Raw genomic sequence first — 131996 nt, 5'->3', positions numbered from 1 at the left:
CTAAGGAGCTGGGGCTGCTCCATCCCTGGAAGTGTTCGAGGCCTGGTTGGACGGGGCTTGGAGCAATCTGGGAGAGTGGAATATGTCCCTGCCCATGGCAGGGGGTGGGACTGGTTGATTTTTTAAGTCCCTTCCCACCCAAACCATTCTGATTCCGTGATACCGTGAAAATCCCATCAGCAGCGTTGTGCAGACAGCCCGGGCAAGCCGGCAGCGCTGCAGGACACCCTGCCAAGGTCGGGGCTAGGAGCGAGCGCAGGATTCCAGCGCTGGAGCGCGGGGGGAGACCATCTGGCTCCGCTTTTGTTTGCACAACCATCAAAGCTCATCGCGTGGGGCTGGCACGGCCCACGGGTGCCGCAGCCATCTGTGCAGGGCTCTGTGTGTGCCTGCTGCCGGCTCTTCCAGCAGCGGAGGGGCAGCGCCGGAGCCACTTTGGGCTGCAAACCCCCTGCCCGGAGACGAGCAGAGCCCCTGGCTGTGTGCGGAGCCCGGGCGCGGCGCTCCCGGCTGCCCGCGGCGCACATGTGGCTCTGCCGGTGCCATTCGCAGTCCCCCGACCTGGCACAGACACTTCCGCTCGCCACAGCCCGCGGTGGGTTTTGGTGTTGGCCCAGGTGGAGTCACAGCGACCTCGAGGTTCCCTGAGTGCCCCTGTGCCTCCACTCTGAGCTCTGTGTCCTGACCCTGTCTGCATCCATCCGGCCTTGGCTCCAGCCGCACATCCTGACTGGGCACGGCGAGGGCACGGAGGCCCCGCGGGCTGCCAGGGCCGGGGCTGCCTGGGTGTCACAGGCAGGGCACGGGGGGCACTTGCCGGATCCAGAGCTCAGCAGTGTCTGCTTCCAGAGGGCTTTGGGCACGGAGAGACGCACATGTGGGGTAAAGCAGACGAAAGGCCGCTGATTGCCACCCTGTGGAACCGCGTTGTCCCTGCCCGGCTCCTCTGCGGTGCCCTCTTGGCAGGGCGCGGTGCGGGGATGCCGGCGTGCGGAGGCGGGGGATCCCACGGGATCCGGTCCTGCTTTGCAGGAGATCCACGCACGCACAGCAGGCTCTATTTTTATCCTGCTCCTGCCTGACTGAGCAGCTCCCTGCGCGGTGACATCTAATTTAGCAGCTTCCCCGCACCCCGCTGGCTCCGCACGTGAGGGGGAAGCACAATGCAGCAGCTATTTTTAAACGCCCATAAATATTCATCCCTCTCCGTGATGCAGCAGCCGCCGCTGCCGGTGGAGCGCGGGGGGGACCCGACCCGCTCCCTGGGCTCCCCACACCGCGCTCACCCGCCCAGGGAACACCGGCACTGGGGGCGGGGAGTTCCCTGGGGGGATCCGGCCCCATCCGCTCACCGGCAGCTGCACCCGCGTTCACCCCGTGCTCAGGGGGGCCGTTCCCGTGTGGATTCCTAGGCCTCGCTCGCTCCCAGCCTCTCCTGGTGCCGGGCCGTGCTCAGCTCCCGCTCTGCTGCCTGCCGGTCCCGCTGCCCGGTCGATGCCGGTTATATTTAGCTCCGTGGTGGCAGCGAGAAACCGGTGCCAGCTATTTTTAGCCATCCTGCGGTGGGAAGGGTCCGCGTGGGTCGTGCTGCACTGCAGGTTTTGGGCTGGTGGGTGCCGTGTCCTCCACGTGGGAGCCCCGTGGGGTGCAGCCCTGGGGCTGCTCCCACTCCCGGATCTGTGCCGTCTGCCGGGATCACCCACCACCTCTCTGGGTCCCAGCTCAATCCCCCCATGCACCTGCCTGTCACCTTGGCCCCTCGGCCCCGTCCCGCGGCGGGTGGCTCGGAGCAGCCACATCCCAACATGCCCATCCCTGCTCCCGCTGCGTGCACAGCTCCCCGCAGCACTGGGAATGGTGATGGGCAGCACGGGGCTGCTCCGATCCCTGGCCGAAGGGGGAGATGCCAGAGAAGTGCTCGAGAGCACCAACTGTGGCTGCCGGCTGCTGCTTGCAAGCCTCCCTGCCGTGTCCCGGGACAACCCTGCCCAGTGACTCCGGCACCGGTCCGGCGTCGGGCTTGGCTCCTGGAAACATCGAAAAGACCTCTAAGATTATCGACTCCAACCACTAACCAAGCACTGTCACCTTCACCACTAAACTATGTCCCCAAGTGCCACATCCACACGTTCTTAGAGCACTTCCAGACCCAGCAATGGCCGGGCCCCGGCAGAGCGCAGGGGGCTCCGAGGAGTGCGGGGGTCTCTGGGGAGCATCTGTCCGCGGCCGTGTCTGGCTGCCGTCAGGTTCCCTTTTCCTAATTAAGGCGAGATCCAGGCCAGGCGCCTCCTAACCGGTTTATCCTCCCGCAGCAGCGGGAGAACGTCAGTGCCCGGGGCCGGGCTGTCCCGCCGCGGAGATCCGGGGCTGGGGCAGCGGGAGCCGCGTCCCTCCCGGCGGCCCCGGGGCCCGGTAACGGCGGCCGCTCTCCATGGTCCTGAGCCAGCCTCGCCGGTGCCCCGGGGCGGCGAGACCCGGAGCCGCGGCCCAGCCCGGCGATCCCCGGCCCGGGAAGCGGGAGGCTGGGCGGGGGACCCACTCCGGCCCCCCTGGATCTCGCCCCGCCTGGTGCCGCCGCCGCGGGTCGGGTTTCCCCGAGTAAGCGATGCCGGTACAGGACGGGGGGGGCACCGTGACCCCGCCGGAGTGGGAGTAGGGGTGTCCCCCCGAAGAGCTGGGGAGGGGATGAGGGGATTCCTGGGGGGTTGCGGGGGCAGCACCGGGGGGTGCCGAGGGCCCGGGGAGCCAGGAGGGCTCCCACCGGAGTTCGGCGGGGACGCGGCAGGGCGGAGGCCATGGAGTGCCCCGGGACGCGCTGGCACCAGCTGCCCCGGGATCGGAGGTCCCGGCAGCTCCTCGCTGGATCTCTCCGGTGTCTTCCCGCCCCTCCCGGTCTGAGGACCCGGGGCAGCGCTTCTCCCGTAGGGAGAGGAGCTGGGAAGGCTTCGGGCAGGGGGCCGGCGGTGCCCGGCACTGCACGGCCCCCCCGGCGGGGCGGGCCGGGGGCGGGGAGCCCCGGGGAGGCCCGGGCGGAGGATCCCGCCCACCGGCCCCGCCGCCGCCGCCGGCTCCGGGGCCACCGCGCTGCGCGGGGCGCGGCCGCTCCGGCCCGGGGCGCGGGGCCGCTCCGCCGCCGGGGGCTGCACAGGCAGGTGAGTCCGCAACTGCACCTCCGGCGGGGCGGGAGGCGGGGAGGGGAGGGTCGGCAGAGCCGCGCAGAGCGGAGCTTCCCCCGGGGAAGCACCGGGGCTTCCCTCGCCTGCGACGCCCCCGGTGCCGAGCGGGCCGGGGGGATCCCCGGGCATCCCCGGGCGCACGGAGGGTCCTCGCGTTCGCACTGCCCCCGGCTCCTCAACCGCTTTTCCTGAGGCTGGCGGCGACCCCCGCGGTCGGGCTGGGGACCCCTGCACCCTGCTGCGGGCTGGGAGACCCGCGGTGGGGCAGGGGCTGTCGTCGCTGCCGTGTCTGGTCCGCATCCCACCCGCAGGGGTGTCCCGGTCCCGTGGACGAAGGAGCCCCCTCCCGGGACACCGGGTCCCGGCTCATGCCGGTGGTTTCCCGGGCAGCGGGAAGAGGGTACCAAGGGGCTGTGTTTGTCCCAGGTTACCTCTGGAAGACTTGGGGGTGGTGCAGTGTGGGGCTCCGGGGTCCCGGTGCCCTTGGTGTGCCCTGAGCTCTGGTTCCCTCTCAGGACCCTCCTGGATCCCGGGGCTCCGGCAGTGCAGGGGTCAGTTCTGCACAGGTGTGACCTTGGGGTGTTTTGGCGTGGCAGGGCTGTGTGACAGAGCCCAGCACTCGGGGTGTTTGCTTGCCTGTGCTGTGGAGGCCACCCTGGGGTGGCCACCTCTGCACCACACCAAGGAGCCCCAGTCAGCGGGTTTGCCGGTGTTGGGGTGCTCCGGGGAGCAGTGGGACCAGCAGGCAGCATTGCTGGTGGCATAGCTCAGGGCTCCCGCAGCACTGAGCTCTGCCTGACCGGGTGACACAGGCGCCTGGTAGCCCCAGTGGCTTTGATTGTGGGATGGTGGGAGAACACCTGGATCCTGCCTCCAGAGCTCCGCTGCCACGGCCGGCACAGGGACATGGTGGGACCCAGGGCTGGGAGAGCCGGGCAGCGCTCGGAGCGCTCAGACACGGCCCTTATCTGCTGCCACCACCCTGGGAACTCGTTGCACGCTCAGCTCCAGTGAATTTCCTTTTTCTGTTTTTGTTTCTTTCCTGCTGACGCTTTTCCCCTCCGGAATCAAGGGCTGGATGGGGCCCATGGTTACGGGGTAGTGTAAGCAGCCCAACCCCACGGTGGGGTGGCAGTGGGCAGAGCACGGCAGCACCCAGCGCCCACCTGTGCCGGTCCCCTCGAAAGGAGAAAACCCGCCGCGTGTCCGCGTGTGCCCCGGGCGCTCCCGGAGAGCGGAGCCGGGAGCAGGAACCTGCTGAGCCGCTGCTTGCACATGTTTTCCGTGGCATTCCCCGGGGGCCGCCTGCAGCGGCCGCTCGCCCGGAGCCGGGGCTCGCTCTGGTGCGTCCTCCGGCCGCCGCAGGATGCATCGGCCTCCTGCGAGCAGCGATCGTGGCGCCGTGACCTTGGCAGGGCGGGAGCTCACCCCGCCTCTGGCTCAACCCGAGCGTCTCCGGTTGTTACAACCCAGCTGCCGGCGCAGGAGACGTGCCCAGCCCCTGGGGCCTGATCCTGGCACGCAGGAGCCTGGAGCGAGGTGATGGCCGGGCATGGGGGAAAGCGTGAGCCGTGACGGCTGTCCCGGTCCCCATCCCTGTCCCTGCTTCATGGTTGGGGTTAGGTGTGGTGCTCACAGCCAGCGCAGTGACAGTTCTGCCCCTGTCCTCCCTGGCCTGACACTGTCCCCTTGTTGTCCCTGTCTCAGATGTGCCGACTTCAGCTGAAGCCACTGTGGGCGTGAGGAAGGCAGCGCAGGACCATGACTGCAGCACAGAGGGTTCTCCTCTGCCCCATCACCATGGGACTGCTCCTGCAGAACCTCTTCCTCCTCCTCCTCTTCCTCCTGGGCTCCTGCCTCCACCGAGCCGCTGCCTTCCCCAAGGGCTGTTACCCCTCAGAAGAGGAGGGGCTGAAGACCTTTCGCTGCAGCAACGCTCAGCTGACCGAGGTCCCCAGAGACATCCCCAATGACACCAACAAGCTCTACCTGGACTTCAACCAAATCCCTTTCCTGCCTCGCGATGCCTTCCGGGACCTGCCACTCCTGCTGGAGCTGGATCTGTCCCACAACGCCATCGCCAGAGTTGAAAGTGGGGCTTTCCAGGGCCTGGCAGAGCACCTGCACTCTCTGGACTTGTCTTCCAACAGGCTGGTGTCGGTCAGCAAAGATGCCTTTAGCAACCTGAAAGCCAAGGTGAACCTGTCCAACAACCCGTGGCTGTGTGACTGCCGGCTGCAGGAGCTGATCCGTGCAGTGGAGCTGGCGGCCGACTCCTCGGGGGGCATCATGTGCGACTCCTCCACGCAGGAGGAGCACGTCGGCAAAGCTTTCCTGCAGGTCATTGCCGACACGGACTTCTGCAATGTGTACAAGAAGACCACGGACATCGCCATGCTGGTCACCATGTTTGGCTGGTTCGCCATGGTGATCTCCTACCTGGTCTACTACGTGCGGCAGAACCAGGAGGATGCCCGGCGGCACCTGGAATATCTCAAGTCACTGCCCAGCAAGCAGCGGCGATCGGAGGAGTCATCCACCATCAGCACTGTGGTGTGAGCACCAGCATCCTTCAGGACATGAGGACGTGTGGAGCTGGGGACCTGCCGCTCCAGGGGCTCACCACGGCTGCAGAAGCTGTCACCAGCCACCAGCATCGCACAGAGATACTCATGGATTTGTTCTGTTCTTCCGCTGGCAGCAGCAGCCACAGCTGATGAGTCCCTGGCTCTGGTGGCTGAGGTCAGGGATGGATATCAGCCATGAGCGTGGAGGATCTGCAGCATCCTCCCAAGTTATGGATGACTGGAGCAAGCTGGAACATCCCCCTGGCATGTGGCCATTGCTCCAACTGACCTGGACATTTGGACTTCATCTAAAACTTTTTATATTTCCTTTGCAGAGATCCCTTGGGGTATTAATGGAATCGGTGTTTTCATCTCTCCCCTGCTCCCCCTTGGCTGCCCAAGGGATGGTCTGGTAGCCCAGGACAGTCCGTGCCTGGCTCCCTGCTGGAAGATAAGTGGGAAGGAGCAGTACAGGTGCAAGGCCAGTGCCCTGCCAGGTCACTGGCCCTGGAGGGTCATGGGCTTCGAGCCCAGCCAGTAGGACCAAGAGGTGGGGCAGGAGGTGGGGACGCACTGGTTGGTGCCACTCCATCTCCTGTTTCATCTCCCTGCTCCTTTCCCAGCACTCTCAGGCCAGGTGGGGCAAGGGGTGTGGGGGTGTCCACTCAGAGATGGGGTCACTGATGGGCAAACCCAGGGCCTTTCCCCTCTGAGCGTGGGGAATTAGAACCAAACAGGGAATGAACTCCCTGGGGCAGAGCCCTTTGGGGCTGACAAGGGATGTAGGTGCTGATGGAGGGGCAGCTGGGGGTCCTGGCAGTGGGTCCAGCCCTGCCGGGATGTTGGGGAAGCGGGTTTCCCCTTGGTGCCCTCGGGGACCACGTGGGAGGGTGTTTGCAGCACCCTTTGCCATTGCTCCTGTCACTGCCGGAGGGGAGCTCCCACCTCACAAGCTGCTGACCGGTCACTGTGATGGGAAGCAGGATGGAGGGAGCTGCCGCGGCTCCTCCGTCCTCTCCCCACTCCCGCACTGCTGTCAGGAGCCTGAATCTCCCCTAAAAATGTCCAAAAGTCCCTCCTTGACACTTTCAGTATTGGGCTGCAGGTTCCTGGTGGCAGTGGTGGAGGTGATGCTGGGCACAGGGCTGGCACAGGCAAGGTCAGTGCCCACCTTTGGGCGTGCAGGGTTCAAGTGGCAACTCAGAGCAAAGCCAGAGCAGCCCCAGACTCTTCCACCTGCATGTCTGGCCTCCGGGGCATCTGGTTTTGCTGGTTTTGGCCTTTTTTAAAACCAACCAATGCTGAATTGCCTTAATTCACCAAGACCACCAACCAAAGCTGCTTGAACCTCCTGTGTACCGGGCCAGAGCTGCCTTGTTGCCAGGCCCAGCCTCAGCCCCTGGTGTGGGCAGCGTGTTTGGGTGCAGGCAGGGCTCTGGCCCGGCTGCTGCCGCTGCCCTCGTGCCCCGGTGCTGGTGGGAGCCGTGGGACAGAGCCGGCCAGGAGCGGGGCCCGTGCCCTTCCACAAGTGCCTGATTCCAGCACAGAGCAGGAGCTCTGCAACGCACAAACACCTCGGCCCCAGCTCCCATCTGGGCGTCCCCACAGCCCCACGGCAGCTCCTTCCTCCTCTACAACCGCCTGAGGAGAAAAGGGGCTGGGGGAGACCCGACTGAACCCCCCCAGGCTGCTCCCCCCAGGCCACCGCTTGTGCCCGCAGCGCGGGAGGTGCCGGGATCACCCGACCCATCCGTGTTTGGGTTAAGGGACCTTTTAGTTCTTACTTTATACGACAATAAAATTGGCTTTTACTTTGGAGCCGGTGGCCGGCGTGTACTGGTGTGTGTGTGTTTGCGGGTCACAGGGCCCTGGTGACGTTGTGGCTGCAAAGGAAGGACGGAGGTGCCCGTGACAGCCGATGTCCTTGTGGGCAGGCACTTGCAGAAACAGGACACCCGTCCCTCCGGTAACCCTGCCCCAGCCTTCAATAATGAACACCCGCGGCTCGGCTCAGGTCACTGGCACGGTCCCCGCGTCACCCAGGACCCCGTGGCGTGGTTTCCCAGGGCTCTGCTCCGCTCCCCTGCCCGCCCACTGGCACACGGGCAGGACCATGACGGCCGGGAGGGACAAGCCCTTCCAACACCACGGTCCCACCGGTCCCCACAAGAGGCGTCTCCGGTCACAGCCCAGTCCCGGTTTTCCAGCGCCTCTCCCCGCGTGATCCGTGCTGGAGTCTTGTGCCATGGAAGGTGAAAACCGGGCCCTAACGCAGAGTGACAGTTCCCGCTCGTGGGACATTAACCTTATTTGTCACTCGGCTGTCTCCAGACACAGACCCCGGGCTCTGGAGCAGATGGCTGCTGTCCCCCGCTCCGGTCACTCCCTGGGGATTCTCCTCCCGCGGCTCCCGGAGCAGCTGGAGAGGGCTGGGGGACACGCAGGACACGTGGCCCCAGCTGCCACCCTGTCCGTGGGGCCGTGGCTCCCTGGAGTCCTGCCGGTGTCCCCTCTCATGGGGCTGGATGATGCTGAGTCCCCCGGGGTCAGCCCTGCTCTGGATCCTGTCTGTGCAATTATTTGGATGGAAACCATCAGGCTCATTACAGCCCACACGGATGAGCACGGGGGAAAGGAAGTGGATTCCAGGAGTTTGTCTGGATGTGGAACAGCCACTGGCCTGTGTGGGTGTACAGGGGGATAAAATACATAAGAAGTCTAACAAATGGATGGATGGAATTGTGCTGGACTTATGCTGTCAGTACTGCTAGATATTTAATCAGGTGTGACAGGGAACAGGGGGGAACAGAAAAATGGGTATATGGGGCTACTTCCTGGGGGTGCTGTGGCCAGCCTGGGGTGTTGGGGTGTCTCGGGAGCAGGGGGACACAGCCTGCCAGATGGCTTAAATCCCAAGGAGGGATTTTTCTCATCCCACTCTTTCCAGCTGTGAAGTGCTGTGTGCCAGATCCTGCTGGGAGCAGGAACTGGCACTTGACACAGTGGGTGCGAGGGCCTCAGTGTTAAAGGCAACACTTCTCCTCCAGCAAGGAATTAGAATTATCCCTCTTAATACCCCTCTCTGGGTAATTCGTTTCCTGATGTAGATTTATCCACAGGGATCAGCAGCGGGAGAATTAAGAAGGAGTGTGGCCTCCTTCTGTGCATTTCAGCACGCCGGTAAATCTCTGTTATTAACTTCCAAGGAGCTCTGCCCGCCCGGCCATTAACTGGCCTGTTCTCCTCTTCAGCATGGAGGAAAATGTGCCACCAGAGCAAGATCTACCACCTGAATCCTCTTGGTAGGGACAACTCTTTGCCTGCTTGGCCCTGAAATCCCTTGGGAGCACAGGGATAGAGGGGTGTTCAGAGGAAACCCCCAGGATATCCAATGCCAGGGGACACCCTGCCCGTGGGTCTGACCCCCCGGCATCTGGGCTGGGGGAAGGGAGGGCTTTGGAGGGGTTTTGGGAGAAAGTTTTGGGAGAAGCCCTGTTTTCCCCAGCCCACAAGTGAAGCTTGTTCCACAGCGGCAGCCCCAGACTACATCCTGAACTTTGAACTGATTAGATTTCCAAGAGGGAAGGAAGGATGTCTAATTGTTTAATTTCCGCAATTAGAAAAATATTTATCAATAATTAGGAGTGATGGCAGTGATTACACTGGGATTAAAGCCAGGCTACACTTCATCACCCGCCTTTCACTCAGGGACCTTATTTATTTCTTTTCACCCCCAAAAAAATCCATGTACAGCTGCATTGCTGCCAATAATGAATCATCCTTGTTCACTGCCTGCACAGAACTCGTTAATCTGATGATGCCAGTGGTTCTAGGAAGACTGCTGGGCACATCGTGTGGTCAGTGGGCTTGGGCAGGAGAAAATTTAATTTCAGTGGGTAGGAAAATGAAGCAGAGCTAAAAATCACAATAGAACTTCCTGTGCCTGTGGTTGAGAGCTCGGCATTTCAGCCAGCCACATGCTCCCCTCCAGACTCCCTGGTGATTTTCCCTCTCATCACTCATCCAAGACAGGCATGGCTGAGTCCAAGGATCATTTTCTACCAGCCGTTCTTTTAAGATGAAGTTGTGCCAATTAATAAAATTGTGTGACCCTCACAGTTTTCCCTTTCAGAGGGATATTTCCAGGTTTTTCTCCTGTCTCAGGAGACCCAGGACCATCATCATCCATGGTCTGGGGATCACATTCATCCTCCTGTGGAAGCACTGGGGGCCTGTGGCTGGGGCACCTTCAGAGTCACCTGGGCGCTCTTGGAACATCCTTGACTATAGGTTAAGCTTTGTTTTCAAGCAACTTTCCACCAAAACAGCTCCTGGATGTGTCCTTGGAGGAATTCCTGGGGGGTGAATTATCCAGAGCTGCACCACACCCATCCCAGGCATGATGAGTCCCTGGGATGTGCCAATCCCAAGGCAAGTGCTCTGCCTGCTTCCCACAGTCTCCCTCCTTATCACCTGCAAGCAGGGGCCATGAGTTGTGTCCTGGGCAGGTCTGTGGCTCCTTCAACTCCTCTTGTCTTAAATTTAGAGGAAAATCTCGATTGTGGGTTAATAAAGCTACTGCAGGGAGTTACAAGACAACTTTCCCACCAGAGCAGAAGTGTCACTGTCGCCTGATGGAGAGTCCCATCACTGCTTGCAGCTCTGCAGTGAATGTTTGAACACGTGTTCCTAAAGTGTTTCTCAAGTGGGTTGTTCCAGGCAGCTCTGATGGGAAAACAATGGGCTGCTGCTTCCAGCTGGCAGATTATTCCTGTTATTTTTGTCATTTGTGGATGTTTCAAAGCTCTCATGTGCTGTCAGTATATGCTGAGATCCAGGAGGTCTGTGTGGAGAAGAGGACAGGAAGCTTGAAGTCCTAAATTTATTATTTGTGAGGACTCCTCAGTGTTCTCAAGGTGTTGTGGTGGTCCTTGGCACAGAGCGAGGTTGGAGCTGTGGGACCAGGGCAGGTAAAATTGGGGGTTCAAAGGGCTGAGCCTCGCAGGGGTGATGGAGTTCACTCACCTCACCAAGAGCATCAGGTTGCCATGATTCCTCCTGTAAAGCCAGAACCAAGCAGAAGAGGAGGATTTGAGGGGAATTTAAAGTGGCGCGGAAGGATCTTGCAGTTCTTCGTGAGCTGTTGCAACTGTGGGAGGTAGAGAGGGATGGGAACAGTTGAGGTGAGAGCTGATCACAGGGATTTGTAAGTCCTGAGGTGTGACAGGGAAGAGAGAGGTGTGAGGGATGGTGTCAGTAACGAAAGGCTCAGCTGCTGTCCCAGGCACCCAGCTCCAGCTGGATGCAGAGGACTTTCACACAGGAAAGGTCAGAGAGAAGCCACTTCCTGTCAGGTTTTCATGAGTCTCCACAGAATTACTGACCCAAACTGCTTTGCAGTGTTATACTTAAATATTTGAGCTATTTTTCTACTTTTAGAATCATAGGATGGTTTGGGTTGGAAGGGACATTAACACTCATTGGTTGTACCCCCGGTCATGGGCAGGGACGCTGTCCACTAGCCCAGGTTGCCCCCAGCTCTGCCCAACATGGCCTTGGACACTTTCAGGGATCTGAGGGCAGCCACAGTTTCTCTGGGAAACCTGTGCCAGGGCCTCACCACCCTCACAGGGAAGGATTTCCTCCGTGTATCCAACTTAAATTTTCCCACTCAGTTTGAGGCCCAGTGAAGAAGTGGAAGTGCTGTAAGAGCTTTTTAGGAGGGAGTACAGTTCATTTGTGACTCTCCACGGCACTTAGTACATACTTACTCCTTTTCCCCTCATAATTGATGCATGTGGCATTTCCTCCTGCTGAAATAGGCCAAGAGAACCAGGCAGCACCGCCGAGCCCGGCTGCTTCATCTGTCTCAGCCTGAGCCATGCACGGTGTCCAGTTGGCGGCAAGGATAATCAGCCCAAGGGCAGTGGAAATGCTCATTACAGCACACTTTATTCCTCAGTATTTAATAAGTAATGACTCTGAAAAGCTCGGAGCGGGGTCTGTGCCCGTGCCGTCTCCTGCTGTGTTCCTGTCACTGTGCATAAGTTAAACTGGGTTGAATCGGGTCGATTTTTGGATGAATACCCACCAAGGAATTTCGAGATGCTGTAAGAAGTTGGGGTTGTTGAGTGGGAGATGCTTTTTTTTGCTTGACTTAGTCCTGCTTTGTAAAAGAAAGGAGGAAAGCCGGGCACTGCTTTCCACGGCTCAGCGTGTGCACAGAAGCTGAGGTCCCTGATGTCCCTCGATGGAATGAGTCTGGAAGGTAGAAACTCCCACAGGGAAGAGCTTAGAAAGAAGCTCTAAAAGCCCATGTTCCAGGAGCTCTGCTGCAGGAGGCTCGGCTGGGGCTGGGGAACAGTTGGGGTTACACACGAAGTTCTTGATAGTGGTCAAGTAATCTTGACTCTCTCTGTGAGCAGGGTGATGGATCTCTGCAGATCCAGCAGCCAACCTTCCAAAGCGGGTTGGAGTGAGCTTTTTCTGGGAAGAAAACGTTCCCATTAGCTCAGTGCTTTGGCAATTTGTATCATCCGGTGAGCGCGTCAGGAATTTACAGCTGGTGTAAGAGGATCGTCTGCTCGTACAGCACCTGGGGCCAGCTGGGCCCTGCGTGAGCGTTCCGTGCAGCTGAAGGGGAAGATGCAGCAGGAGGAGGTGGGAGAGGCTCTGCAGACTCTCTGCTTCCCTCTGGAATGTTCCCTCTTTATTCTGGGGACAAGGAGAGAACCATAACCTGGGTCCTTAATCCTCCTGAATGCTGGGCTGTGTAATCGGTTACTCACCCCCTTCTTTTGTCTTGGAGACCTGATTTTCCTTTCTCTTCATGTCCAGGCTGGGATATTTTAGAAACAGAGAAAGAAATGTGGAAAAAAAAGAAGGGGGGAAGGTAATGCTTTTAAATATGAAAGATCAAATACTTGTGTTAATATCTGCTAGAAATTCCTCACAGAGATTTTGGCATATGTCAGTCTGGCACATATCTCCACCACAACCACCTGCCATCCTGCCTGGAATTGTTTGTAGCTCCTTTGTGTTCTCTGAGCAGCACAAAGCTGTGGCGTGTCTGGTGTCACCACCAAGAAACAGACTCTGCACTAAGCCACGTGACAAACTTCCTTTTTCCCCATTTAATTACTTTTCCTTGCATGAACACTGTTTAAAGCGGTGCTTTTTCCAGTCTAGGGAGTCCCTGAATACAGGAAAACCTAGGGGTGCAAGAATGAGGATGTTTTGTTCCAAAGGGAGCAGAGGATTCCAGGATTGGCAGCTAAAATGAAAAGAACACCACAACACCAAGAATTCTTTCACAGCTGCTCTTTGGTTTTCCAATCTCTGCCAGTTTAAAAGCAGGATTTTGCTCCATACATTCTGGCTTGAGGCCTGGCACAGGTCCGGCACGTCACCTCGTTGTTGGGACTGTAAGTTCCAGGACCACAAACCACTGTGAAGAGAACAGAGTTGGAGTTCCAGCCAGTTTCCCCCTGCCTCAGGGGCCCATCAGACATCCCTACGGGCCTTCCCAGTGCCCTGTGGGAGCTCCTGCCCTTCCAGAGCTCCCCAAGCCTCTGGCCAAATAGCCCCCAACTCCACAACCTGCAGCAGGTGCTGCAAAAGAACTTGAAAAGTCAGCAGAGAATTTTCTAGCAGGACTTCCATGAAGGGAATTGTTTCTTATGGGCTCTGGATCCTGAGGATTGTCACTTACCCAGTGACGTGGAGGGAAAAAAACCCCACTGCACTGCTTGTACTTTGCTGGGAAATGCAGCTATACCTATGAGTGCACTGACATGCTCCACTGGCTCATTTCCTATCATTACTTTAAATCTACAATGCGAATGTCTTCCCAAAGGATGAACAGAAATATCCCTGCTTTTGACCCCAATATTTCCCTAATCCTCCCCAGAGCTCTGTTCCTGGCACTAATCAGCTATATTTAAATCAATGAGCTATATTTAAATCGATGTATTTTATATTTACCACAGCAGCTGGCGCAGTTCTGGTGGGTGTGGTGGTTTTTCCCAAAACCTGGCCGACAGCTGTCGATGGGAGTCATGGAGAAGCTGTTGTCCACATACTGTACTGCAGGAACAACATGAAACTCATACTCCAAAATCTGCCTTAGCTGATGGAAAAACTTTCCAATTCGCTCTGCTGCCTGAAATTCAGAAGTATTGGGAGAATAAAAGCACAGTTGGTTAATTTTTGCTGATTTAAAAATATCAGGAAATATTTTCTAATCCTGATTGCCACACACTGACTTGTCACCTAAATTGGGAGTCTTCCTTGGCTTCAAGGGGCCTGGAATCAGACCTAGAATGTGAGCCGATCCCAGGATTTAATATTTAGAAGGCAGAGAGAACAGATTTAGAAATTGGCTACAGTAGACTTACTTTAAATTGCATTCCAATCATAGATTAAAAACTTTGTTTCGAGGACTGGAAGTTCAATATAAGTAATAATGTTTATCCTTCTTTATTATTAGAAGAAAATACAAAGCAAGCAATGAGCCTGATTTTTTAAACTGGTTTTTTTTTAAGCTATTTGTATCAATTTGACTTTTAAACCCATTTTTCTTCCTGAATGGCATTATTTTAAATCCATGAATCATCATTTACATTATTAATCCCACAAAATCTGGGTAAAGATGGATTACTACCAGTCCTATCTGCTGGAGCTAAGGCAGAGGTGGGTGTTAAAGAGGCAGAGAAGACACGAGGTGACTGACACAGAACCTGTCGGACTCTCCTGTTTGTCACATCTTCACAGTCATAAGGAAGCTTGTGGCAAACTTCTTCCCATCCTGATGCCAATGGATTGACTGTGGATGGAGGAAAAAAGATCCATGAAAAAGGGGAAAAAAGATTCATTAAGTCCTTGTGCTTTCTATCCAGTTCCTTCTTTTGTTCCAGTAAGTCAGAGGTCAACCAGTATAAAATTGGGGGGAGAGGGGGGAAATATGCTAAACGGAGTGAATGGAACTAATTTCTCACAGAGCACCCTCAGGGTCCTAAAAGGGCTGAAGTTTTATGTAAAATTAAAAATCTTTGGGTCCCCAGTTTGTCATGAAAGTTTCTTGACTTTACTGAGGGGAAAATATCCACAAAACTGTTCCATGACCTGTTGGATGGTCCCTCTTGGCGTGTGGTGAGAACAGATACAGGAGTAAATGTGGTCAGAGAATTAAAGAATAACTTCCTTCCTTCACTGATAAACCGTCTCTAAATTAAGGCAGCATCACGGCTGCCTTAACTTGTTTGTGAAGCTAACCCACCTCAGTATTGCCGTGAGGAAGCTGTGAGGCTCTGGCTTTAGCTCTGTGTAGTTTTCTAGAATCCAGCAAAAAATTCAAGACTGGGTTGGATGGGACTTTCCCTTTGGTCTATGGCCTGTGGCACTGAATGAGCTTTAAGGTCCCTTCCAACACAAACCATTCCATGATTCTAAAACCAGAGTGGTCCCAGACTTGCTAAAAATCAAATACTGAAAACCTAAATACGACAGTTACATTAGGACATCTTATGGACTGTCTCCTTCCGACAATCCTCTCTAACCTTGGTAATAACTGCTCTCGCTAGGATTGTAAAAAGTTGAACACGAAATTTAACAGAAAAACTGCGTTTTAGCTCCATCTGTGGGTAACAAACAAAAATACAGGGGCTCCAAAAAAGAAAAGGGAACAACTTCTGGAGGTGCTCTTGACTCTGCTGTTTTTCAGACATTGTTTATAGCACTCACAAGTTGTTCATAAGAATAAACGATTCCTCCCAAACAAGCACTGAAATCGGTTACCTAGAAAATTAACAAACAGCTCATACTGGAGGCCGTTCTTTGGTGTCCTGATAGAGTGGCACTTGTAGGATGACTGCATGATGTGACAGGTCAGGTAGGAGATGGTGCTGTTGAGGATTTTGTTTAATTTCTCGACGAACAAGCCATTGGTTTTCAGCTTGCAACGCGTCGTGCTAAAGCGAACAGACACCTGATAGGCATGGTCAGCTTCCCTGTAGGCTGGGAGGAAATAGCTTGGGTGTGAATCTGGGGTGTAATCACAGATTGAATTTTAGACAGATTATCAGTTCTTTGCATCTGAAATATGGGCTTTTATTCAGAAGTAAGTAAATAAAAAAGCATAATCATTAATGATGTGGCAACACATTTGTCCTTGACAGAGGTGACTCAATAGTAAGAGATATTTTAGTTTGAAGTACGCAGGAATTTATGTGCTTGCTGGGGATTCTGTTCCTAAATAATGAAAACAAAAAAGGAGGTAAATAGTAAAATGCCACACAAGCAGCATGTCTGCAAAGCTGTGTGTCTGAAACGGATTGGTGCCAATCCTATGCAATTATGGTGTAGGAGTAATCTATTATTATTTTTAAAGTTAGCGTTTCTCAAGCATTTTTGGGTTGTTACGTTGTGGGTGGGAGGGGAATTTGGTTACAAGTGGTGCAAAGGGCTGGAGTGCAGATCTCAGATAGCTCTGGAATTCTTGTAGTTAATTCTGTAGCTAAGGGTAGAGGTTATTTTATTGCCATATATTTTTGGGAGCAGTAATATAAAACTTCTACCAACACCGTGAGAGGGTGCATGCGTGTGTATAAGTAAAACGTTTTATTTTCCATTCTGGGATAAAATTTTAACTTTTTTTTTTTTTTTTTTCTAATCAAACCTTGCAATAAACAGGGAGTTCAAAAACTCACCAACCTGTAAAGGCCATGTGCTTACTCCTAACTTAACAATCTTACCATAAACCATGAATTTATAGGCCTCAACCATTTCTGTTTCTTCTTGTGTCATAGCTTCGATGATTTTGTGGGAGAGAGTACAAGTGTAGGCACCAGACATCGACTCCCTGAAACCCATCACCATCAGCTTCCCCGTCTCTGTCAGATTCACATAACTTTGCCCTAAAATAGAAATATTAGATTACTGGAAATGTTCAATTTCGGATGCATTTACAACATTTGAAGATGAAACCTTGCTCCTGTGAATAATGACACTGATTCGTGTTAGCCTGAAACGATCTAAAATTTGTAACTTTTAGGATTTACTGTAAGTTTCTTTTTAGCTCAAGGATTTGAAACTTTCAGAGGGAAAAGAGAGACAGAGTTTAATGTTGTGGAAATATCCGGCAAAGAGCCAAGGAACTATTTGGAACCACCATCCTATTGCAGGGGGATTTGAATAGAAACAAGGAAAATATGTGATTTTTTCAGTCTGAACTAACCTTCTAAATCTCTTCCATCTGGACCAATCCACAAATAGTTGGGATCTATTATTCTTTCTTGAGAAAGAGCCAAATCCATGCAGACCAGAAATGGGCTGTTCGTGAACACCTTAACGTACACATTCACTGCAATACAGAATCAGGTAAACGATGTAAAATGCTGACATTGAATGAAATCCCACAAAAAAAAAAACTCATTGAAAAATGTATTTAAAGTGTATTTTTCAGGATTGGATTTGCAAAGTATAATATTAAAGATTAATTTCCATTTGTTGTTAATTACTATCCTGGAACTGTCCACAGCGTGGCTGGTGCTGACTGTTTGAGGGAGACACCCGTGCCCCACACACAAATTGTGCTGTAGGGGTACAAAAAGCACCAGATTTTTGAGTGAGACCCTCATTTAGATGTTAAATTTTCATCAGTGCTTCCAGCAGCACTGTGGGACAAATGTATTTCAATCCCCATCCCTCTTTGTCTTGTTCCTGTGCATAAGAGGTTGTGTCACTTCCACGTGTCACGTGCACTGGTGATACATAATGATCCCTGGGCTTAAAACCCCAAATTCCAGCAAAAACTAAATATAGATAGAAAAAAGGGACAAGTTTACCCTCATGACTGGTGTCACCATAAACTTCATTCTTTCCAATTAAATCAATAGATTGCTCTCCCTTCGGTTCTGCTCTCACTATAGGGAAAAGTAATTGGAATATTAGAAATCAATCTAAATGCGTGATTGTTAATCCTTTATTTCACCCTGGATTTTGTCTCCTTTTGTTCCTTTTACCTTACTTTTCCTTTTCCCCTACACTTTTTTCTTAGCAACAAGCAGGAGCCCTTGTTTTTGACCTGTCACGTTTTAATTGTTTTAGTGCCCAGGTTGCAAACCTGCCTGAATGTACCAGGTTCCAGGCCAGATGAACCTTCCTCTTTACAAAAAGCCACTAAAATAATTGTAAAATCTGACTGTAAAGTGAAGGTTCTGCAGTGTGACCCTGAGGAGACACAGGGCAGGGATCTCTCAGCCCTCTCCCTTCTGGAAAACAGCAGGCTGGTGTTGTGCACAAAGGTTTCTGTGACGACACTCCCCAGGAGAGGTGAAAATTATTAGAAACTGGTTTTTTTTCAGCCCATGGGCACTCTGGGGTGGCCCTGCCTGACTGTTGTGTCCCAGGGTTGGGTCTGGGGGAGAGCGGGGTGTCGCTGGAGCCTATGACAACCCCTCTTAAGGGACTTTATCTCCCTGTTCCCTCTTTAAGGGGCTTCTTCACCCGCTGGTGAGGGAAGGTTCTATGGGGACGTCTGCTAACTGCAGTGGAGTGGTATGCACTGACGGGGTGTCACTGGAGCCCACCCCGTCCCCTCTAAAGCGCCTTCCTCTCCCACTCTGAGGGAAGGTTCTATGGGGCTCCTCCCCCCACTCAGCAGAGCGGGACCCACTGACGCTCTCCAATCCCCTCTACCATCCCCTGAGGGGACCGGCCTCAAGCCAACACAGTCCTGCAGCTCCTTCCTACCCCTAGTCCCGCTCACCCCATCCCGCCGCCACCACCACGGCCGCCACGCCCAGGAGAGCGCTCGGGGGGCAGCGGGGCCGCCCGCCGCCCCCCGCCATCCTCCCGCCGCCCCTCACAACGGCCGCCTCGGGCGCGAGGGGGCGCTAACGGTCCCCCTCCTCCATCCCCGCGCGCGCCCGGCGCTTCCCGCCCTTTTTCCTCCCCTCAGGGCTGAGGGCGGGAAGGAGGAGGTGTCCCCTCCGGGGTCCCTCGCTCCTTCTCCGCTCCCTCGCCCACACCCGGTACTTTTTATACTGTTTTTAAAACATTCTGCTTCCTCGTTCGCACTCCACGGAGGTTTTTAAACAGGATTTTGTAGTGGGGAGGTTTTTTTTTGTTGTTTTCTCACTTTCAGGCCCCTGAGGTGCTTGGCAGCGAAGGACGGCCCCGGCCACCCCCTCAGCGCCCGTTGTCACAGCCCCACATCGCTCCTCCACAGTGCGCAGTGAGCTGTGTTTTTGACTCTAAAGTGGTTTTTTTTTTGGCTGTGGGACAAGGAGAGGGAAGTACAGTGGGGCAAAGGGGGAAACGACTCCGTCATGGCTATGTCTGTCAGTGCTGAACCTGTCCTGGGCTATGGAAGTTGTCCCTGCCCATGGGGGGAGAGGGGGCGGGAAAGGTTGGAACTGTATGGGCTTTAAGGTCCCTTCCAGCCCAAACTGTTCTGTGATTTTGTGTGTCTGTCACTTGCTGTGAGAAAGACTGAAAGTACGAGCTGGGCACATCCTGTGGCTTTTCCTCCTGAGGGGCTGTGAGTGCTGGCTGTTCTCCAGCTGCAGATTTCTGGAGAAAGTCAGTACAGGACATGTATTTTTCCACTAAAAGCAAAAAAACATCCCTTTCAGTACCTAAAAGGGCTCCAAGAGAACTGAAAAGGGATTTTGGACAAGGGTCTGGAGTGATAGGACAAGGGGAATGGCTTCAACTAAAACCAGGAGATTCAAAGTGGATATCGGGAAGAAATTACTCTCTGTGAGGGTGGTGAGGCCCTGGAATGGATTTACCAGGGAAGTTGTCCCTGGAAGTGTCCAGGGCCAGGTTGGACAGGGCTTGGAGCAACCTGGGCTAGTGGAAGGTGTCCCTGCTCATGGCAGGGGTGGAACTGGATGGTTTTGAAAGTCTCTTCCAACCCAAACTCCTCTGGGATTCCATGATTCTGCCACTTGCTGCGACTGAAAGTAAGCGACGGAAGAATACTGTTGGCCCGAAAATAAAGCCAAATGCCACAGTATCACTGCAAGTAACTTTCAAGTCAGTTACATGTTTTGGAAAACTTGCTATGTCTTTGAAACTTTTAAACATGTACCTATTTTGTTTCTAGAGCAGGTGATACAAAAACACTCAGGAAGCTGCTGACAGGGAAAGGAGGGTCCTTGCATTTGACCACACTGCACACTCTGAGACACTCAAGACCCGAACAGCGGCCAAGCCTCTGGAAATTAGCAAAATAATACCTAACTACCTAGATATTTATCACTCCAGACCATGCTAGTGTCCAAAAATGATGTCACAGTATTTGCATAACAAATATGGAACCAACCAACACAGGAATAAGAGTTATTTTTATAGAGAACTGTGAAAGTTTTAGCTCAACGCTTCTATGTAAAAAGAGCACTTAAGTTATAAGTTTAATAAAGAAAAGAAAAATTTAGTAAAAATGCAACAACAACAAAAAAAAAGTGTGACAAAGGAGGTAGCAAGTTATGGATGGAAAACAGTTCTACTCAAGCTTTCTTCTTCCTTAGACCAACATATTAACTAACTCAAGTGGTCGGTTAAGGTGTAAGAACTATGTCAGGGTTTTCATTTTTAATGTCCTTTAGCTGCTGGGCAGGTCAGAACCGGGACCACCTCAGATAATCCTACGTTCCCATGTGCTGAATGTTTTCAGTTTTACTCAAAGTGAGCATTTCATGCTGACACTGTGCAGGCAAAATGATTCAGTTGTAACGTGTCTGCTATAAACGAGTCATATTTCAGCCCAAGCAGCCTCAGTTCCTAAGGATGTTAATAGCTCATTTCAGGTCCTCCATAGCCCATGAGTCCCCAGGTTGCTAATTATTATAAAATAGTATCTCTACTATAAAGCGTTGGCTGCAGTTTCGGTTCTTCATAAACTCTTACTCAGTGTCTTTAGCCAAATGACATTTATTTTCAACTCTGTAATATTTCTAAGTCTCAGACTGGTAAATTGTCATTATAGATTTGTAAGCTTGGGGGGAGGGAGGAGAGAGGAGAGAATGGGTTATTCTTAAGAACAGGAAGTGTTCTGGGGAGGATTTAATAGGACAAATTGTGAATTCAGGTATTTATATTTGTGTTTAAAACCTGGATTACTGGGGTTTGGGCTGGGGGTTTTTTGGTTGTAGTTTGGGTTTTGTTTTTTTTTTTTTTTTGGGGGGGGTTAATATAAACTCTATCAATAGGAAGTGATAGAAGAGGGAAAAAAATCTGTAGTTGTAAGCTTGATCATGGAGTGAACAGATATTAAAAAGGTGAATATTTTATCCTAGGAAATATGTAGAGAGATTTTCAGGAGTGCAGAGTCAGGTGAAGGACCTGTTGCAGGGCTCTGGAGAGGCTGCAGACCACAAGTTCTGTCTCTGATCTTTCAGGTGAGTGATCCAAAGCTGGGATCCTCCACACAAAGGAGGGCCACAATCAGCACGAGGGTATTTTTATAGGCTGAGAAAACCAGGCTTGTTTGATTTCTGCCCATAAAATAAAAACAGAGTGAAGACACAATTGATCTCTGAGCGTAAAGGAAGGGAGCGTGAGGGAAAGTAGAGATTTAAATCAGAGAACAAATCTCACAGTAAGAGAAAATGGCCGTGGATAATCCTGAGATGGAAACCAGAGGTTTCTGATTGCTGCACAGTAATCCCAGGACTGCCTTAAACTTTGTAGAACCAGGAAACCTGCCTAATTATTAAATGGTTCTGGATGAGAGTTACAGAGATTGTCTGGAATAGCTGAGAATTGCTCAATGATCCCACACGCTTTTATTCTTTTTTTTTTTAACATTTTATTTCTAGAATCTTTTTCCAAGCAATGGAAAAGCAACAGTGCAAGAAGCAGCCGTTGGCACCACACAGGAAGTGAGTAGGAGAATCATGTTTCCATGTTGTTATCCTGCTACTGATCTATGGTAATTCGTGCTTGCTGCCTTTGGGTTTACATCCAAGTGATGAGCTCAGATCCCAAATTCACTTCTCACTTCATTAACTGGTTTTGGGCCTGAAGGGACCTCTAAATGTCACCTGCTGCTACCCCCTGCCTTAGCAGGGACATTCTGCACCTGGTCAGGTCTCTCAAAGTCCTGTTCAGGCCCGGTGTGGAATAAGCCTCTTTTCAGACTCTGTACTAGAGGAATTTGAAATTAATATTTGTTTTATTTTATTAAAGCACTTTGTACTTTGATTTTCTGCTAAACAGCAACACTGTTTTCTTAAGAAAACCATCTCAACCTAAGTTATATTTATTATTATCTCAGCCATTTAACTTTAACGTACAGAGCGAGGTGAGCCCATTCTAGGGACAGAAGTGGCTGGGAGCTTCCCCAATCCGCCAAAACAGGAGCTGTGCCCTTAGGCCCGCCTGCCCCGCCGCTGTCCCTCCCGAAGAGCGGGAGTCCCCTGCAAGCGGCACCCGCAGCAGCTCCGAGGCGGGCGAGTCCGGGACCCGGGACCGGGACCGGGTCGGCTCCTCTCCCCACCACCCGGCGCCGCTCTCCGCCCGCCGAGCGCCGGGCCGGATGTCACGGTGACGGGCGGGAGGCGAGGCCGGGTGCGCTCCGCCGGCAGTCCCGAGCCCGGGCGGGCAGGTGGAGCTGGGACCCGCGAACGGAGCATGGAAGGTGAGAAACGACCCCGCTCTTCCCCGGGACCCTCTACCCGGCCGGAGCCCGCAGCGGCTCCACCGCCCGGGGGCTTTCAGCCGCTTCTTTCAGCGCTTGCTGCATATAGATGACAGGCTCTGGAGAAGAAATCGAATCGGGTGTAGCAATTAAACGGGAAACGAACGGGGCTTTTTGCCCCCTCTCTGTTTAATTTCAGAGACATCATAAAGTGCGTGATAAAGTCGGGGTTTAGAGCGCGCTTTATCTGCTGTTCGTATTCTGGGGTTTAACGAATTCAAGGATGTCTTCTCTCTTTTCACCTGTAAAACGTGCCCGTAATATTCAGAGCCAGGAAAAACCAAGCTGGGACTTAATCTTGGGTTGTGGAATAATTCCCTGTCATAGAAAAGCAAGATTTCTGGTGTTTTTTTTACAATCCTGGCAAAGAAGCTTTGCAAAGCATCACTTGGTTTCTTATTTCAAAGGTGGAGATTCTTACTTCAACTCAATGTTTTAAGGGCTCCAGTTTAGATTCTGCTCTGTCTCAATGACTTGAGGCTTTTGGTTATTTTAAGTTAGCTGCAGAAGCCTATTTAAAAATGCATTTTCCTTTGCTAAAGGCTTTTTAACTTTTTATATGTAAATAACCACTCACTGAATCTGACTGAATCGAGAATGTTGCTGTTTGAGAGACGTACTAATGATTTGAAAGAACGGGTTTGAGGGCACTTCAGCACTTTAAAATGCAGCCTCATTTTCTTGATCGAGTTTGGATCATTGTCTTTTTGGGAGAGGAAAGTTTGTGAGGTGTGTTGGAATAGTCTGCGATTAGAAAATAACAAGGTTTCACTACAGCTGATGTTATCTAAGAAGTCCTTTTTTGGGGAGTTTTATTTTTTGTGTGCTCAAAGTGAACACAGAAATAACCTTTCAAGTTTTGGGTCTGTACTTGGGGATGATGAGGATCCATTAATGTGCCTGAGGTTATTGCACTGGGCCGAAGTCAGTGCAACAGTGTTGTAATGTGTTATCCCTGGATACAGTAATTTTCAAGAGTGTATCCGTGGGTCTTGGAAAATCTCCCTGCCCTGAGGACAGAGGGGTAACACGGCTGACCTGGACTTTCCGTGCCCAGCGTGAGGAGGTTTGGTAGGGTCACAGAGCAGCAGACAGGCCCTGGCAAGAGTGGGTGTTTGAACCAAAATTTGTCATAAAGTTGGTTGTATCTCTCCATGACATGGTTTGGTTTTGTGACTACTGAAAGAACTGCCCAGCTGTCAGCTCCAAGTTCTGGGCTGGGATCAACAGGTTGGATCAGGAGTTAGACTTTGATGATCCTAGTGGGTCTCTTCCAACTGGATATTCTGTTTCAGGATATCCTATACTGAATCACTGAATTATTCTGCTGGGTTTAGACGGTCGTATGCAACAATATGACAAAAATCTCCTTAGTTATACACTGCTGATCAGGATTTCTTCCCAAAATGACATGTGCACTTAAAATGCCCATGACATTTTACACATTGCATGGTGCTTAAGAGCAGCATAGTATCAGACACCCCATAAAGAGTTTACTTGGCCCAGATGCTTTCTTCAGAAAGCCATGGAAGCTGCGGATGCTGGAGAAGTATATTCAGTGGAGAAAGTAGCTAGAATTTCTCTCCTTAATGGCCCAGTGTGGGTTGAAGGTGAAAAACTTGTTGGAGTGGAAGAGGCTGAGTGGCGCACATAGCAAAGGCACTGGCTTCAGATAAGGAAACTGGCTGTGTTTGCTCCATATGCTCTGATGGAAGGACTAACAGCAGATGGGATTTTCAAAGGTGTCCCCTTCCCTGTGTTGTTGGGCCGAAAAGTGCAGCTGGCAGGAAAAAGGCAGCATTCTGGTTTCATTCTGGGGACAAATAGGTGAAATTATAATAATTCAAGATATACCTCCCATTCTGTATTAAGGACAGAAAGGTATTAGGGTCATCAGTGATCTGAAAAATATCCATTGTAGGGGGGTTAAATTTCTCGTTGACTGTTCTGGCCAAATTCCAGGATAAAGTATGAATAGTGTTGCATATCAAAATACCATAGCACCTTTTTAGCAAGCTATTTGAATATTTTGGCTCCCTTTGCCTATTGGCGTAGAACACAGGATGGCCAAGGATTGGTTTCGAAAGCACATGAATTTTACTTCTGCTTTGTAAATGCACACTGTGCCTCGGCTGCAGCACGCAGAGACGGGCGCCCTCTTCCCATGCACCCCAGCCAGTGGAGCTCTTTGAAGCTCGGGAAGACAAACGTGTTCTGTAAGTGATTTCCTGCCTTGTGTTTTTCTGAACATTTGGTAGAAAAATGGCCTTATTGGTATAGAATCAGGGATGGAATCTACCCACGTTCTCCTGTCGCTGTGAAGGATCTGTGAAGGCTTCTCAGGAAAGAGAGCTGAGGTTAAATATTAAGAGATCACTAAGGCTGTAAGAAGCTGCTGGAGACTGATGCGGTAAAGAAACCAGGTGCTGGTGAGGGAAGGTCAGAGGCTTGGAAGTGAGACAAAGACCGGGGTGTTTCTCAAGCAAGAAGAGAAACATTCTATAGTGTGTCATCGTTCTTCTCTCTTCCGAAGGGTTCTCCTGTCCAGCAGCCATCACGGGCATGAACCTGTTGTGTTCAACAAAATATGAATAAATTCATAGACTCCATCTCGGCAGGGAGCAGATGAGGGTCCGAGGAGGCTGAGCAGGTCCTGCTCAGCTCTCGTGGGGTTCGGGCAGAGCCCTTCTCCAGCAAGTTGTCCTGCAGCTGCTAGGGAAACCCGAGGAATGCAATGGTTTCTAAAAATATATAGTTATCCAGGAATATGTGTAGAATTATTGGAATTCAAGCAGTCATGTAGGGGGGTTCTAGTTTTTCCTTCCACAGCCTCCTGGAAGCTCAGGGGAAGACAGAATTGCTGCCAAGGTTTCAAAGGCACCCTGGGGCTTCAGACTGGGGCTTTGACCCAAATGGGCAACTGTGCAGGGTTTCTGAAAGCAATTAAAACCAAAATCAAGTGTTGCAGGATAAGGCAAATTTAGTTTAATTTTGTGCAGAATTACAAGGGTTTGCGTAATTTAAGTGTCTGTATTCATGGAATCACTGAATGTTTTGGGTTGGAAGGGACCTTAAACCTCATCCAGTTCCACCCCCTGCCATCTTCCACTTGACCAGGTTGCTCCAAGCCCCATCCAGCCTGGCCTTGAACACTTCCAGGGATGGGGCAGCCACAGCTTCCCTGGGCTATTATTGCAGTGTAAAGGTAAAATCAATATTAGAGAAAATTTTGATCAATTTACCCAGAATTTACTGATGTTTTCTAACCATTATTTGCTGTATAAATTGGTCCATCTGCTTCTTTGTACCTCAATTTTCCTGGCATAATAGAATAAAAATGAGAAATTAAGGGCTATAACTATACTTGATCTTTTTTATTTATTTCAAAATACAGATTCAGTAAATATCTGAACTTTTTATCATTTAATTCTGTGACTATGATGCAAGGCCTTTATTTTGTTGCACACATTATCCCACCCTCTATTCATGCAGTTTTTTTGGAGTACCTCTCCTGATACCAGGCTGCCTCGCTGAAGAGTTACCAGAGCTTTATATTTTAACGTTGCAGAGACCACAAAAATGTTCCATATGCAGAGGAGGTAAAGACAGATAATTATGGGGTAAATGTCACCCGTGGTTAACACCTCATGCCCACTGCCTGGGTGTTTCTGTTATGTAACTGCCAGGAAGAAATTTTCCCGGTCCAGGAACTATTATTTTTTAGGTTCAAAGCTGATAAAAGATGTTATGGCATGTAAAAAATAAAGAGGGGGAAAAAGCTACAGGAAAGAAAGGAGGAAGGAAGCAGGTAACTGTGTCTGTATTAAGAATTCAGCCTCCTAACAATGAAATCTCAAGGCAGGGAGGCCTTGAGTAAAGGCATAATGGGACAGCTCAGGTCTGTGCCTCCAGTTCAATTCACCAGCTGAAATTTGGGCACTGCACTGGGCAGTGGGAATACCTGCAGCTTGTGTTGCCTTCAGAGCTCTGCTGAGCCCCCAGGCTGGGAAACCAGGCCGCATGGGTAGTCCCTCTGAAAAATTTTTAAAATTCCTAGCATTTGATCCCTTTTGGAATTTCTCAGTGGGAATTAGACTTGCATTCCCATGAAAACCAAGTAGATCTTGTGAAGATAATGGGGGTTTCCCTTTGCATGGGAAGAGGAGTGTAAGAATATTTTTGTACTTTAGAGAAATTAACTTCCTACAGAGTTACTACGGCTGCAGTGTGCTCACAGGGTACTCAATGAGTAAATCAAAAGCATAAGGTACTCTGTTCTATAACTTTTTGAAGTTAGAAAATCATATTTAATCCCTTTTCTGGGCACAGGCCAGTGCTCAGGATATAAAAAAGTGAAGCACAATACTAATTTGGTTTTTATTTCTTCAAAATGTTTTCTTTTTCAATTTTACTTTCAGCCAAGAAAACAGGAATTTGTAAGATTGTAACAACTGTGTCGTGAACTGTTCTAAATATTAAGCACCTCAGGCTGCTCTTCTGTCTTTTGCAGATTCACAGCCCGGGATGGACCTCAGTAACCCTCAGGAACAGCCCATAGCTGCAGGTACGGTGCTGTTCAGTTATGTTCTTCCACCCTCTCTTGGCCATTTTACATTTAAATGGAGAAAAATAACATGAATTGCAGCTGGTTTAGAGTCCCAGGACACTGAGTAACAGAGTCAAAAGTACAAAGAGGAGTATTAATGGCAAAAAAAAGTAAATTTTATAGTTGAAATAAAATGGTGGAAGTCCCATATAACATTGGAAAATTATAATAAAGTGGGAAAAAAAGACTGTAGAAGGAAAGGAAACATTTTCAAGAGAAAGCTGGAAGTTTTGATTAGGGAAGCAAGAATAATGCAATTCTCTTGGTTGACTGCATTTCTGAAAATATGAAAACAAATCTTGTGAGTGAATTTGACAAGTGTTTCACTTTCTTGTTAATCAAAAAGTTGAGCTTCTTTTCATCTCCAATGTAATATCTAGCTTGAGAAGGATTGGGGATGTTACCATCCAGCTGTCAGTAGGTTAAAGAATTTACCCGCAATTTCACAGTATTACTGTAAATTTAAAAAATTCCAAGAATGTTTGAAAGAAAATACTGTCTGTTTTTTTAATGAAATATTGATCTGAAATTTACAGAAATACACATCATATGGAGCTAGTTTGCATTGTGGGATTAATGAAAGAGGCTTTATTTAAAACACTTCACCCAAATAGATTTCACTGCAGTTAAAAATGTATCTTTATTTCCGAGGAGAGAGGCTGGGATCTCTGGGATGCTGATCAGCATGATAATGTTGATATTTAAAAATACACATGTGGAATAAGCAGAGACGTGCAAGTGGGTTCAAAGAGGCCTTGATTACACGTGCTTGAGCAGTTTCCTGGCCTAGGGCCAGAATGATTAATATTTCGCCCAAAAGAACAAAGTGGAGCTGTGATTCCTTTGCCTTGCTCCAAGGAGCTCCATCCCTGCTCACAGCAGTTGTCAGAGCACCTATGATAGAGTTAGATATACTGGGTTTTATTCCTGTTGTCATTTAGAACAACCTCCAGAATATTTAATCTGAGCAAAAGCTGAAAATGGGTTCGAGGTGTGTGTGAGAGCTTGTGTGGGACTTTGGGAATTAAAATAATTCCCCAAAGTGCAACCAGTGCATCCATGGAAATAACATTGTGGGCACTGTCAGCTGTGCTGGGAGTGTGCAGGTGCTTTGTGGGAATCACCTGGAAATATTATTGGAGAATAAATAGTTAATTATATTTGCCCCTTTTTTTTTTTTTTCTCCAGAAGAACAAGAGGATTTGACAGACTGTAATCTGAACAAATCCCAGGAAATGGAAAGCATGGATAATGTGGAAGATATGAAGGAACACAATCAGTCTAATGAAGAAGCAGGAGGTAAAGTAGAGTTGGAATTCTGAAAAATAATAGTTATATTTTGTCTTTTTATTCATCTGATTATGCTATGAGAGTATGCCTGTAAATGGAATAGCAATACAATTCATTTGGAGCATTTCAACATGGTCTAAGGAGGAGCAACCCTTTTCCATTGGGGAACCTCACGTGCATTTTACCAAGGTCAGTTTTACAGGAGCTATGAAAAATGGATGGGAAGATAAAAGAGCAAGTGCATCTGGTGAGCCTTTAATGTGTGTGGTAACATACAAATTCCTAAGAACAGTTTGTATAGGCAAATCCCGTGTTAGGACTGCAATTTTTTATTTATGCTGCTAAGTACTTTCATACCTAAAAAATAACTTATTCTTTTTTTTTGAATTAATAATTAATAATTAAATAATTTATTCTTTTTTTTGAAAGAAAGAAGAAGTTATCTCAAATTCACAGGACCACTCAGGCCTGTAAAATTTAAAACTGTAGCAGCAGTGCTGTACTTTAAACCGTGGGTGAAGGGGAGGTTGGTCAGTTTTCCATGTTTACTGTTGAATTTGAAGAATAAACCCTTCCTACAGGTCTGAGAGAAGACACAGGGATTAATTGAAAGAGTAAACCAATATGTACTGTCTTTAAAAACCAGAAGGCCCTCTTCATTTGTAGATAGAAGATAAAAGTAGCAGCTCCTGGAACTTGGCAATCTTACAGCCCTCAGAGCTCTGGGGTTTATATGTGTGTATGACATAGATGTTGAGTTTCTTACGTGCTGTAGAAGCTCCTAAATGGAGATCTCAGCATTAACAACAGTTCCTGCCCATGATCTGAGAATGTTCATCTGTTCCAGGGGCTTCAGCCACAACCAGTGAGGAGTGTGCCTGGTGGAGGATGTGGGGCACGTGCCCTGGGGAGAACGCACATGGTGTAGTTACCAGTTTCACAGTGCCTTTCTGTGCCACAGGTCTGTGGCAGTGCAGCAGTGCCAAAGGGAAATTATGACTGTGGCTTTGGGTAGGAGTTTGAGGTAGAGTTTTTATCACACAAATCAAGTAAATCACTAAAGAATTATGTGTTTTGGCTGAGCAAGTAGCTTTGGTTGTTCCCTCTAACATTAATGTGATTATTTTGCAGAAGTTATTCTTTTGCATTATTAAAGACCAAACGTTTTAATCGGTTAACAAATTGCAAGCCAACATGAAACACTCAAGGGAGTGGTGAGATGAATCTCGCTCAAGGATCTACAGTGCCAGTATCTGGAACTGTGCTGGTCTGGCCTTTCTGGACAGTTTATGGAGAGACATCACACAGGTTTTCTGACCAAATTTATGTGTCTGGCTTAGGGTGAAAAGCCTCGTGTCCCCACTTAGCAGGATTCTGCAGTCAGTCGAGAGTAGCTCAGTATAGATGTCTGCAATATAGAGCCTGCCTTGGGCAGGTGAGTTCTGCTCTGCTTACACTAAATACAGAAGTTTAATAGAATAGACGGAATATGGAAGACTTGAGCTTTTTCTACATCCAAGGCAGCTGATCTCTCAGATCCCACAGCACATAAAATATTCACAGCCATGCTCCAGCTCTTTGTCCACCCCTTGCACCAATTCCACTCACTAGCTCACTTTTCCCTGTGCTTTCCCAGTGTCCTGGCCCTTCACTCCTCCTGCTTACTGAGCTGTGGGTGCAGGAAGCGAGAACAGGGTTTCTTTCCCAAACCTCTCAGTACTAACCATCTGAGAGGAGTTGCTGTAACTTCTTCCCACCTTCCCATTCCAGGAGCCATGTCCATGCTGCTTCTATGCAGTGTCCAGGCAGGAAGCAAGTCCTTTTTCTGTTCTCTGGCTGCCCTGTGCCTGCAGTACCATTTCTCACCCTCTTTTGCATACATTTAAGTCAGGAACAGGTTGGACATGTGAGAGATTGTTTGTATGGGTACTGCTTTTACCATTCATTTTTTATATTGCTGCTGATCTCTAAAAGTCTCTTTACCATTTGTTCTGGAATGCAAACACTGAAAATTTACATCTCAAAGACAATGCTATAAATATCAATAAAACATCTTTCCCCTCCAGCAGCCTCCCTTACCATTAGAGCTCATTTATTATAAAGTGAGTATGAGCCTTCAGTACCACAGTGCCCTACTCCTTGCTGCTCACTGTAGGAATAAAGCCACGATTGCAAGGAGAAAGCTGGTTCAAATGCACAAAAAAGGTACTTCCAGCATCTCAGTGTAAAATGGCACAAAATAAAATATACATTGTGTTTTCTTCAGTGCTTCACACACTGTTCTCTACAGTCATTCTGATACCGGAAGCACAATAAATCTTAAATATTTAAGCATGCTGTGCTAGTACTCCAGGCTGTGCAAGGATCAGTAGGTGCACTTAAATTTCCTCCCAACAACACCAGTTCAGTTGCTGTTGGAGACTGAAAATCACAAATAATCTCAGTTTTCATGTCATGCCCTCTATAAAGTAGCAGCAGCTCTGTTAGTCCCTGAGCAGTCCTTGTGGGTCAGTAACTACTGTCTGACTTCTATAAATGAAACCGCATTCTGACAGTGCTGTCCTGGTGGGAGGATTATCTTTTGGGGATCACTAACCCTGGTAAAAATGAATATTTAATATTCTCCAGGATCACAGAATAGAAATATTATCGGTATTGGTGATGGTTTTTGGGAAAAGGATTATGTCCTGCCTACACCTGAAAAACCTATTGGTGAAAAAAAAAACCCTCAATATCTTTATTTGGCACACTGATATGATCACTAATCCCTTCATTTTATATCAAATTGAAAGATAAATAACGGAAAATATTTATGTGATTCTCATAAATGTTAATCACTTTTGTGAGTGAGCAATTCCACTCCAGCACCTTCCCAATTCATCGCTGGTGACAGCCTGCGACACAGAAACCTCTCCTTTTTCTCTCCTGAACCCCCGCACTACCCGTGCCCCCGGGGTTTGTTCCATCTGCTGAAGGCCATCATAGGAACATGAGGCCACTGACTCATGGAGAGAGATCAGGCCTTCGATAACCTGATTTCCACTGCCTTAGTATGTCTGTAACATGTTTTTCTCCAGCACAATTATGTCTGGTTTTTCCATGTCTTGTCAGCCATCCGTAGTGAGTAGGAATCTTCCAGTTTCTTGGACTACATGTTTTTGTGACTCTTGCATTATTCATGGTGACACTGTGAGTATGTTGTGGAGATTTATTCCGAGGCTTTGAGCAGAAGCTGGAGCCTGCTTAAGTCTAGATGTTGTCTGACTTGGTTTGGTGGAGACTTTTATGCTAAAAGTGGTGCTGGGATCCTTTTAAAAGCTTACAGACCGTTCATAAAAGCACTAAATTAATGTATAGGGCTGAAACACCATCACTGAGGCTCATTTGGTGTTAAAAAATCCACTTTTTCTGCAAACAGTTCCATATTTGTACTTCTCTGAGCCTGTGCAAACACATCAGCTTATGGTGATTTTTGTGTGTGTCCTGATACAGGTGAGATGCCATTGGAAACAGCTCAACTTGTCCTATTCCACCCCCCTGTTAAAAGAGCTTCCATGATGATCATCACTAAGTATCGGGCAAACAATTAGGCAGCAGGCTATAGTAAAATGGTAATTAAAAGCTTGATGGGGAAGAAGGAAAAAAAAGAAACAAAACCCCCTTTTTTTGCCTCAAGGGACTGGAAGCTGCACGCTGTGGTGCACATGGTGTATGCTTGCCTGCAACCATAAAAATACACTGTTCCCATGGTGCTTCCTGTGTCTAGTCTGAAAAGAGACAAGCAGTGAGAGCGGGGGGGAAGCGTTTGATTTCCCCTGTTTATGTGCCCCCAACACTTACCTTTGGTGGCCAAAGTTGACATATCTTTAATTTAAAAATTAAATTTAAAAAGCCACATTCTTTCCTCTGGGAGTCGCAGTCAAGCACAAATGTTTAATTATGTCTTAATTCTCTCAGCTGTTGAGGCAGACAACTTTTGGGGTGTTATGAATGTCAGCGAGCTTTCATGGTTGTGAGCTAAAAAGAGATAAAAGCCACATTTGTGGTTTATGGATGTTAATTGCTGCTGCACTGAGGTATGTGAGGGGGGCGGTTGAAAGGCTGGAGTGAGGCAGGAGAGGTGACAGAGCCTCGATGGGGCGCTCAGCGAGGTTCCAGCGGTGCTGCAAGAACACGCACTTATCTGCCTGGAAAGGAAGTGCCGTTTTTTATCAGAATATTACATCTCCCAAGCCCAGCTCGAGCCCCGGCGCTCATGGGACTCTGGGTTATCTCACAACATCAGCAGAAGTTCACTGCAAGGGGATTTCTGTAGTGTTAAACCCAGCAAGGAGTCTGAACGGGTCGGGCTTCTCTGGGGGCTCTACTGGGACTGAAAGCCGCGTTTTCCTTATCAACAAACGATCCTCTTGACTTTGTTTGAGCTCTTCAGACTGTGCCGTCAGCGGCAGGAATGCTGCCAGGCACGCTCGGTGACATCAACGGGGCGGTGGTGTCACCCAGCCTGTAAATGATTGACATCAGCTGGACTATCCTGAGCACTCAGCACTGACATAGACACTCGGATACTCTGATTGCCTGGAGATAATCAGAAAGTGCAGCTATTTCTCATTCTAATTAACCCATTATAGTGATTAGAAAATAGAATTTACTTTTGAGATATCCTGACTCCCAGTGGAAGCTCTCAGACAGAACAAGGGCTGGAAAGAGGATGGATGTGCAGTTATTCAGTAGATGATGGGCTTCATTCCATAACTTTTAAAACTCCATTTTTCTTCAGTTCTTCTACAATGTGTATCTTGGATCCATACAAAATAATTACCTGAAATTACAGGTGAGAGAAATATTTATTCCTTTGGCATCAAAATTAAATCTAGTCCAAGGCAGATGAGTTGTGATCCCTCCCCACTCCCCCCAGCAGAAATAAGTGAAGATGCAGAAAATGGCCCTGGGAACTCAAATCACGTTGTTGTAGGAAATATTCAATTTTTGGAAATACAGATTAGTGGAAAGGAAATCAGTTAATGGGGATGAGTCACATTTTGCCCCCAAACCAGGCTGTTCATTGGCACAAAATGGGAGTTGAAGGGGCAGGTTCACTCTGCTTATGCTGCTGGAAAAGCATCGGGAAAAGGAAACAGATCCACGAGACTGAAATGCCACAAATAGTTCCCTGAGCATTGGAATTGATGGCTCTTGTCTCTCGTTGCTGACTTTGCTGACTGACTTTTAACTGAACTATGCAGAGTTCGCACCGGGTGCTCGGTGTCTGTTCCAGCCGGGACTCCTCGGGCCGGCGTTGCCGTGTCCTCAGCGCCGTCTCCTATCACGCTGCATCCGCTCCAGTTCTTGTTCCGGCTTTAGTTCCTTCTGCTCTGCAGGAGCGTTGGGAACTTAGTTAATCCGGAGTTCGGCTCCCTGTACTCCCGCGGAACAGCGAGTGGCTGCGCTCACTTGCCGTGCGTGCCAGCTGCACTCTTCTCCTTCCTCTCCTGGTGCAGGAGCTCCACCTCCAGGAGCAGCTCTGGGAGCTGCAGGTGCTCCCGGACGGGCGGTTTGAGTAACCCCGGTTTTCCAGGGAGGATTGGATTTGTTGTACAGGTCTGAATCACAGACTCCTGGGAACGTTTAAGCTGGGAAAGAGCTGTAAGATCAACGTTACTAAGGGAACACAGAGCAGACGCACATGCTTGTCTAGAAGACTATGCTAAAAGTAAACTACAAATATTTAATTACAAGAACCTCAAATAGGAGAGAACATAGGTGTAATCTAAAATTCAAGTCAAGATTATTTACTACTGGATTTTTTTTATAGTTCAATCAAATCATTGCACTGTTCAGGGGGTTCAAGAACATCTGAACCAAGCTCCTGCCTTCAATCTATATGTGTTGAAATTCCTCAGGTATTTATCACAGATTTCCCAGTTCTTCGTATTATTTTATCTTATTTTCTCTCCATATTTTATTTTTCTTACAAGAATATATTGCGTTGTCAGAAAGGCTCTTGGGAGATGAATTTACAAAGATTAAATGAAACTACACTGAATTTCTCAGGTTTGAAGTTCATTTGAAGCACAGTTGACCAGAGTCGACCATGCCTGAGTGGTCACATTAGTGATTGGTCCCTTGATATAAGTAATGCCAGCGATTATCTGAATTTAACATGTGGCCTTTCTCAGTCTGACTGTTGGGTCCAGATGTTCTCTGATTAACTGTCTCATTGAAGTCTGATTTAACGGTTGTGATTGTATCTGCCTTGCTGGACTTCAGGAATTGTAATTTTAGGAATGTTTTCTCTGGGTGATGGTATCTTAACAGCAAAGGAAGGGAAGAGCTCATGCAGTTTCATCTTTTTCTGTGTTTTTTTGTAAGAGGGAGACTTTAAAGATATTCAAATCTGAAAGGACAACATTAACAGGTGTCAAAATTAAAACAAATTTCTTCTGGGACAGGTGTTGGAAAACCTGGGCCCTGCAGGCGTGGGGATGTGGGATGGCATTGCCTCTGTGCTCCCATCCAGCAATGGGGGTGTAGAATGTTGAGTAAAAATGGCAAATTATTGCCACTTTTTAAAATTAAACAACCAAAATAAAATCCCATGATAGCTGAGCATACACTAGCCACATTTTTCCAACCTCTAGCCCAATTTGTCCCAGGGAATGTCATTCTGCTTCCCCAAACTCTGTTTGTATCTTCAGTTAAGAACATTTAAATGCAGTTAAATGAAGTTAAATTCCATTTCCTTCTCTAAACCCAGCATTGCACAGTGTTGCTGTACAGTTTGTCCTGTTTAACTCCAGCTTTGGGAACACTCAGTTCTGAGGAACATTTCTCCTTTATCCCTACTTCTGTTAGTATAATGTCAACATAATTTGGAAACCTATTGAGTCAAAATCCTAAAAAAACACTAGAGTATTATTAGGCAGAAAATGGTAATAGTGGGGAAATATTGTGTGTGAAAGTATAGATTTACACAGGAATATTAATCTTTATAAGAAAAATCATTGTTTTTAGTTAGATGCTTGAAGAACCAGTTACATAATTCAAGTTTCCTGACTCATATGAGCTTGGAAACGACGTGTGTTGTTTGGTTTGGGTTATTTTGCAATTAATTGTACAACTAGATAAATTACACTATGCTTTAATGATAGAGAGGCACTGGTATTAATGAAGTAGAAAATACACATCTGAGCACTTGGAAAATGATGCCTGGCTGATTTTTTTTTAATTTTCTTTCCAATTCTCAGTGCTGCATTTCAATTTGATTTGTTTCTATTTTTGTTTCAAGTCACAATAAAACCAAGGAGACTCATTATCATTGAGCCTACACTCCACAAAGGGGAATGCTGAAAGTTTCTCTCCTATATTTAGAAGTGAAATTTCCACCAGGTGCATTCTGCACTGGGTCATTTAGGAATTACTACTCATGTCTGCTTTATAAAGTATCTAAACAAAATAAGTACTAGGGTTTTTTGTACAAAAATGACTATTGAACAACAGTACAAAAAATACTAAAAGACATAAAGATAAAATAAACCCAAAACCAATATGTCCAAGCAATAAGTACAATATTTGGGACTTTTTGTGCAGAAGTCTCTGCTTTGGCCCATAGTGACACAAAAAGGGACCTGAGGAATGGGACAGGCCCAGCTTCTGCACCCTGCAAGGGCATTTCTTGTCATCACGTCCTGGTTGGGGTGGTTGTCTCGGCTGTCTGGCTGGAAGTTAATTCTGCTGTGAGGTGATTGCTCTTCCTTTGTTGGCAAACAATGATCTCATAAAAGCTGTTGGGCAAAAGGGAGTCCAGGCTGGAGTCAGAGGGTAAACAAAGCCAGGGTGGGCCAAAAAGGCTTGAAATCCTTTCCCTTCCCTAGATGGATATCTGCAGTGGGGTAGAAGGAAAACATGGAGAAAAGTTGTTTTAACTCTGCTTGGGTTGCCTCATCAAAAAAAAGATCTCGTGTTGCTGTTGTGTCACTTCACATTTTATAGTTCCCCATTAGTTACAGTGTCCAAATTTTCAATATATGCATGTAAATGTTTTCTTCCTGTCAAGGAAAAGAACTTAGACACAGCATTGTTTATTTTAATAATTTTCCTCCAGTTTATAATTTTTATGGGATGTACTACTCTCTTTATTCACTAAGGAATGTGGATTATTTTATTAATGACTTATCTTTGCCCCCAGTGTGTTGATTCCATGGCTGAGGTGTTTCTCACAAACATGCAGGATTCTGCCTTGAATTTGGAAACTCCAACGACTTTTTCAGCTTCACCACTCTCTGTCTCAGGCTGGGTTAGGTACAGGAGTCTCTCCTTCTGGAGGGGAGCAGCTCTGGCGTGTGTCTGTAGGGTTTTGTGGAGATAACGGTGATGAATCATCAGTTAATACCTGTCAAACCCAGGTAGTCACAAGAACCCTCCAATATGCCCCGTATCGACTCCCTTCTTGTTCCTCGGCATCTGAATCCCATTAACAGCTGTCAAAACCTGGTAAACTATTTATATGCTTTCACAATTTGTTTAATTGGATAGTTAGGAAATGGCATACAAGAAAAGCTTTTCTTTTTCCTTTTTTTTTCCTTTAGTCTGGTTGAACATCTGTAGCATTAGGGGCTCATTATCTCTGAATTGGCACAGCAAATCAGCAACATCATTAAAATGCCACATTAAGATGATTAAGTTTCTTTGTTACCCAGTTGACTTTTTGCATGTGCTGAGGATTTCACGATTATGACCCCACTCCTTGTAAAACACTTGAGCTACATCACCCTTTCCTGCCGTTGTCTTTAATGGCTTCTGGGTTTTATTCCTTGTGCTTTTCTGATCTCTCCTGTTAAACTTTGCTTAACAACAGGACAAAACTTATGTTCTCTCTATTTGATGCCAGAGTCTCAGATTAAATGGAGAATTTGGGGGGTTTTCCTTCCGAAACTTCCTCCTAGAGAAAACAGCTAAGATTCAGAAACCGTCCAACTTGTCCTATTATTTGGTGCTCTTGACTCTTTTATTTCTGCATTTTCAGCCTGGAGAAGAGAAGGTTGTGTGGATACCTTAAAGCAGCCATCTGCTTTAAGACCCATCTGAAGGCACCTAAAAGGAAGCAGAGAGGGACTCTGCTTCAGGAAGTGAAGGAGTGACAGGACGAGGGAATGGCTTTAAGCTCAAAAAGGGGAAATTCATGTTGGATATATGGGAGAAATCCCTCCCTGTGAGGGTGGAGAGGCCCTGGCACATGTTGCCCAGAGAAGCTGTGGCTGCCTCATCCCTGGAAGTGTCCAAGGCCAGGTTGGACAGGGTTTGGAGCAACCTTGGGATAGTGGAAGGTGTCCCTGCCCATGGTGGGGGATGGGACTGGATGAGCTTTAATGTCCTTCCAACACAAACCCTTTGTGATCCTATCATTTTATAGAGCACACACAAGCACTGTTTGGGTGGTGACTCAGTCTGAAGTTGCCACCGCAGCTTTATTTTGGATTTTTTCCAGAACCCATTGTTTTTACAGTGTTTCAGGTGAAACAAAAATATTACTCTGGAGTATGTCTTTCATCTTGTAATCATCTCCCCAGGAAATGAAACCATGTGCATCAGCCTTAACGCATCACACCGGTACTTTGTTCTGTAAAAGCTGCAGCTTTTTTTTCTCAGTGTATATTAACTCCATGAACGGCCTCAAGAAAAATAGTTCCCTGGCTTGGACTCCATGAATGCTTTTTTTCTCTTACACAGTTTTTACTTGTCTAATAGAAGAGATGATAGCACTTCTTTTTTCCACTGTGGGAACTTTGTTAGTGTTTTTAGGGATAATTGTGTTTTTCCTCGGTTAAATTTCCCTATTCTACGTGAAGTCACAGCTTCTTTCCTCTTGATTGAGGCAGACCAGCCTGGAAACTCCCTGATCTAATAAAATATGTTGATATGATTTTTAAGTGACAGATACAAACCTTCCACACAACTGCCAATCTCCTGATCACATGGTATTCCCTGTGCGTGCCAGTACAGAGAAAAGTCTGGGCTGTAAAAGGAATCTGGTGGCTCCAGACTCTGCAATCACTTGGTTAATTTTAGTTCAACCTGTACTGAGCCGTTTTTTCCTCAGATTGCTTTGCATCAAAGCTGTCTCCTGTCTGACTGTCAGGGAGGCGAAGCAGACTCTAAACCATAACAGGTGAAAAAATCCCAACCCTTCCATTTATATTTGGGTTGAAAAAGCCTCTTCCCTTGAGGTTTCTGCTGGTCCCATGCATCAGAAGGTGAATTTTTCTCTGGAAGTCCTTCAAATACCTACAGGAAAACATTTGAACTTTGGATGTTATGGACAGCCAGAGTGATGGTGATGCTTTTTGTGAAAGCAGGGATGGAAAAGCCTTCATCAAAACTCAGGTGCATCCTCCTCTGTTACTACAAGGAAACACCAGCCTTACATGCAGTATGGAAAGTGCAGAGGTGATTATTTTCCACGGTGGAACCCTAAGATGGTTTGCCCAGTTTACACCAGACCCCAGGGACATGCCATGGGAGGGCTCAAACCAGTGCCCACACTGTGCCACACAGACCCTGGCACAGCTCTGGAGCTGTGAGCCAAGAATTGTGGTGAGAAAGAGCAGCAAACAGCACAGAAGCCCCTGTTGGAGGTCGCAGCTTGGCCTCCACTGCTAAACAACCGTGTGTGATGCAGACGAAAGGTGAGACGTTAAGTAGAAAGTGGGAATTGAAATTGTTTCTGAAAGCACCAACAAGGTGCAGCTGCACAGGGTACTTCCTTTTACCATGCTGGGCAGGATGTAGCAAATTTTTTTGGAACTGCCTCCTTTTGGGAGGGAAAAAACAACCAACCAACCAAAAAAGCTTTTTTTTTTTTTTTTTTTTTTTTTTTTTTTTTTTTTTTTTTTTGGAAAAGGGATTGGTGTTGAAATCTGCTTTCAGCAACTGGCAATCATTTTTCCTTGGAATTATGGAAATGGTTGTATAAACTAATTTTGAAGGAGTCTTGATAGCAGGATCACCCTTGCACCCATGGGCATGGAGTTGGCAGCAGAAGGCATCTGCAGAGGAAGCCTTGGTTCTGTGGAAGCAGGAATCCATGGGATGTGAAGAATAGTTGGTACTGAAGAATCCACAAAGAAAAACAGCCCATTTTGGGGTGAATCTGGAGCTCCCTGTGACCCTCTCAGCAAACACCCAAACCCACATGAGCTCATCAGGGACTGGGGCAGCAAGTCCCAACAGCAAAATCTAAACATTTTCCAGGATAGGGGGATAAAAACACACAGTAGGGGAGAAAATCCCATTCTTCCATCAATATCCCCATCCAAGGAGAGCACAAGAGGAATCTCAGAGTTTTCCACACTACTGTGGGGTCTTGGGTAGGATAAAGAAATCATCACCCACGTGTTTCCTCCACCTCAGCCCAAAGTCAGACAGAGTGGCAGAGCTTAATATAATCAGTTAGGAGAGAGGAGTGATTTTCTCCCTAAAATGTAGCTGAAAATTTTGGTTTCATGAAAGCTTAGGTTGCCAGATCTTTCTTTTTCAACGCTTCTTTTATGTCGCCACCTCATTTTCACTGCCACCCATTGTTTGTTCTCAGCATTTGATGTGGTTTATTACTCAGAACCAGAGCTAATACATATTCAGCAGTTCGTGTTCTGTACTTTGGAGAAAGGACAAGTGATTCAGTGCCAGATTGAACTGTCTAACCCTCGGCTGGAGGGAGGAGCAGGTGGCCAGAGAACAAGACTTTCAAACAGGAAACTGTGTGGTGCATCTCGTGGTGCTCGTCTTCACTCGGTAGCTTGAGGCACAACTTGAGTTTCAACCAAAATCTGTCTCTTGTCTGAGAACCATGGAATGGTTTGGGTTAGAAGGACCTTAAAGCTCATCCAGTTCCATCCCCTGCCATGGGCAGGGACACCTTCCCCTATTCCACGTTGTTCCAAGCCCTGTCCAGCCTGGCCTTGGACACTTCCAGGGATCCAGGGGCAGCCACAGCGTCTCTGGGCAATCTGTGCCAGGGCCTCCCCACCCTCACAGGGAGGGATTTCTTCCATATACCCAACCTAAATTTTCCCCCTTGCACCTTAAAGCCATTCCCTCTTGTCCTGTCACTCCAGCTCATGATGAATTGTCCCTCTCTGGCTCCCATGTGACCCCTTCAGACACTGGAAGGAGCCATGAGGTCTCCACACAACCCTCTCTTCTCCAGGCTGAGAAGAGCCCAAACTTTCTCAGACAGCTTTAAGTAGAAAAAGCTGTCCTGGCAATTATTAAGGATTTTAATGGAAGTGCTGGTGGTGTTGGAGTTAATTGTGGAAAGGAAATTCAGCACCCTAAGATGGGAATCATCAGCTGTTTATACAGTGTGACCAATTTGCGTGTATTTTTACTCTGTTAGTAAATCATTAGCTGCTTGTTACATCCACCTTTGTCATGGAGCTGCATTCATTTAGGCAATGCCTTTGGATTCCTCTGGTCATGGCTACAGGTCCAGGAACCTGTTTGAAGGCCCTGGATGCTGATCTGCAGGAGGGGTCAGGTTCTTTGCAACATCCTCACAAAATTACTTCAGGCAAACATTTTAGCATTTCTGGGATATATTTATTTATCAGGAAATTCTTAGCCTACCTCTGCTAGTTTTACTCACATAGTAAACCAAGATTATCAACTGCTCCTCACACGTCTGAGAGCTATGGATAAAAACTGTGATTTGCAAGTGAAAATTAGGATTATTGATTAGGCTTAACTAGTGAGAATCTATCCCATGGGAGTACTGGAAGTTTTACACTGACCAAACATATTTCCTAGGCTTGTTCCAAGCACCAAAGGTTCCACAAGAAGGTGTAAGTTATAAGATATAATTACTCTTTTTAATTTTTGTCTTTCTGTATTTCCAATTCACAGGAGTAACCTGAAATGCTGATTTCTATAAAAATAATAATTTTGAGTGGTATGAATAAGTGTTTTCTTTTGAATCCTGGCTAGTAATTTCAGGAGACGTTTGTACTGTATTCTACTTTCATAATCTGTAGAAGGAAATTCTCTATCAAAGATAATTACCAGGCAGGTTAATTGTTTTTAAGGGTTACCTCACTGTGAGTATCACTAAGTGTCCATGACCAGTGAAGTTTCGTGTCTCGACTTCATTTCTTCATTCTTACCTTGTTTCAGTAAAAGTTTTAGGAAGATTGATACTGTTGTTTTATATAATTCTTAGTGTGTTTTTTTCCTAAAATACTTCACTGTGCATAAGATTAGCATTTTTTCACTCCTGTGCTTTGTTTTACCTGCAGATGATGTGATTAAAGTGAAAGGTGAATACAGTGAAAGAGAGGAGAGTGCTTTAAATTCCGAGCCTATGGAAAACATGGAAGAATCTGAACTGCCTTACACATATCCCAGAGAATATAATGAATATGAGAGCATTAAGCTGGAAAGACACTCGGGTTCATATGACAACGTCAGGCCAGCTAGTGGAAAGATGAATTGTGATATCTGTGGATTAGCCTGCATTAGCCTCAATGTCTTGATGGTTCATAAGCGTAGCCACACTGGTAAATATCCCTCTGTTGTTCTTGTAAGAGCTGGGGTACTGAAAGGATGATAATTTTTAATCTAGACTAGTTATTTTTAAAAAGGATACCAAAATCAGGGTTTCCTTGTTCTGTCCTTGACACCACATGTGATCTTTATCAAGTTACTCGCTGTTCTGTGCCTCACTTTACCCACCTTTCTTCTTATCGGGATTGAATATTATTAAAAGCAAGTTGGCGAGGCATTTTAAGACTTTTGGATGAAAGGCACTCTGTAATTGCAGTATTTCTGGCACAAAGCAAAAGTTAATTTGGTTTTGTGCTGCCATTTTCAGTCTATGTATAAATTTCTCTCTGTGCTATACTTTGGCAACAAACCAATGAGCATCTTAAGTTTCAGCCTGCAGTAAGATAAGATTTTTTTTTCTTCTAAAAATTGCTGGCTTGTTGGAATCAGCCTCCTCCGGAGTGCTTCTTTCCATGGAAGAACTGTGCAGTGTTTTCTACATATGCTACGAGCAGTTCTGACACCAGAGCTGCACCTCCCTCCCACTGAAGTCACACTCTGTGTGTTTCTATGGAAAGAAATCAATCCAATATCTCATTCTTTCCTCTTCCAAAAAGGCAGAGGACAGCATGATACCCACGTAACCATTAAATGTCCTTTTCTGTATGTCATTTTAAGGTGAACGGCCATTCCAGTGTAATCAGTGCGGAGCTTCCTTTACTCAGAAGGGAAACCTCCTCCGCCACATTAAACTACACACAGGGGAAAAACCTTTTAAGTGTCACCTGTGCAGTTATGCCTGCCAAAGGAGGGATGCGCTTACGGGTCACTTAAGGACACATTCTGGTAAGTGACTTCACAGGCACTCCATGTGTTTTGGATGTGTGTCACTGGGACACTCGGTGTGGAAAAAGACAGTCAGCAAGGTTTGCTCAGCCTGTGAAAGGGTCAACACAGAGCAGTGACCACTCACTGGTGCTCCTGGAGCCAACTCGGGACTGGCTCTGTTCTTGGTGCGGAGAGAGGGACCAGGGGAACCCATGTCACAGCCCACAAACCTGCTTGCACAAATAACTCCATGGTATTTTTACAGAATCGCAGCATCATTTTGGTTGGAAAAGACCTCCAAGATTATCAAGTCTAACCTTTGACCTATCACCAGCTTGTCAGTCCATATGAGTGGAGCTGGCTATGCCAGCAAGCTCTGAACTTGAGGAGAGTGTGAGACAGATGTGCTTTGCTGGGACTTCTTCCCATCCCATTCCAAGCTGTGAGGAAAGCTCCACGAGCATAATCCCAGGCAGATGACTCTATTGCCACCTCACCGTGGTGTAGTGCCTTTCATCTGAATCTCTTAAAATGCTCAACAGATGTTTCTTCTCAAGCCTGGTAGGGTGTTCTGTCCATTTTACAGATGGGGAAATGGAGGCACAGAGCTGAGGTGACTTGGATAACAAGCCAGGTATAATTCGATCTTAGTTGCCCCAGTTCTGCAAGAGCCAGGTTGTGCTTGCCCTTGAATTTGTCTATCCTGTGTTCTACATGGGTTCAGAAAGAAAACCTTGATTCTAAATGATAGATGTTATCTCTGCACTGCACTGTACAGAAAAAGGTTCAACCTCACAAAGAATCAAAGATGAGCTTATCTGCCAAGGATAAATGAGATTCTGATTTAATCAAGGTCAGCAGTGTGGTGCTGTCCCCCACCAGCACAATGCTAAAACCATCACACTTCAAGCAAGACAGCCTTTTAGTGGTTTCTTGTGGTTATTTTAATTATTTTATTGTTTCTTGTTCTAGTGGAGAAGCCATACAAATGTGAGTTTTGTGGAAGGAGCTACAAGCAGAGGAGCTCGTTAGAGGAGCACAAGGAGCGGTGCCGGACCTACCTGCAGAACGCTGGCATGTGTGAGGCCGGTGAGTTTATCACATTACAGTGGTTTTGGGGTTTGGGTACATTACAGGGCTTGTAAAAGGGCATCTGGTGAGCTGTTAACCCACAGCCTGAGAACAGCTTTTCCTACACACCTTTTCAGTAACCTGAGGAGCTATAATGTTCTAAAGGGGCTGGTTTATCACAGTCCTCAGGCAGGTAGTTAGAGAGTGCTTTTATTTTAATCACTTTTTCCTTTCTGAGTTACTTCGTGTAAAAGATCTAAAATACCTTGTACCCAGCATTTCTGGAGGTGATGCTCAGTGAGTTAAATTATTCCTACATTAATGCTGTTATGTGGCTCACTTTACGGGATGAGTTGTTGACAACCGTTGTTCCTGTCTTGGTGTGTTCTTATTCTATTACTTTAGAATAAGAACTGTTAGAATTTGCAGTTTCAGTGGCCTGGATCCAGGACATGAAAAGGGAGTGGTATCCCAAAACTCACTGACAGATCAGCTTAGGAGGGAGTGAGAGGTAAAGGGCGGCTTTGAGTATAGAGCTGCCTTTGGAAAAGATAAAATGTATCAAAACATGTTTTTTTTCTTATTTTCCATTTTGCAGTCTCAGTGCTGCAGTTCCAAAATACTTGGGTGAAAAGTAACCACCATAATCTTTGTCCTTGATTTACCTGAACCGTTCAAATCCTAAAATGAACTATGTGATTTCAGTCTCACAATACACCAGTCAGTCAGGAAAGAATTGCTCTACCCATTCGGAGTCAGGGAGTGGCTGTGACTTCCCAAAGGATTCTGTGACTGATCTAAGCAGAGCTGAGGCTCCAATTTCAGAATTCAGGCTCCCATCTTTTTCTATGAGGCCTTGACAAACCACCAAATAATGGAAACATGAAATCAAAGAGGGTTTGGGATGGAAAGGACCTTGAAGATCATCCAATGCTACCCCCTGCCATGGGCAGGGACTCATTCCAGTATCCCAGGTTGCTTCAAGTCCCATCCAACGTGGCCTTGGACACTTCCAGGGATCCAGGGGCAGCAACAGCTTCTCTGAGCAACCTGTGCCAGGACCTCCCCACCCTCACAGAGAGGAATTTCCTCCTAATAACTCTATCAACAACAGGAAGGCCAAGATTCTGCAAGAATCATCACAAGCCAGGCCTGAAAATCAGTGGGAAGAGCCACTGGTATGTGATGATAACCTTGGGTACAGGTATCCCTATGTTGTGCAGAGTGAGTAGGTTGGTGTTTCAGGCTTTGTGACACAGGCAGGAAAACTCCCAAAGAACAATGAATTAACAAAGTGTTTCATAGAGGTTTTTAATAGTTTTATAGTTTTGGGGGGTCTCTCTTCTTGTCAGCAAACAACATATTTCTTGGAGTAGTAGTAGAAGTAACTAGTTATCAGCACATCAGCAAGTTTTGGGTTTCGTGAGAACCCCTACACGTTGTAACTGTGGTTTGTGTTACAGTACACACTCCCATGATTGCAAACACTCAACATGTCCACCCATGAAAATGGAAAACATGAGACCTGCTGCACGTTTCTGCTTTGAAATCATTCTCATGGTTTAGATGCATTTCAGAATAGCAACATTTCACCCCTTATCCTGAGCCTGAGGTGCAGTCCTTGCTGCAGCAGTGCAGGGAGCCTTAACTGGTCACAGGGAATGCAAATTCCCAGTGTGCCAAGAGGTGGCTGCTCCCTGGCCTTGGAGACCTTCACACCCTTGCAAATATTGCAGTGTTGTTAGGGAAGTAGGAAACTTTATGAAAAATGGGAACTTCTGGGGCATTTCCATCCAGTTCCCTGGTATCAACAGCATGTTGGATGACAGAATCAGGGAGTGGGAAAGCTGGAAAGACTCTCAGGAGATTATTTACTACATTCCATTTATTTTTTTTCCCCTAAGTATAGCACTTTGCATTTGTGCTTAGTAAACATCCTCCTTCCATTACCGACCCTTTCCCTACTTCTCTGCATCATTTTGAATTTTGGTGTTTTTCTGAATTCCTCGCAAGCTTCTCAACCTGGTCTGGTGGAAGGTGTCCCTGCCCATGGCAGGAAGGTGGAACTGGATGACCTTTAAGGTCCCTTCCAACTCAAACCATTCCACAATTCTATGATTCTCACATGGAGCCATCTTTAGACACAAAAGTGCTCTACATGCCATCATCCCTAACTGATGAACATGTTTAAAAGCATAAGGACCATAGTAACCATTCTAGTTGCTTTTTAGTGCCAGGCTTGCATGTTCCAAACATGGAAATATTTCTAAAAGAAAAGTTTCATGTAACAATATAGTTGGAGCATTGCTCCTGATAACCATCTCTCTCACATTGTTCTCATTGCACAATCACCCAATTCTGTTCCACTCTCCCTTCTTGAGTGACCACACAGAGATGCTACAGGAAGCAATGCCTCTAATTTCAGCTCAGCTTTGTACTTGAGGGGTTTGCTAACGATATCTGCATGTTCTAAAAATTCTACTCACATTGGTTGGTGTGGCAGAAACCACACTATGGGAACAGCTCAGTGCAGGGTGACTGTTGGTGTGTGCTTGGGGCTGGGAGATCATCCGCTCTCTCTCCAGCTACATAGTGACATGGTGGCCTAGAGATGGATGTCCCATCCCTGGAAGTGTTCAAGGCTGGGTTCTACAGGACTTGGAACAACCTGGCCTAGTGGGAGGTGTCCCTGCCTCTGGCAGGGGGGTGGCACAAGATGGTCCTTAAGGTCCCTTCCAACCCAAACCACTCAGTGAACCCATGATGGCCAGGGGACAGCACTGTTTGGAGCAGTGGCTCCTCACCCAACACTCACAAGACAACATAAAGAGTCCTTCATAACGAATAATTCACACTGGCAGGAAAATGGTCCTCTGGAAGTGCTTTGTACAGGCAGGATTACATCTGAGATGTACTCTGAGATGGGCAGCAGTGCTGAGAGCAGCATGGACACCTCTCAGGGGGGTCAGTGAAGACCATCCTCAGCCCTGCTGCTGGCTGAGCAGGAGAGGGGCACCCAGCTTTAATACCATATCAAATTCCATGCTTAGGAGCTCAACTTCCCATGTAATTCCAGAGTCACTGATTAGATCTGACCAAAAGGGACAAGGTGATTTATTTGGGCTGCAGAGTTTCTTTCAGCATCCTCGAAGGTTTTTTTTGCCTTCTGATCCTGCAGTTGAGCCATCAGAGCCCTGAGCTTGCAGGATATCCTGAGATCCCAGGTTGCTGTACATTCAGTGCTTTGGAAGTCTGGATTTTCTATACTTGGGGTTTTTTTCTCAGTGTAATTTTGAGCAAAGCACTCGACCATTTCAGTTAGTCCAGCCTGAATTTTGTTTTTAGATACATGTTGTAGTACGTTAATTAGTTATTTAAATCACAATATGCAGTGGAATTGTCCAGAGCGAGGATCATTGAAGAGGGACACAGGGCGTGATTACTTCTCTGTGTTTGAGAAGCCTTTGGAGAATTTGGAGTGATTAAAAAAAGGTTTCCTAAATGCTAAATATTATTCTTGGATTGTTTAATAAGTGATCCAGAAGAAAAAGTTGGATGAGATAATTTTCAGTTAGTTTCTGGGTACAGAGAGCAGTGTTGTGGGTGAGAACCTGTATAACCACCTTCATCTTACTGGGAGCAGACACTTTTTCCCTTGGGCCAGGTTGTGAAAATGTCATCAAAGACCTTTTGTGGCCCATAAATATTTTTTTTCCTTAGGAAAAAACAGGCAGTAGCAAGGAGTCAAAAATCTTAATGTGAAAGCAAAGACCCTCAGCATTAAAATAAAAGGGCAGAGAACCATGAAGCTGGGAGATTGCTTCTAGAGAAGTCCCAGAACATGTTATGTAGGTCAATAGTTACTGTCTCTGCAGATCTCCTCTGAGGAAAGACTCTGTTATCCCTGCAGGAAGCCCTTGTCTGCCCTCCTGACATTAATTTAACAATTAAAGTTCCCTTGGTGGCACATAAATAATGTTGACAAGTCATCCCTGATATGCTAAGTGCAGCTTCCAGTGTGCTCCTGGGGCTGGGAGGGCTGACAGCAGCTCCATGCTGAGTCCTGTCAGGATAGGGAAAAAGACTCTGAAAATGTGGAATTAAAGCTTTGCTAGAGCAACCCATGGGTCCTCAGGGTGCAACTCCTGGAGGTAAAGACTGAGAAAAAGAGGAACTAGAACAACAAAATCAGAAAAACAAAGAACTGGTAGGGACCAGGGAGCTGTTTTTATGATATGGGTGAATTGTGTTTTCTTTCTTTTTTTTTTACAAAGAAAAAAGTACATTTTTGACTACACGGCACTGTTTGTATTATTTTGTTCAGGGTTGTTGGGGTTTTGAATATTTAGATTACTGTTGTTAATGACTTGTGCAATGATCCAGTCAAGATTATGAGGTTTTGGGGTTGGGAGTAGTTCAAACCTTGGACTACAGTCATCTAACGTTAATATAAAGAACTCAGGATGAATATGCCAGGCTTTGGAGCATGAGAATTAAACAGAAGTCCTGAAATTAAAAATCCTATAATTTTCAAGACCACACTAGAGCTTCTGGCCCAAGCCCAAGTAGGTGATTACACTCTGCCTCCCTCCCCTCTCCTCAGAGTGTCGCCTTAACCTGGTGTTTTGTCTCACTTCGTGCAGCTCTTACATCGTGTCTGGGTATTTCATGCTGGGAGCAGGGATGAATATATTTATGGGAGCCTCCAAACATACTGGAGTAATTTGAAATAAAACTGAAACTAAAAGAGCAGTGTGTTATTACCTTCAAGGCACTTCATGCCCAGCACAGGGCTGGTTGTCACGTACATCCCAAGGTCCCAGGACTGTGACCAAGTGGAGCCAGGCCCTGTTATCCCATCCTCACTGACTCATATTCATAGCCGGTGTTTGTGGCACCAAGTACCTCTGAAACACTTCACGTTTTCAAACTGCTGAACAAACATGAACAAATAGTTCTGGCTGAGGTTTGGTGAGTCATGGTTTGTGCTGACTGAAACTCGTGTTATCAGGAGCAGCACTGACAAACAGGTACAGAGGACAGACTGAAATGCTCAGGGAAAGGCTGCACAGAGCTGGGAAGGATGAAGCTGCACTTTCAGCACTTGCTCTACTGGGCAAACAGAAATTTAAGTCTGATACTCAATAAATCTGTATTTAGCAGGACTGAAGTGATACCAAAGTGTTCCTATCACTTTCCTCTGGCACGGCTTGTCTCTTACTTGGGTTATGCTTCATATATTCAGGGAGACCTCATTTTGGCCTTCCAGTGCCTTAAGGGATTTACAAAAAGGAGGCAGAAGGATTTTTTATACAGGCAGAGAGTGACAGGACAAGGGACAGTGGTTTTAGACTGCCAGAGGGCAGGGTTGGAATGGGATGTAAGAAGAAATTCTTCCCTCTGAGGCTGGGGAGGCCTTGGCACAGAAGCTGAGGCTGCTCCATCCCTGGAAGTGTCCAAGGCCAGTTTGGACAGGGCTTGGAGCACCCTGGGCTAGTGGAAGGTGTCCCTGCCCATGGCAGGGGGTAGGAATGCATTATCTTCAAGGTCCCTTCCAACTCAAATCATTCCATGTTTCCGTGATTCTATATTTAGATATGTTGGTGTATGTACAGTAACACAGCAACCAGGACTCTCTCACAGTGAGATCCAACCTTTTATACTACCTTGGGAAAGTAAACCAGCCCCTTTGTCCTCAGCTTGGAGATTCCAACTCCTACAGACTTGGGCAGTCCATTAAGGTGTGTCCACTTCTCAGCGCAGTGATCCCTGACACCGGCACTCTTAGCAATGAGTTTACTCTTTATTATAATTTTTGATATAAAAGTGCCATTCCAGATGGGTGTTGTTGAGGTGTGAGCAGGGTTTGGGGGGAAGCCACAGCAGTTACGATCAGTATTAGTGTGGTAGTAGTGATATGAGGTGGCAGCTCTCCAGCTCAAGGCCTCTGCAGCCTCCAGGAGCTGAGAGCAAGCACAGCTTCTGTGCAGTGCTGGGCACTGCTTGGCACAGCTGAGGAGAGCTCTGGAAAACGGGAAGAGCCTTAAGTGGCCTGGTCCCAAAGGAGTCATCACAGGACACAGGTACTTTTCCAAAAATTAGAAATCTGGGAGGTTGTAAAAAGCTTTAAAACACAGAGGTAACATGCATAGTTAGTTTTAGCTGTAGCATTTAGGAAAAAAATTAAGTGACAGTAACACCTGGGAAGAAAAAGAGTTAGAAATTTTCAATTTTGAAAAGTTTTACTGCTTTTATTTTACTGGAACACTGATACATATCATACAAGTTTCTTAGTGATTCGTTAAGACATCTATGACTGATATCTGAAAAGTGCAGCAAGAGGACTGAGTGTCTCCTCCTGCAGCTTGAAGCACTGTGAGTGTGCAGGTGTCACCCAGCCTTACTCAGAATAAAAAAGAAAGGCCAGCAGAGCTTCTCTCTCCATCTGCAACTTAACCAACCTTCCAGCCAGTTCATTTACTTCCTCTCGCTGGCGACAGTTCTGGTTTGTGCTCCCCCATGAGTGAGCTCGGGGCTGTGCTGCCACTGACCACAACGGGTACTCAGAGAGCAGGAACGACAGAAAAAGCAAAACCAACTTTGCATTATATCTCCAAACTGTTTCCTCCAGTTATGTGGCCAACTGGAGATTAAACCAGTCAGCTCTTCCTTTTTTTTATCTTTTTTTTCCCTTTTCACCTACGTGTTGTGTTTTTTTTCTCTTTTTTTCCTTCCTTTTCACATTTTCCAACCTAGCCAGCGTGGAGGCAAGGCACATCAAGGCAGAGATGGGGACTGAAAGAGCCCTTGTGCTGGACAGGCTAGCGAGCAACGTGGCAAAGAGAAAAAGCTCAATGCCTCAGAAATTTATTGGTAAGAACAAAACCCCTTTTCATCTGCAACAGTTAAATACGTGTGGGTCGGTAACAAACAGTACAATGCCTCTGCTTCTTTTCAATATCCTGCTCAAGCTTAGCACCTAATACAAAAGAATAAAGTAACACTGATTTTTCTGATGGGGTTTTAGTGATTTGTTGTAGGGGGTTGATTAAAATAAAAAGAATTTGTTCTGTTGGCTGCTTAAACTGGGTGGAAGCTACCGTTGTGCCTTGTGTCTTTATGTAGGTGATTTATAAATATATTTTATGAGTTCCCATGTGCCATTTCTATATCTATGCATTTGAAATATTCTCTGCTAGGATCTAGAGCAGGCAAAGAACAGGAAAGTTAATGTTTTGTCAGCAGGAGCTGAAGATTCCTGCAGGATTCATGTGTGGAATAAGGCCTAAAGACAGGAAAGTATTGGATTTCTCTTAGTCATCCTCCTAAATTTGTCTATGATTAAAAAATATCAAATCCTTTCTTGTGGTAATTTAAGCAAGCAGATGTCTCCGTAGTATTTTCTTTGCATTTAATTGTACACGATCAGAGTTTTGCATGTTTGGGATCTTAAATACTAGTTGGGCAAGTTCTGGGTTTCAGCGAACACCTGATCCTCTTGGCCAGTCTTATTTCATCAGCCTGTCTTTAAAGAAAATAAAATGCAACCCAGTGTCCTAAAGAAAACCCTTAGTCAGCAGTTATATAATATTGGTGCTGGTGAAGCCTTATTTGTGCTGTTTGTAGGGTTATATAAGGTAACAAGTGCCTTTTTTTTTTTATGGCTTAATATAAAGTTCACCTTCTGAGTGGGGCCCACGTAGGGAGGGAGAGATGTGGGCTGGGAGAGCAGGCAGGGCTCCCAAAGCTGCTGCAGCCAAACCCCTGGCACGGGGTACACCAGGTCCAGAGCCAGGTAAGGGTGTGCAGCCAGATCCATCCAGGTAAAGCTGTGCAGCTGGATGCATCCCAGATAAAAGTGTGCAGCTGGATCCATCCACACAGGAAACCAACTCAGTTTTTGAAGGTAATGGAGCTCTTAGTGGCTTTGGTGGGTAGCGCTGGGCTTTCATCTATGAAAACTGGTCACATTTATTGGTTGATTTTACGTTATTGTGGCTTTCTAAAGGTGACCTCGTAGCATAGCCACACCAGCACACTCCATCTGAATGCCTTTTGTGCTCAGGACTGAAACTGGGCCTATGGAGCTCGGCCCTTACATGTCGTGCTGTGATTCAAAAAGCAATACTAATGCAAATGGGTTTGTAATTCTTTAGCTTCCTCTATTTTAGCATTTTTTCAGCTCTCTCATTGTGCAATCACCACCAGTTTGACCTTTATGCATTTTATTAAACACGCCCGCAGCAGGATGCACCCCCTCAGCATAGGCCTAACATGAAGAACTAGTGGGTTTGGGGTTTCCTTTGGCAGCCAATGAGCTCCCGTGTGGCCCAGACCCGTTGGGATTTGTGCTGGTGCTGGATGGCATGAACTGGCACTGCACACACAGGTGATTGTGTGGAGAAGCTGGAGAACCCATCACAGTTCACCTAAAGCACAAAATAAGCAGTTTCTGAAACTTGCTGTTTTTCTAGAGCTTCTGTGATTGTTCTTGTTAAATTAAATGTGAAAACATTCCCCCCTTGGTCTCTTGTATCCCTGGGAAGGATATTTTCAGGAGCAGGCTGTCCGACCTTGGTCTGACTCCTGTGCCTTTCTGACCTGCCCTTGTCAGATCTCGGATCTGACAGCCCAGCGTGGGGATTCCTTGGGAAATCTGGGAATGAGTGCTGATGTCTCATTTAGTCAGGAAGCAGGGACAGGGATATACACTAACAAGGCATCTTTGTTTGGCTCGTTTCTCTGAATGAAGTCTATTGATTGGAAGAAAAGCCCCTTTATTGTAATTGGAGGGCTCTGCAGAGATTCAGACAAGCACCAGGAGTCTCGCCCACTTTCTTTTTCACATTTCCATCCCCAGTAGCTGCCTCGTGTGTACCAGTACAAGTCCCACACAAGGGCAGGGACCACCAGACCCTGCACTTGACTCTTCACCTCTGCACCAGGCCCCTCTTCAGAGCCTTTTCCTGGGGGGAACCTTAAAATCCACCAGGACAGTGGAATCACAAAGCACCGCAAGGCTTTCAGTGATCTTTAGGAGCTGGATTTGATGGTCCTGGTGGGTCTCTTCCAGCTTGGGATATTCCACAATCCTATGATCATACATCATGTTTTTTGTGTCTTACATTACGACACTGAATCCTAACACCAAAATTTTTAGGCAGCCCTGTCTTTTTTTGCTTTTGTTGCCTTTTTTTATTTTTAAATTTCCAAGTTATTCACATCTTTCACTTGCCTGGAGCTGCTTTTATGAGTCACCCAAAAGTACTGTGGCATTTTGTTTCCTTCCATGTGAAGCTGGATGGCGAGTGGTGCTGAGGGCTGGAAGCAGTTACACTCTTGTGGTTCGTTAACCTTTTGGAGTGTTTTATAAGAGAAACGTGAGCTCTCTGGGTTTTTCTGCCTCTGCAGTGAAACCCCACGAGTTTCATACACATTGAGTCACGGTGTTGACAGGTGACTGATAAACATCTGCACCAGTCGAGTTACCGTAACTAAGAGATTCGTGGATCTAATGTTTGCGAGTCACTTGCACGTGAAACCTTTCATCTGGTCTTTTTTTTATATTTTTTTAAGTGATGAACAAGTTTATGGTTTTAGTAACCACAGAATTCAGTTACTTATTTCTAGACATTTACCCCCAAAATGCCTTTAGTGCTTTTGGGGTGCAGTTTGTTTCCTCCTTGTGGCTGGCACAGAGAACAGGAGTTGCACTGTGCTGCCCAGAGAGGTGTGAGCAGAATTTCAGGTGTGCTCTCCTCCACTTCTGTCCAGTCAAGAGCTTTCCAAGCCCCAGCACACTCAGAGGAAAACATTTTTCTTTCCCTAACCCCGTACTAAGTGACCCTAAATGTGAGGGGTTTATATCTGTATTTATATCTGCCAGTATTAGTTTACCTGAATACCTGTGTAGAGGTCCAAGAAGCCAGCTGTGGTTCAGAGGAAGCTGTAGTTGTCAAAGGACAGTGGGAAAACTGACTTCAGTGCCCAAGCAGTTGTCAAAGATGAGTCTCTCAGAAAGTACCCTCACCACCCCCTCTATTAGACTGGTTTGCTTCTAAGCCTGAGGCTTAAGAAAATATAAAAACCAAGAAAACCCCACCCAAAAGCTACTTGAGTCTCAGAACAGCTTCTTTCAGCAGAGAACATATAATGCCCCTTCACTTCACAGAGACCCTTTACAAAAGTCATCAAGGGGTTTAAATAGTTCTTTACCCACCCAGGTAATTGTCACCTCTCGTCTCTTGCAGGTGAGAAACGACCCAGCTTTGATGTCAATTATAACACCAGTTTCCTGTACGAAAAGGAGAGCGAGATGATGCACGGGCGCATGATGGACCAGGCCATCAACAACGCCATCACCTACCTCGGGGCCGAGGCCCTGCGCCCGCTCGTGCAGACCCCGCCGGCCCCCACGGCCGAGATGGTGCCGGTCATCAGCAGCCTGTACCCGCTGCCGCTGCCCCGTGCCGACGTGCCCAACGGCACCACGCTGGAGGCCGAGAAGAGCCACGGCCACCTCAGGGACAAGAGCCTGTCATCCGACAGGGGCCTTTCCCCAAACAACAGCGGCCACGACTCCACAGACACTGACAGCAACCACGAGGAGAGGCCCAATCCCACCTTCCACCAGAGCCAGGTGATCCCGGCTCCAACCCGCAACGGCCTCCAGGCCTTGAAGGATTTCCCAAGGCCGTACGACATCATCAAGCCACCCGCCATATGCCCACGCGATGCCTTCAAGGTCATCAACAAGGAAGGGGAGGCCATCGGGGTGTACCGGTGCGACCACTGCCGCGTGCTCTTCCTGGATTACGTGATGTTCACCATCCACATGGGCTGCCACGGCTTCCGTGACCCCTTCGAGTGCAACGTCTGCGGCTACCGGAGCCACGACCGGTATGAGTTCTCCTCACACATAGCTCGGGGAGAGCACAGAGTCGTGCTCAAGTGAAGGAACCAGTTCTCCAAGGTCAAAGGCTTTGTTTTCAATCGGAGGGGAGGCTTGGTTGGTTGGGTTTTTAATTAGTATAATGAAATTTCTTGAGTATTTTTCTAGGCCAGTTTTAAGAGTGTCACAAGGAGGTGACACCTTTTTAAAGTCGTCTTTCCCAGTAGTTCAGTGTTCTGTAGCATCTCTGCCTGGCTGCTGTGGTGAGTGGGACTGTGGGAAACACCAGGAGCAGAGACTGGTTTTGATATGAACTTTATTTTTGTGAAACTTCAGAGCCATTTATGATGTTTTCAATTTTTAACTTGTGTTTGTTTTTATAGAGTTTGCTTTAAGTCAGCACAAAAGGTTTTCATGCCAATTCCCCTGCTCATTCAGATGTATGGTCAGAAGCGTGTTGGAGGAGCTTTTCCTAGTTATAATCCCAATGCCTCCCAATGGCTCATCACCAAAACAAGGAAAACTAGGGCAGGAAAAGGGAGGGATTATTAATTCCTCCTTAAAGATTTTCCCCTAAGCCCTAAGGAATGTGTGGCCCCACCACACTTTCAATTTTCTTACCCCACTGCTGACTTTTTTTAAAGTTACTCAGTAAGAGGAAAATAAGAAATGAGACCTATTTGGGGTTGGGATTTTTGAACAATACATATTTTTGGGATACCCAGTGAGGTCACTGGTTGGCTCATCCATGTGGGCTGGGAGAAATCCCGATTTTCATTGCTGGAAACTCCTTCTTTCTGATGGGTGCCGAGAATGAGGACGAAGCTGTGCTCTGTGTTGTGCCTCTGCCTTGCTCCCACAGCAGGACACGTGGCCATGCCATCCCTGTACCCACAGGGTGGCCCTGGCTGGCTGTGGACAGGTGAGACCTCAGGCAGGTGTGTGAGAGCCACACCCACACTGGGATGGCCCTCGGGAGGTGCTGCTCCACACCCCGAGCAGCTGCCATCCCTTCAAAACCAGTTTTGACAACAGTTCTTTGAATCTCCCCATGGCCCCGAAGCCGTGGCAGTGTCCCTGTGCTGGAGAGGGGTTTGGTAACGGCTTTGCTGAGTGAAGGTTTAGTCTTTGCAAAGTATTTTTGTATCCTGTAGTTAGGAGTGTTCTGATGGACTTTCTGCATCCCTTGTGTGGTTTGAGAGCTGTGTTGCTTTTGTGTTATCTCTGGTGATCCAATCGCTTCCCTGAGGGAAGGCTGGAGAGCTGAGGGTCAAGAAATACTGAAATTTATCGCTCCTTCTGAATTCTTTTGGCTCAATTATTTTCTCCCTGAATTTTAATGTACAAAATAAGAAATTTATATTCATTTTTCCCACTAAGGGTGGGTCTGGAGTGGGATAAATCAGCCTGTAGTGTGCTTGAGTATCCAGAGTGCTGTGGAAGTGCTAATCCAGGATCCTGCTGTCCCTGGGGTTGAGGAGAACTCTTTTGCTGTTATGTGTGGAGCTATAAAGCAGGTTTAGGATGTTTCCCAGTGCCCCATCATGAGAAAGGTGCATGTTGGCTCTCCCCTAATGAACACCCATGTCACAGTGGGACCAGTCCTCCTCCTGTGAGGGAGGCTGCAGTTCCACCAAGGATCAGCCCCAAGGGCCAAGCTCTTGGGTCCAGAAAAGGGAGGGAAAGGGAGTGAGAGAATTCCCAGAGAGCAAAGAGAAGGTTCCACTGCTGCCCTGACATTTCTCAGTCCAACATTTTTAGGACATTGTGGTTGTCTTTATCAACTTCTAATTTTGTGATGAGCTTGCTTTTCAATGGCTTAGTTTTCAACACCAAAGAATTGTCAATAAATGAATAAAGTATTTAAATAATGACGATGTGCTGACTTGAGGGCAGGCAAAGGCAGGTTCCTAATGGAATCTGCAGAGAGATGCCTCCTGGAACCATCCAAAAATCTTATTTTCCGTAGGTGGATTGGGTAATGGATTCACTTAAGAACACACTTGAATTGTCCCTTCACACGCCCATGTTCACCCCTGACCCACAGTGCTGCCCTGGAGCCGCTGGCTTCGGAGGTGGGAATCCCACTGGGCCATGTCTGGATGTTGAGGGGCTGTGTTGGTCCAGGGCAGGTCTCTGAGCTTGGAGGAGTTCTGGAAACTGCCCCGTCTGGGAAAACAGATGGAAAAACCACTGGTACTGGTTGGGACCCTGATTTATTCTGCTCCTGGCTTGGTTATTTTGGTCTGGAACAGGTTTGGAGCATTCTCCAGTTCCTTGGTGTGTCTGTCTCACTTGGTTCTTCATTTACTGATGAATTACACCCCAAGAGTGGGCAGGGGAGCCTCAGGGAAGGAGCTTTTGGCACCAAGAAACGAGCCTCTGGTGTTTAAAGGTTTACTGAAGTTTTTAAAATGTCAATAAACTCATGTCCACTCTGTCAGCCATTAAAACAGAGCCGGGAAATGACCAGCAGAGCTGGCTGAGGAGTGGGAATGAGCGCTGGGGCTCGAGCTGCCGGTGCCCATCAGCTCTGGGAGCTGTAAATCCCACATGTGTGATGGAACCTGTGAGCCGTGGTATGTCCCCAGGGGGTGCCGAGCCGTGGTGGGGGCTGTGCTCAGCAGAACCTGTTACTCAGTGGAGTAACCGATACAGTCAGAGGCGTAAAATAACATCGTCTGCTCCTCCGACTGCTGGAAAATGGTGTTGGACACAGTTTTGGTTAATAGAGGAACGATTTAACCCGAGAGCTGTGAGGTGGAGGCAGCTCGGCCCCACGCTCGGGCTGTGGGGTGGGCTCGTGGTTCGGGCTCGTGGTTCCCGAGGGGTGCTGGGGCTGTGCCCGCCGTGCCGGAGCGCGTCAGCCGCATGGAAACATCCCGGCGGCGGAGGGTGGAGGCTCACACCAACCCCCCCGGCCCTCTTAGCACCTGCTTTACCCGGCTGACGCTGTTCGCGCTTGTTTCATTCCCCCCGACACCTTCTGCCGCAAGAGCTGGACACGCTTGAGAAACAGAAACGAAAAAAACCGAGAAGAAAGTCAGAGGATCCTTTTTTTCTTTTCCCTTCACTTCCTTCCCAGCCCGGATGCAACACAAGCACTGAGGGGTCTTTTCCCCTGCTGCTGCCGGCTGACTCCGAGGGCTGGCTGAGACAGAGGGGGCTCGGGGCTGGGGACAGCGAGTCCCACGGCGTCTTCCCATCCTGGTTTTCCCTTAATAAGAACTAGTTTGATCCAAAACCCCTCAGCCTTCTCCTGCCTGGAGCCAAACCCCTTTAAAGGCTCACAGAAACCTTCAGTTGGTGTTGTGACAGAGAGAGATCCTTATCTGCTGATAGCTGTAATCGTGATAGAGCACAGAGGAACTCGTTTCTCCTGTCCTCGTGTTGAAACACGCTTTCTAAAGCACAAAAAATCCCATAAAACTCTTCCGGGTGCCGCGCTGCATCCTTGGAGCATCCCGGCCGGCTCCTGCTCCCGCGGGGAGCGGTCCAGCACCCAAAACCCGGCAGTGCCGGGAGGGGACAGGGAGGACTGAGTCACTGCCACCACCTCCTCCGTGTCCCAATTCCCCAGCCGTGCACTGAGTCACGCTCCCCGCGCTGGCCCGGCGGGGACCCGGCGGCGTTTTCCCACCCTCCGCGTGGGCCGGGTTCCCAAATTCTGGGGGCAGGGGGTGAGCAGAGCCACCTCTGTGCTGAGCGACAGCGAGAAGGGACACTGAAGTGCCCCCAGCTCTGGGGGAGCTCTGCAGCCCCGGGGCTCTCACCGGGACACGCGGGTGCAGCACAAGCCGGGACAGGGCCGTGACTGTCACCGGGGCACCACGACGCGGGCAGCAGGTTCATGTCACGCCTGATGCCCCCCTCGCTGCGCCGGGAGGGAAGTGAAGCCCCCGGGGAGCCACCGAACCGGCCCCTCCAGCCGGGTTATATCTGGCGCCGCATTTGCATGGCAGCGAGTCGGCACCTGGCAGCGAAATCCTCGGGGGATCGAGGACACGGGGAACGGCTGGCAATTGTCACACGCCGGCGACAGGAAAGTCCCAGCAGACTATTGTTTTTAGAAGAATCTACTTCCAACCCGCACGGCTCCTCCCCCTGCGGCAGCGCTTGCACGCCGGCACCCGCGGGGCTGCGGCGATGGTGGGATGGGAAATAGTCCTGGGCTGCAAGCGGTGCTCCCTGGCCACGGAGGATGCTCCGGGTGGGAGGTGATGCTCCTCAGCCTCACACATGATCCAGGTGCCCCCCACGGCTTGGGGATCCCCTCACTCACAGCAGCTCCCTGTTCCTCCCTCTCTCTGCCGGAACCGCCGTGAGCACGGCTGTGAGGGAGGCTGGGGCCGTCACTGCTCCACCCAGACCCCACTACCCCCACCTGCAGTGAGACCTGGGGCTCATCCTGCTCCCCCCAGCTCCCCCAGTACCAGCCCTATTGCTGCTCCCCTGGGAACTGGGGACACCGTGGAGCTGGGGGTGTTATGAGTGGGGTCCTGTCCTCCCTCAGCTCCGTTTCCCACAGCTGTGGCTTTGTGCTAGGGAGCCCCCCTTGTTGCTCCCCAGGGCCTGGCAGAGTCACCCTCACCCCCCTTCCCCCATCCTGCCCCCCAAGCGGAGAAAGTTAGTCAAATCTGCAGAAACCGCAGCGGGGGGGGAGGCAGCGATTCTGTCACCGCTTTGATGTCACCCCTGCACGTCCCACAGGTGCTGCCATCACCCCGGGGCCGCGGTCCCACCGCCGCTTTGCCATTAACTCGTGCGAGAAGGGGGGATAATGCAAATATATTTCCTTCCCCACCTCCATCCTGTCCCCGCGGTCCCTGGAGCCGGCGGGGCCAGGAGATGCCACGTGCGAGGCACACGGAGCTGCAGCCGCATCCAGCCCTCTCACGTGGGGCTGGGGGTCCCGGCAGGGCTCCGGGGGATGCGTCGGCAAGTGCAGGGAGAGCCAGGAAGGTTTCTGAGCAGCGGGGCTGATTCATGCCGGGCCTCCTGCGGTTTCCCCCCGCGCTCACCTCCGGGGCTGTCACACCAAGAGCCCACACGCCAGCGTTCAGGGTGAACCCACCCCGCTGTCACCCACCGGGAGCTGGAGGGGAGCCCCTGGGGCAGCGTGAGCTGCTGAGCTGCCCTGGGCTCACCCTGCACCCAGTCTTTGCCATACACCCCACCCCAACGCTGCACCGGTCCCTGCACCCCCTTTACACCCCTGACGCCCCCACTGTGCCCCTCTGAACACACCACACACCTCTCACACTCTGCTCTCCCCCTCCCAACAGCTCCTGCACCTCTTGTGCTGCCCCAGTGCCCAAGGGCTCGGTGACAGTTGGGGATGACACTGAACCCCCCACCATGGGACATTCCCAACGCCACAGCAGTGCCTGCAGGAAGGAGGATGGAGCACCAGGGGGTGATGGGGTGAGGTCCCCTGGGTGTCACATGCCCGCGGGTCAGAGGTACGGGTGCCCCTGGGGAGCAGGAGGCAGGCAGGGGGCAGCTGCCAGCTCTTCCCAGCCCCGTCACGGCCGCTGCACTCCCGGAGGAAGCCGCTCTGCGTTGCTCACCCCGCGCTGGTTATAAATACCCTCCCCATTTTAATTTAATGCGGCTGCGGCGGGAGCTATTTCGGGCCGGGAACGGGAAGCGAAACCCTGCACGGGTCCCGGCCTCCTCGCCCCCGCCGCTCGGGATGGGCTGGGCAGTGCCCAGGGGCCACAAGGGCTTATTTGAAGCCCAGGAGCCGCACACCCGCCTTGACCTTCTGTGCCTTCCACCGGAGCAGGCGGATGGCGCGGAGGCTGAACCGCAGCACCGTGTCGTACTTGAACACCAGCTTGTAGAAGGCGTCGGTGATGAGGGCACCGCTGGGGTCGGCGTGTTTGAGCGCGGCCATCGGCGTGTACGCCACGTTGGTCTGGTGCCGGAACGGCGGCCGCGCCGCCTCGATCACCCGCAGGGTGTGCTGCACGTGGGCATGAGACTGTCCCCTTCCTGTCCCCACAGCCCCGCCCCAGCCCTCCACTTTTCACATCCCACCCCTATCCCCTTTCAACCCTGTCTGCATCCCATCCCCATCTGCACCCCCATCCTCATTCACGGTCCCAACCCTCCCCACTGTCCTCCCATCCCCATTCCTATTCCAGCTCCTTCTCATTCGCTTGCTCTCCCCATCCCCAAGCCCTTCCCATCCTATCCCTGTCTCTAATCCATCCCACCTCACCCCACCACCATTCCTATCCCATCCCCAACTCCTTCCCATTCTATCCCTATCTTTATCCTACCCCACCCCATCCCCATCCCATCCTACCCCTATCTCCAACCCTTCCCATTCCCATTCCATTTCCATCCCATCTCCATCCTCGATTCCTCCTCATCCTATTCCCATCCCATTCACATTCCCGTCCCATCACCATTGCTGTTCCCATTCCCAGCCGGGCTCAGCCCCATCAGGATGGAGCTGTCTGTGAGCGAACTGCCCCACTGCTGGCTGGGCATCGCTGTTCCTTGTTAGGGCTAATTGACACCTCTGCCCAGCCCAGCCTAGCCCAGTAGGGCACCCCCAGCCCACTGGGTCCCCCTGCCCGCCTGTCACCTCTGCGATGTCCTCGGGGGTCTGGCCAATGCTGGTGAACACATCCTTGGAGCTCCTCAGGTAGAGCTTGGTGAAGATTTCGGCCGTCTCGGGGTCGGTCCGTGAGTAGTCGGCGCGTTCGGCTTCCTCGTACAACTTCGTCTCAAATTCCGTCATCACCGGCCCCGGCTCCACCAGGCTGATCCTGCCCAGGGATGGGGCAGTGGGCAGTGGGCGCCTCCAGAACCCCGGGGGCTGCAGGGCCGCCCACCCCCGCACTCACGCCACGTTGAAGCGCAGTGCCTGCACCACCAGGCTCTCACAGAAACCCTCCACCGCAAACTTGGAGGCTGAGTAGATGTCATTGAAGACGATGCCTGGATGGTTGGGGAGTCCTGGTCAGGGCTGGGTGGGGGCTGGACCCCCTGGGACACCCCCTTTTCCCCTACCCTGCAGGCCCATGATGCTGCTGATGACAACGATGTGGCCCCCGCGGCGCCGCTTCATGTCGGGCAGCACCTCCTTGACCAGGCGGACGAGGCCGAAGAAGTTGGTGTCCATAACGCTCTGCATGGCTGTCAGGCTTTGGCACTCCAGGGGTCCTGCCATGCCCACCCCGGCGTTGCTGACTGTGGGCACAGGGCATCAGTGGGGCGTGCCCTGGGCAGGGGAATCCCGCACCCTGGGCCTGGGGGATCCCTGGTGCTCGGAGTATCCTCAGCATGGGACATCCTGGGTGTGGAGGCTCCCTGGTGCAGGGTGTCCCTGACATAGAGGGTCACTGGTGTGTGGGGTCACAGGGTCCCTTGTGCATGAGAAGCCCCTGGCACAGGGGGTCCCCAGTGCTCAGAGGGTTCCCAGAATGGGATGTCTTGAGTTTGGAGGGTTCCTGGTGCAGGGAATGTCCCAGCACAGAGGGTGCCCTGGTGCAGGGGGTCCCTGGCATGGACAGCCCCTGGTGCATGGGGTCAGGGTCATGAAGTGTCCCTGGCATGGAGGGTCCCAGTGCTGGATGCACAAATAGTCCCCAGCACGGGACAAGCATGGCTGGACAGCCCCCAGTACAGGAGTCCCCATCATGGAGGGTCCCAGCGCAGGGGTCATGGTGGGAAGGGAATCCCGGGGCTCACCCAGGATGTCGACGTGGCGCCCGGGGATGCTGTCGAGGCAGGCGCGGATGGAGCCCTCGTCACACACGTCCAGCTGTTTGATCTCCAGCGTCCGGCCCAGCGCCGGCCCCGCCGCCGCCGCCAGCGCCCCGCTCCTGCCCACGTTCCTCATGGTGGCGATGACTGGGGGCACAGGCGGCTCAGCCCCCCGTGGGCTCCCCCCGGGGGCTGGGGGGTCCCCCCATCCCGCTCACCTCGGAAGCGGCGCTGCTTGTCCTGCGCCAGGCGCACGGCCAGCGCCAGCCCGATGCCGGAGGAGCAGCCGGTGATCAGCACCGTCTTGGGAGCCATGGCACGGCCTCCCCTCTTCTCCTCAGCCCCCCGCCTTTATAGCAGCTGCCCCAGCCCCAGCCCCCCCAAATCCGGGCCCTTAATCCCCCCCGGATAATCCCCCCTCCCGGGGATTTGCTGCGGCCGCGTGGCTGAGCCGCACGTGGTGCCCGGGGAGCACAGAGGGGCCTTTGTGTGGGACCTGGGGCACTGTGGAGACACAGCGGGACATGGGGACACTGCCAGACGTGGGGACACTGCGGGCTACAGGCACACTGCGAGCTGTGTGCCACCGGCAGTGGGGAGCTCTGGGGATGGGAAGGAACAAGGCAGGAGCTCTGCAAAAATAACCTTTATTATCACTGGTATAAAACACGTCCCAGTTCAACTGGCCTCGTAGGGACGTGGGGGACACGGTGATGGGTGCCCCCCTCACCCCCACACCCCAGGACCCCGCTCCTGGGGACCCCAAAACCCCCTTGGTGTGGGGGCAAGGAGTGCCAGGCCCCGCAGGGACACTCGGGGACAGTCGGGGCTGGTGCTGCAGGGTGGAGGGGAGAAAGTGCTTGAGTGTGGGGGTCCTGGCAGTGGGCTGTGCCGAGCTGCGCCATACCGGCAGTGCCAGGCTGTGCCAAACCATCCCACTGGTGCCAGGCTGTGCCAAACGGTGCCAGCAGTGCTGGGCTGTGCTGAGCTGTGCCGTGTCAGGGGTGCCCAGCTGTGCCAAACTGCGCTGGTGGTGCTGGGCTGCGCCAAGCTGTGCCGCATCAGCAGGGCCAGGCTGTGCCAAACAATCCCAGTGGTGCCAGGCTGTGCCGAGCCGTTCCGTGCCGGTGGTGCCAGGCTGCATCAAGCCGTGCTATGTCGGCAGTGAGAGTGAGCCAAAGCATGCCAGCAGTGTCAGACTGTGCCAAGCCACGCTGGCAGTGCCAGACTGAGCCAAACCCTGCCATGCCGGTGTTGCCAGGCTGTGCCAAACCCTCGCAGTGGTGCCGTGCCGTGGCTCAGAGGGCCACGCAGGTGCAGTAGTGCCGCAGCTTGCAGGGCAGGATGCCGCGGTTGATCTGGTGGAACTCCACGAGCTGGATGAGGTCGGCGAAGCGCGTCTGCCCGTCGTCCATGGTGAAGTAGAGCCGACCCTCCTCCTCACTCTGTCGGGGAGCTGCAGGTCAGGACCCCTCTCCCCGGGCCCCCCAGTCCCCCTCAGCCCCAGGCTGGCACTCACCGGCAGGATGAGGTAGTGTTTGATGCGCTGCAGGTGGCACAGGGACAGCACGAAGCCCTTGGGGTTCCTCTGGCTCTCCCGCACCAGGAAGACCCTGTGAGCCCCACGGGTGTCACCGCTGGCCCCAGGTCCCCTCTGTCCCCCCAGTGTCACCCATTGGGTCCTACAAACCCCCAAGAAGCCCTGGGGGTCCGGTACCCCCTGCCATCCCTGGGAGCCTGTGTGACCCCCCAGGAGCCTGTGTGTCCCCCAAACCCCAGGCTCCCAAATCTTGCAAAATCCTGGGAGTCACAACCCCCCGGGATCCCTCAGCCCCATCCCCACACACATCCTGCATCCCCGCATGAGCTAACCCCGTAACCCCTGGGCTCCTGTACCTCCCTGGAGTCCCGTGTCCCCCCCAGGAGCCCCAGGGACCCCGATCCCCCACCCCAGGGTCCCATACCCGTCCACCAAGCCCTGACGGCCGATGAGCTGCTGGGTGTCCTCCCGGGAGATGCGCCCGTGGAACCAGGGCTGGGTGCGGTGGATGGCTGTGGGGAGAGAGGTGTCAGGCTCGGGGGGACCCCCTGCGCAGGGCAGGGACCCCCACTGGGCACTGAGCCCCCCAACTCACCGGCGCTGAGTGGGGAGCTGTGGCAGGCTGCGGGCAGGCTGTACCGGTGTGTCGTCTTCTTCTGGGCACACAAAGTGAGGATGGGGCGTTAAGGTGGGCTCAGGGGGACTCCCCCTCACTCCCCAGCACCCCAACTCACCCTCCAGGCCTGTGCCTCCTCCAGAGCTGCAGTCAGCACCTCACTGGGGTTCTCGATCACCCGGCCCGTGCACCCCGAGAAGTCCATGGCCACCAGTGCATTGTCCGAGACGCTTCGCTGGAGGGGACAGGAGGGTCACCAGAGGGTCCCCACAGGCCAGGAGCTCCAGGGGGCAGGGGACACTCACCAGGGGCGTGGGGCCGATCCAGGGGGGTTGGCTCAGCCGTGCCTGCGCTTGCTGGTAGTTGCAGTAGAGCTGCATCCCATACTGGGGGAATAGCCCTGTCAGCTGGGGGGTCCTGTTGTGGGGTGGGGGAGCACCCAGGGACCCCCAGGGACCTCCACAGACACCCAGTGCAGGGATGGGAACCTCTGCATCCACTCCACGTGGGCACAGGGATACCCACCCTGAAACATTTTCACTGGGATTGGGGTCATCCCTCCAGCATCCCTCTAAAACCCCTCCCCATTCCCCCCCTTGCATCTCTCCAGCATCTTCCCAGCATCCCCTCAGTATCCCCCAAGTATCCCTCCATCATCCCTCCAGCTACCCTCCAGTATCACCCCAGCACCCCTCCAAATTCCCTCCTGTGTCCCCTCAGCATCCCTCTGCCATCATCCCAGCGTCCCCCAGCATGGGGCCGGTAGCACCTGGCCGGGGCTCACCTTGAAGAGCCGGAACGCGGCCATCCAGCAGCTGCGGCTCTGCTCGTCCTCGCTGCACAGCAGCTTCAGGCCCTTGACGCCGCTCCGCACCTTGTGGGGCTGCGGGAGAGGCCGGAGCTGTCACGGGGCAGCCCCGGGTGGCTCTGAGGGGACAGAGAGCCCTTGGACAGGGGGAGGCACAGGGAATGACCCTGCCACAGGCAGGGACATCCCCACCTTGATGCAGAAGCCAAACTCGGTGGGGGTCCCGTAGAGCTTCTTGCCCTGCGTCACATAGTAGATGTTGGACTCGGTGAGGTCAGCAAAGTACTGGAGGTGCCGGGGGTCCTGGGGAGGTGGGGGGGTGTCAGGGCTGGCCCTGCTGCACCCCCTGGCCTTGCCACTCCTCACCCCAGGACCGCCCTGTCCTCACCTTGGAGGTGCCCTTGGTGGAGTAGTAGAGCCCCGAGCGGCGCAGGGAGAAGTGGAAACGCTTCCAGACCTTGCGCCCGGCCTCCCGCAGCTGCAGGAAGCCCTGGACCTCGGGGCAGCTCCCGGAGTTGAGGAAATTCTGAGGGGACACGAGGGCTGAGGGGCACGGTGGGGTCCCCAGGGCACAGCGGGGACCCCAGGGCACAGCCGGGCACGGTGCCTCATACCTGGATGAGCTCGGAGTGTGCCATGCTCTTATTGGCCTCCAGGCAGCTGGACACCATCACCTCGGGGAACAGCGACTGCTGGGGGACAGGGGGTCAGCAGAGACCCTTGGGGTGCTCAGGATCCCCACGGGGAGGTCACAGCGGGGTTACAGGGGGTGCCCACCTACCGCGTTGCTCTTGAAGAGCTCGTACTTGGCGAAGTTCTTGCGGAACACAAAGCGGCTGTCGGCGCCTGGGGCCCAGGAGCTCTGCACCTCCACCACCGACTCGTGGTCCTCCAGGCAGCGTTCTGGGGGAACAGGGGGTCAGCGGGGCCGGGGGTCCCACAGGCTGTGCCCCGCCATGCCCCCACGGCCGCTCACCCAGGGCCAGGTGCTGGTGCAGCTCCACCAGGGCCCAGCTGTGGTCGTGCAGCGCCCGCGTCCTGCGCACCAGGGTCTCGCAGAGCTGCCGCGCCGTGGTCCCCGCCGACGCCTCCAGCGAGCGGCACGCGCCGTCCTCGCCGAACACCTTCACCACCTGGGAGGTGGGATGGAGGTGTCAGGGTCCCCTGGTGTGAGGGGACCCCGCAGAACCACAGGTGAGACCACCCCCCCAGCCTCCTGCTCCCCAGCTCATGTGGGAGGTGGTCTCTGTCGCAGGGTTGAGGTCCCCCTTCCCAGCCCCTTCTTGGTCCCCTGGCTAAGGAGGGTGGAACCTCTGTAGAGGGGTCCTTGTCCAAAGGCTGACCCCCTTTCCAGCCCCTCAACTCAAATGGGAGGCGGTTCCTGCCCCAGGGCTGAGACTCCCCCCCCTCCCCAGCCCCCCTGACTCCTGCTTCATGTGGGAGGTGCGCTCGCAGGGGAGGTCCCTGCCCAAAGACCAAGAATCCCCTCCCCTGCCCCCTGATTCCTGGAAGGTGCCTCTGCAGAGGTGTCCCGGTCCCAGATCTGAGCCCCCCTCCCCAGCCCCCTGCCCCTGACTCACGTGGGAGGTGCCCTCGCGGGGGGGTCCCTGTCCCAGGGCCGGGCTGCTCAGGATGGGTGAGTTGGAGGGGCTGCAGAGCTCGGGGAAGGGGTTGGGGATGCTGGGCAGTGACGATGCTCGTGGCTCCTCCTGTGGCAGCTGCCGGCTGAAGACACAGGGTGAGCTCTGTGCCCCCATGACCCCCCTGAGCATCCCCCAACCACCCCCGAGCCCCCCGGGCCCCACACCCACCTGCTGCCGTGGATAAAGAGCGGCTGGGAGCGCTTGACCTCGGGCGGCCCCTCGCCCCCGTCCCGCTCACTGGGACCCCCATCCTGCTCGGGGGGCTCCCAGAGGCTGTTCTGCTGAGCCCCCCCCTCCATGGCATTATCTGTGGGGAGAGAGGGGGGGTCTGGCACCGTGCGGGGTCCCCGTTCCCTTGGGGGGGCCATGGTCAGGTGTGGGCAGCCCCCACAGGACACCGCGCCGGGCTCCACATGGGCTCCCACCCCTGGCACCCACCCCGGGGTATTTTCCTGGTGCCCAGACAAGCAGGACCCCAGCCCTGGGCATCCGGCTGAGCCCCAGCTGGCTGCCGAGGGTTGGGGTGTCCCAGTCCCCCCAGTCCTGTCTGGGTACTGGGGGCTGGAGTTTAACACTGACAGCGAACACAGCCCATCATGAGACCCCCCCCAAGAATCCCCCACATCCCACGTGGGACCCCACACCAGCACTGAGGCTCTGGGGGCACTGGAAGATGCTGGCCGAGCCGTGCTGGGCTGAGCCGTGCTGGGCTGAGCTTTGCCAGGCCGAGCTTTGCCGGGCCGAGCCGTGCCGGCGCCGTGGGGAGCAGGAAGCTGAGCGTGGCGGCGGCGGCTCAGCCCAAACACCTCCTCGGGTCCGGCCAAACCAGTTCTGGCGGCCGCTCCCAGCTCCACCTCACCGCCCTGGCATCCGGGCCCGGGCGGCCGCGCCGGGAGCCGGGGGCGAGGGAGCCGCCGTGGGAACCGCCGCCAGCCCCGCCGCTGGCACAGCCCCCCGTGCCCCCACCCGCGGCCGGTGCCAGCGCCCACGCGGTGCCGTGGTGCTCGGACACCGGCCACGCTCCGGTGCCAGCCCCAAACTGCCCCACAGCAGGACCCGGGGAGGTGCCACGGCCCCGCCAGCACGTGGCACACGGAACACACACGTGGCACCCACGGTGGCAGCGGACGCCGGTCCCGGCGGTCCCAGGACACCGCGTAGAGCCAGGTTAATCATTCGCCCGCCGCCCGTCCCTGTCCCCACCTCTCGGGGTCCAAGTCCATGGCTGGGCAGGGCTGATGCCACCCTCATCCCATCCCTGTCCCTGCCGTGTCCCTGTCCCCATCTCAGCATCCCACGGGGACCCTCTGCTCCTTCCCTGCTCCCTGACCTGACTGTGCTGGGCCGGGTCCCCCCGCCTGGCCAGACCCCGGGGTGACCTGGGGATGCAGGGACAGCCAGGGGTCGGGTGGGGTGATGCTGCTGGTGGGACACAGCAGGGGACACGGGGGGATGTGACAGACAGGGCCCTGGGACCGGCCCTGCCCTGCCACCAACCCGCCAGCCCAACCCCGTGGCCTCAGGTCACCTCGGTGTCAACCCCGTCCCGGTGGCCATGGCAGGGCTCCAGCAGGGTGGGGACACACGGGATGTCCCTGGGGCTTGGGACAAACACGGGGACAACAGAGCTTTGGGCAAAGGGACAGGGGCCAGCAGGGGTATGGGGTGAGGGACTGGAGGGGGTCAGGACCGCTGGGATGGGCCCCAGGGCCACCAGGGCTATAGAGCAGGGGGTCCAGGGCCAGCAGATTGAGGGGATGGGGCCCCAGGGCAACTGGGATGAGAGATGGGATCCCAGAGCCACCAGGGTTAGGGGATGAGATTTCAGGGACGCCGGGATAAGGAATGGAATCACAGCGTCACCAGGATAAGGGACGGGGCTCCAGGACCACCAGGACTGAGGAACAGGATCCCAGCTGTGGGTGGGGGTCCCGGTGGGTGCCGAGGTGGGGGGGACGGCGCAGAGGCAGCGGGGGAGCCACGGCGGGACGGTGGAGGAGGAGGAAGAGCCGGGAGGAAGGCGGGAAGGAGGGAGGGAAGGGGTGCAGGCACAGCGAGAGGTCCGGGGTCGTTCCCGGCGGGATGGGGCTGGCACCCCGGGAAGACCAGCGGCCCCCCAGCCCCAGGAGCCCTCAGCCCGGCCCCGCTCCTACCTGCAGCGCCCGCCGCGTCCCGGCACCCTCCCGCCGGACCGGGGATTCCTGTTCTCCCCGGCTTTATCTACCTGCGCCAGCTCCCGCCCCCGCCTGACATCACGACGCCCCGGGCCTGCTGCCCGACACCGACCCCCCCAACAACACCCAGGGGGGCCCCCCAGCCCCCTCCGGCCCCGGGGTGGGGTGTCTAGCCTGGCCCTGGTGCAGCCCCAGGGGGCTGGACCCCCCCAAACCCACCTCCCACGACCCCCCTGAGGTGGTGATGGAGAGTTTCCCACAATGCACTGGGGTGACCCCTGGAGCAGCCGGGCTGTGAGGGGACACAGGGCCCCGGTCCCCTGGGATGTCCTGAGGCTGCAGGTCCCACAGACCCCCAGCCCACCCTCTGGGAGACCCCAACCCCAAGGTGTGGATTTTGGGTCGGGGCTCCCCTGGGACCCCCAAAGTGGGGGGATGGAAGAGTCCCATGAGTGGAGGGGGGATGTCCCCTTTGGGTAGCACGGGTGGGACCCCTGCCGGGTGGGGCTGCAGGGTGAGGGGGCTTATGGGGGTCTCATGCAGGTCAGGGGCCCTGCCAGGGGGACATTTGGGATATTGGAATGTAGTGGGACGTGGCGTCCCTTAGGGGCTCCGTGTGGGTCCCGTGGGGTCCCTTGTGGGTGTCCCCACATGGGGTCTGGGAGTCCCCACTGGGGATTTGGGGTCCTGTGGGGCCACCTTTGGAGCAGTTCAGGGGTCCCTGTGGAGCATCCTGAGGGCTCCATGGGGTTCTATCGGTCTGTGGGGGGGCTACAAGGCCCTATAGAATCCCCACAGGGGTATTAGGTGGGGGTCCCATGGAGCAGGGAGGATTCCCATGGGACTAGAGAGCTCCTGCGGGGGGGTCATTTCAGGTCCCACGGGGTCCGTGTGGCTCCCCCGGGGGTTATCCTGGGTCCCACGGGGGTGGGTGCGGGTGACACGGGGGACACTGAGGTCATTGTGCGTCCCACGTGGGTGGTTCCAGGTCCCCTGGGGGTCTCAGGGTCACTGCAGGTGACACACGGGCGAGTTTGGGTCCGCCGGCGGTCACTTTAGGTCACTAGAGGTGTTTTTAGGGTCACTTTGGGTCACTGGGTGTCTCACAGGGGGTCACTGAGGGTCACTTTTGGTCCCCCAGGGGTCACCGGGGTCACGGCGGCTCCCCCGGAGGTCTCGGAGCAGACAAGACGAGCGGCGCGGCGGTGCAGAGCGGCCGGAAGTGGCGCATCACGTGACTGCACCCGGAAGCGGCCGCGCGGCGGGAGTGGGGGCCATGAGCGGCGGGGCCGGGGACGGGAACGGGGACGGGAACGGGGCCGAGAGTGGGGCCGAGCGGCGGGTCCGCATCGTGGTGGAGTACTGGTGAGCGCCGCGGCCGCGGGGGACCCGGGGTCGAATGAACCGAGGGGACCCCGGGGCCTTCGGGGGCGGGAGCGACCCGGGGCGGGGGCGGGGGCGGTCTGCAGCGATCCTGGGACGTCGGGAGCAGAAACTGGGGGAACTGGGATGAGTTATGCGGGGGGTTCAGGCACGGAGGGGACTGGGGGGAGAAGGGGAGGGCTGAGGAGGAGGACAGAGGGGGGTTGGGGGGCTGAGGAGGGGCTCTAAGGGAGGCTGAGGGTCTCTGCGGAGTGCGGGAGTTGGGGCGCTGAGGGGTTTATAGGGGAATTGGGCTGAGGGAGGGGCTACAGGGGAAGTTTGGGGGTCTGTAGGGTGGGGGGCTGAGGAGGTAATGAGGGACCGCAGGGTTATGGGGTACGAGGGGGCTGGGGGGAGAAGGGGCGTGCAGGGGGTTTGGGGTGGGCTCCTGAGTGGAGGGTGGGGAATTGGGGGTGCAGGAGGCAGCAGAGCTGTTGTGGGGGTACAGGCTAGGGGGGCTCCTTAGTTCGGGGAGGGTTTGGGGGGGGGTCTCTGTGCCTCGACCTCCCCCTCAGCTGGATCCCCCCTTCCCAGCGAGCCCTGCGGCTTTGAGGCCACGTACCAGGAGCTGGCGAGCGCCGTGCGGGACGAGTACCCCGACATCGAGATCGAGTCCAGGCTGGGGGGCACCGGTGAGACCCCACAGCAGCTCCGGGGTTGAGGGGGACACCCCAGGCCGGCCCCACCGCCGTGCTGGGGGTTTGTGGGGGGAGGGGGCTGGGACAGGTTAAACCTGGCAGAAAGTCCAGGGGGGTCGTGCCCTGGTTGCTGCCCCTCAGCAGGGTCAGTTTGGGGGCAGAGCTGGGGGTCTGCAGGAGCCCCTGGGGGTGCCATGTGTGTCCAGGCACAGGGGGAACAGGCTGGGGGTGTCACCAGGGGTTTGGGGGGACACAGCTCAGGGCTGGGCCTTGCGTGTGCCCTCAGGTGCCTTCGAGATCGAGATCAACGGGCAGCTCGTCTTCTCCAAGCTGGAGAACGGGGGCTTTCCCTACGAGAAGGACGTGAGTACCCCCTGGGGGTCCCGGGGTCAGCCAGGCTGCGCTGGGGGCGTTGGGTTTGCAGTGAGCCCCTCCTGTGATGGGGTTTTCCCACGGGGTCCCTGTTTTGTCACCCTCTGGAGCTGTTCCCCGTCCTGCCACCCTGCCAGGACCCGCTGCAGGTCCTGCTGGGATGTAGTGAGAGGGGAGAGAGGGGCACTTTGTCACCGTGGCCGGGGTTTGTGGCTGTGACCTCCGTGGGTCCGGGTGCTCCCAAGCCCTGCCTGTGACCCCTCCCCTGCCGTGTCTCCCCAGCTGATCGAGGCCATCCGCAGAGCCCGGAATGGGGAGCCCCTGGAGAAAATCACCAACAGCCGCCCCCCCTGCGTCATCCTGTAGCCCCCTGGGCACAGCGGGGACCCCCTGTGCTGGCCATCGCTGCCTTCCTTAAATCCCTGCACAGCTGGGGGGCACAGGGAGGGACCAGGGACACTGGAGGAGTTCAGGACTCCCATTGTGGTGCTGGGAAGGGCAGAGCTGTGGCACTGGTGGCACTGGGGGGGTCGTTCTGTCCCCTGTCTGACCTGCTGTGGGGTGTAGCTGTGGCCTGTCCTGCCTTTGCCTTCCCCCCTCGTCAGCTGCACCTCCCTGGGGGGTACAGGGGGTCCCCAGACAGGGGGGTCTCCATGGCACCCCCATTTCTCTGTGCTGGCCTCTCCCCTCCCTCAACCCCTGGGAATTTGGGGGAGCCCAGCTGGGTGTTGGAGCAGCTCCCAGCAGGTTAATTTCAAGGGGAATCCACTGGCTGTAACTTTCCTGGGATTTGTTAATGATTAAAGTCCCTCTGTCACTGTTTAATCCGGGGCAGGGGCCGGCCATGGAAACCCCGGCCCGGCCCCACAGCCACAGGTGTGTCCATATCCCCCCCTCGCCATTCCCAGGCTCCTGGCTCCTGCTTCCTGCCTGGAATGACCCTGCCCTTGGCCTCGGGGCGGGGGGCCCCCCTATTTATTCTATACTGTGTATAAACCCAACGGCCCGGGTGGAATAAAGGATGGAGAATGTGGCTCCTCTGGTGTCCCTCGGAAATGGGAGGTGGGATGTGGTCCTGGATCCTGCCTGGGATCAGGAATTTTATCCTTCAGGCAAGTGGTGGGGGGTGTGAAGAGGGGAAGGGGAAAGAGGGAGGAGTAGGGGAAGGAGAAAGAAGGGGAAAAGGGAAGGTGAAGGGGGAAAAGGAAATGGAGAAGGTGGGGAATGGAAAAGGGAAGGTGAAGGGGGAAAAGGAAATGGAGAAGGTGGGGAATGGAAAAGGGAAGGGAAAAGGGGAAAAGGGAAAGGATATGACTTGCTGGTCCTTGGGAGACAGAACTGGATCCGACAGAGAAGGAGGAACCAAACAGACCACGAGAGTAGAAAAAACCAACCAATGTACAATTATCAAATATACATCCCGGTGCTTCCAAAGAATCCCAGAGCAGCCGGGACTGCTCTCAGTCCAGCTGCTCTCAGTGCAAGTCCATGTGTCCCAAGCACTGGGACAGCCCTGGAATGGGAGGGTGGCCGAGGGTCTGTCCTTCTCCGGGCCGTGCTGGGTCCGAGCTCCCTGGGCTGCTCCGGGCACCACCCGGCTTGTGGGCCACCCCCGCCAGTGCCACCGAGGGTGACCCCTCTGTCCCCACTCTTTGCTGCCGCGCTGTCCCACAGCGTCCTGGGCTCTCCCAGCCCTCCGTGGCCGGTGCCACCCCCGGGCAGAGGGGACGGACCCCCAGCCCTATGGCCGTGGCTCGTCCCTCCCTGAGCTGCCTCGGTGAAGTTCGGGGGGTCTCTCCTACACGGCCGCGGCGTCGGGGCCGGCCAGGCCGAGGTACTCGGGGTTCTCGGCTGTGGGCGTCGTGCCGGGGCCACCCTCAGGGCCCCCACCCTTGGCAGGGTCCTGGTTCCAGTAGTAGGGGTTGTCGAAGGCCTGGCTGAAGGGTCCAGGGGCGGGGGGGCCAGGGGGTGCCAGGTACTCGGGGTTCTCCACGGCATGGCCAAAGGGCCCTGGGAAGGAGTTCTTGGGGTCCTTGATGAGCCCGTTCTTCCCCTGGTGCCCCTTGGGCTTGTCCGGCGGGGATGGGGGAGCATGGGGCGGATGCTCCCTGGCCTGGTTCACATACTCTGTGGGGTGAGTGACACGTTAGGGACCCCCCAGGGGCAGACACCCCCTACCCACCACCTCCCCGAGGGTCTGGCTGTGCCCTCCCTACCTGGCATGGTGCTGTGGGGGGCCGGGGCGGTGAAGCCCTCAGGCTCCTCTCCATCCTCGGCCACCAGCCCGGTGGGATCCTCGCTGTACCGGGGCAGGGTCCCGGGCTCCCGCCCTGGGGGGCTCTGCAGGGCCACCTTGTCTCCCTCTGGCACCTCTGGGACAGGTCCCTCCGGCCCCTCCGCCAGCCCCTGTGCAGGGAAGGGGAAGGGGGCCAAGCCCTCGCCCTCCTCCACCTTGGCCGGAGACTCCGCCGTGCTCTGGGTGTGGGAGAGGACACAAAACACAGAGTCAGGCACTTGAGCCCACCCCAAAGAGCGTCCTGGCCCTTTGCCCCTCACAGACATGGCACAGGGCCATCCCCATGCCTGCCAGGACCGGGGGCTCCCTCCCAGCCTTCCCCACGTACCCGCACGGAGGAGATGCGGCTGCGGTAGGTGGTGGAGGTGTCGGCGCTGAAGAAGCCGTGGTGAGGCACCAGGTACTCCTCAGCATCCACGAGGTCATCCATGTCCTCCTCATCCAGCAGCGCCCGGTAGAAGGTGCTGTCCATGGAGCCGGGCAGCCCCACCAGGTCATTCTGGGGGGGTTAACACCGGTCAGTGCCAGCCCCAGGGCACCGGAAAGGGGACGGGACCCCTGGGGATCTGCGTACCTGGATGACCACAAAGCGCTGGGGGTCGCGGGCCATGCGGGAGAACTCGGTGACCAGCTCCCGGAACTTGGGCCGGCACTCGGAGTCGATCATCCAGCCTGGAGCAGAGCCGGGCGCCATCAGGGCCGGGAGCGGGGTGACACCACACCCTGTCCCCTCCCCGTCCCCACATCCCCTCCCCGTACATTTCACCATGATCATGTAGACATCAATGGTGCAGATGGGCGGCTGCGGCAGCCGCTCGCCCTTCTCCAGCAGATCCGGGATCTCCCGGGCAGGGATCCCATCGTACGGCTTTGCCCCAAATGTCATCAGCTCCCACACGGTGACACCTGGAGGGGGTGGGCGTGGGGGTGAGCAGTGCACAAGGACCCCCCAAGTCCCCCGGGGTGGGGACGCTGTGACGCACCGTAACTCCAGACGTCGCTCTGGTGCGTGAAGCGCCGGCGGAGGATGGACTCCAGCGCCATCCATTTGATGGGGACCTGGGACAGGGCAGATGGAGAGGTGAGCAGGCTCGGGGATGGCTGTCACCGAGGCGAGGACCACTGTCCCCAAGTCCCCCAGCCCCACCTTGCCACCATCAGCGTGGTACTCGGTCTCATCGATGTCGAGCAGCCGGGCCAGCCCAAAGTCGGTGATCTTGACGTGGTTGGGGCTCTTGACGAGGACGTTGCGAGCAGCCAAGTCACGGTGCACCAGCCTCACCTCCTCCAGGTAACTCATCCCCTGGAGGGGGCACATGTCCAGCTGTCCCTGGCCTTCCCCAGAACCCCCCAGAGCCCCCCAGGTCCCCTGTCCTACCTTGGCAATCTGCACACACCAGTTGAGCAGGTCCTGGGAGCCGATGTGGTCCTTGTTCTCCCGCACGTAGTCCAGCAGGCAGCCGTAGGGCATCAGCTGCGTCACCAGCTGCACCGTGGAGGTCAGGCAGATGCCCAGCAGCCGGGACACGTAGGGGCTGCCCACCCCTGCCATCACATAGGCCTCCTGTGGGCAGGAGGGGGGTCAGGGTGGGGGTCAGGGTGGGCAGGGACCACTGCCAGTCCCGTTCCCCCCAGTGCCATGGCCACACTCACATCCAGGATCTCCTTGTTGGCTTTGGGCGACGTGTTCTCCCGCAAGACCTTGATGGCAACCGGGATCTTCACGCTCTCCCCATCGGGGATCCAGATGCCCTGAGGTGGGGACACACAGTTGAGGGGGCTGCAGAGCAGGGAGGGTCACATCCCACTGCGCTGACCCCACCCCTCACCTTGTAGACGGTGCCAAAAGCACCAGAACCCAAAACTTTCACTTTCTTGAGCTCCGTCTCCTTGAGGATCCTCATCTGGGCTTGGTTGGGGAGGGCCCCGCTGGGCGTCAGTGGCTCCACCAGCTGCGGGGCATGGAGGGGTGAGGGGGGCCGGGTTCCTGACCCCTCCCAGCTGCTGAGGGTCCATCCCTGCCCCCCGGGAGATCCCCACCTCGGTCTCCTGCAGCAGCCGCCGCATCGTGTGCTTGCGCTCCTGCTGCCGCCGGCGCTTGACGCAGATGACGGTGATGAGGAGCAGGACGATGACCAGCAGGGCCCCCACCACGCCGGCGATGATGGACGTCACCTGGCTGAGGGGCAGGAGGCCATTGGCGGGGGGACCCCCAGCACCCAGCGTGGGGGTGGCACAACACAGCCACGCTCCTACCTTGGCTTCTGGTCCACGGGACATCCGTCCTCATCCCGGATCGTGCACCTGGGGACACAGGGTGTGGCCCCTCGCTGTCAGCAGCCCCCTGCAGCTGCCAGCACCCCCTGGCCACCCCCTTCTCAGCCAGGGACCCCTGACTCACGAGTGGGTGCAGTTGGTGGGGCAGAGCTGGCACACGCCGAATTCATCCGGGTATTTCCAGACGGGCACGAAGGAGGCGTCGGCCTTGACGCCACTGGGGCAGCGCCGCACGCACTGCTGGGCGTCCTTGTAGTGGGCACAGGCCACGCACTGGTCCGGATCCTGCAGGAATCGGGGCGGGTTGAGGGATCCAGATGTCTGGGGGCATCCCCCACCCCACCCAGTGTGTGTCCCCTTCCTCACCGATCCGAAGCAGGTCTCGGTGCCGTTCTGGGGCTGGCACTCGGGGTGGCACGGCAGGCACCGCGTCCCGTTGGCGTGTTCCCGGACAGCTCTGCAGGGAGAAGGGGCAGGGATGGGGTCCCGGCCCCTCCCTGCAGTGTGTGTGGGGGGCTCTGTTTGCCATTCCCGGGGGTCTCCACTCACCCATCCAGGAGGTTGCAGGAGGCCACACACTCCTGGCCGCGCAGGAACCGCTCGCAGGCCACGCACTGGGTCGGGCCGGGGCCCCAGCAGTGCCCCTGGGCGCAGAGGTGGAAGCAAACCAGTCCCTCGCTCTCTGCAGGGAGCATCAGGGGGTCCATCAGCACCAGGGGTTTTCTCAGCAATAGGGGGAGTCCACCAGCTCCCCCCACCCCCACGGGCCCCGCTCACCGCACTGCTCGGGGGGCTTGTTGTGGGTCTGGAAGAGGCGCTGGCGGGGGTTGCGGAAGATGCTGTGCCAGGGCACCTTCTGGAGGAAGCAGAGCTGGGGGTTGTGGTGGACGAGCACCATCCCGCTGCTGATCTCCCGCAGGGCCCGGAGCCCCAGCGCCTGCACCGCCAGGTCCTGCAGCGTCAGCGAGTAGGCGCCGCTGCCGAGACACCCACGGGTGAGTCCCTGTGTCCTCCCCGCGTCCCCCCACATCCTCCCTGTCCTCCCCGTGTCCCCCTGTATCCCTGTGTGTGCCCCCTCATGTCCCTGTGTCCCATCCACGTCCCCCCTGCAACCCCTGCATCCCACCTGTATCCCCTCGTGTCCTGTTGTCCCCCACGTCACCCCCCGTGTCTGCCCACATCCCACAGTGTCCCCCCATGTCCCCACGTCTCTCTGTGTGTTCCCAAAACCCGCTGCACATCCCCATGTCCCCCCATGTCCCCCTGTGCCCCAACATCCTCCCACGCTCCCTCTGCATCCCCGTGTCCTCATGTCACCCCCTGTCCCTGTGTTCCCTCTGTGACTCCCATTGTCCCTCCACATGTCCCCGTGTCCTCCCACATGTCCCCCGTGTCCACCCTGCATCCCTCCATGTCCCCCCATGTCCCCCTGTGCCCTCCCACATTCCCAGCCCTGCTCACTTGTGCAGCACCCGGCCCCGGATCACCCGCAGGTTTTGGAACACTCCCAGGTCCTTCATGTCAGGTGGCCAGGCTGCGATGTAGAGGAAGCCTGGGGGGAGCTGAGTGTCACCACCCCATGTCCCCCCCAAACCCGGAGCCCCCAATCCCCCCCAGCACCCCCAGCTCTCACCCGTCAGCTCCTCCAGGCTCTCAAAGATGCGCAGCAGTTTGGGGTCCAGGGGTGGGGTGTTGGTGCTGGGGTCCCTGCCAGGGGTGGGAGGGAGGTTAGGGGGGTCCCACTGGGGGTCCTGGTGGGCTCAGGGAGGGGAATCAGGTGCTCACCCAGCGAAGGTCTCGGGCAGGAAGGCCAGGCTCCCAAAAATCTTGGTGCAGCCAGAGAAGTGCTGGATGTTGGAGGCGTTCACAGCACGGACGCCCTTCAGGAAATCCACCCCCAGCCCATAGCACACTGCAGAGACACAGCAGGGCTGGGGTGCTCCATCAGGACCCCCGAGCCCCCCAGAACACTGCCCCTCCAGCCATGGAGGAACCCTCACAGAGCATAGCAGCACCCCCACACAGCCTTCGGGTCCTCAGAGCTGCACTGGGGACTGCTCACCTGCACCCCTGGGATCCCCAGGGCACCCCAAGACTTCGGGAGGCTGCTTACCCACACCCTTGGGGTTCTCAGAGTCCCCTCAGTCCCCAGGGAACTGCTCACCCACATCTTTGGGGTACCCAGAGCCACTCTGGAGGGCTGCTCACCTGCACCCCCGAGCTCCCCAGATCTGTCCAGATACTGGGGGGCTGCTCACCCACAACCTTGGGAACCCCATGAGCCCACCAGGACATTGAAGGGCTCCTCACCCACAATCCTGCCCTCTCCCCCCCAGCCCCTGGGTGCTGCTCACCCCCATCCCCAGGGTCCCCAGAGCCCCCCCAGGCCCCGGTGGGGTGTTGCTCACCCTCTGGGCAGGGTTTGCTGCACTTCTCACACTTCTGGACGTTGTTGACCGTGACTTCCTGGCTGTTCTGGGGGCACACGAGGGTGCAGGACCCCACCTCTGTGGCGAGGTAGTTGTCTGGAGGGGGCAGGAGGGGGGGTCAGGGCCACGCTGGCTGCCCCTGGCCCCCCCAGGGGTGTCACTCACAGGGACACTGGCTGACACAGCTGGCACCGAAGGTGTAGCGCCCGTCGGGGTTGGGCATCGACTCGAAGGTGTCCGAGTTGTAGACGACGAGCGGGGGGCAGTGCAGCTCACAGATCCCGCTCCGGTTGAAGTTCAGGCACGCCTGGGGGGAGCACATGGATGTTGTGAGACCCCCTTCCCTCCCCAGGACCCCCGGGACCCCCCTCCCGTGCGCACCAGGCAGTCGGAGTGCTTGGGGCCGGTGCAGCCGGCGGCGCATTGCTCGTGGCAGCAGTCCGTGGGCTTCGTGCCCTTGCAGCGTGGGCAGCCGTGGCAGATGCTGTTGGTCACTGCGGGGGCACAGAGGGACACTCTGGGGACAGGGACCCCCATGGATCCCCCTCCTCCAGGTGATGGGGGAGTCCCCAGGCTGAGGGGCTGGAGGGTAGGTGGGTTCCCAGGGCAAAAATCTGTGTGGTGGGGATTCAGGTGCCAAGTGGGGGCAGTGGGACAGGAATCTGGGGGGGCAAGTGGGGGCTCCCAGGGCAGGGATTTGGGGTGTAAGGGGAGGCTCCCAGAGCAGGGATTTTAGGGGATCTTTGGGGCCAGGATTTGGGTGCCATGTAGGTCTCAGTGGAACAGAGATTTGGGGACTAAACAGAAGGTCAGGGTGCTTCTGGGGGCAAGATTTAGGTGGCAAATAGGGGTCAGTGGGGCAGGGATTTGGGGGGGCAAATGGAAAGTCCAGGGAGTGTCTGGGACAGAGATTTGGGATCAGCAGAGCAGGGGCATACAGAGGGAAGGAAAGGAGGATCCCAGGAGCTTTGGGGGTCCCTGGGGGGGTCAGAGCCTGCGTGGGCCCCACACTCACACGTCTGGCAGTCCTGTTTCCCCTCGCCCCAGCAGCGCCCCTCAGCACAGAGCGCCCGGCAGTCAGGACCTGCACGGGGGAAAATGTGAACAGGGGGTGCCAGAGGGGCTGGAAACCCCCAGACCCCTCCCTGGTACCACCACCACCCCCCTGGGGCGCTCACAGCTGCGGTTGCGGGTGGTGTCCACGTGGATCTCGCCACGGAACTCGTTGTGCCGGTGGAAGATGTCGATCCAGAGGATGGTCTCCTGGAAGCAGAGCTCAGGGTTCCTCTCGATGCGCACCCCTCCCTTCAGGATCTCTGTGGGGGGAACAGGTAGGGGGGTCAGCATGGGGACAGGGGATCCTGCAACCCCGTGGGGACTCCCAGTCCTTGGTAGGGACCTGCCACTCCATGGGAGCACCCAGTCCTGGGTGGGGACCTGCCATGGGGACACCCAGACCTGGACAGGGACCTGCCATCCCGTGGGACCACCCACCCGGCAGCTCCCAACTGCAGCAGCAGCGACCCACACCCCCGATCACCCCGTGCTGGCCCCAGGTCGGGGGTTCCCCACCTGTGAGGTGCCTCATGCCGAGCTGGCGCAGCCCCGGCGCTCCGGCGGAGCCGGCGTTGCCCATCACGGCCAGGGCGTAGCGGTCCTGGAAGAGCTGCGTGCCGCGGATGATGCGCAGGCTCTGCAGCTCCAGCCCGCTCACGTTGTTCTCCGCGATCAGCACGTACCCCTGCACCTCCTTGATGTCCTGAGATGGGGGAACAAGAGTGAGGAGCCGGCCGGACACCTGTCCTTCCCCCCTCCGGGTGTTTTCCCTCTGCGCACCTTGAGGAAAGCGGTGTCGGCGTCGGCGGGCAGGTAGGTGAGCTCCAGGTTGCCCTGGACCACCTGGCAGCCCTGGTAGAGGTGCCGCAGGGTCTCGTAGTGGCTCTCGGGGCTGGAGGGACGCAGCAGCTTCATGTCGGTGCCGGTGCAGACTGCGGGGAGAGCGAGGGCTCAGCGAGTCCACGACCCCTCCTCTCCCCCGCGGGACACCGAACTCCGGCCCCCGCAGGAAACGCCGCGGATCCGGCGGCCGCCGTTTATCTCCGGGGCTGCTCCCGACAGCTTCCGATGGGTTTCCTGGATCGTGGCTTCCCTGGCTCCCACCCCGGCACGCGGCAAAGCTGCTCCCGCTCTGGCACCGGGCCCCGCTCGAGGGACAGCGGGGACCGGCGTCGCCCCGTGCCCGCGGTGGGCATCGGGGACTGCTGGGGCTGGGTTGGGACCCCCAGAGCCGCGGGGCCGGAGCGGGGGCCGAGGGCAGGAATGCGCTGCCCACGCCGCCGGGGCGGCCGCGCCGAGACAAGATCCGATTGTTGAGCGGCGACGGCTGCGGGGCCCGGCCGGCCCCATTGTGGCGGGCTGCTGGCCGGGCGAGTATCCCCGCGGCATCCAGGCGGGGTGGGGGGCGCGGGAGCCCGCCCTGGGTGCCAGGCCCCGGGCGGGTGAGTCACGGGCGCGGGTGGCACAGGGCCCCGGCCGCCCGCTCCCGGCTGGAACCGCCTTTTCAGGTCGGGCGTGTTTGGGGAGCAGCGGTGACGCAGGGCTGGCGGGCACGGCCCAGCCCCGGCGCGCCCGCGGCCCCCGGCGCCCCAACACCTCGCCGGGGAGAGCCCCCACGCCAGACCCCAGCCCCGCTCCGACACCGGCCCCGGCGCTGACCCTGCCGCCACCGCAGCGTCGTTCCCCGGAGCCACCAGCCCTGAGCCACTGCCATGCCAGCACGGGGCAGGGGGGCACACGGGGGTCAGGCAGGGGTTCGGTGTGCCGGTCCCCGGCTGCTCTGCGGCTGAGTGACAGCCGCCGGTGCTGGGCAGCTGCTGGCGCGGCCCCGTGTCCAGGGGACCCGGCTGGCACCCGCCTCCCCCACCTGCTCCGAGGCCTCTGAGACGGGGAAAATATGGCCAGGAAGGAGGAAGCCCCTCGAATTTGGGGTGCAGCTCTCTCCCAGCCCACCGGCTGTGTGACAGAGGGGACCCCAGGAGCGAACGTGCTGTTGTGTTGGGCGGCCAAAGCTCAAGGTCTGTGCCCACACCTGCTGTGGCACAGGCACGGGGTGCTGCGGCTTCCCCGGGGCAAAGGGCAGGTGGGACAAGCGAGCGGCAGCACCAGATCCTGGTGGGATCCCGGCTCCGTGCCCTGGGATTTGGCCCTGCCTGCTCCCCCAGGTCCATAGCTGGGCACCGGCAGGGGCAGCGAGTGATCCATCCTGCCTGGCTCACTCCGGCAGGCAGTGCCACCACGGGGCACCTCGGCTGCCCACGGGTGTCCAGCAAAGCCCATCGGCCACGTGCCCACAGGGCTGCTGGACACGAATCCGGCCCCAGGGATGGGGGGACGCCGGGGTGTCCCCAACCAGGAGCTCGCCCCACACAGACCCTCCAAGCAGAGCAAGCTGCGGGGTGCCAGGAGTGGAGGCCACCTGGTGTATCCCCACGTCCCTGTCCCACCACCCCACACCGGCTCAGTCCCACCGGGCTTTCACTTTCCAAACCCCCGGTGCTGGAGCTGCCCCCCAACAGGGAGGCAGCGAGGTCCAACTTTTGGGGCTGCTGGTGCCCACTTTGGAGCCACCAGCCCCGTCCCCTGCTGGCCCCGTCCCTGCCATCCCCGCCGCGGTGCCTGGCCGAGGCCCGGGGGCTGTCGGGCCGGGCTCCCCGCTCCCCCCGGGGCTGGGCTGGGTGCGGCACGTCGAGAATGTGGATGGGAGCGACGGGGACGCACCCACCCACCCACCCAGCCGCTCCGTGGGGCACCGCGCCTGCCCCGCGCCCCGAAACCTCCCGGTGCCCCCGGGGAGGGAACCCCCACAGGTTGGGGTCCCCCCCGTCTCCCCTTCTCCCGGCGGTACCGGAGCCCCGGGACCGGCTGCAGAGGGGGGGTCCCCGCTCCGGGCTGCACTGGAGTCCCTAAATTCCTCCCGGGACAACGACAGCGGGGTCGTCCCGCTCGGGGGGGCCGGGGCGCAGCGAGCAGGGCCTCCTCCTGGGCCCCAGCGCCTCCCAGTACAGACCAGTTCGGCCCGCAGTCCTGGCGGGCAGTCGCGGCGCGGGGACAGCGGGGTCGCGCTGCCCGCGGCGGGGAGAACCGGGGGCACCGAGGGGGCAGCGGGGGGACTGGGGAAGGACCGGGGGAGGCGGTCCCGTCACTTCCAACCGAGCAGCCCCGGACACACCGGACCCCGCGGCCCGGCGGCTCCCGACCCACTCCCAGAGCTGCCCGGTCCCACCCCCGGTGCCCCACTCCTTCCCAGCTTGCGGCCCCCTCGGTCCCCTCCCGCTGCCCCCTCGGTTCTCCCCACCGTACCCCCTCGGTCCCCTCCCGGTTCTCCACTCGGTCCCACCCCCGATGTCCCCCCCCGGTGCCCTCTCGGTCACGCCTCCCGTGTCCCCCCCCCCCCCCCCTCCCTTTCCCGGTTCCCCCTCTCGGTGCCCCCCCTGGTCCCGGTCGGTCCCGTGCAAAACTTTGCGCGAAGTCGCGGCGCGGGGGACGCTCCCGCAGCCCGGCGTCCCCCCCGATTCCCGGTGTCCCCGGTGCCCCCCGGAGCTCCCCGGTGGGACCCACCTTCAGCGGCGGCGGGGGGGCAGAGGGCGGCGAGCAGCAGCAGCCCGGCGCCGAGGCAGCCCCCGGCCGCGATCATGGTGCTCAGCGCGGGCCGCGGCCCATGGCCCCGCCGCCGCTCCGGGAAAGTTTGCGGAGCCGGAGCCGCCGCCTCCCGCCGCTCCCGGGCTCCGCCTCGCGATCCCGATCCCGGTCCCGGCCCCGGGCGAGGGCGCGCCGCGCGCTCCCGCCGCCCCCACGCGCTCCCGCCGGCCCGGACCAGGACAGACCCCCCCCCCCCCCCCCGTCCATCCTCCCGGAGCACCGGGGACCCTCCGCTCCGGATGCCCCCGCGTCCATCCCCCCGCAAGAGCACCGGGCACCTCCCGCCCCGGACTCCCCTCTTCGCGTCCTCCGTAGCACCGGGAATCACCACCGTCCATCCCCCGGCAGCACCGGGAACCCCCCGGTTCCCCCTTCCCACCCCCCTTCCCAACGGGTGCCCCCCGCCCACTCCCCGGGAGCACTGGGGACCCCCTGGCTCCGATCCCACTTTCCATCCCCTCGGAACACCGGGGACCCCCCACCCCGGACCCCCCCTCCAATCCATCCCCCCCCAGCACCGCAGACTGGGGACCTCCCATCCCGGAGTCCCCGTTGCCATTCCCTGGGGAGCACCTGGGACTTCCCAGCCCCAGAGCTCTCCTGTCCCGGGGTCCTGCTGCGATCCCGAGGGGCGGGGGTCGCCTGAATGGGGGGGGAAGGGGGAGGTCACGCCCTCCATCCCTGTCCCCTCACCTGCCCAGCTGGGGCTGTGACTGTCACCCGTGTGAGGGGACAGTAATGCCATTCGTGGGTCTGGGGGGAACAGTCCCGGGGTGAGGGGACAGACCTGGCATGCAGGGATGGTGCAGGGGGTTGGGGACAGTCCTGGGTGATGGGGACAGTCCAGCAGCATCTAATAGGTCCCCGATGAGGTGACCCAGAGCTGGCACCTGTCCCCCACCTGTTCCACCTTCACCTGCTGCCCTGGGAACACAGAGAGAATTGGGACGTGGGGTCCTCCACAGGGAGGGACCTCATGCCAACCCCTCGGTCGGGCAGAGCGAGGCATCGCACCAGGAGCAGCGGGATGGGGGGCCGGGATGTGAACCCTACACAGGGCAGGCTCTGCCCCCCCATGTCCCCTCGGCTCACCCCAGCCCGTGCTTCCACGTGTGCCACCGAGGGAGGAGCCCCCAGAGACGGGGGACTCTCGGTGTTGGGGTCCCGCCTGCCACGGGGGGAGGAATGGGGATCCAGCACATCACTGTCACCTCAGGCCAGGCCGCCACGGGGACTTCATCCCACAGCCGCTGCCGGGGGTCCCGCAATGGCCGGGACCACTCAGTTCCTCAGGCCGCGCTGCCCCCGGGCCCTGAACTGACCCCGAGCCACGCATGAAACCGGGGGGTCCCCGCAGGCCTCGGAATCCCCGGACCCCATGGGGGATATATCCCATGAGCCTCTGCAGAGCGCACACAGGGGGGATATATCCCATGAGCCTCTGCAGAGCGCACACGGGGGGATATATCCCATGAGCCTCTGCAGAGCGCACACAGGGGGGATATATCCCATGAGCCTCTGCAGAGCGCACACAGGGGGATATATCCCATGAGCCTCTGCGGAGCGCACACAGGGGGGATATATCCCATGATTCTCCCGCTCGGGGGACTGTATCCCATCACCTTCCGCGGCCGGCGGGGGCGGTATATCCCATAGTGCCCCGCGCCAGCCCCATCTCCGGGGCGGGCCGGAAGCGGCCGGGCCGGGCGGCGATGGCGGCGCGGGCCGCGCTGCTGCTGCTGCTGCTTCTCATGGCGGCGGCGGCGCCGGGCCCGGCCCGGGGCTCGCAGGGGGACCGGGAACCGCTGTACCGGGAGTGCCTGAGCCGCTGCGAGCGGCAGAACTGCTCGGGGGCGGCGCTGCGGAACTTCCGCGCCCGGCAGCCGCTCTACATGGGCCTGACAGGTACCGCCCCCGCGCGCCCATTGGCTGACGGGCACAGAGGCCACGCCCCCTCCGGAGAGGCCACGCCCCCTTTTAAGCCACGCCCCCTCCGGGCGGGGGCACTGGGGCCCAACTGGGGCCGAACTGGGAGGTGCTGGGGAGCCCTGGGCTGGCCCGAGGCTCTTGGGCCATGCTGCGGCTGGACTGGGAAGCCCTGGGTCACGCTCTGGGGTCACTGGACCATGCCGCTTCTATACTGGTGGCTACTGGGCCGTGCTGGGGTTGTGTTAAGGGTCACTTGGCTATACACTGGGTCGTGCTGGTGGCTACTGCGCTCTTCCTGGTTCGTGCTGGGCGGTGTGGTGGGGATACTGGGCCATACTGGGGGCGGGTCGTGGAGCCATACTGCGGGGACGCTAGACTTTGCTGGGGGAGGTGCTGGGCCAGTTTGGGCATCACTGAACTATCTGTGGGGACACTGGGCCATACTGGGAGCTAGTGGACCGTGCTCCTGGTCACCATGGGGACAGCTGGGTGTCCTCCCAGATCGTTCCGTGGTGCCCAGTGAGGTGTGGGGGGTGTCCCTGGTGCCACGGGGTGAACCCCACCCGCTCCCCCTGCCCCGAGCCAGGCCCTGGCGCTCCCATCGCCCACTGGTGCATACTGGGAGGCACTGGTGTGTCCCACAGGCTGGACGTGCCGGGATGAGTGCAAGTACGAGTGCATGTGGCTGACGGTGCGGCTGTACCAGCAGGGCGGCCACCGCGTGCCCCAGTTCCATGGAAAGGTGAGCGGTGGTCCTGGGGGGGGGGGGCGGGGGAAGTCGGGGTCCCCCCGTGCCCGCTGACGCCCCCGTCCCCTCCCAGTGGCCCTTCTCCCGGTTCCTGTTTTTCCAGGAGCCGGCCTCCGCCTTCGCCTCCTTCCTCAACGGCCTGGCCAGCCTGGTCATGCTGCTGCGCTACCGGGCGGCCGTGCCCCCCGCCGCCCCCACCTACCCCACCTGTGTCGCCTTCGCCTGGGTGAGCCCTTCCCCGTCTTTTCCCCCGTCTTTTCCCCCGTCTTTTCCCCCGTCTTTTCCCCCATCTTTTTCCCCATCATCTTTTCTCTCCCTTTCTCCATCCTTTTCCCCCTTTTCTTCTCCTTTCTCTTCCTTTTCCCCTTTCCTTTTCCCCTTTCCTTTTCCCCTTTCCTTTTCCCCCTTCCTTTTCCCCCTTCCTTTTCCCCCTTCCTTTTCCCCCTTCCTTTTCCCCCTTCCTTTTCCCCCTTCCTTTTCCCCCTTCCTTTTCCCCCTTTTCTTCTCCTTTCTCTTCCTTTTCCCCTTTCCTTTTCCCCTTTCCTTTTCCCCTTTCCTTTTCCCCCTTCCTTTTCCCCCTTCCTTTTCCCCCTTCCTTTTCCCCCTTCCTTTTCCCCCTTCCTTTTCCCCCTTCCTTTTCCCCCTTCCTTTTCCCCTTTCCTTTTCCCCTTTCCTTTTCCCCTTTCCTTTTCCTTACCTGTCACCTTCACTTTTTTCCCTTCCCCTTTCCCTTTCCCTTCTCCTTTCTTTTCCTTCTCCCTCTCCTTCCCCTTCCCTTCTTCTCCTTCCCCTTCCCTTCTTCTCCTTCCCCTTCCCTTTTTCTCCTTCCCCTTCCCTTTTTCTCCTTCCCCTTCCCTTTTTCTCCTTCCCCTTCCCTTTTTCCCCCCATTCTCCTTCCCCTCCCCCACATCTTCCCCATAACCACCTGATCCCACCCAGCTCCAGCTGCTCCACCTCCCCATCCCTTCCCCAGGGCCCTCATCCCCCAAAATGAGGTGAGGGGGGTGAGCTCTGACCCACTGGGGACCCTGACCCTCATCCCCCCACCTCCCCAAATCCCAAATTTCCCCCTTTCCCAGGTCTCCTTAAACGCCTGGTTCTGGTCCACCGTTTTCCACACAAGGGACACGGCGCTGACGGAGGTGAGGGAGTGGCACCCCCGGAGTGTCCCCAAGCCCCCTGGGGGGGTCCTGTTCTGGCCCCACTTGGGGGGGTTCCAGACCCCCTCCACTTCCCACGCTGCCAGCATGGCTCAGCCATCCCAAATCCCACAGAAACTGGATTATTTCTGTGCTTCGGCCGTCGTCCTGCACTCCGTGTACCTGTGCTGTGTCAGGTGAGCACCAGGGCACGGACTGGGGGGCACTGGGCACAGACTGGGGGGCACTGGGCACGGTCTGGGAGGCACTGGGGACAGACTGGGAGGCACTGGGTGCAGACTGGGAGGCACTGAGCTGTCCCAAGGCTTGGCTGGAGGCTGCAGGGCCACACTGGGACCAGACTAGGAGGCACTGGGGCCAGCTATAGCTAGACTGGGGAGTGCAGGGCTGTACTGGGAGGCACTGGGTCATGCTGGGAAGGGTCACTGGACTTTGCCACTTCTGTACTGGCAGCCACTGGGCCATGCTGGTTCTGTCCTGAGGGCCGCTGGGCTGTGCTGGGGCTGCATTAGGGGTCAGTTGGGCTACACTGGTGACGCTGGGCCATGCTGGTGGCTGTTGGGCTGTTCTTGGTCCATACTGGGGGATGCTGGGCCACGTTGGGGACCACTGGGCTGTACTGGGGAAGGTGCTGGCTTCTCTTGGGCCAGTTTGGGTATCACTGGAGTACCTGGGAGGACTCTGGGCTGTACTGGGAGGACCCTGAGCCATACTGGGAGGACCTGGCCATCCCCCCCTTCTCCGCAGGACGCTGGGGCTGCAGCGCCCGGCCTTAATCAGCATCTTCAGGGCCTTCCTCCTGCTCTTCCTCGCCGGCCACATCTCCTACCTGAGCCTCGTGCGCTTTGACTACGGCTACAACCTGGTGGCCAACGCCGCTGCTGGTGAGCTGGGAGGCACTGGGATGGACTGGGAGGCACTGGAGCTGCACTGGGAGCCAGCTGCATCCAGGCTGGGGAGCGCTGGGCTGTACTGGGAACCACTGGGCTGTGCTGGGGCTATGTTAGGGGTCAGTCAGTGCCCTCCCCATCCCTGAGCCCCCATTTTCCCAGGAATGCTGACCACCCCCCTGTCCTCGATCCCTCCCCCCCCCGTGTTTTCCCAGCAATTCCAACAGGGGTTTGGTTGCCCTGTGGGCACCCCTGACCCCCCTGGGGGGTTTTCCCAGGAATGCTGACGGTGGCGTGGTGGCTGCGGTGGTGCCTGCGGCAGGGCCGGCGCCTCCCGCACGTGTGGAAATGCGCGGCCGCGGTGCTGCTGCTCCAGGCGCTGGCGCTGCTCGAGCTCCTCGACTTCCCGCCCCTGCTCTGGGTGCTGGACGCCCACGCGCTCTGGCACATCGGGACCATCCCCCTCAACGTGCTCTTCTACAGGTCGGTGACCCCTCCCCAGGACCCCCTCCTCGATTAAAATAGGGGCGAGGGGCTCCCTGTATTCCCCAGGGGAGATCAGGGGTGCAGCGCTTCCCCCCCCGGGGTTTGTGGGGGGGATCTGCTGTGTCCTGGGAGTGCTGGGAGGGGAATGGGGTGTTGGGGATGCCGCTCATGAAATTTGGGTGCTGGGGGTCCCCCTCGATTTTCCATGGGGTGCTGGGAGTCTCACCCTTGAAACTGAGGTGCTGGAGACCCTGCGGGGGTGCTGGGAGCCCCCTTTTGAAATGGGGGTGCTCAGGGCCCCCTTTGATCCATGGGGTGCTGGGAGTGTCAAAATCGAGGGTGCTGGGGATCCCATTCTTGTCCAGAGGGTGCTGGGTACCCCCGTGTTGAAATTCGGGTGCTCAGGGTCCCCCTCTGTTTTTTATGGGGTGCTGGGAGTGTCACCCTCGAAACTGAGGTGCTGGGGACCCCGGTTCGGGTGCTGGGTGCCCCTCTCTTGCCCATGGCATGCACAGACCCCCCGTTTTTAAGTCAGGGTGCTGAGGGCCCCCTTCTTGCCCCGGGGGTGCTGGAGGGACCCCTCTGCTGCTCCCCCCGTGAGCCCCGGGGTTGCTGTGCTCAATGTTGGGTTCAGGGCTCCCCCAGTCCCAGCACAGGCAGCTGGGGGGGGGCTGTGGCTGCGAGCCTCCACCTCAGCCCCCCCTTTGTCCCCCCCAGTTTCCTGATGGACGACAGCCTCTACCTCCTGAAGGCCAACTCCGACCTCTTCAAAGTGGACTAGAGCTGCCGGGGGGGGGAGCGAAGCCCCTCGTGCCCCCCCAGGGCCCTGCCCTGCCCTGTGCCAAGTGACCCCCTGGCCCCCCCTGGCCACAGCCTCCTGCCCCTCCCCCGGTTGCCTTCTGAGGTTTGTTTCTCTCCCCAAACCCCCCGTCCCCATGCCCCCCATCTCCCCAGGGGGGTGGGAACCCCCCCACTGCTGGGCACAGAGGGGTCAAGGCCAGCTGAGACCCCCCCTCAAACCCTCCCCGTGCTGAGCTGGGGACCCCCACGAAGTGACAGTGGCTGCTGGGGCTCACGGTGTGGGGGACACGTGGGTGATTGGGGGGGGTCTGTGTGCATGGGGGGCCGTGCTGGGTGGCTCTGGCAGGGGTGGGGGGTGTTGTGTGGGTGCCTTGGGGCTGGGTGTGCCCCCTCCTGGCCCAGAGGGGCTGTGCCCCCCCCCCCATTCTCCCTCCCCGGGTGTGCTGTGGGATGTAAATAAAGCTGAGTTTAATCTGTGCCATGCTGGGTTCTTGTCCCCTCCCCGTGTCCCCTCCCTGCCCCAAGGGCACGCTGTGCCCCTCCTGCCATGCCCAGTGTGCCCCATTTCCCTTTGCTGTCACCCCACAGTGGACCCCATACCCACGGTCCTGCACCCCATTTCCCACCCTGCTTTCATCCTGTGTCCCCACGCTCTGTGCCCCAACACCCCCCTCCGTGTACCCCATACCCCCCTACCCTCAACCCCCCTACTCACCGCATACCCACCATCCTGCACCCCATTTCCCACCCTGCTTTCACCCTCTGTGTCCCACCCCATGTGCCCCAAACCCCTCAGTACACCCCAACCCCTCAGCATACCCCATATCCCCCATCTTTCACCTCCCACCCACCCCATACCTTCCCTGTCCTGTACCCCCTTTCCCACCCTGTTCTTGCTCTCTGCTCCCCCATTTGTGCCCCGTATCCCCCCCCACTGTGAACCCACCCACCCATCACATCCTCACCCTGCTCTCACCCCATTCCCCCATCCATGTGCCGCATTTTCCCCCCCACCCAGGGGTCCCTGACCCCCCCAAATCTCCACGAGCCCCCTCCCCACACCCCTCAGCACCTCCATCCTCTGCCACAACCTCAACCTTTATTGTCACCAACCAGACACGGAGTTGCGGGGGGAGCTTCCAGCCCACCCCACCCAACCTTTGGGCTGCCGGGCAAGCTGGGATTTCCCCGGCATTTCCCGGGGATTCCCCTCAGGCTTCCAGCGGTTTCTGCGCGTGGGCGAAGAACACCCCGTCCACGTCGTCCACGCCGGTGCGGAGCGCGGGGGGCATCGCGTAGCTCCGCAGCTCCCGCAGCGCGAAGCCAGCGGCCGCCAGCGCCTCCCGCACGTCCGATTCCTGCAGCGGCACCACGGGCAGGCGAGCGGGGCCCGCCAGGTAGAAGGACTCACCCAGGGCTCCCAGCAGCAGCGCGTGGCCCCCCGGGCGCAGCAGGTTGCCCACGTGGGCCAGCGCCCGCACGAAGGCGGCGCGGTCGGGGCTCACGGCCTCCAGGCAGAAGGCGGAGAGCAGCGCGTCGGCCGGGGGGTGCAGCGGGGCCCCCAGCGGCTCCGGGCGGTGCACGTCGATGGGCAGGATCCGCCGGAGCCGCTGGCGGAGACGCCGCTCCTTGTCCTGCCACGGCTCCCTGAGGGGAGGGGGGGAACAGGGGAAAGGGGAGGTGGGCAGTGGGATGGGGGCTGGGGGGGTGTGGGGAGGGGATTGGCCCGGCAAACGCAGGGGTGTGGGGATGGGATCGATCCAGCACACAGAGGGATGTGGGGTTGGGATCAGTCCGGCAGCCAGAGGGTTATGGGGATGGGATCAACCTGGCACCCACGGGGATGTGGGAATGGGATGGATCCAGCGCACAGAGGGATGTGAGGATGGAATTGTGCAGGGATGTGGGGAAGGATTGTGCGGGGAAGTAGGGATTGGGTGAGGATTCAGGGCCCACAGGGATGTGGGGGTGGGATCAGTCCAGCACACACAGGGATATGGGGACAGGATCCTACAGGGGTGTGGGATGGGATGCTGATTCTAGAACCTAAAGGGACCCAGGAACAGGATCCCACCGGGGCAAACCCAACGTGCACAGGGACAAAGGGACGGAATCCCCTGGGGATCAGCCCAGCAGCTGCAGGGATGTGGGGATGGGATGCAGAAAGGATTGTCCCAAGAGCCACATGGACACAGGAACAGGATCAGCTGGGCACCCACAAGGACATGGGGACAGGCTCCCATGGGGATCAGCCCTTCACCCACGGGGATAGAGACAGGATTCCATGGATATGTGAGGCTGGGATCCTGCAGGGATCACCCAAGCATCTGCAGGGACATGGGGCTGTGAACCCATGGGATTTGGGGACAGTCTGTAAGGATGTGGGGCCATGATGCCATGGGATTTTAGTGACATGTTCCTCCAGGCATCACCTCAGCATCTGCGGGAAAATGTGACTGTGATCCCATGGGATTCGGGGATGTGGTTCTACAGGGATGAGCCCAGGATCTGGGGGGACCTGGAGCTGTGATCCTGCAGATTTTGGGGACACAATCCAGCAGAGACCACCCCAGCACCACCCTCCTCCTGGGGTCGTGCCCCCCCCCGCCCCGTACCCCCTTTGCCCCCCTACCCGCGGCCCTCGATCTTGCAGACGTGCTGGATGAAGGGTCTCCAGTCGAAGGCTCCGGACTCGCCCCGCGCCCACCGGCCCAGCTCCTCCCGGTTCACCGCCAGGTAATCGGTGGCCACGATCTCCTCGAAGTGGTCGCAGGCGCTCAGCAGTTGGTAGATGGTGGGGCCCGAGCCCACATCGATCAACGTCTGCCCCCGGATCTCACCTGGGAGGGGAACAGGACATGTGGGGGTGTCCCCACACTGGTCGGGGATACCAGAAAAACCAGGGAGGGCGAGAGGAGCTGCCCCCCGGTGCCGCGGGTGCTCCGTGCCTCAGTTTCCCCACCCCACTGCGAGGTTTGGAGGGGGTCCCCACCGCCCTCCCCTCACCGCTGGCGAAGGTCTCGGCCAGGCATCGCAGCTTCCAGGGCACCACGAACTCCTCGGAGGAGAAGTCGGCGCGGGGCGGGAGGTAATTGTTGCGCAGGTACGCGCGGGGGTCGAAGTGCTCGTAGCCCTCGCGGAGCGCGGCCGGGCTGCTCATGGCGAGGGGCTGCGGCTCCGGCTCCGCCGCCGCCTTTTATCCCTGCCCGGCCCGGGGGGGCCGCGGGGAGCCGCGACGGCCCCATCCATCCACCCCACATCCCTCCATCCATCATCCATCCCGCCTAACCCGGTTAGCGCCAGCGCCCCGGGGCCGCGGCCGGATCCATCCCGGAGCTGATAACGGCTCCGCCGCCCTTCCCGGGCTGTGGGGATCCAGGAATCCTGTCCCTGTGCCTGGGCGGTTTTGTCCTCCCCACCCCGAGATGTGGCTGTGACCCCCTCTGTGCTGCCGCAGCGCTGTGGCTCCTCGTGAATGTCCCATGGGATGGGGATGAGGATAAAGAGGGATTGGGATGGGGGCGAAAATGGGATGGGGATGGGAAAGGACAGGAATGGTGTGGGATGGGGGTGGGAAAGGATTGGAATGGGATGGGGATGGAAATGGGAAGGAATTAGAACGAGATGGGGATTGGGCTGGGGATGGAAAGGCATTGGAATGAAGTGGGGTTTGGGATGGGGATGGGAAAGGATTGGGATGGGGATAGGGCTTGGGATGCGGCCTGTCTGAGCTCTCCATCACCAGTGAGCTGAGTGTGCTGGACCTCAGCCCAGCCCTGGCAGGAGCCAGCACCACCTCTGCCAGCTCCCAGCGCTCCCAGTGCTCCCAGTGCTCTGGGATAAGGAGCAGGGTGGGACCCACTTATGGGGCTGGGGGCAGTGAAAGACCCCAAATCCTGCCTGTGCCGGAGCTGTAGGGGGTGAAGGTGGAGGGACAGGTGGCTCCTGGGAGGAAGGACCGGGATGGGGCCGGGCTGGGCACAGGGAGGGGACAGGGCCTGGCAGGGGCCCAGGGACAGAGGGATCCAGAGTGGGAACAGCTAATCTGGGATCCTGGCACCAGGTGGGCGATGCAGGGGGGAGTTATATAAGCACAAGGCCCTCCCCCGCAGACTCCCCCAGCCCCATAAGACACCGGGTCCCTCCAGCTGCTGTGCCTCAGTTTCCCCCTGTGCTTCCGTTCCCCCATCCCACAGAACGGTCCCTCTCCCCCGAAATCTTGCCCCCCACCCTTGTACACCCCCCAAAAAGACGCTGCCGTGCCAAGGTAGGCGTTTTATTGCCGTACAAAGACCAAGGTTTGTACAACCCCACCGCAGCCCCCCACCCCCCTCCAGCCCCCCCAGGGCCCCCTTCGGCCCCGAGCGGGTTTCAGCGCTCCTCATCCTCGCATTCCCTTCTTCTCGCCAGGGAAACTGAGTCACGCCGGAGCTGCCAGGAGCCCCCCGAAGGGCGGGAGCCCCCCGACCCGCGGGGTCCTCATCCCCACCGGCCTCCACGACGCCCACAGCGGGGTGGGGTCCCAGGCGAACGGGAGCCCACCCCCACTTGCCCCCTCCTTCCTGCGCTGCCTCTTCAGGGCGGCTGAGCAGACCCAGGCGTGCGGGTCCCCCCAGCCCCCCAACATCACCCTCCTGCCCTCCCCCGACACCCCCCCCCCCCGGCCCCTCTGCCACGCTCAGCCCCGCTGGGCCTCGTGGGAGAGGGAGCGGGAGAGGGTGCGGCGGATCCCCCCCTTGGCGCCGCGGAGGTCCGGGGGGGCGAAGAGGGGCACGGGGAGGGTGCGGGCGTAGGGCAGGAGGTGCTGGGCCAGGGGTTGCCCCAGGACCCCGAGCCGCAGCACCCCCCAGGGCGAGCGCTGCTCCAGCACCCGCACGGCCCCGCGCTGCTCCAGCGTCTCCCGGCGCTGCGTGTCCACCTCCCGCCGGCACCACCTGGGCACGGGGCGCTCGTGGGGGTGCGAGCGGGACCCCCGTGTCCTGTTCTCACCCTTTGGGGTCACCCCACCCCGCTGGAACCCCTGGAGACCCCCATGTGCTGCATCACGCCATGGGAACCCCTGCAGACCCCCCTGTCCCACCCCATCCCACCAGCATCCTTGGAGACCCCCCCCATATTCCACCCCACCCCATGGGAGACCCCCCCATGTCCCATGGACCTGCTCAGCCCCACGGGGACCACCCCATGGGAAGCCCTGGAGACCCCCACATTCTCCTGGCCCCATGTGGAATCGCAGCCTCCCTCAGCCCCATAAAGATTCCCATTTTCTCACAGGAAACCCTGAGACCTTCCCAATCCCTCTTGGACACCCCTGCCCACCACCTCCCTGGAGCTTCCATGGCTCCACGGGGACTCTCGGAGACCCCCAAAGCCCCAAGACCACCTGGAAACCCCATAATGTGGGACAGATGGAGCCCCCTCACAACCCAAAGACCCCATGGAAACACCCAAGTTTGGGACCCTTGGAGTCTCCTACAGCCCCAAACCCGCATGGAAACCCCACATTTCAGAACCCTTGGAACCTCCCACAACCCCATGGAAACCCCACTCCCCTTGGAGTGCCCCCACAACCCCATATTTCAGAACCCTTGGAGCCTTCCACAGCCCCAATCCCCCCCAAAAACCCCCCACTCCTCCAGCACCCAGTGCCCCCCGTTCCCCCAGCACCCCTCGGACCCCTGGCACCGGTCCGGCCGTGCCCCTCACCCGTCCTCGGGCCGGGACCTGAGTTCCAGGTCCAGCCACTCGGCGCTGAAGGTCTCTTTCCGCCCCACGTCCTCCTCTTGGACACTGCAGCCCAGGCGGGCCGAGAGCAGCCCCTTGGAGCCCCCCACCACGCCAGGACCCACCATGGTGCCGCTTTCCACCCCCCCCCGGCGCCCGCCCCGCTTTTATGGCCCCGCTGGGGCTATTTTGGGACGCGCCGCTGGCACCGGGCTCTGCCAAGGGGGGCGAGCGGGGGGGCGGGGGTGGCACCTCGGACACGTGTGTGGCACCCACGGGTGTGTCCCCCCCCCCCCTTCCCGCCATGGGGATGCGGGGCAGACCCTGCCAGCAACGTGATGGCACCGGCAGGACCCCCCTGGACCCCACACAGGGCACGTCTGGCCTTTCCCTGCCCCCCTTGCAGCACTGGGGGTGCCACGTGCCACCTCTGTGCCACCCACAGCAGCCACACGTTGACCTCAGAGGGACATTGGGGTCCCTCCCAGCGTGCCCCCCCCCAGGACAGGGGGTTTGGGGCTGTAGGGACCCCCACAATGAGCTGTTTGTATGGGGTGCCAGTGGTCCCGGGCTCACGTGGACGTGGCTGGTGCCAGAGAGGATGTGGGGCTCCAGCCCCCCCCCGCCGCCCCCCAGGTGTGGGGGTCCCACCCCAGGGGATGAACCCAGGGTTGGGGGGCCACTGGGGGTGGCCAGAGGAGACAGGAACGCTCCAGGTCGATGGAGCTGCCAGTGCCATCCCGGGGTGGGGGACAGTGCCACCCACGGCCAGTGCCACCCATGGCCAGTGGCCCAAGGAGCCCACAGACCCCACCCTTTGGCGCTGGGGGGGGGTGGGGGGGCTCCAGGCTGACCCCAACTCCACTTACACCCGCACCCCTCCACTCCCTGGGTGACAGAGGGCACGCGGGTGACACGGAGCTGCAAACAGTGCAAGGCTTTAATTCAGCTCCCACACATTGACCGGGGGTGGGGGCCGGACCCCCCAGGCCCTGGAGGGGGTGCAGAGAGCCCCGGGGGGGGGTCTGTGGGTGCCCCCCTCCCTTCCTGCAGCGCAGCCCCCACGTGCGGGCGGCCCCGCGCTGCCGCCGCCGCTGCTGCTGCTGTTTTTAGAGCAGCACACGGCGCTCACAGGTAGAGAAACCGCAGTCGCCCCCGCAGCCCCCACCCCCAACGCCCCCCCCCCGCACCCCCAAAAGGGATCAAAGTCTCTGCTTAAGGCAAATCCCGTGCTGGCTCCACCGGGAGCTGCAGCTTTGGGAAGGGGGAGGGTCTCAGCCAGCGCCAAGGGGAGGTTTGGGGGGTCCCCAGCGCTGTCCCCGGGGTGGGGGGCACAGCCCCGGGGGGCACGGTGGGTGTGGGGGGGCACGAATTGTGCCTTCACCTGCTGGTGGAGGGGCAGAGCCCGGCATGGGGCTCAGCTGAGTCCTTACCCCGACACGGCCACCACATCTGTCCCCGCTTCCTCACGGAATTGGGGTGCGGGGACAGGAATCTGGGGGTGCCAGCTGAGCCCCCAACCCGTGTGTGGGGAGGGGGTGCCGGCCCAGCCCCCGGGGAGGGCAGGGCAGGGGTTTGGCACAGAACAGTCGGGTCCAGGGCCCCGATCGGGGGCAGCCGTGGTGGGAGGAGGGGCTGAGCTCCCCCTGACCTCAGCCCGGGGCTGGCAGTGGGGGGACCCCTCCTTGGGGGGTGCAGGGTTCTGTCCCCATCCCCCGCCGAGCAGAGAGGGCAGTGGAGCATCCTCAGGGCTTGGAGCAGAGCTCAGCCATGCGCTGGCGCAGGTGGAAGGCGAACTCGAACATGGTGGCAGCCAGGCTCTGGTGGATCAGGTACCGGGGCAGGCGACCCTGCGGACACAGGACAGGGACACGGGGCTATGAGGGACGATTTGGAGCTGGGAGTTGCCCCCATCCCACCCCAGAGGGTTCCAGAGACAGGGATACAGGGCCAGGAGTCAGGGCTGGGGGCTGCCCCCATCTCACTCTAGAGGGTTCCAGGGACATCAGTGAGGGTTTGGGGCTGGGGGCTGCCCCCATCCCATTCTGGAGGGTTCCAGGGACACGGAGCCATGAATGAGGGCTGGGGGTTGGTTCCATCCCACTCCAGGGTGTTCCAGGGACATGAGGATTTGGGGCTGGGGGCTGCCACCATCCTGCCCTGGATGGCTCCAGGGACATGGAGTGAGGATTTGGGGCTGGGAGCTGCCCCCATCACGCCCTGGGGGGATCCAGGGACAGGGACACGGGGCTGTAAGCAAGGGCTGAGGCTGGGGGCTGTCCCCCATCCCATCCCATCCCATCCCATCCCATCCCATCCCATCCCATCCCATCCCAGAGGCATCCAGGGATGCAGGAGCACCGCTGTGCGGAGCTGCGGCTCTCAGGGAGCTTCGATCCGGGGGAGGAACTGCAACGTGGTTGGATTTCTCTAAAAAAGCCCTGCACGACTCACCCCCCACCGCCTCGGCCTTGGCTCCGCGGTGGGAGATCCATGAAAAAATAATAATCCTTGTCTCTGGGGGCAGGGAGCTGCGGCAGGGCCGGGAGCCATTCCAGGGGCACGGAGGGATGACTGGCCAACTATCCTGGGGGTCAGGCAGGCACAGGACACTCCCCTCCCCTGGGATTGGGGTGGTGCAGCACAGATCTTTTCCTGGAGCGGGTTTTCCCTCGGACACAGGGGCAGGAAAAGCTCGAGGCCGCTGCTCCAGGGGCCATTTCGGCCACTTCCCGACAGCAGCTCCGGACCCAAACACGAACACGTGCGGAATCCTCCCTCCCCCAAGGAGCAGGAAGGGATGAGCCACGGGCTATAAATACTCGTGCAGGGCTGAAGGGTAGAGCGAGGAGCTGCGGAGGGGTCTGGGCGCTGGCAGAGCCCCTCGGGAAGGCGCTGGGAGCACTTGGGGGTTATTAATAGCTCGGCATTCCTTCCACGGCGGAGGCGGCGCCGGGAGCACTCGGCCCGGGAAGCACAAGGAACCTCTTTTCTTTCCGAGCCCCACCACGGGGGGTTTGGTATCCCCCCAAAACCTGCCCGTGATGGGCGCCAGATCCACGAAAGGAAAACACCCCTGTGGCACAACGGGGCGGGGAAGGGCACGCTCTGCTCCGTCCCGCTCTCGGTGCTTCCCAAACCTTTCCCGAAGCGTTTGGCAAGACAGGCAGGAGCCGCTGGGCTCTGGGGGAGGGGAGGGGGCCGTGGGAGGGGAGGGGAGGAGAGGGGAGGGGGCCGCAGCGCTGCAGCACAGCCGAGGGATGAATGGAGCCTTTGTGCTGCTGCGGCAGCGCCGTTACCACGTCAACCTTCCGCGGAGGAAGGAACGGGGCCAACTCCGCTCCCGCTCCCGCATCCGCCCCATCCCGGTCCCTCCGTGCGCTGCCTTTTGTCCGGGACACCGGCAAGGACACGCAGCTCTGCAAATAGCTCCGGACCCGGGGCAGCTCACTCCCCCGGGGGTGGGTATGGGGTGCTTGTGGTTGTGCCAGGGGGTTCGGGAGCAGGGAATTGCCCCTCTGGAGTGTTCCCGGGAGAGGTCAGGCACAGAACTTCCCGTGCCTCAAACTGGTTTTGGTGATCGAAGAGGATAAAAATGTCCTCTCCCCGAGTCCTGCGCTCAGAGGTGAAACCCCTAAGTGAGATCTTAAGTAAGGAAGAGCTTCCAGGTAAGGAAGAGCTTCCCAAACTCCCACCATGAAAGGAGGGGGATTTTTGGGTAGTTTAACCCCCACCTGCCAAACCTGAGTCCCTTCAGGGCGGTGCTTGCTAAGGGGCCACTCCTGGCTGCTGGGATCCCAGAGCAGGGCCTTGGGATGCTGGATCCCAGGGGAGAGGGGAGAGCTGTGCTGGGGACAGTAAAGGAACTGACTTTACCTTCAGATCCGTGTTGAGAATCCAGATGAAGGTGCAGATCTTGGCATTGCTGGGACATTTCAGGACGATGAATCCTCCAGGCCCGTTCTCACCCCTGTGGAGGAAAGCCAAGAGGGTCAGGCAGAGCCAGGCTGGAATTCAGGCTGGGACTCTCTGAGGCTCTGGGATGCACCGCACAGAGCTGAGCCTGGCAGTGAAGGCCAGAGCCTGGTGGGGCAGGAGCAGATGCTGGGAGCCCGGGAAGGTATGTGCCTTGGCTCCAGGTACACGAGCCAGCACGGCAGGGCAGCTTTCCCACAGGTGCCTTGGCAGCAGCGGTGCCAGGGCCGCCGGTGGAGCAGCAGCTCTGCCTCTGGATCGTGCCAGCTGTTCCCCACGGGAAGCTCTCACCAGGCACAACCCCAGCTGCAAACAAGAGGTCCCAGGGAGCTCTGTGTGCTCAGGACAGGCTTGGCTCTTGTCACTGCAGCCCCCAGATCCTTCCTGGCACCATCTGATCCGTCTCCGAGACGGGAGCTGTGCACACACAGCCCAAATACAGATTTCCCTTTCCCTTCCCTCTTCTGAACATGCTATTTTTGCTGTGTGCGCTCGTTCAAGGATTTTTCCAGGCCCTGAAAGTCCCCAGTTCCTAAATAGATTGAGGCAGCTCCAACGGCTCTGAGATAAAGTGTCAATTACTTTAACCAGATTATTAGGAAAACCGAAGTCAGAGCACAGCAGCACAGCTGGGCCCTGGCAGGAACAAGGAGTCCTTGTCTGATGAGCCCGACCCTGCCAGGATCCATCACCAGCCTGTCCCTTCGGAATGGGAGAGGCCAAAGCCCTGCTGACATTTTGGGAGCTGCTCCATCCTCGTTTCACCCACGGGGCCATCCCTCAATGCCTCAAACTCAGTGAGCGAGCAGCTTACGAGGAGCAAAAGCATGTGAGAGGCTCAGAGCCACAGCCAGCTGTTTACTGCCCCTCAGAAATTCCTGTTTGGGAATTAACTGCTACATAAACAGGATGTGGGACTGGGATGGGGCTCAGGCTGTTACTGGTCAGCACCTCCACTCCCCCGAGCTGGGAAACGCCCCAGCACCGCTGACAGCACTGAGAGTTTCTTGAACAAAAGGAGACGAACAAGGGAAGCGAGGTTCAGCTCCACAAATAGCTCAGCTTCCTGCAAATCCTGCCAGGAAGGCAGCAGGGCTTGCAGTTAAGTGGCTCTTTGCCTCGAAGCTCTGGAGAAGTGCGTGATCCCAGCTAAAAAAACAGCACCTGCCTCTCACCTGACGTACTTGGAGAGCGGAGGCTTCAGGCTGTGCGTGGTCGACATCCCTGAGGAAACATACCTGTCTCTCCTCCTCTCGATCCGACGCACGTTCACGAAATCCCTGCGCAGAGAAAGGGCTTAAAAACACACCTGGGATGTGGAGGGGGGGCAGATCCTGCTCTCTGGACTGCTGGGAAAGGCTGTGGCAGGGCTGTGTCAACACAGGGACAAAGCACAGCCAAGCACTGTTATCTGGCAGCCCGACCGACCGGGGTTTGGAGCTCTGAGAATCCTGCCAGGAGTGTCTGGGAGGAAATTTCAGGGGCTGCTCGCCCTTGGGAGTGTTACCTGCAGAGCCAAGCAGCCCTGCCACGGTGACACCGGAGCTCCCAGCAGCCCAGAGCATTCCCAGTGCTTCCTCAGAGGGGTTTCCCTGTGGTTTGGGGGGTGTTTAGGGGCAGAGTGGGAGGAACCGACCTTGGGGACACCACCCCGCCAGCAGCTCCGGCCGCCACGTCGTATGAGACGATCGTGTTGTCCTCGACCCTCTGCAAGATCTGGGGAGGGGGGGAATAAACAAAACTAAGAGAGATTTGCTGAGATTGTGCCTCCAAGCCTGCACGTGCCAAGAGGATGCAGCCCCTCCCCCAAATCAGCACCGGGATCAGAGCAGAGGCTCTTTTGGGGCAGAGGGCGATGTGCACGGGTTCATCTCCCGAGTTTTTGGGGGGCACAGGTGTCACCTCCAGCTCCCCACCACGAGGCTCAGACCCTCCCACCAGGCAGAGGCAGGTTTGGCTCAGCCCTGGCCCCTGTCCCTGCCCTCCTCTCGGGCTCTTGGCCGGGCACAGGCGTGCAGCCGGCTGCCGCGGAGCGCGCGGAGTGCACGGATGAGCGGCGGAGATTTAACGCCTCGGTGACTGGGATCCAGCTCGGCTCCAGCACTGCCAGCAGCCTCTGTTGGATGGGGAAGCTCCAGCTCTCCGCTCCAAGGAGCTCCTGTGATTAAGCCATCTTTGTCCAGCACGCTCACCTGGCAAGCTGCCACTGTTCTGTTCCACAGGATCATCTTCTCGGGCTGCAGAATCACCTCCTGGTAAACCATTTCAGGAGAGCACTGCAGGAAAGCCTGAGGACAGAGCCAGAGCAGTCAGCCAGCCCCTCTGCTCCCCTTGGGGGAAGATTATTTTTAAGGAAAACAGGGCAAAACACAAAGGACAAGTGGGATCACAGCGGAGGGGAGGGGTGAGGCCGGCCTGGCTCCCGTGCATGCAAAGCTACGGCTGTCACCCCTCTATCCCAGCGCTCCCACAGGCCTGGAGGGCACACGTGGGGTCAGGGAGGACACACAGACCTCAGGATCTGGGAGTCGCTTAGCTCAGCCTGCCTTGTCTGCCTCTCTCCCACCCTCAGCAGCTCCCCGTGCACCATCGCTTCGGGAAGTTGCATTTTTGACTGTTTTTGTTTTTTTTTCCTCCAAGCCATTCCAAGCTCCAGCACACACAACATCCATTCCCCCGCAATTCCCACGGGAGCAGGGATCTTCGGAGGCAAACGGTTAATGCAGGAAAAGTGGGACCATCCAGCTTCTGCTGGTGAACACAGAGCTGCTCCACTGGCAGCTCCTGCCAGCGAGGCAACATATGCACTGGAACAAAGAAAAGCCACGGCAGCACCGACGCTTCATTAAAGCGTGGTTCCCAGCCAAGCCACTCCAGCTTGGGAGAGGGCACGGAGCAAGGCACTTCCGAGCGGCTCTTCCCGGTGCCAGGCAGCAGCAGACGCACGCTCAGCCCTGGCCTTGCTGGCAATTAGTTCCAATTAGCCTCCTTGGTCAGATTAGTCTGAGATGCTGGGGTTGGAAGCGAGTCTTGCAGTCACCTGCTCCCGACTCTACCAGCGGAGTCTGGGGCCCAGGATATTTACTGGGGAGTTTGTCTGCCGGCCAAGGGGTTTTCCTGGAGAGATTCCCTAGTGCTGTTCATCTGTCTCAAGCACGGGGAGCGTGTTCTGCAGCCTGACCTGTCCTGAAAGCTGAGCCGTGGCTTTTCCCCCGTGCCAAAGAGACCAAGGAATCAGCCCAAGGATGTTCTTACCTTTAAAATAAAGGTCTTGCCGTGGAAAGGGATTTCAAAAGTGTAAACAACATCACCAAAGTCCTGTGCAAGAGATGAGAAAGTTGTATTTCTGTCAGTAAAAGGGAGTGTTTCTATTTGGGGTGAAGTTTGCTAAAACTCTTGAGGCTCCTGTCACCCCCTCCAGCCCCCAACCACCCCCTGCCCCCCACACCAGGCAGCGACCCCAGCGTGGAAACCACCCCGAGCACAATTCCAGTTGGCCATGCCTAAATTTCCATCAACAAAACAATATCCAGAGAGGCAGCAGGGATGAGACAGAAAAAGAATCCGCCCCGTGCCAGGCTGCAAACCCCACGTCAAGGTCACATTCTCTTTGTAGCAGCACCGGGGTGCGAAGGGGGTTCGCTGCCAGCGCTGCTGGTGTTACCTACGGCTGAGAAGAGCCTCCCCGGAGGGGCCAGGGATGGGCAGATGAAAACCTTTCATCGTTAGCCCTGTGTTAAACTCTGATTAGTCTATTTAAATCCATCCCCCTTTGGAAAAAGAAAACAATCTGCCCAGCTAGTTTGGCATCAGACAAAGGATCACTTGACAGGGGAATTTGAAACACCAGATGAGACAGCAGTTTGCAGGATTCGCACCCCCCCAGCCATGTTTCAACCTCGTGAAACAAGGTTGGGTTTGGGGGGCGAACCCCCTCCTCTTTCTCTGTGCTCTTCAGAGAGAGAAAAGAGCTCTGGGCACCCCAGAAAAGTCTGGAGTGGGCAGAGCCACATCCAAAATTTACACCCCAGCACCCAGCAGGTTCCAGGTGCTGGGGAAGGGGGACACCAGTGGCTTTTGGGGGTGGGAAGAGCAGTTTGTGCCCCACACTCTCCTGTGGCCACACGGGCCAAGATGCCAGTCTGGGCCCCCAGCAAGCTCAAAGGCACTGGGCCATGGAGCAAGGGCACGGCTGGAGCTGTGGGATCAGCATTCCCCTGCTCCCTCCCATGGCTCTGCATCCCAAAGGTGAGCCGGCCACACCCTCTGGACAGAGGGAGGAGGGAAGGGCCCTTTCCTGTCAAATTGCAAGGCAATTAAACGTCTAATTAAATAAGAGGGGATTTTACATTTAACTGAACTGGAATAGATTCCTAATTCAATCAGGTAATTGTAACGCTTGTTAATTTTTCATGGTGCAAGGAGGTTTCCAAAGCCTCGTTTGTCCCGGTTTTTGCTAAGCCATCCATGCCCTCTGCCAGCTGGGGAGGAAAAACCACACTTGCATTGTTTTTCTCGAACTTCCAGTTCTCCTCCTGGGCGAGGATTTGGTCCACAACCTCCATGGCCTCTTTGCCTTGTCGGACATACTCCTTTTCCTGGGAAAGAAGGGAGGATTTCATTAGCCAGGCGTGCAGGAAGCTCGAGGAGTGTGTGTGTGCTGCTCCCCCCCTCCCCGGGCTGGCAGAGAGAAAGGGGATCAGAAATCTCTTAATTTGGGTCACAGAGGCCTCATTTTGGAGCTCCAAGTCACACTCCCCGCCCTGGCTGGGATCCACACACCAGCTGCTCCCGGCGGTTCCCGCCTTAGCAGGAGGGTTTCCAGCAGGCAAAGGGCTCTGGGATGTGCAGCTTCCTTCCTGGAGGAGCCAGAACTGGAGCTGAACAGCAGCAGGATCGCTTGGAAAAGGGCACAAGGCCTGTGCCCAGCCAGGTTTTGGGGAGGTCAAGGGCTACCTCTCAAGCTGTGGGGACAGGTGAGGTGATGGCCATCCCAGAATGTGACCAAAGGACCAGGGATGGAAGGGGGAAGGGAGAGGGACAGGCAGGAGCACAGCCAGAACACCTCCCCGTGGGATGCTGCAGGGAAGAGCACACAGCCATGGGGAAGTGGGATAAAGCTGAGGGGGCTCAGATGACCCCTCCTGCAGTGGCCACGATGCCACCGGTCCTGTGGCACAGAGGGGACTCAGCCACACGATCCCAGAACTGAGGGGTCTGGAATGAGGGGCAGCAGAACCTGCTGGGACCACAGGACTGGGGAGACTCCCACAGCCCCGGATCAGCCTGGAGCTGAGGGCAGGGCCAGCCCCTGTTTACCTGAGTTGTCAAGGCCTTCCTCCCCACACCTTCCTCATCTGACTCGTTGTCCGACCCTACAGGGAAGCACCAATTAACTCAGAGTTAATGAACACCCCACTGGTACCACCTCCCTCCCTTCTCGTGGGGGACAGTGCCTGATCCCTGTTCCTTACCCAACAGGGAGGGCTGTCACTAAGGATGACTCCAGCCCTTGTCTCCCTGAACACCTGCTCAGCTCTCTGGAGGGCTGAGCTCATCCCGGGTGTCAGCTATACCAGGAACAGTGTTCCAGAGGGCTGAGCTCATCCCGGGTGTCAGCTACACTGGGACAACTATTCCAGAGAACTGGGCTCACCCTGGGTGTCAGCTACACCAGGGCAAGTGTTCCAGAGGGCTAGGCTTGTCCTGGGTATCAGCTACACCAGGACAACTGCTCAGGAAAACCGGGCTAATCCCGGGTGTCAGCTACACTGGGACAACTATTCCAGAGGGCTGAGCTCATCCCTGTCTCAGCTACACTGGGACAACTGTTCTGGAGAGCTGAGCTCATCCCGGGTCTCAGCTACAGCAGGACAATCCAGCTGAGATGTCCCCACTCCCACGCCAGGAGCTCTCTGGTGCCGGCACAGGGCAGTGACGTGCCACCCTCATCCTCACCCGCCTGTGACCACCCATCCCCGTGCACTCAGCCCCAGGGCAGCATTTTCCAAGCACACAGCTCAGAGCATTTAATCCCAAGCCCACACAAGGCTCCAGTTCCCCACAGAGCTGCTGCCGGGCTTGCGGGGCCGAGGGCGGCTCCGACAAAAAGGTGTCATGGGGAGAGCGTGGCAGTGCCACCCCTGCCCAGGTGCAGGCACAGAGAGGGGAGAGGAGACCCTGTTTTGCAGTGTCAGTTCTTGGAGGCTGTGCCAAGGGTTGGGGTAACAAGGCAGAGCTCATGGAAGAGATGATGGAGGTGAGGAATTCCACGGTGGGACGAGCATGGGAAGCGAGGTGATGGCACAGGTGATCTTACCTGCGAAGGACTCGGGGGGGGAGTAGAACTGTCCCTCGGAGAGGGCTCGGGGGTACAGCAGTGGCCTCGAGGCTGCAGCCTGGGCTGCCAGGAACCCTGGGAATGGGAGCACGAGGATTTAACACCTGGCAGGTTCTGGGACCCCAGCCTTGCCCGAACATCCTGTTGTTTCCCACGTTTTCCCCTGTCTCTTCCCACTGACACCAGTCAGCCTCAGCTCCTATTGCCTCATCTTTTGTCTGAGATGCTTTATCTGCCCCGGAGATCAATGGGCTCTTCTGCCTGTCAAATAATCCAAAGGCGATTAAGCATCTAATTAAATAAGAGCTTCCCCTGGAAGCAATTTGGAACCTGAGCCTAATCCAATAGAGGCATTAAACACTTGATCATTTTTCATCTTAAAGCCTCCTTGCAAGACCCAAACATCCTCTGGTGCTTTCCAGTCAGAGCATTTCTGACTGAGCCCTGCCTGACAAATGCCCCTTTTAGTTTACTGCCACATCCCAGCCAGTGACTCCTGGGAGAGGGACAAACTCCTTGTGCTGCCACAGGAATGGACAGCTATTCCAGGCCAGACCTAGAAGGACCCTGAGAATTACAGGGTGATGTGTGAAGCCTTAGGTCAGCCTCAATCCCTGCTCAGTGTGACCTCAGAGACCACAGGCTGCAGAATTTCACACCCCATAACTCACCCCGTGCCACATAATGTGTCTGTGACTCCAGCAGCCCTCCTGGAAAGGGCCCCAGCCAGATCCAAACACAGATATCAGGGACAGGGAGTCCAACACTCCACCTGGCATTTGCCTCACTGTTTCCAAACACTTTCCCCCATGCAGAGGTGAGCTCTGTCTCCAGCACGTCTGGCTGCAGGATCCAGTCATTGGGAAATCTGGCACATTTTTCTCCACTCAATTAAAAGATGCTTTTTATAATCTGGTATTTTCTTCCCCTGAAGGGACTTGTTGACCGTAACAGAACTGAGTCAGGCACTTCCCATCCCAGCCAGCCTGGAGATGCCTTCTCCAGAAATGCCAGAGCAGCAGCAAACCCAGGCCTGGTTGGTTTTGTCCAACTCATACCAGAGAGGAGCACAAATACTCACATCGTTCCTCTTCTGCTTCCTGAGTTAGGACTTTAAAATCCAGGAACCAGGTCTCTAGCCAAGCAATGACAAAGGAGACGATGGGAAGTAAATACCCAAAAGCCCCTTTGGTCAGAAGCTGTGTGGAAAGAAGCAGAATGGAAGCAGAGGGAATGATCCAAACTGGGAATAAAACAGCACTGAGAAATCACAAAGCAGCTCCCCACAAGCCCAGGGAAACCAACCTCGGAGAGGATGACCTTCACAATCAGGAAGGCACTGGATACCAGTGTAGTGACCTGAAAAATAAATGGATGGAGCTCAGATCCCTGAGAAATCCAGGAGGAGAGGGAAAACTCCCCACGGGAAAGCCCCCAGTGCCTCCTTACCGCGATGACCCACCAGTGGCGCAGGCGGACGACGGCGTAGCCCAAGAGCAGCACAACAAAGCGAAACAGAGCCAAGAGCTGCAAAAACAAACACCCAGCGACACCAGTCACTGCCCTTGTCCCTCTGCCAGGTGCCAGGAGGGCAGGGACAGGCGCCAGCTCCCGGGGAACTGATGGGTCAAGGCTGCACCAGGAGGGATTCACTGAGGTGGGCAAGGGAAGACCCCAGACCCTCCTGGTCCTGCCAAGCTCCAGAGCCCTGCAGGAGGCTGAGATACTCACAAAGATATCAAAGAACGAGGTCTTGAATTTGTAGTTGATGATTTCACCCTTCAGGTTCTCCTTGATGCCCTCCTTGGTCTGAGGGAGATAGGGAAGCAGGAAGCTGTTGAGTGCACTGATAAGAAACTAATGGGAGAAGGAGCCAAGCAGTGCCCGGGGTTATGGCCAGGTCAGGGAATGCACCTGGAATACAAATGATCCCACGGGCCTGGTGTGGGCTCCTCTGCCAGCACAGGGCCAGGGAGGATCCCGTGGCACATTTCCTGCCTGGATTCACACCATGTTTCCTCCTGGGGTTCACACCGAGCAGCGTGGGTGGGGCAGGAGGGACATTAAACACCTCGAGGTGGTGATTTCCAACACCCAAATCCTTGGTGACCAGTTCCTCACAGCCTGGAGCCCCTGGATGGTCACTTCCCACTGCTGCCCACCTCGTCCAGGTCCCAGATTTCAGAGGAATGGGAGGAGACACGGGGACAAATGGAAAACCACAGGAAAAATGTTTCTCGGGAACCTTCACTAACACACTGAACATCTTCCTGTGGGGGCTCTCGGGGTCACTGAGCACCTGGGGGGATTTAAGGATCCTCCTCATGCAAAGCACTGAGGGGTCCCTTCTCCCTCCAGCTGGCTTCCCATAGCTCACAGCAGTGCTCCAGGAAATCTGATGGAAGAAGGGAACCAGCAGGTTCAAACGGGCTGGCAAAGGGGAAGAGGGAGGAGAGGAGGATGCACAGCCATGGGCTGCAAGGGAATCTGAGAGAGGCAAAAACACCCTCTGGGATTTATTGGAGTGTGGAAAAAGCTCATCCCGAGATAATCCAGGGTCTGACAGCCCCAGTCCTTTGGACACCATAAATCCTGGGAGCCTGGAATGGCTGTCTGTGAGGAAGTGGAGGGCTCAGGTAACTGGAACAAATGCTTCACCTTTAGGCTATGGGTTTGGACGGGGCCCAGCTGGCCGGGAGCTGGAGGAGCCGGCAGCTGTTGGATGGGTTGTGAGGAACAAGCTGGTGGATCTCGGGCCAGTCCTTGGCAGCCGAGGTGTCCTGGCACTCCAAGGGCAGCCACTGGGAAAGGATCCCTCTGGGTCAAAGCTGCGGCTTAAAATCCAGGGAGAGGGAGGTAAAAAGAGGGGGGCAAAGCTGGGCTGTGCCTCCAGCTGACCTGTGGCCATAGGACTTGAGCCAGCTTTGCTGAGTGGCCACTGAGAGCCTCTTCCCCCATCCCTGGCTCCGTGGGATGCTGCAGGAAGGAGGAGACACAGGGAAAGCTTTGGGTGATGGATTTTGGGGGTGTTTTCTGTTGGATGGGCTGTGAGGAACAAGTTGGTGGATGTCAGTCCCCGGCAGCCAGGGGTGTCCTGGCACTCCAAGGGCAGCACAGGCAGCCACTGGGATTGGGAAGGGATCCCTCCGGGTCTGGGATTGGGGCTTAATATAAAACAAAGGGGCAAAAAGAGGGGGGCAAAGCTGGGCTGTGCCTCCAGCTGACCTGTGGCTGTGGGACTTGAGCCAGCTTTGCTGAGTGGCCACCGAGAGCCTCATCCCCACAGCCCAACTCCATGGGATGCTGCAGGAAGGACGAGACACAGGGAAAGCTTTGGGTCATGATTTGGGGGCTGTTTTCAGCTTGAACACAGGCTGTGCACCAAGCAGCTGAACCACCTGAGGCATCTCCCTGGCTCTGAGAGCACCCAGCCTGCACAATTACGGTTTGCTTTTAACGAGGGGCAATTTGCTCGGCTTATCTCCCAGCGAAGGAAAGCGGTTGGATAAAAAAAAAAAAGAAAAAAAAAAAAAGGCATTAGTCATGATCTCAAACCGTTGCTCTTCATAACCAGGCAAATAAGCTGCTCTAATGGCTTTAAATATGCAGCATCTCGGCTCGGGGCCCAAATATCAGCACTTAGTCACTCATTAATGGCTACCTGCACGACCCACGCTCAGCATCGCCCTGGTGACCGCACCAGGATTATCTCCTGGGGGCTGGAATTCTGCGTTTTGTGGGCAGCACCTCTCTGTGAGAGAGGACTGGGACAAGGGCAGGGGGCGGGGGTCCAAGCTGGGCGGGCAGGACACCATCGGCATGGCTGGAATGCTGGCTGGGAGATGGTTTTTCCTAAGGGGGGTGGGGGGCAGGGGGCTCGGGCAGGGCTCAGAGCTGCTGGCCCGGACAGTCTGTTAAGTGCAGACACCCAGAGATAAGAAGGGCAGAGATAAGAGCAGCTAAGGGAGCAACGGGATCCAGTGCTGATAAATCCAGGCCAGAGCCCAGGGTCTATCTGTTCATCTCTGCTCCGGGTGTTCCAGGGGAGGACACGGAGTACCTGAAACCGGCCAGGGCCAGTTCAGGGAAAATAAAAACAAAATATAGCCCAGGGAGGGATTTGGACTTGGTGGGACTGAGGTAAATAAACTGGATTTTCCCTGTTATTGCAACACAGAGCAAACGCAGCAGCTTGTGAGTCGCTTTGGAGAGAACCAAACCACTCACATCCCCCTCAACAATCCCTTGGGAGGTGGAGCAGCACCTCCAGCTTCCCAAAGCTGAGATTAGCAGCAGAATTTTGGGATCAAAGCCCCTGGAGGATCCTCCCCTGCTCCTCTGATGCTCTGAGAACATGACAGCAGCAAACCCAGGGAGCAGCTTTTCATCAGGCCAGGGGAACAGGAGGGAAATTTGGCTCAAGTTGGTGATTCCAGAGGCCCTGGATCTTGTTACAGCACAACAAAGGGACGGTGTTAACAGCCCTGGACAGCACCGACAAAGCCCCGGGGCAGGAAACGAGCTGGACTTTAGTTTACACTAAAGAACAGCGGCTCCTTGGCCAGCGCTGGGAACAGCAAACAAAGATCTGTCCCAGGAGTGCTGGAACAGAGCAATTAACGGAGGGAACCGAGCTTAAAAAGGGCAAAGATTCCCCGGTCTGCTTCCTCCAACTCACATTCAGCTCGATGATCCACAACAGGGAGATGAAGAGCAGGTCGAAGGTGACGAAGAGGCAGAAGGTTCTCCTCACATCCGAGATGGCTTTTCTCTTCTCCGGGGAGAAGAAGTACGGGGAGAAGCCCTGGCTCTGGGAGAAGGAGGAGCTGATGGAGGCGATGGCCGGGAGGCTGCGTTCCAGGTCGTGCTGCAGGTCCGTGGGCTTGCTCATCCTCCGGGATCGGCTCCGGGGACATCGGCCACGGCAGCGTCACCTGCGGGGACACACGAGGGGAGCCTCAGGCCTCGCCACACCCCTGCTCCTGTCCCCCTCCGATGGCAAATAATCCCAGGAGCAAAGCAGGTCCCAGGGAGAAATTCTTCCCTGTGAGGGTGTTCAGGCCCTGGCACTGAGGGTACCCAGAAAAGCTGTGGCTGTCCCATCCCTGGGAGTGTCCAAGGCCAGGCTGGATGGGGCTTGGAGCAACCTGGGACAGTGGAAGGTGCCTATGGAAGGGGGTTGGAACAAGATGAGCTTTAATGTCAGTAGGAAAAGGGGCTCCAAACCCCATGGAGATGCTGTGGGAGTAGGAAAAAGGGCCCCAAACTCCACAGAGATGCCATGGCAGCAGGAAAAGGAGCTGCAAACCCCATGGAGATGCTGTGGGAGCAGGAAAAGGGCCCCAAACCCCATGGAGATGCTGTGGAAGCAGGAAAAGGAGCTGCAAACCCCATGGAGATGCTGTGGAAGCAGGAAAAGGAGCTGCAAACCCCATGGAGATGCTGTGGAAGCAGGAAAAGGGCCCCCAAGCCCCATGGAGATGCTGTGGAAGCAGGAAAAGGGGTCTGAGGATGTTTTGGGAGCACTCCCTGGAATGACAGAGCCACCCCACCCTCACCTCTGCAGGGAAGGCAAAGCCTCGGGAGCCGATCATGCCACTGGGCACAGATCCCAACCTGTACAGCCAGGACAGGGTCTGATGCCCAACTGGGCCAGGCAGAGCAACAGGAAGGCTGCAGGGAAGGAGCTGCTCTGTGTCCCAGTGTGAGGGAGGCTGCAGGGAAGGAGCAGCTCCGTGTCCCAAAGGCAGCAGGGAAGGAGCTGCTCCGTGTCCCAGCATCCCAAAGGCAGCAAGGAAGGAGCTGCTCCATGTCCCAGTGTCAGGGAGGCAGCAGGGAAGGAGCAGCTCCATGTCCCAAAGGCAGCAGGGAAGGAGCTGCTCCGTGTCCCAAAGGCTGCAGGGAAGGAGCTGCTCCGTGTCCCAGTGTCCCAAAGGCTGCAGGGAAGGAGCTGCTCCGTGTCCCAGTGTCCCAAAGGCTGCAGGGAAGGAGCTGCTCCATGTCCCAGTGTCCCAAAGGCTGCAGGGAAGGAGCTGCTCCATGTCCCAAAGGCAGCAGGGAAGGAGCAGCTCCATGTCCCAGTGTCCCAAAGGCTGCAGGGAAGGAGCAGCTCCATGTCCCAGTGTCAGGGAGGCAGCAGGGAAGGAGCTGCTCCATGTCCCAGTGTCAGGGAGGCTGCAGGGAAGGAGCAGCTCCGTGTCCCAGTGTCCCAAAGGCAACAGGGAAGGAGCAGCTCCGTGTCCCAGTGTCAGGGAGGCAGCAGGGAAGGAGCAGCTCCATGTCCCAAAGGCAGCAGGGAAGGAGCTGCTCCGTGTCCCAAAGGCAGCAGGGAAGGAGCTGCTCCATGTCCCAGTGTCCCAAAGGCTGCAGGGAAGGAGCTGCTCCGTGTCCCAGTGTCCCAAAGGCTGCAGGGAAGGAGCTGCTCCATGTCCCAAAGGCAGCAGGGAAGGAGCAGCTCCATGTCCCAGTGTCCCAAAGGCTGCAGGGAAGGAGCAGCTCCATGTCCCAGTGTCAGGGAGGCAGCAGGGAAGGAGCTGCTCCGTGTCCCAGTGTCCCAAAGGCAGCAGGGAAGGAGCAGCTCCGTGTCCCAGTGTCAGGGAGGCTGCAGGGAAGGAGCTGCTCCATGTCCCAAAGGCAGCAGGGAAGGAGCTGCTCCATGTCCCAAAGGCTGCAGGGAAGGAGCTGCTCCATGTCCCAAAGGCTGCAGGGAAGGAGCTGCTCCATGTCCCAGTGTCCCAAAGGCTGCAGGGAAGGAGCTGCTCCGTGTCCCAGTGTCCCAAAGGCTGCAGGGAAGGAGCTGCTCCATGTCCCAGTGTCCCAAAGGCTGCAGGGAAGGAGCTGCTCCATGTCCCAAAGGCAGCAGGGAAGGAGCAGCTCCATGTCCCAGTGTCCCAAAGGCTGCAGGGAAGGAGCTGCTCCATGTCCCAGTGTCAGGGAGGCAGCAGGGAAGGAGCTGCTCCATGTCCCAGTGTCAGGGAGGCTGCAGGGAAGGAGCAGCTCCGTGTCCCAGTGTCCCAAAGGCAACAGGGAAGGAGCAGCTCCGTGTCCCAGTGTCAGGGAGGCAGCAGGGAAGGAGCAGCTCCATGTCCCAAAGGCAGCAGGGAAGGAGCTGCTCCGTGTCCCAAAGGCAGCAGGGAAGGAGCTGCTCCATGTCCCAGTGTCCCAAAGGCTGCAGGGAAGGAGCTGCTCCGTGTCCCAGTGTCCCAAAGGCTGCAGGGAAGGAGCTGCTCCATGTCCCAAAGGCAGCAGGGAAGGAGCAGCTCCATGTCCCAGTGTCCCAAAGGCTGCAGGGAAGGAGCAGCTCCATGTCCCAGTGTCAGGGAGGCAGCAGGGAAGGAGCTGCTCCGTGTCCCAGTGTCCCAAAGGCAGCAGGGAAGGAGCAGCTCCGTGTCCCAGTGTCAGGGAGGCTGCAGGGAAGGAGCTGCTCCATGTCCCAAAGGCAGCAGGGAAGGAGCTGCTCCATGTCCCAAAGGCTGCAGGGAAGGAGCTGCTCCATGTCCCAAAGGCTGCAGGGAAGGAGCTGCTCCATGTCCCAGTGTCCCAAAGGCTGCAGGGAAGGAGCTGCTCCGTGTCCCAGTGTCCCAAAGGCTGCAGGGAAGGAGCTGCTCCATGTCCCAGTGTCCCAAAGGCTGCAGGGAAGGAGCTGCTCCATGTCCCAAAGGCTGCAGGGAAGGAGCTGCTCCGTGTCCCGGCCCCGCCTGGCAGTGCCGGGCACACGATCCCGGCACGAGTGAGGTGCTGGAAGGCCGGGGCTGTTTTCCTGCAGCTGTGCCAACCATTGTATGGAGATTTTTCCTCTCCGTCAGCGCAGCACAAGGAGGCCCCTGTGGGAAGGGAGCGTGATGGGAGCGCACGTGGGAGACAAACACGGAACGAGGATCTCAAAACAGGTCGGGCCAGGGATCTGTCAGCGCCGGCCCCGCCACCTTCGAGTCACCCACGGCAACGACATGGCCACCGACTCCTTCCCTGCTAAATCCTCCTGCTCAAGGATGTTTTGCCTCCATAAAAAACCCCCCTGGACTGTTTTGGGCGTGAGCTCCTGCCCCGGCAGTTCTGTGCCCACCAGGATCCCAGTGGGGTTTGTCCACCACAGATCCCACTCGTGACACCCAGGAAGCTGCAGAGTCCAGGGAAAAAGTTCACGAGGTTGTGCCCAGATCTGTGGGAAGTGAAAATCCCCAAGGAATGTGAAGCTCCAGGAGCACCTGCAGGAGCCGAGCACAGCCCGATTTGAGGTGATTTGGGGCACTTTGGATCCCTGAGCCAGCGGTTTTTGCATCCCACCCCCGGGAGTGCTGGGGCTGGAAAGGGAACAAAGCTGGACTCCTGTCAAGTCCCTGTTAGTCCCTCTTGGAGGCGCTTGGGAAGGAGCTGGAATCCTTGTCACTTCGGATCAGCTGCTCCGCGCGCCGGGCCCGGCTCGAAGTGACAAAAGTTAAGGACATCTGTGAGGGATAAATAATAAATCCCCCCACGCCGGGGCTGCTGCCGCCTCCTCCTCCCCTCCAACAGCACTTTGCACTTAGGCAGCCCCTCCCCAACTTTCACAGCGCTTTAAAATCACCCGGAAAGGCTCCAGGGACCTGACCCTGGGATGCCGAGTGGGGTCAACAAGGGGGTGTTGGGACGTGGCAGGACACGGGGACGCGGCAGGACACGGCACCAGAGCACCCTGGTGCAGCTCATCCATCACTAATCCCAGCCTTCCCAAGGGGCTTTAGGCTGTTTTGGACACATGGCCCTCCCAAACCATCCAATTCCCGAGGGAGAACCTGCACCGTGGGGCAGAGCAGGAATGTTTGAATCCCAGACAAACCACCACCCCCCCCCCTCCACTGGAGCTGCTCCCTCCAGCAGCTGAGAGCTCGGAGCAGGGGCTGAACGTGGAGAAACGTGGCTGTTCCTGGGTGACAGATGAATTATTGAGCGTCCCGGTGCTCCATTATGCATTCCAGCATCCTCCGCATCCCGCTCCGGCAGCCCAGGGGCCGGGAAGGAGGGGGTCGGTGGGGGGGGGGGGGGGGTGTTGGGCTCTGCTCCCAGGGAATGAGGGATGGGATGAGAGGGAATGGCCTCAAGCTGTGCCCGGGGAGGGTCAGGGTGGACATCAGGGGGGGATTTATTCACTGGAAGGACAGTCAGGCAGGGAATGGGGGAGTTGCCATCCCTGGAATGGTTAAAAAACGTGTGGATGTGGCACTTGGGGACACGGGTTAGGGGTGACTCGGCCGTGCTGGGTTAAGGGTTGGGCTTGATGATCTTGAAGGGCTTTTCCAGCCTAAGTGATCCCAGGATTCCATTCCAGAGAGGGACAAATGCTGCCGGGGGGCCACCCCGGGTGACAAATCACAGCCCAGGGGACATCCTGGGTGACAGATCATGGCCTGGGGGACACCCCAAGAGACAGATCACAGCCCAGGGGACATCCTGGATGACAGATCACAGCCTGGGGGATGCCCTGAGTGACAAATCACAGCCCAGGGGACACCTTGGGTGACAGATCACAGCCCAAGGGACACCCTGGGTGACAGATCACAGCCCAAGGGACACTCCAGGGACCTTTCTGGGCTTCTCTGCCTTGAAAAAGGGGGATTTTGGGACTGTGGAGAAGGATTTTTGCTGGAAAAACCTCCTGGTTTGGGGATTAGGAGGTGACGGGGGCTGCAGGGACAAGGGTGACGCCACATCCCACAGATCCCAGCAGGAAGCAAACACGGAGGAGAGGCGGGTGGTGAAATCCTGCTCCAGTATCCAGCACCAACACCCAGCAAAACCCCATCAGCCCAGTGCCACCACAGCCCAGTGCCACCACCCTAAAACATTGCCAGCCCAGTGCCACCAGCAGCCCTGAGCCAGCATCCTCCCAGTGCCACCACAACTCAGTGCCACCACGGCCCACCAAAAGATCATCAGCCCAGCACCACCAGAGCCCAGTGCCACCACCCCAAAACCCCGTCAGCCCAGTAGGACACTGGCCACCAAAACATTCCCAGAGGCACATCCCAACCCCACCACAGCCCCTCGAAGCCTCGTGTCACCCCCTCCCTGTGCCACCTTCCCATGCCAAGCCCAGCCCCTCATTAGCACCGCTTGCTCATCAATGACCCACCTCCCAGTCAGGAGCTTTTCCCACCCCATGACACCACTTCTCCTTCCTCCCACGCTTCCCCCGGGCTCATGTGACAATTCCTCCTGTCCCCTCTTCTGTCCCCAGGGTGGGGAACACCCACAGTGGGACCCCCCAAACCCCTGCAGCCCCCTGAGCCATCCCAGGGGTGACGGACATGGGATCACTGTGGGATATTCCAGAGGGTGGAGTTTGCCAGGTGAGAGAGCACCTGGAGAAGCAGAGGGATGGAGACCCCGACTGGGCACTGAGAGGTGTCTGAGCTTCCCTTTAAAACAACAAAAAAAGGTCAATATGAACCCAGACACCGAACTGCCGTCCCAAAAAAAGCCGGGAAGGATCCAACAGCTTTGGCAAAGCACTGGAGAGGCCTCGGTTCAGTGCAAAGTGGGGGCACCGAGACCTCTGGCAGCCTGTTCCCCCCGGGCACTGCAGGGAGAGACAGGGAAACCCGGAGAGCCTCAGGAAAAGCAGCTTTGTCCCGGAACCAGCCGCGGGATCCTGCAGCATCCCAAATTTCCCCTCATTTCCAGAAGGTCTGGGCTGAGATTTTCGGGCTTTCCTTCCTACGTCCCAAAGGCAGCGGGAGGCACAGCCCAGCCCAGCCCAGCATTTGGGGGTTTTGGCGCTCGGAGCCCCCGCGGGACCCCCGTGCTGCGACCCCCCGGTCCCGCGGGGCCACTCCGGGGGTCGGGATTTGGGTCCGGATTTGGGTCGGGATGTGGAACCCTCGGGATGTGGAACCCTCGGGATGTGGAACCCTCGGGACTCAGCCAGGGAGGGGCTTCACGCCGCTCCCTCCCCCCAGCAAAAGGGTCCCCGGGGTGGTCCCGGCGTTGCCCTTCCTCGAGGAGGGGATGAAGCCCCAGGAGCTCTTCCAGGGCCCCGGAGCAGCGGGAAGAGCCCGGGAGCCCAGCACAGACCCACCCCTCGCTCGGAGCCCCCACCCTGCAGCCCCCGGCCCCGAGGGACCCCCGCGGGTATCCCAGAGCTCGGAGTTTGCCGCGGGATGGATGAAAGGGCACTGCCGGGTCCCCCGAGCCCCTCTGCCCTCCAAGGAGCCTCCCCGACACTCCCCCGGTCCCAGACTCCCGTTCCCCGCAGGTTCCCGGAGATGACACCGGTGAAAGCCGCCCGGACCCGGGCGATTCTCGCCCCTCGGCCGCTCTCGGGGCTCCCCGCGCCGCGGTCCCGCTGCCGGGACACCCGAGATCCGCCCGAAGGGCTCCGGGAGCGCCGGTGGAGCGCGGCCAGAGCGTATAACGGGACCGCCCGTGCCCCGGGCCCGCCGGGGCTGCCCTGGGGACGGGGCCCGAACGGGACCCCCGGGGCTGCCGGAGGCCTCCCGGCGTTGGGAACGGGCCCGTAGGGCCGAGTCCCGGTAGCCGGGTCCTGAACCGGGACTGAGCGCAGAACCCGCAGTGACAGACCCGTCCCGTCCCGCTCTCACCGGCGGCTGCGCTCCCGGGCGCGGGAGCGGCACCGAGGCCCCACCGAGGCTGAGCCACCGGGGCCCGCGCACAGCCCGGCACCGCCCGCCCCAGAGCCGGGCCCGGGAATTCCCGTGAGCCCCCGGGGTGCCCCGGAGCCCGCGTGTCCCCGCCGGTACCTCCCGGTGCCGGGTCCGGGTCCGGGTCCCGCCGGGCGCCGCTTCCGGCCCCGCCGCCACCTCTGACCCCGGAAGGGAAACTCCAGAGCGAGGCTGCGCCGGCACCGACCATTGCCGGCTGCGGGGGGGAGCGGGGGACAGACCATTCACCGTGGGAGGGGGAAGCAGGGCTGTGAGAGACCATTCACTGCGGGAGGGGGGGTCAGTGGGGCTGGGAACGGCCGTTGCGCGTGGAAGGGGGAATCACTATGACTGGAAGAGACCATTTCTCATGCGGGGGATCAATAGAGATCAATAACCATTCCTCGCTGGGGGTGGAATCAGTAGGGCTGGGAGGAACCATTCCAAAGGGGGAAATCAGTGGGGTGAGGGCAAGACCATTCCCCGTGTGGAGAGGGGGTGTCCGTGGGGTGAGCAAGGGAGACCCTTGTGGGGTGTCAGTGGATCTGGGAGAGACCATTCTCCGGTGGGGGGAGGGGGGGCTGTCCATGGTTGGGAGACACCATTCCCCGGTGTGGGGGTGCCCATAGGGTTGGGAGACACCATTCCCCACATGGGGGGAATCAGTGGGGCGAAGGACAGACCACTGCCCATGGGAGAGGCGGGGGGTTGCTCATGGGGCACCCCATGGCTCTGTCCCACATCTCCTGCTCTGGCCCCCGGACCCCCAGACCCCCGGACCCCCAGTCCCCCCCTCCATCCCCTGCCCCACACCCCCAGCCTGTCACCCCCCCCAACAGAGCTCAGACCCCCCACGAAGGGGATCAGAGCCCCCAGCCCCCCATGGCCGCAGCCCCCCCCCCCCCCCCCAACACGCTCCAGCCTCTGTACAGCCGTTTATTGCGGGCGGGGGTCTCTGCTCGGTGGGGGCCGGGGGGCAGCAGCCGGGGGGGGGCCCAGACCCCACCAGCGCCCGGGGGTCCCATCCCCGGCTCCTGCGCCGGCAGCCGGGGGGGCACAAGGCCCGTGGGGAGGGGGCGGCCGTGGCCGGGGGTCCCGACGTGTCCCGGCGCGGCCCAGCATGGCGCGGCACACGGCACATGGCGCACGGCACGTGGCGCACGGCAGACGAAGCGCAGGCAGCGGGCGGGGGGCAGCCGGGGGGCACAGGCGAAGCTGCGGGGGCCGGGGGGGCCGGGGGGCCGGTGCCCGGTGCCCGGTGGCAGCTAACTGGTGCCCAGCGGGTAGGTGGGCGAGTGGCGCTCGGTGCCGATGGGGCGTGAGGGCACCTCGGCGAAGCCAACGTGTCGCCGCTCTGGGGACAGAAACGGGGCGTCAGCACCGGGCGTGGTGGCACCGGGGACAGCAGGGATAGGGGGTGGGGGGTAATGCCCCACGTACCCCCGGTGCCACCGTCCTGCTCCTGCCCCGGCTCCTCCTCGTCATCCTCGGCTCCCTCGGGGTCCTCGGGGATCTCCGACACCGTCAGCGACTTCAGGTCCTCCTCGCGCTCGTCGATGCCGCCGGCAAAGGACACCTTCTGCCCGCCTGTAGGAGCCAGCACGGTGGCCCCGGGGATCCCCAGTGTGAGGTGACCCCGTTGAGGCGCGGCGGGGACGGGACGGGACCCCGAGTCCCGGTGCCCGCCCGGCATCCCCAGGTGAGGGGATGCAACGAGCAGCCATGTCCCCTCATTGTCCCTGTGTCCCCATCATCCTCATCCTTCTGCCATCCCCATTCCTCCGGCCACCCCTGTCCCTCCGCCATCGCCATCCCACCACCATGCCCATGCTCCTGCCACCCCTCTGCCATCCCTGCTCCTCCCATGTTCCGGCCGGTCCCCATCCTTCCTCCATCCCTGTGCCCTCGTCACTCCCATCTCCATCCCTCCGCCACCCCCGTCCCCATCCCGTTACCTTTCCGCTTGTGCGCCTTGAGCCCGGCGGGGAAGTAGCTGCGCTCGGCTCTGCCCTGGCTCCCCGGAGCTGCCCGGGCGGGGGTCGATGAGGCCGGGGCACCGCGAGGCACGCGCGGCACCGGGGCACCGCCGGGGCCGGGGCGATGCCGCGTCACACAGCGGCCGGGGGTCCGGCTGGCGTCACCCGGCCCCGCGGGGGACGGGGACACGGCCCGGCGGGGGGACGTGGTGGCCTCGCCGGCGGGCGAGTAGGCAGCAAGGACAGGAAGCACCGGGAGCAGCCAGTCCGTGTCCCAATCCCGGCACACGCCCTGTCCCCGAGCGCTACAGGGGATGATGACCCCCGTCCCCATCTCCCCGTGTCCCCCAGGCTCCAGCAATCCTATCCCCGTGTTCGCTGGGTTCCAGAAGCCCTGTCCCTTTGTCCCCATATCCCCTGAGCTCCGGCATCCGTGTCTCTGTGTCCCCATGTCCCCTTGTCCCCTGGGCTCTGGCAGTCCCCTGTCCCCATGCCCCAGATTCCAGCGGCCCCACCGACACATCCCCACATCCCTTGGGCTCCAGAATCCCCCTCCCCATATCCCTGTGTCCCCCAGGCTCCGGCATCCATGTCCCCACATCCCTTGGGCTCCGGCAGCCCCATCCCCATGACCCCCGTCCCCCTCACCAGACTCGAGGGCACTGTCGGGGTCGCAGCCGTCATCGGGCTCCCCGTCGGAGCTGTCACCCCCGCCCATGCCACTCTCCAGGTGGGACTGCACGATGCGCTGCACCGCTGGGGAAACGCCGGTGTCACCGGGCACTGGGAGCACTGGGAGCACTGGGAGCACCGGGGTGCCCCCCCAGCCCCCTCCGCTGCCCCCGAGCCGCCGTTCCCCCCGCGGGAGGTACCTTTGAGCGAGGGCGGGGTGTAGGCACACGGGTTGGTCCTCTTTGGTTTGAGCAGGCAGCCCTCGCCCGACGAGCGCTGCGGGGGGAGCCGCGTCTGGGTGGGGGGGCCTGGTGTCCCCCCGGGGGTCACCGCAGCCCCGGGAGAGCCAGGAACCCCCCGGCCAGGTGGGGGGGCTGCGATGGGGGTCTTGAGATGGGGGACACAAGGCTGACACCCACCCCCGCCCCAGCAATGAGGACCCTGCTAAGGGGATGTGGCACTGAGCACATGGTGTTGGGGACACCATGATCCCTGCCATGGAGACCCTGCACTGGGGACCCCACAATGGGGACCCTGGGGCGGGGACCTTGCTTTGGGCATGGGGTATTGGGGACACCGTCCTGAGGACCCCTCCATGGGCATCCACATGCTGGGGACCCCCATTGTAGAGACACTGCCATGAGGACATGGTGCTGGGGTCCCCACGATGGGGACATTGCCATGAGGACGTGGTGCTGGGGTGGCCCTGTTATGGAGACCTTGTGTTTGGGACGCCTCGATGAGGACCCCACCATGGGGATGTGGCACTGGGGACGCAGTGCTGGGGACACTGGGCGAGTGACCCCGCGGTGGTCACGAGCTGGTTTGCACCGCGGCCAAGCTCCACAGCCTGGCTCAGCTCCATGTCCCCATCCCGCGCTCCCGTCCCCGGCGCTGGCGCCGTGTGCCCGTGCCGGGAAGGAGCCGATAAGCTCCAGGCGCGGGGACTGGGCCCCGATAACCCCCCCCCCGGGGGACACGGGACGGGGGAGCGGGGGTGTGTCGGGGATCCCGGCGCCCACTCACCTGGTAGGGCAGGTTCTCGTCCTCTGCATCAGCGGCGCCGGGGAGAGAGGGGTGAGTGGGACACTGGCACCCAGCAGAGCCGGGCAGGGCCCTGCCCACCCTCGGACCCCTCTCCAGGGGTTACCCTGCCCGCTGGGGACCCGTGTCCCCTCCCTGCCACCCTCTTCCTTATGTGACACCTCGTCCTCTCCCCGCCACTGTGTCCCATCCCAGACATCCCATTCCAAAGGTGGCACTACATCCCGCTCCCCCACCACGTCCCCTCCCTGCCACCATGTCCCATCCCAGACATGCCACACCATGCATGACAGACACCATGTCCCATCCCTCCACCACCTCCCGTCCCTGGACCGGACGTTCCCTGCCCCGCTCACCTGGGGAGGAGTGTTCGGAGAGCTGGAAGAGCATGGCCGGCGTGGGCCTCCGCCGGCGGATCTGGGGCACAGCGGGGTGTCACCGGCTGGGGACGCCCCGGGTCCCCTGTCCCCTGCCCTGCGCCCCAGGGACAGGTGTCTGCACGTGTGTGAGCGTGTGTGCGCCTGTGGGTGCAGGGCCACGAGCCCACCCGGCGCGGGGTCCCCGGGGTGTCCCCAGTCCGTCCCAGCCCCACGAGAGCCCCAGACCAGCTCCTCCGGGGCGGCTCTGGGTCCGGCGTGTGCTGGGGACGTCCTCTTGGATCAGGGACAACCGGTGGGGGTGGCTGCACCGACCCCCAGCGTGTCCTGTCCCCTTCATCCCATCCCTGTCCTCATCCTGTCCCTCTGTCTCATCCCTTCCCTTCTCTCCTGTGCCATCCCTGTCCTGTCCCTGTCCCTGCCCTGTCCCCCCGGCACAACTCTCCCTACGCGGGACCGCAGCTTCCACGGGGACCTTGGAGCTCTCTCGTCCTGTCCCCGTCTCTCTCCCATTCCGTCCCTTTCTGTGTCCCCCACGCAGTCCCGTCCGGTCTGTCCCTCCCTTCCCATGCCCTGCCCACTCCGATCCCCCTTGTCCTACTCTGCCGGTCCCATCCTTTCCCTTCTGTCCCCTCTGTTCCCTCCGATCTCCCCCCGGATCCATTCCCTCCCTCCCTCTGTCCCCTCCCACCTCCCGCTTGTCCCATCCCATCTGTCCCAACGCATCCTCCCCGACCCCCCTCTGTCCCTTCCATCCCCTGCCTTGTCCCCTCTGTCCCCTCCGATCCCCCTTGTCCTGCTCTGCCGGTCCCATCCCGATCCTCCTGTCTCCTCCGATCCCTCTTGTCCCATCCCATGCCTTGTCCGTCCCCTCTGTCCCCTCCGATCCCCCTAGTCCTGCTCTCCCTGTCCCATCCCGTCCCTTCTGTCCCCTCCAATCCCCCTTATCCCATCCCCTCCCTCCTGTCCCACTCTGTCCCCATCCCGTCCCCACAGTCCCCGTCCCTCCCCGCCTCCCTCCAGCACCCTGGGGCTCTCCCGTGTCCCCCTCCCGTCCCACGCGGTCATTCCGGGGGTCCCTCCTCGCCCCGAGGTCACCGGCAGCGCTTTGCCCTGGGACCGAGGAGGGACCCCCGGGGTGGCCCCGCTCCCCGCTCGTCCCTCTCACCATCTCGACGGCGCGGGGGTCCAGGTTGCTGGGGGGGGCCGGCACGGAGAACTGGATCTTCTTGCGCTCCTTGGGGTCCATGGCCTTGGCCGGGAGTCACCGGAGCCGGGGGGGGTCTCTGCCACCGGTACCGAGCGGAGTTCGCTGGCACCCGGGGCTCGGTACGGCGAGGAATGAGAGTGGCGGGAGGTGGGGAAGGCAGAGCCGGTGAGGAGGAGGAGGAGGAGGAGGAAGGAGAGGGAGGGAGGACACGTCTTCCTACCAGGCGCTGAATTATTCATCCCCCCCTCCCCGGGCAGGGGGGCTGAGGCCGCGGTAATGAGTCCTTGGGGAGCCCCCCAGGGGGTTCAGCCAACCCGTGGGGGGTCCTTAACCCCTTCCCTGCCATGGGGGGACCCCGGCTGCAGTGGCCGGTTGGGACGGGACAGGGACGGGTGGCTCCATATGTGTCCCTGTCCCTTGTGCCTGAGTCTCCCCAGAGGCGGGGGGGCAGGGGACAGGGGGACAGCCGCTCCCACCCCTGTGTGGGCAGCGGCAAAATTCCCTCCAGCCCCCCCGGCTGCTCTGTGCCACACGGGACAGGGACAGGGACACCACTCTAGGGATATGCACAGGGGACATCCGTGGGGACACGGGAGTCCCGAAACATCCCATCGCCTGTGTGCCGGGGGTCCCCCCCACCCCCAGCTGCAGCCGCCGGGATGCCGGGGGTGGGTGGCTGTGTTTTCACCCAGGGCTGTGCCCACCTGCCCTGGCACTTCCCCAGCTTTTGGAGATTTCCCCCATAGAAAATCCTACGGGACGCAAAATTTTCCCCCTGGGGAAGTGGGGGGTCCATCTCCCAGGGCAACGCTCGGCACCAGAGCTGCACATTCCAGGCAGGGACCGGGGGACATCGAGGGCACCTCTCCAGACCCCACCGAGGGGGCACAACCGGGGGGTCCCCATGCAGGGGGACAGCGGGGTCGTCAGCAGCCGGAGCGGCGGCTCGTCCCCTCCTGGGATGTCCCGGGGCGGTGTGGATGGAAGCCGCCTCTGAGCAGGAACGAGGAAGGGGGAGCTGGGAACTGGCTCCGTCCCCCGGATCTCCCGGTGCTCCAACGGCTGCGGGTGGCCGTGGGCCAGCAGCCGCCGCTCCAGCAAAATATTTACCCGAGTGGCACCGAGCCATGGACCAGCCTCCCGCCCGCCCGGCACCACGCGGCAAAGCTCGGCAAAACACGGCACAGCCCGGCTCTGGGTGACAAATCTTGGCTCTGGGTGGCAAATCTCGGCTCTGAGTGGCAAAGCCCAGCTCTAGGTGGCGAAGCCCAGCTCCGGATGACAAAACCTGGCTCTGGGTGACAAACTTATCCCTGTGGCACAGAACAGTGACCACCCCGCTGGGGACACAACAGGGACAGGCACCAGCAGAGCCCAGTGTCCTCATGAAGGCCAAAATCTGGCGACAAGGTGAGGGGCCCTCGGTCACCCTTGCGCCCTGGCTGGCCCTGTGCCGCGTGTCCCCGTGCCAGGCTCTGAGCACCGTCCCCATCCCGGGACCGGAGTCGTTATGGCAACAGGTTCCCGGGCTCCATCCCGCTGCTGTTCCCGCTTCTCCCACCCACGAAGACGACTTGTGAGGGGGTGGCCGGGCCCCCTCCCCTCCCTGCGCTGCGGCAGCGCCGGCACCCGCAGCCCCCCGGGATCGGCACGCGCCGCCCGCGCCCGCGCCCACGCACCGTCACCCGCGGGTGGCACCTGCAGCGTGGCACGGGGGGGCCGCACCGGGCCCGGAACACGGGGGCACCTTCTAGGCACACGTGTGGCACACATGGCCCCGCTCGTCGCCGGGATCGTACCGTGGGCACCCCGTGCCGTGCCCGTCCCCGTGCCGTGCCCGTCCCCGTGCCCGTGCCGCGGTGCCGCGGGGGCTGCAGCTCCGCGCAGCAGCGAATCCTCCCGCAGAGAGAGTAAAAATAGCAGCAGGTTGAGGGAAGAAGCGCTCGCCCCCCGCCAGCGGGCACCGGCGAGGAGCCGGAGCCTGCGCCCACCGCGGAGCCGTGGGGACGGACGTGGCGCGGTGTCACGGGGGCAGAGGGGTGTGAGGATGGACAGCCGTGGGGACAAGATGGGGACAGAGCTGGGGACGGAGCGTCGTGGTGATGGGGCACACCAGGGACGGAGCATGGTGGGGACAGGGTGCCACGGGGACAGGGTGCCACGGGGATGGAGCACCACGGGGACGGGGTGTGCTGGGGGTGGAGCACCGTGGGGACAGGATCCCATGGGGAAGAAATGCCCCAGGATGGACCATCGTGGGGACAGGGTGTGCTGGGGGTGGAGCATCGTCCCCAGGAGGGTCCCATGGCGACGAAGTGTCCCAGGGTTGGAGCATCGTGGGGACAGGGTGTGCTGGGGACAGAGTGTTGTGGTGATGGGGTACATCAGGGACAAAGGATTGTGGGGACAGGGTGCCACGGGGACAGGACATTACTGGGACAGGAAATCGTAGGGACAGGGCCCTGTGGGGACAGCGCATCGTGGGGACAAACACACCGGGACGATCGCCCGGTCCGAGGGTGAGGGGCGGGGGGCGGGGCCTGTGCAGTGAGGGGGCGTGGCCACAGAATGGGCGGGGGTGCCGAGACCCCCCCTCAGTGCCCCTCACCCCGGTGTTCCCCTCCGGGTCCCCCGCCCGGCCCTGCGGGGGTGTCCCTCACCCCGCTCCCCTGTGTCCCCTTCCAGCTCCCCTTGGACCGAGCCCCCCGAGACCCCCCCTGCACCCCAAGACCCCCCCGTGGGTGCAGCCGCCCCCCAGGAGCTGCAGCGGGGGCGGCGGGTGGGGGCCGGTGCTCCCCCGGGCGCAGAGGAGATGCTGGGAGTGGGAACACGCGTGGGAGCGGAGCACGCGTGGGAGCCTGAGGGGGCGGTGGAAAGGGGGGGGGGCGCGCAGGGGGCTTAACCCCTTCGCTGCTGGGAACCCCCCCAGTGACAATCCCGGGGGGCTGCAAAGCGGAAGGGGGACATGGGAGGGACCCTCCCTAAATGGGGCTTCAGAGGGGCTGGGGAAGGAGCACCCCAGTGCCCCACTCAGGGGCACTGGGCAGCACTGGGGGGTGCGATGGGGAAACTGAGGCACTGACCAGCGCTGGCAGGACTGGGGGGGCTGCACCCCTATAACCCATCGCGACTGAGGGGCTCCAACCCCATGTCCTCAGCGCGATGTGGGGGGCTCTGCAACCCCCAATCCCTGGAAAAATGCGGGGGCTCCAACGCTGGCACGAGGAAGGGCTGCGTCCCTGTGTTCCCGGCAGGACGGGGCGCTGTGTCCCCACACCTGGCAGGACAGGGGTGGCCGTGTCCCCAGCACGACGAGGAGGAGTCCCTGAACCCCCAACAGGGTGGGCAGGGGGCTGCGTCCTGGCGGCCCCCCCGGGCTGTGCCTTGTCCTGGCGCCATCGGTGCCCTCACCAGCCCCGTGTGCCCGTCGGCTCCGCGGCACGCGGTGGCAGATGTCACTCCCGACGCTGGCATGGCCAGGCTGGCACGGCCACCCGGGGCTGGCACGGCCGCGTGGGCCGGGCAGCGGCTCAAGGGCTTTGGCACGGGGTGGCCGGAGCAGAGCCGCGGCTGGAGCCGTCCTGGTTGGCAGCCACCGGCCACTGGCCACCGGCCGCTGGCCCACGCCAAGCCTCACACCCACACCACGGGGTGGGATCGGGGGCTGGGGGGACTGGGGGGGTCCTGGGACAACATCCCCGGGGTGGGCACACACCTAAGCGGGGGCTGCGCTGGTTCGGGGGGGTTCATGCACACAGAGCCCAGTGCCAGGGTGTGCCTGGCCCAGGAGGGGCTGGACGGGTAAAACCTTGGAGGGGGGAATTTTGTGGGGGAATACGGGGAGGATGAAGGGGGAATGTGGGGCGTCCGGAGGCTTCCAGGAGGGAAGGGGCGCAGTGGGGAGACTCGGAGAGGCAGCCCGGGGGTCTCCTCTGCCTAGGGTACGACATCACGTGCCTCAGTTTACCCACCTGTAGGACGTGCCCTCCACAGCCTGAAGCCCCACCCTCCCCCTTTCCTGTGGAGGTGGCACCCCAAGGGACTCCAAAACTCATCCTGGGGCTCCCACGGAGCCCTGCCAGGGTGGGCTGAAGGGGGGCTCCCAGCCCCACTCCCCCCAGCCCATCGCTGACCCCCCCCCCCCGGGGGGGTCCCGGCCGCCAGCACAGACCAGTTTGCTGCCTCCATTCCCAGAAGAAAGAATAAAGTTAAAACATCTGTTAATTTATAAACCAATTTAACCATGACTGGTTAATAAATAGCTTCCAGCTGGCACCCCCACCCCGCGCCGGGCGAGGGGGGCCGAGGGGGCACAGCCGGGCTCGCCGCTCTCCCGCAGCCCCCCTGGGTCATTGTCACTTGTCCCCGTGGGGGTGTGGGGGTGTCCCCGGGGACCCAACGGGGAGAGCCCGGTGCCCGCGGGGAAGGGGCACAGCCACGGCGCCTGGCACAGGGGGATCCCAGAGGGATGTAGGGGGCAGTGCGGTGCCCTTGGGGGGGCTCTGGTCATGCAGGGGGGGTCAGGGATGCGGGGACACGATGGGGGGAGTTACCCTGCTGCAAGGGGGGTGTTTGGGTGGGGGGAGGAGGGAACAAGGAAGGAGGAGTCTGGAGGTGTGTGGATGTGTGTGTGAGGCAGGGATGGGCACATGTGTGTGGCAGGGATGGGCACATGTGTGTGGCAGGGCTGTGCCATCCATGTGTGCCCACATTTCCATGGGTGTGTTCATGTGCATGCCAGGGCTGTGCCATCCGTGCGTGTCCATGTTCCCATGGGTGTGTTCATGTGTGTGCCAGGGCTGTGCTATCACTGTGTGTCCACGTTTCCATGTGTGTGTTCATGTGTGTGCCAGGGCTGTGCCATCTCTGTGTGTCCATGTTCCCATGTGTGCCAGGGCTGTGCCCCATCCGTGCGTTCCACATTTCCATGGGTGTGTTTATGTGTGTGCCAGAGCTGTGCCATCCATGCGTGTCCACGTTTCCATGTCTGTGTTCATGTGTGTGCCAGGGCTGTGCCACCTGTGCGTGTGCAGCCCCCCCGTGTCCCCCCACCCCGCTGAGGCCGTGCAGGGACACCCCATCTCTCCCGCTGTCCCCACGCATCCGTGGGCTGGTGATGCGTCCCTGGGCCTGTGGATCACCACCCTTGCCGCCCACAGATCCACGATGGAAAAGGGCCTGGCCCCGGTGCTGGGGGGTCCCCATTCCTGCCCCACACCCCCTCTCTGGAGGCCATGGGTGGAGGTGCAAGGCCGTGAGCCCCTTGCCGGCCGCAGCGCCCCGACACGTGTCACAATAGTAATGTAATTTGTCCGTTAACAATGGGCAGCTTGAGGTTTATATTTAATTACACCGATCGCACCAACCTGAACTCACCCTTATTCATCAATAATGCATGGGTTTGTGTTTATCGCTGCTTAATTAATCTGTGCTTACGACAATTAAAGGCTCGCAAAATCCCCCAAGGTGGCAGCGGGGAGCGGCTGCGCCGGGCTGGCGTGAGCGCGGTGCCGGCGTGGTGGCGGTGCTGGCGTGGTGGCAGTGCCAGCCTGGTTGTGGTGCCAATGTGGTTACCCTGACAGCATGGTCGCTGTGCTGGCATGGTGGCAGTGCCAGAGTGATCGTGGTGCCAATGTGGTCACTGTGACAGTGTGGTCACCGTGCTGGCATGTGGTGGCATGTGGTCACTGTGACAGTGTGGTCACCGTGCTGGCATGTGGTGGCATGTGGTCACTGTCACAGTGTGGTCATAGTCATGGCGCTGGCACGATCATGATGCCAGTGTGGTCCTGGTGCCAGTGTGGTCACGGTGCTGGTCTGGTGGCAGTGCTGGCGTGGTCACCATTCTGGTGTGGTCACCACTTCGGCATGGTCACCATTCTGGTGTGGTCTCCATGCCAACATAGCGGCAGTGGCCAGTGAGAGCCAGCCCAGCTGCCGAGCAGGGTGACCCCCCCCGGTACCCCCATCCTTGGCTGCCAGGAGAGGCCTGACACCCCCAGGTGAAAGAAGACTCCCCAATGCTGGGGTGCAGCAGTGGGGACCCCCAGCCCCCCCTCCCTGCCTCAGTTTCCCCACCAGGAAACGACCGAGGCCACCACATCCATCACCCCCTTCCCATCACCCGCCCCCAAACCACCCCCATCCCTCCTCCCCGGTGCTTTTCCCCCTGTTTTTGCTTTTCCCTGCCCATTCTGCATGCCCTGACCCCCTCGCCACGGCAGGGCCGGGGGGGCCGGTGCCCCCCACGCCGTGCCAGGCCAGCTCTGTGCCTTTAAGCGTGGCAGCGCGGCTGTCCCGGATCAGCCGGAGCGCCTATTAAATTTTTATGCGAAGTGTAAATGGGCCAGGTCTCCAGCTTCCCGCTCCCTCCGAATGATTTATTACTCGCAAATACCACAGAACTAATTAGTATAGTAATTAATTAATACGAATTTGCATATTTGCATGTGCAATTAGTGCAGTGGAGTGATTACTCTGAAAATGAGAAGTTGGGCCTGTCAGATGGGAGTGTGAACTGGAGTGGAAAAGCCTCGTGAAAATGATCCCGGGCGGCGGCGGCGGCACCGGGCACGAGGCGGCACCGGGCAGGCGGCTGCACCGGCGAGGCCTCACGTGTGGGGTCGGGGGGCTCAGCCCCCGGGACACCCCCGTTCCCCCATCCCATCCCAGACCCGGTCCCCAAGCCATGGGGACCGCTCCATCCCTTGGCCATCTCCATGGCGACTCGCTGTGCCAGGCGCATTGCCATGGCAACGGGCCGGGCCACGCAGCCTCGCCATGGCGACTGTCGTCATCGCGCTCTGTCGCCATGGAGACCCTCCCCATCTCCCCAAATCCACTCCCTGCCGGGCCCCCCCACCTCGGGGTTGGGGTGGGGGTGCTTGTCCTCGGGGTGGGGGTCCCCAAGGGCACCTGGGAGGCGGGATGGGGGTCCCTGGTGTCCCCAGGGATTGGAGCACCCGGGGATGGGGGGAGCACCCCGAGGTGCCCCACACTGGGGGTCCCCTGTGCTGCAGGGCTGGCGGGAGCAGCTGAGCTCTGCGATGGCAGCACCAGGCTGGACCCGCTCCCAAGGGATGTGGCCTGAGATCCCCTAAGATGGGACGTGGCACCCCCAGCCCCACAGCTCCAGGTCCAGCCTTTGGCCTTTGTCCCTGGTGCCACCCCGGTGTCCCCTCACCTGTGCCCACCTGTCTGGCTGAGGCCTGACACACTCAGTGCACTTCTGGGAGGGCCACCAGCCGCCTGTCCCTGGCTTTGGGGGGCAGGTGAGCAAGATGGGGGGTGATAGAAGGGGACCTGGCTACGGGGAGCCCCAACCACCCCCGTGTGCAGCTTCAAACCATGACATCCCCCAGCACCGGGCCCCAGCAGACCCTGAAACGGGCCCAGGCAGCCGCCATCAGCCATGGGGGGTGCAGGGTCCACTGCCAGCAGCCCCCACTCAGCCACGCCTGTACCGGTGGCACTGCCAGTGTGTGCCCCACAACCCACCAGGGCAGCCATGGAGGGGCTGCTGTGGCCACTCCTGCAGCCTGGTGACATCACAGCCCAGTTGTGATGTCATAGACTTTTGTGACCTCATCAGGGTGGCCGTGTTACCTCACCAGCAGCCAGATCTGCTGGTGGCACCATGGCAGCTCCCTCCAGCCCTGGCTTGGGGTCTCCTGTCCCAGCCCCCCAGCTGTTCCCAAAGGACATCTGGGTGAACACACCGGGTGTCAAAGGAGCACGGGGCAGGGGGGACAAGTCCCCTGTGTCCCCACGCCGTGATTGTCCATCCCCAGCCCCACATGGAGCCGCAGCTCCGGCAGTTTCCCACCGGGCAATTCCCAGGTGTCATTTTCCTAATTAACAACGTATGGCTTAAAAAGCACTTGTCAAATCCCTGGCCTGTGTGTGGCTGCAAGGGACAGGCTGGGGGGACAGCCTGGGGAGACATGGGGGGGACACAGGTCAGGGATATGGGCAGGAATTCGGATGCTCTGGGAGCAGGATCCAGTGGGTGAAGCAGCCACACCACAGCCCCAGGGCTGGCACAGCATCTCCCCATCCTCCTCTGGCAAAGGATGAGGGGGTTCCCTAAACCCTAAACCCCCCCCATCCCAGTTCAGCCAGGCCCCCGTCTCTTCTCTCAGTTTCCCTCCTCCATCAGCTTCCTCCTCCCAGGCTCCCCACCCATGACCCTGTGTCACCACTGCAGGGACTTTCAGGGACACGGGGATAGGCAGGGCACCACCCACCCCTCCCCATCCCCCAGATCCCCCCACCCGCAGCTGGGGCCCTGCTCACCCGGTGACTGGAAGATGCCCGGGGATGGGTCCTACGAGGGAGGAGCTGCTCCAGGGACCCGGCCCAAAGGCAGCGGGGACAAGGACGGGGACAGGGATGGGGACAGGGATGGGCTCAGCTCTTGCTCCCGCCGCTCTCCTCCCCTCAGTGACATTCCCGGCGGTGGCTCCGCCGCACGTTAGCGCATCCATCTCTCCCCAGCCTTCACCTCCCAGAAATATTGCAGTGCAGAGCCGGCTCCATCTGGCAGCGGCCCCCGCCTCCCCCCGCCACCGCTCGCGGGGAGATGCCGAAGCCGGATCCATCGCTCGGGCCCCGCATGGATCGGCCTCGCTGAGGGGCAGCAGGGACCCCACCGGCGATGGGGGCCAGCTGGGATGACCCCCGTGCCACACCGGGGAGGGGCAGCGTGGCCTGGCTGAGGCAGTGGCCGTGGTGCCACGCGCTGGCCTCACGCTGGGGATGCGGCAGCGGCTGAGCCCTGGCAAACTCGCCCCACGCGGGGCCCCTGGAGCCGCCACGGGCCCAGCTGGCTCCCAGCCGGGTCCCAGCACCACCCAGCACCCGGCTCCCACCACTGGCTCTGCCAGTGCCAACCGGCCTCCGTGCCCTCACTGTGTCCCTCCCCATGGCATGTGTCCCCCCTGGCACGCACCTCGGGGTTGGAGCTGTAGGCAGGGTCCTCGTCTGCATCCATCGCCTTCCTGATGGAGGGAGGGAAGGGACACGGAGGATGGATTTTGGAGGAGGAAAGAGCTTCACGCCTCAGCCAAACTCCCCACTGTGCCTGCCTGGCACCGAGGCCACCAGAGACATAACTGAGGTGGCCAGGGAGCAGAGGTGGCAGTGCTGGGACAGCCTGTCCCTGCACACATCAGCGTGATGGGGAGCAGAGCCCCGGGGTCACCGGGCCGGTCTCTCCAGCCTCCACACCCAAAAAGGCAGCACCCAGCCCTGCCCCTGCTCCTCCCTGCTCCCCTCCGTTCCCACCCTGCTCCCCAAACTGTGCCTGTTCTTGGATTCACATCAGCCTCACCTGCCCCTGCTGCACAGGGCAGCCCCAGTTCCCGTGGGATGGATCCTGCTCATCCAGCCCCTGCGCTGCCAGATCCCTGCTCAGATCCCTGCTCACCTCCCTGGGTGAAGCCCCCGCCCAAAGTCACCCAGGGACCACGATGGGGCTGCCCGTGCCCTGCTGTGCCCTGTGCCATCACCGGCCATGGTGGGAGGGACAGCACAGGGACAGCACCGGGATCCCGCTCCTGCCCTCTCCTTGGGCCGTGTCCGGGCACAGTCTGGCCCAGGGCACCCACGAGGCAGTGGTTTGGGTTTTCATCTCCCTGCTCCCCTTTCATCTCCTCTCCCCGTTTCATGTCTCCACTTTCTTCTCCCTCCAAGCGCTGCGCATGCTGATGAGCCTCACGC

The 131996-nt window shown here is 57.4% G+C and overlaps 13 protein-coding genes across 23 annotated transcripts in view; 4 read left to right on the top strand and 9 right to left on the bottom strand.

The window, feature by feature from the left end:
• The window catches only part of ORMDL3 (ORMDL sphingolipid biosynthesis regulator 3), an 8972-nt gene extending 7536 nt beyond the window's left edge, over positions 1 to 1436 (bottom strand). The window contains exon 1 of the mRNA XM_068996706.1: positions 1353 to 1436. The gene's annotated coding sequence lies outside the window, so the exon portion shown is untranslated. The remainder of the gene's footprint in view (positions 1 to 1352) is intronic.
• Positions 1437 to 3063: 1627 nt separating this feature from the next.
• Positions 3064 to 7561, top strand: LRRC3C (leucine rich repeat containing 3C). The gene is made up of 2 exons (XM_068996695.1): positions 3064 to 3152; positions 4884 to 7561. The coding sequence occupies exon 2, from the start codon at positions 4938 to 4940 to the stop codon at positions 5733 to 5735; it is 798 nt and encodes a 265-aa protein (XP_068852796.1). The 5' UTR covers positions 3064 to 3152; positions 4884 to 4937; the 3' UTR covers positions 5736 to 7561.
• Positions 7562 to 13089: 5528 nt separating this feature from the next.
• Positions 13090 to 18591, bottom strand: ZPBP2 (zona pellucida binding protein 2). The gene is made up of 8 exons (XM_068996693.1): positions 18510 to 18591; positions 17587 to 17664; positions 16977 to 17102; positions 16495 to 16656; positions 15539 to 15757; positions 14482 to 14567; positions 13727 to 13904; positions 13090 to 13190 (listed from the first exon to the last, which is right to left on the bottom strand). The coding sequence occupies exons 1-8, from the start codon at positions 18589 to 18591 to the stop codon at positions 13090 to 13092; spliced, it is 1032 nt and encodes a 343-aa protein (XP_068852794.1).
• A 298-nt stretch (positions 18592 to 18889) lies between these two features.
• On the top strand, positions 18890 to 56502 carry IKZF3 (IKAROS family zinc finger 3). Of its 5 annotated transcripts, XM_068996654.1 has the most exons (10): positions 18890 to 18977; positions 21046 to 21147; positions 21568 to 21630; positions 26959 to 27012; positions 28243 to 28353; positions 41634 to 41894; positions 42559 to 42726; positions 43681 to 43797; positions 50536 to 50652; positions 54030 to 56502. In XM_068996654.1, exons 4-10 carry the CDS (start codon positions 26973 to 26975, stop codon positions 54731 to 54733), a joined length of 1518 nt encoding a protein of 505 aa, XP_068852755.1. In that variant the 5' UTR covers positions 18890 to 18977; positions 21046 to 21147; positions 21568 to 21630; positions 26959 to 26972; the 3' UTR covers positions 54734 to 56502. The 5 variants fall into 5 exon arrangements, with proteins under 5 accessions (XP_068852755.1, XP_068852754.1, XP_068852756.1 ...); XM_068996653.1 differs by lacking the exons at positions 18890 to 18977; positions 21046 to 21147; positions 21568 to 21630 and adding an exon at positions 22341 to 22388; XM_068996652.1 differs by lacking the exons at positions 18890 to 18977; positions 21046 to 21147; positions 21568 to 21630 and adding an exon at positions 24627 to 24664.
• A 3896-nt stretch (positions 56503 to 60398) lies between these two features.
• On the bottom strand, positions 60399 to 62707 carry LOC138099454 (retinol dehydrogenase 8-like). Its single transcript, XM_068996694.1, has 6 exons — positions 62611 to 62707; positions 62378 to 62539; positions 61697 to 61876; positions 61531 to 61624; positions 61269 to 61452; positions 60399 to 60638 (listed from the first exon to the last, which is right to left on the bottom strand). The coding sequence occupies exons 1-6, from the start codon at positions 62705 to 62707 to the stop codon at positions 60399 to 60401; spliced, it is 957 nt and encodes a 318-aa protein (XP_068852795.1).
• A 316-nt stretch (positions 62708 to 63023) lies between these two features.
• Positions 63024 to 69180, bottom strand: GRB7 (growth factor receptor bound protein 7). The gene is made up of 15 exons (XM_068996665.1): positions 69153 to 69180; positions 67168 to 67306; positions 66937 to 67081; positions 66333 to 66489; positions 66138 to 66259; positions 65971 to 66048; positions 65745 to 65882; positions 65549 to 65659; positions 65333 to 65431; positions 64854 to 64934; positions 64667 to 64783; positions 64528 to 64588; positions 64357 to 64444; positions 63912 to 64005; positions 63024 to 63837 (listed from the first exon to the last, which is right to left on the bottom strand). The coding sequence occupies exons 2-15, from the start codon at positions 67296 to 67298 to the stop codon at positions 63691 to 63693; spliced, it is 1569 nt and encodes a 522-aa protein (XP_068852766.1). The 5' UTR covers positions 67299 to 67306; positions 69153 to 69180; the 3' UTR covers positions 63024 to 63690.
• Positions 69181 to 70433: 1253 nt separating this feature from the next.
• Positions 70434 to 72638, top strand: MIEN1 (migration and invasion enhancer 1). Its single transcript, XM_068996710.1, has 4 exons — positions 70434 to 70538; positions 71130 to 71227; positions 71520 to 71596; positions 71888 to 72638. Exons 1-4 carry the CDS (start codon positions 70450 to 70452, stop codon positions 71969 to 71971), a joined length of 348 nt encoding a protein of 115 aa, XP_068852811.1. The 5' UTR covers positions 70434 to 70449; the 3' UTR covers positions 71972 to 72638.
• Positions 72639 to 72984: 346 nt separating this feature from the next.
• ERBB2 (erb-b2 receptor tyrosine kinase 2) lies at positions 72985 to 84655 on the bottom strand. 3 transcript variants are annotated; one of them, XM_068996647.1, is made up of 27 exons: positions 84517 to 84655; positions 80444 to 80595; positions 80180 to 80366; positions 79786 to 79923; positions 79623 to 79691; positions 78989 to 79101; positions 78773 to 78914; positions 78587 to 78703; positions 77964 to 78090; positions 77812 to 77885; positions 77640 to 77730; positions 76956 to 77155; positions 76728 to 76860; positions 76545 to 76635; positions 76303 to 76463; positions 76158 to 76205; positions 75942 to 76080; positions 75731 to 75853; positions 75555 to 75653; positions 75280 to 75465; positions 75049 to 75204; positions 74885 to 74960; positions 74661 to 74807; positions 74476 to 74573; positions 74230 to 74400; positions 73822 to 74080; positions 72985 to 73732 (listed from the first exon to the last, which is right to left on the bottom strand). In XM_068996647.1, exons 2-27 carry the CDS (start codon positions 80576 to 80578, stop codon positions 73404 to 73406), a joined length of 3609 nt encoding a protein of 1202 aa, XP_068852748.1. In that variant the 5' UTR covers positions 80579 to 80595; positions 84517 to 84655; the 3' UTR covers positions 72985 to 73403. The 3 variants fall into 3 exon arrangements, with proteins under 3 accessions (XP_068852748.1, XP_068852747.1, XP_068852746.1); XM_068996646.1 differs by lacking the exon at positions 84517 to 84655 and adding an exon at positions 83225 to 83405; XM_068996645.1 differs by lacking the exon at positions 84517 to 84655 and adding an exon at positions 83225 to 83406 and having other exon boundaries at positions 76303 to 76635.
• Positions 84656 to 84971: 316 nt separating this feature from the next.
• Positions 84972 to 89798, top strand: PGAP3 (post-GPI attachment to proteins phospholipase 3). 2 transcript variants are annotated; one of them, XM_068996691.1, is made up of 8 exons: positions 84972 to 85210; positions 85879 to 85976; positions 86056 to 86208; positions 87062 to 87124; positions 87257 to 87318; positions 87890 to 88026; positions 88311 to 88515; positions 89236 to 89798. In XM_068996691.1, the coding sequence occupies exons 1-8, from the start codon at positions 85018 to 85020 to the stop codon at positions 89297 to 89299; spliced, it is 975 nt and encodes a 324-aa protein (XP_068852792.1). In that variant the 5' UTR covers positions 84972 to 85017; the 3' UTR covers positions 89300 to 89798. The 2 variants fall into 2 exon arrangements, with proteins under 2 accessions (XP_068852792.1, XP_068852793.1); XM_068996692.1 differs by lacking the exon at positions 89236 to 89798 and having other exon boundaries at positions 88248 to 88333.
• A 603-nt stretch (positions 89799 to 90401) lies between these two features.
• On the bottom strand, positions 90402 to 92492 carry PNMT (phenylethanolamine N-methyltransferase). Its single transcript, XM_068996711.1, has 3 exons — positions 92326 to 92492; positions 91952 to 92159; positions 90402 to 90966 (listed from the first exon to the last, which is right to left on the bottom strand). The coding sequence occupies exons 1-3, from the start codon at positions 92477 to 92479 to the stop codon at positions 90531 to 90533; spliced, it is 798 nt and encodes a 265-aa protein (XP_068852812.1). The 5' UTR covers positions 92480 to 92492; the 3' UTR covers positions 90402 to 90530.
• A 1463-nt stretch (positions 92493 to 93955) lies between these two features.
• TCAP (titin-cap) lies at positions 93956 to 95199 on the bottom strand. Its single transcript, XM_068996709.1, has 2 exons — positions 95026 to 95199; positions 93956 to 94253 (listed from the first exon to the last, which is right to left on the bottom strand). The coding sequence occupies exons 1-2, from the start codon at positions 95169 to 95171 to the stop codon at positions 93998 to 94000; spliced, it is 402 nt and encodes a 133-aa protein (XP_068852810.1). The 5' UTR covers positions 95172 to 95199; the 3' UTR covers positions 93956 to 93997.
• Positions 95200 to 96218: 1019 nt separating this feature from the next.
• STARD3 (StAR related lipid transfer domain containing 3) lies at positions 96219 to 117139 on the bottom strand. Of its 3 annotated transcripts, none has more exons than XM_068996674.1 (15): positions 117097 to 117139; positions 110037 to 110292; positions 107090 to 107167; positions 106808 to 106885; positions 106664 to 106717; positions 106440 to 106557; positions 105338 to 105433; positions 104338 to 104393; positions 103524 to 103616; positions 102274 to 102336; positions 101211 to 101306; positions 100655 to 100734; positions 100194 to 100298; positions 98920 to 99013; positions 96219 to 96893 (listed from the first exon to the last, which is right to left on the bottom strand). In XM_068996674.1, exons 2-15 carry the CDS (start codon positions 110247 to 110249, stop codon positions 96789 to 96791), a joined length of 1329 nt encoding a protein of 442 aa, XP_068852775.1. In that variant the 5' UTR covers positions 110250 to 110292; positions 117097 to 117139; the 3' UTR covers positions 96219 to 96788. The 3 variants fall into 3 exon arrangements, with proteins under 3 accessions (XP_068852775.1, XP_068852776.1, XP_068852774.1); XM_068996675.1 differs by lacking the exon at positions 117097 to 117139 and adding an exon at positions 116938 to 117055; XM_068996673.1 differs by lacking the exon at positions 117097 to 117139 and having other exon boundaries at positions 110037 to 110642.
• Positions 117140 to 117936: 797 nt separating this feature from the next.
• PPP1R1B (protein phosphatase 1 regulatory inhibitor subunit 1B) lies at positions 117937 to 124840 on the bottom strand. Of its 2 annotated transcripts, none has more exons than XM_068996698.1 (8): positions 122235 to 124840; positions 121046 to 121106; positions 120672 to 120694; positions 119846 to 119921; positions 119622 to 119729; positions 118953 to 119021; positions 118438 to 118584; positions 117937 to 118351 (listed from the first exon to the last, which is right to left on the bottom strand). In XM_068996698.1, the coding sequence occupies exons 1-8, from the start codon at positions 122313 to 122315 to the stop codon at positions 118263 to 118265; spliced, it is 654 nt and encodes a 217-aa protein (XP_068852799.1). In that variant the 5' UTR covers positions 122316 to 124840; the 3' UTR covers positions 117937 to 118262. The 2 variants fall into 2 exon arrangements, with proteins under 2 accessions (XP_068852799.1, XP_068852800.1); XM_068996699.1 differs by having other exon boundaries at positions 121046 to 121163; positions 122235 to 122305.
• Between the last annotated feature and the right edge of the window lie 7156 nt (positions 124841 to 131996).

The sequence above is a fragment of the Aphelocoma coerulescens genome, chromosome 27 (genome assembly GCF_041296385.1).
Source record: "Aphelocoma coerulescens isolate FSJ_1873_10779 chromosome 27, UR_Acoe_1.0, whole genome shotgun sequence".
Lineage (NCBI taxonomy): Eukaryota > Metazoa > Chordata > Aves > Passeriformes > Corvidae > Aphelocoma > Aphelocoma coerulescens.
This window is presented reverse-complemented; position numbering and strand designations above follow the sequence as displayed.

What these genes read in the sequence shown, in the direction of transcription:
- PGAP3 (XM_068996691.1), top strand. Translation starts at nt 85,018, where the DNA reads ATGGCGGCGCGGGCCGCGCTGCTGCTGCTGCTGCTTCTCATGGCGGCG. An exon ending in CCTGTGTCGCCTTCGCCTGG is followed by an intron (nt 86,209 to 87,061) that starts GTGAGCCCTTCC and finishes CCCCTTTCCCAG; the next exon opens with GTCTCCTTAAACGCCTGGTT. An exon ending in GGGACACGGCGCTGACGGAG is followed by an intron (nt 87,125 to 87,256) that starts GTGAGGGAGTGG and finishes CAAATCCCACAG; the next exon opens with AAACTGGATTATTTCTGTGC.
- LOC138099454 (XM_068996694.1), bottom strand. Translation starts at nt 62,707, where the DNA reads ATGGCTCCCAAGACGGTGCTGATCACCGGCTGCTCCTCCGGCATCGGG. An exon ending in CAAGCAGCGCCGCTTCCGAG is followed by an intron (nt 62,540 to 62,610) that starts GTGAGCGGGATG and finishes CTGTGCCCCCAG; the next exon opens with TCATCGCCACCATGAGGAAC. An exon ending in CCCCCGAGGACATCGCAGAG is followed by an intron (nt 60,639 to 61,268) that starts GTGACAGGCGGG and finishes GCCCACGTGCAG; the next exon opens with CACACCCTGCGGGTGATCGA.
- LRRC3C (XM_068996695.1), top strand. Translation starts at nt 4,938, where the DNA reads ATGACTGCAGCACAGAGGGTTCTCCTCTGCCCCATCACCATGGGACTG.
- ZPBP2 (XM_068996693.1), bottom strand. Translation starts at nt 18,591, where the DNA reads ATGGCGGGGGGCGGCGGGCGGCCCCGCTGCCCCCCGAGCGCTCTCCTG. An exon ending in GGTGGTGGCGGCGGGATGGG is followed by an intron (nt 17,665 to 18,509) that starts GTGAGCGGGACT and finishes TTTTCCCTATAG; the next exon opens with TGAGAGCAGAACCGAAGGGA. An exon ending in TGGTGACACCAGTCATGAGG is followed by an intron (nt 17,103 to 17,586) that starts GTAAACTTGTCC and finishes TCTGTATTGCAG; the next exon opens with TGAATGTGTACGTTAAGGTG.
- ERBB2 (XM_068996645.1), bottom strand. Translation starts at nt 83,300, where the DNA reads ATGATCGCGGCCGGGGGCTGCCTCGGCGCCGGGCTGCTGCTGCTCGCC. An exon ending in TCCTGCAACCTCCTGGATGG is followed by an intron (nt 76,636 to 76,727) that starts GTGAGTGGAGAC and finishes TTCTCCCTGCAG; the next exon opens with AGCTGTCCGGGAACACGCCA. An exon ending in CCCACCAACTGCACCCACTC is followed by an intron (nt 76,206 to 76,302) that starts GTGAGTCAGGGG and finishes CTGTGTCCCCAG; the next exon opens with GTGCACGATCCGGGATGAGG.
- STARD3 (XM_068996674.1), bottom strand. Translation starts at nt 110,249, where the DNA reads ATGAGCAAGCCCACGGACCTGCAGCACGACCTGGAACGCAGCCTCCCG. An exon ending in GGAAGGCCTTGACAACTCAG is followed by an intron (nt 103,617 to 104,337) that starts GTAAACAGGGGC and finishes CTTCTTTCCCAG; the next exon opens with GAAAAGGAGTATGTCCGACA. An exon ending in GCAAGACCTTTATTTTAAAG is followed by an intron (nt 101,307 to 102,273) that starts GTAAGAACATCC and finishes CTCTGTCCTCAG; the next exon opens with GCTTTCCTGCAGTGCTCTCC.
- PPP1R1B (XM_068996698.1), bottom strand. Translation starts at nt 122,315, where the DNA reads ATGGACCCCAAGGAGCGCAAGAAGATCCAGTTCTCCGTGCCGGCCCCC. An exon ending in ACGAGAACCTGCCCTACCAG is followed by an intron (nt 119,922 to 120,671) that starts GTGAGTGGGCGC and finishes CTCCCCCCGCAG; the next exon opens with CGCTCGTCGGGCGAGGGCTG. An exon ending in CAAGGCGCACAAGCGGAAAG is followed by an intron (nt 118,585 to 118,952) that starts GTAACGGGATGG and finishes TGGCTCCTACAG; the next exon opens with GCGGGCAGAAGGTGTCCTTT.
- GRB7 (XM_068996665.1), bottom strand. Translation starts at nt 67,298, where the DNA reads ATGGAGGGGGGGGCTCAGCAGAACAGCCTCTGGGAGCCCCCCGAGCAG. An exon ending in CAGCTCCCCACTCAGCGCCG is followed by an intron (nt 64,445 to 64,527) that starts GTGAGTTGGGGG and finishes CTCTCCCCACAG; the next exon opens with CCATCCACCGCACCCAGCCC. An exon ending in CGTCAGGGCTTGGTGGACGG is followed by an intron (nt 64,006 to 64,356) that starts GTATGGGACCCT and finishes TGGGGCTCACAG; the next exon opens with GGTCTTCCTGGTGCGGGAGA.
- TCAP (XM_068996709.1), bottom strand. Translation starts at nt 95,171, where the DNA reads ATGGTGGGTCCTGGCGTGGTGGGGGGCTCCAAGGGGCTGCTCTCGGCC. An exon ending in AGGTCCCGGCCCGAGGACGG is followed by an intron (nt 94,254 to 95,025) that starts GTGAGGGGCACG and finishes CCCCGTGCCCAG; the next exon opens with GTGGTGCCGGCGGGAGGTGG.
- MIEN1 (XM_068996710.1), top strand. Translation starts at nt 70,450, where the DNA reads ATGAGCGGCGGGGCCGGGGACGGGAACGGGGACGGGAACGGGGCCGAG. An exon ending in GTCCAGGCTGGGGGGCACCG is followed by an intron (nt 71,228 to 71,519) that starts GTGAGACCCCAC and finishes GTGTGCCCTCAG; the next exon opens with GTGCCTTCGAGATCGAGATC. An exon ending in GCTTTCCCTACGAGAAGGAC is followed by an intron (nt 71,597 to 71,887) that starts GTGAGTACCCCC and finishes GTGTCTCCCCAG; the next exon opens with CTGATCGAGGCCATCCGCAG.
- PNMT (XM_068996711.1), bottom strand. Translation starts at nt 92,479, where the DNA reads ATGAGCAGCCCGGCCGCGCTCCGCGAGGGCTACGAGCACTTCGACCCC. An exon ending in GGCCGAGACCTTCGCCAGCG is followed by an intron (nt 92,160 to 92,325) that starts GTGAGGGGAGGG and finishes TTCCCCTCCCAG; the next exon opens with GTGAGATCCGGGGGCAGACG. An exon ending in TGCAAGATCGAGGGCCGCGG is followed by an intron (nt 90,967 to 91,951) that starts GTAGGGGGGCAA and finishes CCCTCCCCTCAG; the next exon opens with GGAGCCGTGGCAGGACAAGG.
- IKZF3 (XM_068996653.1), top strand. An exon ending in TCATAAGCGTAGCCACACTG is followed by an intron (nt 41,895 to 42,558) that starts GTAAATATCCCT and finishes TGTCATTTTAAG; the next exon opens with GTGAACGGCCATTCCAGTGT. An exon ending in CGCTGGCATGTGTGAGGCCG is followed by an intron (nt 43,798 to 50,535) that starts GTGAGTTTATCA and finishes TTTCCAACCTAG; the next exon opens with CCAGCGTGGAGGCAAGGCAC.